This window comes from Cryptomeria japonica, chromosome 3, assembly GCF_030272615.1.
Source record: "Cryptomeria japonica chromosome 3, Sugi_1.0, whole genome shotgun sequence".
Lineage (NCBI taxonomy): Eukaryota > Viridiplantae > Streptophyta > Pinopsida > Cupressales > Cupressaceae > Cryptomeria > Cryptomeria japonica.
This window is the reverse complement of record NC_081407.1, coordinates 265,376,711-265,520,889: the sequence shown is the minus strand read 5'-3', so window position 1 is coordinate 265,520,889 and position 144,179 is coordinate 265,376,711. Positions and strand designations below refer to the sequence as shown.

The 144,179-nt window shown below is 36.9% G+C and overlaps 1 protein-coding gene across 3 annotated transcripts; it reads left to right on the top strand.

The window, feature by feature from the left end:
* The first annotated feature begins 64,327 nt into the window (after window positions 1-64,327).
* On the top strand, window positions 64,328-135,827 carry LOC131066826 (WUSCHEL-related homeobox 12). Of its 3 annotated transcripts, none has more exons than XM_058001686.2 (6): window positions 64,328-64,585; window positions 64,749-64,907; window positions 65,368-65,488; window positions 134,183-134,866; window positions 135,031-135,241; window positions 135,318-135,827. In XM_058001686.2, exons 2-6 carry the CDS (start codon window positions 64,848-64,850, stop codon window positions 135,406-135,408), a joined length of 1,167 nt encoding a protein of 388 aa, XP_057857669.1. In that variant the 5' UTR covers window positions 64,328-64,585; window positions 64,749-64,847; the 3' UTR covers window positions 135,409-135,827. The 3 variants fall into 3 exon arrangements, with proteins under 3 accessions (XP_057857669.1, XP_057857668.1, XP_057857670.1); XM_058001685.2 differs by having other exon boundaries at window positions 64,328-64,625; XM_058001687.2 differs by having other exon boundaries at window positions 64,330-64,625; window positions 134,183-134,761.
* Window positions 135,828-144,179: the final 8,352 nt, after the last annotated feature.

The window sequence follows — 144,179 nt, the reverse complement described above, 5'->3', positions numbered from 1 at the left end:
ACATGAATCATCATCAAATGAATAATATAATATAATTTATTAAGTCTCATAATGGGGATCTGAACATCATTGCATCCATATAACATTATAATCAATAACTCAACATAAGAGCACATAGAGATTAAACCAATACAGGATTACATAGAGATAACACCATAAGATAATCAAGAAACCACATACATACATAAATCATTTCACCTCAGATAATCTAACCCAAATTTGATTGACAAACAGAGCATAAACCTCATATGCAACCTCTGGAGCCCCCATGAGGCACCCGAACTACTGAATAGAGTCAAACAAAAAGTACGAGACTCAAACTAAAATGTTCCCAAAAGTATTGAGTATTTAATTCAGATCCTAATACTCCCTCAAAAATATATTAATTATTCATTTCAAATCGGAAAATGGAATCACAATCAATCTTGCTAAACTAATAAAAAACAATAAAATTGATCAACTAGACTTGCACAAAGGAACACCAAATTGAATGTAATTGGTGCAAGGCACCTAACACTCCAAGTATGATTTTTTTTGTTTTCTTTCAATTTTGTGAGTTATATTGTACCAACCATTTAGGACTCGATAGAGCCATTGTTGAGGTGTCCAAGTTTTGGTTTGAGTCAATTGTGTTCAAGATGCTAACAGCCTGAGAAGTGAGATGCTTAGGTAGTTACAAGTGAAGTGCTCCATATGAATGTATTCATGTATTAGGGGGTCAATTGTGTTGTGTTTAGGTCTTCTAGGGTGTTTGAGGACCTTCAGGAGTCTTAAAATGCATTAGACTACAAAGTTGCATCTTGGAGCCAAAAATGTAAAAAGTTGATGAGCAACATTTTGCAATTTCTTGCAAAAGTTGCATTTTTGGTTGAAGGCGTTAAAAATTTGGTTGAACCAAATGAAACAAGAGGATAAAAGCCAAAATTCACTTCATTGTATGGGTTGGAGGATTGGAAATGCAAGAGCAAGTTTTTGGATTGTGAAGCAAACTTGTTTTCACTGGTTTTTTACAGTTTTTCACTTGTTTTCATTGCTTGTACGGTCCAGTACGGACTAGATGGTGTAAACTCATTGCATTTAATGAGTGTTCATTGTATTTGTCTTTATTAAGTTTTAATTGCAAGTTTGATTGTCCTAGGTTGCAAAGATTTCTTCTATTCTTTGCAACTAGGTGCAAAATCCTTGCAAGTAGGGTTTAAGAGCAAGAAAATGGCTCTAACCTAGGCATTCTTTGACGGCACCTGTTGAAATGATTAAGAATGCTAGGTTAGGGTTTTTACATAGCTTTAGGATAGGATTTTTGGTTTTGCAGGTCCTTGAGGAGGAGAAACAATGAAGCCCTAGGCTAACCGTTGGGAGTAGGTGAGTTAGGACAGCAAGAAAAGTGTGATTTATGAGCACATGGGGATTGGTGCCAGAACAAGTGACACATGAATGGAAAGTCCTCTAAGTTCCCTTGAATATTCCTAAAATTTTTTGAGCAAGAGTGTTAACTAGTGAAGAGTTTAGACCCATCAAGCCAAGTCACCCGGTGAGGCCTAAACCCTTCAAAATAGTGCAGCATTGGAAACCCCACTTGTATGGATAACCTAGATGCACTTTTCCAGTATTGTCTGTAACTTCCAAAATTGTACTCAAATCCATGATTTATTTCTAGCCTTGTTTGGGAATTTTACAAACTAAGACCCTAAAACCACCAAGGGAGGGCTAATGCAATTAGGCCTATTTTGGAACCGATAGAGACCTAGAAAGGGTAGGAAGCCCAAGCGATGGGTTTGATGACCCAAAAACCTCAAAATTATTTAAAGACACCTGGTAGAAGAATTGCGAACCCATTGGAAGTGGTAGTGTGTTGAGATCCTTGCAGGAGTGGTTGGAGCCCTAGAGTGGAGTGTGTGTGATTGAGGGGACAACCTCAGGAGGTGGAGTTGATTGTCCAAAAACCATTGGCTATACCTAGGAGGAAAGCCAAAGAGGTTCAAACCTTGGAGGTCTCATTAGCATAACCCCTACTAAGTGCCAATGGATGGACTTGAGTAGTTGAAGGGTTGAGTAGGACAAGTCACTCAAGAAGGTGTATTGAACCAAGCTCCAAGACTCTCTGCATCAAAGATGGTATCAGAGCCATTCTTTGAAAGATTTGGTGTATGTCAGATTGTGAAGAATCAGAAGCAATTTCAATGCCTCCAAAGGAAATGACTCCAAAATCCATCTGGCAGTTGGTGGCAGAGATGATAGAAGGATTGAAGGATGCAGAAGGAAGTAGAGAAACCAGAGAGGTAAAGAAGGAGAAGGGGAAGGTTAAGACAGAGTGGGGTGATGAGACTGATGAAGAAGTGGCAGATGGAGAGGAACCAGCAGTAGTAGCCATGCCTCAAGACCAAAAACTATTCTTGGATGCAGTCAAATCCATTTCCAAAGACAACTTGGATGGATTACCCACCTATGGAGGAAACCTCAATGGAGAAGAGTTTCTAGATTGGATAGAGGCTCTCAATAATCATTTTGATTACAAAGAGGTAGCAAAAGAGAAAAGAGTAAATGTGGCCAAATCAAGATTGAGAGGATCAGCATTAGTTTGGTGGAATTTGATGCAAGAAGAAAGGATACAAGAAGGCAAGAAGAAGATAACCTCATGGGAGCATATGAAGATCAGAATTAAGGCACAATTCCTTCTAGGAGATTATGAAGTTCAAATCCATAAGAGACTATAGAATCTGAAACAAAGGGAGTTAGATGTCAATGCCTACACTAAGGAATTCCACAAACTTAGTTTAAGGGCTAGGAAGCATGAGAATGAAGTGGAAAAGTCAGCCAGGTACATGAATGGTCTTAGATAGAACATACAAGATGAGATAAGTATCCTCACACCAGACACTGTCCATAAGTGTTTTCAGTTGGCCCTAAGGGCAGAAGAGAAGATCAAAAGGAGGAGTGAACAAAATCAAAAACATAGGGGAGGTAATAATTTCAAAGGTAGAGGAAGCTTTGGTAGAGGGAAGAAATCACCAATAAATGAAGAGCAACAAGGCCAAGAAGGCAATGGGGACTCTCTGAGAGGAGAATTTAGAGGATCCTATAGAGGAAGGAGAAATTTTAGGGGCAGGTTTGGAAATGCGGGAAGTGGAAACATAGTCTTCATCGGTAGGTGTTATCATTGCAATCAAGTTGGGCATACCATGAGTAAGTGCCCTAAAAAGCCTCAAGATCAACAAGCTCATACATGGGGGAAAGAAGAACTCAATTTTTGCAAGAGGAGGATACTCAGAGTGTAACTTCTTCAATCAGCAAGGCAGGGCCAGTGATAGATGGAGAAAACTTGATGATGAGGAGAACAATGCTCAAGATACCCCAAGCTCAAGAGCCACCACAGAGGAAAAGTTTGTTAGGACCACTTGTAGGTCACATGGGAATATTTGTAAGGTGATAGTAGATTTAGGATCCACTGAGAATATTGTCTTAGTTGAAATGGTGGACAAACTCAAACTGAAGAGATTACCTCATCTCACTCCTTACAAGGTATCATGGCTCAACCAAGGTCAACATGTCTTGGTTGATGAACAAGCATGGGTGGATTTTGAAATTGGTGAGTATAAAGATGGATTACTATGTAACATATTGCCTATGAATGTTTTTCATTTGTTGGTCCTTCATCCATGGCAATATGATATGAGAGCTACTCATGATGGAGAAAAGAACATCTATCTTATCACTAAGAATGGGAAGAAGTACCAAATGGATCCACTACCTGATTCAAAGGAAGAAAAGAAAATAGGCTCAAGTGTGATGTTGATGAGAGGTAAAGAGTTTCTCAAAGTGTTGAAACAAGAAGGTCATCAAGGCCATGCTATAGTGTTGAAGCCTAGAGATGAAGCTAAGGCAGATCCAATGAGTGAAGTGCCTCAAGAGGTGAAAGGTCTACTCAAACAATATGCAGTAGTGATAGGGGATGACATGTATGATTGTTTTCCTCCAATGAGAGATGTGAATCATCAAATAGAGTTAATACCAGGGACTAATCTACCAAACAAAGCTGCCTATAAAATGACACCTAGTCAAAATGAAGAGATCTCCAAACAAGTGCAAGAACTCTTGGACAAAGGGTTTATCAAGAAGATTTTGAGTCCATGTGTTGTTCCTACTATGTTAGTGCCTAAAAAGGGAGGCAAATGGAGAATGTGCATGGACTCTAGAGGAATCAATAAGATTACTATAAGGTACCGGTTCCCCATGCCAAGGATTGACGACCTATTGGACAATCTAGGTGGTGCAAGCTCCTTTGCAAAGGTGGACTTGAAGTCTGGTTATCATCAGATCAATATTAGACCTGGAGATGAATGGAAGACAGCCTTTAGAACCAATGCAGGCCTATATGAGTGGTTGGTGATGCCATTTGGCTTCACCAATGCACCTAGTACCTTCCACAGGCTCATGAATGAAGTCTTAGTTGAGTTTATTGGTAGATTTGTTATTGTGTATCTTGATGATATTTTGATCTTCAGCAAGTCCAAGGAGGAACACCTCAAGCATATGGAGATGGTCTTGAAGAAGTTGAAGGAGGCTCAACTCAAGATTAACCTTGAAAAATGTGAGTTTTTGAAAACAGAGCTTGTATACCTTGGTTTTGTTATTTCTCATGGACGTTTAAAGATGGATCCAAGTAAGGTAGAAGCAATACTTAATTGGCCTATCCCTAGGGATATAAATGAATTTAGAAGCTTTCATGGAATGGCATCTTTTTGTAGGAAGTTTGTGAGAAACTTTAGCCATGTTTGTGCTCCTATTCTCAATACCATTAAAGGAGGGATTAAGTGTCATTTTAAGTGGACGGAGGAAGCCAATAAGGGAATTGAAATGTTGAAAACCAAGATAGAAGAGCTGCCAACCCTTAGATCACCTGATTTCAATTAGTTGTTTACAGTAGAATGTGATGCAAGTCGAAGGGCGATAGGGGCAGTTTTAAGCCAAGAGGGACATCCTATAGCTTTCTTCACAGAAAAGTTAAATGAAGCAAAGAAAAGGTACTCCACATATGACTTGGATTTGTATGCAATGGTTCAAGCATTGCAAAAATGGTGTCATTATCTACTACCCAAAGAATTTGTAGTCTTCACTGACAATTATGCCCTTAGTTTCCTAAATGGGCAAGAGAAGTTGAACCAAAGACACCGAAAGTGGGTTGAGTACTTACAATCCTATACATTCACTATCAAACACAATAAAGGGACAGCCAAAAAATTAGTTGATGCACTAAGTAGGAGAGTCATGACTATGCAGGAGATACAATTGCAAAGTGTGGGTTTGAGTGAGTTAAAAGAACTCTATAAGGATGATAAGGATTTTGCAAAGATATATAATGTTTGTTCTAATTTCTCTAACACCTAACATGTCTCCTATTTAGAATACATGATACATGAAGGTTTTTTGTTCAAAGGACATCTTCTTTGCATACCTCAATGTTCTATGAGGCAAAATATTATCCAAGAGAAGCATCAAGGAGGTCTAGGAGGTCATTTTGGCATTGATAAGACTTTGGAGCGGGTTGGTAGGTTATTATTGGCCCAAGTTGCAATCAGAAGTGAGAAGGTTTGTAGAGAAATGTACCATTTACCAAAGAGAAAAGGGAACATCAATTAATGTAGGTCTATATCAACCCTTGGTCATACCTCAGAGGCCTTGGGAATGTTTGAGCATGGATTTTGTGTTAGCCTTACCTAGGACCCCAAGAGGATTTGATACTGTGTATGTGGTGGTAGATAGGTTCAGCAAAATGGCACATTTCATACCTTGAAAGAGCACCAATGATGCCACCTATATTGGAGGCCTCTTCTTCAAGGAGATAGTCAAAATTCATGGTCTTCCAATCAGCATTGTTAGCGATAGAGGTGTGAAGTTTTTGAGCCACTTTTGGAGGACACTTTGGAGGAAGTTGGGCACCAAGTTATCTTTTTCATCCGCCTATCATCCTCAATTAGATGGTCAGATAGAGGTAGTCAACCAGTCATTGGGTAATTTGCTAAGATGTCTTACAAAACAACATGGGTAGACTTGGGATCTAGTACTTGGACAGGCAGAATATGCATATAATGACTCAGTAAATCGTAGCATAGGTAAAAGTCTTTTTGAGATAGTGTATGGATTCCATCCTAGGGGCATATTAGAGCTCAAAGATCTCAGTTCAATGGCACCTAAGAGTGCACAAGGGGAGAAATTTGCAGAAGGTATTAAAGAAGTGCATGATAAGGTAAGGCAGTCCTTACAACAAAAATCTGAGCAATATAAGGTTCAAGCTAATAAAACAAGGAGGAAAGTACAATTTAAAGTGGTAGACTTAGTGTTAGCATACCTTAGGAAGGAGAGACTTCCAAAAGGGTAGCCTATCAAGCTCGTGATGAATAAAATTGGGCCTCTCAAGGTGGTGCACAAGTATGGGCAGGATGCATATGAGGTTGAACTTCCTCCTACCTTGGGGATATCTCATATTTTTATTGTATGTGATCTCTATCCATACAAGGGAGAGTCACCAACAAATCAATGGGCATGCCATCACCGGTTCATGAAGATTGGATAAAGGGTTTGCCACCTAGTCAACCGATTAAGTTGGAGAGTATCTTGGATACCAAGATAGTAAAGAAGACAAGGAAAGGAGTCTGCAAGCACTATCTTGTCAAGTGGGAAGGGTTACCTGATTTATATTCCATGTGGATGTCAAAGGCAAATATACTTCAGTATGGAGTGGATATTGCAGACCTTATAACTCAAGAGACTTGAGTTCTTTGTCCCAGGGGAGTATGGTGCAGGGCACCTAACACTCCAAGTATGATTTTTTTTTGTTTTATTTCAAGTTTGTGAGTCATATTTGTAATGCAATAATGGACCAACCATTTAGGACTCAGTAGAGCCATGGCTGAGGTGTCCAAGTTTTGGTTTGAGTCAATTGTGTTTAGGATGCTAACAGCCTGAGAAGTGAGATGCTTAGGTAGTTCACAAGTGAAGTGCTCCATATGAATGTATTCATGTATTAGGGGGTCAATTGTGTTGTGTTTAGGTCTTATAGCATGTTTGAGGACCTTCAGGAGTCTTAAAATGCATTAGACTACAAAGTTGCATCTTGGAGCCAAAAATGTAAAAAGTTGTTGAGCAAAATTTTGCAATTTCTTGCAAAAGTTGCATTTTTGGTTGAAGGCGTTAAAAATTTGGTTGAACCAACTAAAACAAGAGGATAAAAGCCAAAATTCACTTCATTGTACGGGTTGGAGGATTGGAAATGCAAGAGCAAGTTTTTGGATTGTGAAGCAAACTTGTTTTCACCAGTTTTTTACAGTTTTTCACTTGTTTTCATTGCTTGTATGGTCCAGTACGGACTAGATGGTTTAAAATCATTGCAATTAATGAGTGTTCATTGTATTTGTCTTCATTAAGTTTTAATTTCAGGTTTGATTGTCCTAGGTTGCAAATATTTCTTCCATTCTTTGCAACTAGGTGCAAAACCCTTGCAAGTAGGGTTTAAGAGCAAGAAAATGGCTCTAACCTAGGCATTCTTTCATGGCACCTATTGAAATAATTAAGAATTATAGGTTAGGGTATTTACATAGCTTTAGGATAGTATTTGTGGTTTTTTAGGTCCTTGAGGAGGAGAAACAATGAAGCCCTAGGCTCACCGCTGGGAGTAGGTGAGTTAGGACAGCAAAATAAGTGTGATTTATGAGCACATGGGGATTGGTGCCGAAATAAGTGACACATGAATTGAAATCCCTCTAATTTCCCTTGAATATTCTTAAATTTTTTTGAGCAGGAATCTTGACTGGTGAAGACTTTTAGACCCATCTTGCCAAGTCACCCGGTGAGGCCTAAACCCTTCAAAATAGTGCAGCATTGGAAACCCCACTTGTACGGATAACCTAGATGCACTTTTCTAGTATTGTCTATAACTTCAAAAAGGGTACTCGAATCCATGATTTATTTCTATCCTTGTTTGGGAATTATACAAACTAAGACCCTAAAACCGCCAAGAGAGGGTTAATGCACTTAGGCCTATTTTGGAACCGATAGAGACCTAGAAAGGGTAGGAATCCCAAGTGATGGGTTTGATGACCCAAAATCCTCAAAATTCTTTAAAAACACCTGGTAGAAGCATTGGGAACCCATTGGAAGTGGTAGTGTGTTGAGATCCTTGCAGGATTGGTTGGAGCCCTGAAGTGGAGTGTGTGTGATTAAGGTGGCAACCTCAGGAGGTGGAGTTGATTGTCCAAAAACCATTGGCTATACCTAGGAGGCAAGCCAAAGAGTTCCAGACCTTGGAGGTCTCATCAGCATAACCCCTACTAAGTGTCAATGGATGGAGTTGAGTAGTTGAAGGGTTGAGTAGGACAAGTCACTCAAGAAGGTGTATTGAACCGAGCTCCAAGACTCTCTGCATCGGTAATCATGTAGGGCATCATAGAAATGTATTTTATGCCATTTAACATAAAAATAGTAGGTCTAAAAAATGACTTCACATAGTAGAAAATGATATATATATATTATATCCAAAATCTCTACCAAACCTACAAAACTGTGATAAAACTACACTACCTAATTCACCCAAATCATCATAAACTGGTTCTATTTGAATAACAAATGGGAATAAAAACATACAAATAATATTATTACCATAATAAGAGAAGCATAATTATTAAACATACTAACAAAATTCTACTCAACAAGAAATCAAAACAACTATACTTCAAGATCACTAAAAACAACACAAAGATTTCTTAAAAAATAGCCTCTAAAATTCAAAGAATGGAAATGCATTCAAAGCCCTCTTACCCAATACTTGCCTAGCAATTAAAATAAAATCAAATAATAGAAAAAACATTGAAAACAATATTCTTTTCTTTCCAATAAAAAATAACATAAGCATTCTCCTACATTCGGGTCTCAAAACCCTACCTCGAGTCCTGCGGAGACAACACAAATTAAAGGAGTTTGATGAGAGAAGAAGCCCAGATGAAAGCCATTCTCAATCATATCAATCCATCCATCACCAAGCCACAACATACAGCATCTAAGAACTAGCAATACTTCCTTCAACAATCTCAAGTAATCTCCCACAAAAACCCCTTTCAATTACATAAGAATAAAGGAAAGAAAATTCCAACAAATCTCCCTCTTCTCGCACCACAATAGAAGCCTCTCAATTTCCAACAAAACCACCATTCATGAGAAGCTAATATTCCCCTAAAAATTTCCAACCCAAAAATCCTCCATCCCCCATGCTCTTTTCAAAAAACATTCAAAAAAACAAAGAATAATAATTCCCTCTCAACCAATTCACGGGAAAAACCAACTCTCAACCTCCAAAATGATTAATTAAAATTAATAAACCTTAACTCCCACACAACCTGTTGTCTCAATTTTTGAATTTTCAAAAATTTGACAACCCCTATAAATTTTTACTCAAAATTCTTAGTTTTCTTCTCTAAGGCATATTTTACGAGGTTCAAAACTCATATTTGCTAATGTCAAATCATTAGTGGGTGTATTTGTCATCGTTGTCCAAGTTTTGGTTAGTTTTGGCTTTCATTTTCCTAGTTTTTTTGTGCAATTTCGGGTCTTGATTCAAACACTGCAAGTAGGAACTTTTTGACCTCACTACAATTAGGAACTTTTTGCTCACATTACAAGTTAACTTTACTTGTAATCGGGTCTTAGAAACCCAATTACAAGTTACTTGCAAAGTCAGGTTTTTGAAGCATCATTACAAGTTGTATTATTACTTGCAAGTCATGTCTTAAGACCCGAAATGCAAGTTCAAACCTATATTACTTGCAATCAGGTTTCAAAACCCTGATTGCAAGTATGTAGGTGTTTTGCCTTTCTTTTTGCAAGTTGTCATTACTTGCAATCAGGTATCTAGACCCCGATTGCAAGTCCTCCTTTCATATTGTAAGTGTGTTATCTTATCATGTTTATCTTACACTTGAAATCGGGTCTTCGAAACTCGATTTCAAGCCATCGTTACATGAACACTTTGACATGTTTCACTTGAAATCAAGTCTTGAAACCTCAATTGCAAGTTTATACCTCCTTGTGATCTTGCTTCATTTCACACTTGTAGTTCCGCCTCAAAGACCCAATTGCAAGCTAATGCCTATCTTGTGTTCATCTTTACTTGCATTTGGGTCTTTGAGACCTGACTTGAAGTGTAACCATCTTCATTAATTTTCACATTTCAAGTTTTCAATGACCCACTCACACTCACACTTCACCTCCCAAGACCCAAAATTCATCTTGTCTCTAGATACTCTCATTCCCACATCTTATCTTTGCAAGATCAACACTTGCAATTGGGTCCTAGAGACCTGATTGCAAGGGGTTTCAATACATGTAAGGACAGTAAGCAAAAGCCATTGTTGTCATATGTTGATGGCGATAATGATGTAAAATGAAAAGAGTAGTTGTCATATGCACAGAGAAGGTCAAAATATCATGAACCATAAAGTAGAGAACCGTGGCTAAGTTAAGTCCTATCTAGAATCAAGGATGACAATTCTAGTCTCACCATTGGGAATATTTTCTTTCCTTTACTAAACGTTGAGGTCAATGTCATTGTGAGAGAAAACTTGACAAATGAATGAGTAATGCAACAAAGAAATGCATTGTAACAATGCATTATAGCAGCGCTATATGGTAGAAAGCAATTACTTTTACTATCACAGTGACCAACAAAGAATGTTCATTATCTTCAAGTTCAATGGTTGATCTTGTTGTGCCCAAACTTTTGGGCAAAAAACGGAACAACAAATTTTTTTTTGAACCACATAAACTCATAACATATCCTATATTATAATAAATTCAATAGAGTTTTGTCTTAACTAGGATGTAAATAAAATTGTTTTCTAAGGTTGGAATAATTAACCAACTCAAATGAGCGACTTTATTTAGTGGAGATTAATTAATGTCGCCATTTAGTTAGTTAGTTCAATTATCTTAATTAAGTTGTCGCTAAATAAAAATGAGGGAAAATTAGTTATCTCAAATGCATTTAAATCATTCCCGACCCAATAATGATAAAGCTATTTAAAAATTAATTAATTGATACACACGCAAATTCATTATTTAAATCTAACCGATAAGGGTTTGAAATCCTATAATGACATTGGTCAACTAAATCCAAAATTTTCCTAAAGTCAATTTTAATTTCCCTAAACCTTTAAATTTGACGATATATTTAATCTGGCCAACGTTGGCCTCAAGGGCTAAGAATTCCTAGAAATAATTAATAATCTTCAATTTTAAATTTTCCCCCCAATTTTAACCTTAATGTCTATATATAATCGAATATATTAATTAACTATATAATATCCCTAGCTGAATAATTTAAAATCAACTATGCGATTAATGTAAATAACATTAATCCTCCATTTTAAATTATAAAAACAAACTATATTAAAATTTAATTCTCTTAATAAAAAAGACCAACTATGTCCATGAAATATTATAATTCAACTATTAAATAACCTTAAATATTAGTTGTAATTTAAAAATTTTAATTCAAATTCTCCCCCCCTGAAATTTACATGCAAACCCTAAGTCCACGAAATAAAAAAATATATATAATACATTAAACCCTAACCCATTTCGGGTTAGGGTATGAAAAGAAAAAGAAAGGGTTTTTTTTTTAATAAATAAAAAGAAGAAAATGCAACCCTAACCCAATTTCAGGTTAGGGTTAGCATTTTATTAATAACAGTCAAATGATACAAATTGATGTTTCTGGACAAATACCTTCACCGATATTGAATATTTCAATTGCCAATAGCATGAAGACCTCTTAGACAGAGGGTGATGTAAATAGAGTCATGTCTTAGACACTTACATTAGTTTCAATTATGCATTTGTAATTTCCCTTTGATAAATTACATGTAATGACAAAAATTGTAATTGCAAGTAGTCATATTACTTGTATTCTTGTAACTTGTAATTACATGTAAACAAATTACAAGTCGAAAGACAATAGGATTATAATTTGGAATAATTAATAGTTAGTTATAACGGTTGTGCAAAAAGTATTAGTTAGTTGGACTTCTCTCACTTTTTTCTCTCAGCCCCTCTCTTATATATATAGGAGGGTGCTCTATGTGATTATTTATATTTTTAACAAGCAAGAAAACTCTGCAAAAATTTACAGTCATCAAGACTTTATGTTTTATACTTGTAAATTGGTTTCTCAAGTAATATCAAGAAGGCACTTTGAGTTTCAGACTTTGTGTTGAAACCTTGTTCTTATATCCATTGTGTTCTTATGTCATAATGGTATATATTTTTGTACGTACTTAAAATTGTGGTGAGATTGTTAAAATGAGCTTTGATCTAACTTCTTGTAGACTTTGTGCTACAAGTATTGAGGATTAAAATAGTGAAAGTGTTCATAATAGAGAGAGATTACAAGACTTTGTATATGTAATTATTCCTAGTTATAGTAGTTTAGAGGTGTACCATATCAACAGACTTTGAGATGTTGTAAGTTGCACATTCGTTGTCATATTAATCATTTTAAAAGGTTGATAGGATAGCAAAAAGTGAAGACTTTGAGCTTTATTTCTATTTTCTCATCTTGAGGAAGTGATGGAAGACTTTGGACTTTCACGAACGTTGTATTTGTTTAATTTTCTTAAGTTTCTATATTTGTTATTCTAATTACAATTTATTTTTTGAAAAGAGAAAAGAATATCATCTTTTCTGGAAAAAAGAGAAAAGGATGTTGTCCCACTCAAGTTAGATTAGTGTTTAGTTGATTAGTAATAGTAGAAAAGGGGGATCCTTCCTTTAAATTGGGAGTTTTTAACTCACGGATTGTGGCTGAAACCACAATTTTGCACATCTCCCCAGATGTACAAAATTTTCAACCAACAGTTTTTGGTGACTCTATTGGGGATACAATATGCATCTAAAGGCCTCATGCTTTTGGTTAAAGTATATCGATATCCTATCCATTGTAATTTCTTTTCTTGTAATTTTTCAAGCTTCCACCAAGGACATGTGAAATGGTTGCCCAAGGTCCTTGGGAGAAAGCTTTTGGTCCGTTGAATCTAACTTTGCCTTTACATGCTCTTCTTGATGGTTAGAGGAAGAACTTTCCCAAGTTCTTTAGAGATGGAAGACAACATCCAGATGAGCACGTTGCTGCTTTTTATATTGCATGTGGTGTTCTTGGTGTGGAACATGAGGATGTTTCAATGAAACTCTTCATTGAAAGTCTACAAGGTGTAGCTATAGATTGGTTCTACTACCTCGCACCATAGACCATCAACAACTAGACTACACTCAGAACAAAGTTTGAAGAGAGGTTCAAGCCTATAGAAGATTCTCATGCATTATTAGCACAACTGACTCAAATGAAAAAGGAACCACATGAACCCATGTGAGAGTTTGTGGCTAAATTCAACAAGTTGTCTAACAAAATTCCAAAGGTGGTTCAACCCACTGCTGAAAATACCATGTTAATATAATAAATTTAACCATGTACATACATGAAATATTAAGATAAAAATAAAAACACTTGATTGCCTTTGTATATAACACTTTTCAATTTTCAAGATCCCTTGAAGGGCAAGATGAGAGCATACGATGGTAGATGAAAAGTTACTACTTATTATGTTGGTGGCAAGCCACATAACTAAAACAAATATATTTTGTTATATTGCTTTTAAATAACCATGTGCAAAATCGCAAGTAAATAAATTTGGTAGCATTATCTTCCAAATAAGAAATAAACATTCTAATTAGCATAGTAGAAAACTACTTAATTTAATAAAGTTTGATAATCCTATTGAATCCTCTTACATAGTAAATGATTTTTGACATTTACTATAAATAATTATAAAGTTTGTAGTATAAGGAGACGTTTGTTCTATAAAGAATCTATAATCCCTATAGAATGCCAAATTAATAAAGTGTACATCAATAAATTTAAAAAATTCAAGAATTAGACATGCCCAAAAAAGTGTAAGAGAATATAATTTATGCAAATTTTAAAAAATAAACCAATGGTATAACAAGAACATCCATTAAAACAATACAATTTCAACACAAAAGGCAACCATTGCCACTATAGATTTTTTGAATGAATTGAGAAGAAATCGGAATAAATAAATTAGACATAACCAATGAGTTTGTTTGAAATGTTTGAAAACGTTGTTAACAAAATATGCATTCAAGGAATTGAATTTAAAAAATCTTAGAGCTTAGCAATTGAATCTATTAAAGCTTTTCTTTCACATAAATAATCAAATTTGTTTATTTTTATGATAGTGCACTTAATCCTTTGTTCATCAAATTATAAGTCTCTTTTTTTGCTTTAAGTTTAAATATGCATTTGTTGAAAAGGGGTTTTTGTATAATATCTCCAAACTTAGCATCATGTCTTCTTCATTCTTCAAAATGTTTAATTCCTTTGTTGTAACACCCATAATTTCTTTTACCACTTCTACAAAAGTAGTAATCCAAGTGAAAACAGTATGGTCTTGCATTTTTCATTGAAGTATATATTTATAAGATCACATTCAGGGAAACTCTTATCACACCTTCCACAATACCATTTCCATTATGGTTCACCTTTTTTTGTATTGCCTACCTTGAATCTTCAATGGACATGTTGTGTAATAGAATTTATCCACCTTTATGAAAGATAAGGTAGCTTTTATCACTGTCCAATAAGCTTTATTAGATTTACCTTGTTCCTCATCCTCAATTTTTGCAATAGTTTTAACATTATAGCTTGTATTAGAGATGAATTTTCTTTTGTAATAGAATGAGAATTCAGATTTTTCCCTTTTACATCAAACCAAGATCTCAATTGTTGTGATTCTGGAAGATCTAGATTTATAATAAGTTGGGTTGTGGCAATTGTGACCATAGGTTTTCCACAAAATCACTAATTCATGCATCTTTATAGCAAGAATGAGGAAAGTTCCTAAATTGCACATTTCTTGGAGTTGTTGTCCTTCGAAGAAACTGCCCCACATTGTTAACTCCACCATACAAGCTAGCATGTCTTTTAGTTGAAGATTTATTTTCTTAGTTCACGTGACATTCTTTTTGAATATTATGTTTGGTGGATCAACTGATTAAACAATACCAATAATATCAACCATATAATTTCTTTTCATGTTCTCAACTTTACTTATTGGTGTAAAATGGGACATTTGTTTTGATATTAAGCTATCATCCTCCAAACACAACTCAACTAAAGAATTACTTTCTAAACAAAATTCTCAAACATTCTTTAAATGGTTGAAATTATTTTGTGCAAGTTTGGGTCTCCCTTTTAAGATTATAAATAGGCTTCTAGTGTCTATGTGATCATAAAATTGTTCTACAACAGCATTAAAACATTTAACTCTTATTTAGCCACCATCAAAATCAACCAAGTCAAAACTCAAAAGTTTTCCATCTCTTGCATTGTTAAAATGATGTTGACCCTTTGTCATGACTCTTGTCTTTATTGTACATTTGTTCTAGTGCAAATTCAATGATGCAATAGGAATTATTCTTGTAGAAGCTTCATTTCTTGCAATAATTTGGGAATCATATGGATTGTTGCTAGAATTCATCTCTCTGTCACCATGAGGAGAAAATATTATTTGATAGAAAAATTTGGCTTCGTGAAGATATTCTATAATCCCTATACAACATCAAAAAGAAAAAATCAAATAGAATTAAATTAGATTTATTTGGCTATTTTTATAAAGAAATTAAATTAAATATTTCACTTTGGGAAACTTATAAAATGGCTAGGGGATACTAAGTGCATCTCTTTTGATAGTTCTCTATCAATAACTGTCTGAAATAAACTGTAAATGTCCAAGTTAGCATTGGTTTGTGTGCAACTAAATACTCAAAGTTGGATAACCCATCGGTAACCACATACAATTTCCTCATCCAGAATAAACTTACAATTCTGGATGAAGGACATCTTATCTCTCTTTTAATTTTTTCCTTAAGGCTGATTTCTATCTAGCTTGGTTGGGGTCTTTTAGTATGGATCACTCATAGTTTGCTTCCATTACTTGCATTATCTTAGAGACCCTTATCTTGGTTGTACCTATATTATCATGCATACTTCATTCACACCTTTGATCAACTAAACACAATCACAATATTGTTATACCCTCTATATTTTGCTTGTATTCCTTAGGACCTTTACAATTTCGTCGTGTGATAAGGCTCCACACTTGCAAGTTGAGACTTCCCAACATTCCAAATTGTATTGTTTGAGGAAGCCTTTTGCAATTTTGTGTGGTAATAGGTATTCCTAAAGAAAGACTTTATCTTATGTGCTTTCCTACTAATCTTACCCTACTAGGTGATACAAGAGCCTCTGGTGGTGTAAGGGCAATCCTGCATCACCCAAAAAATATTTCTTTGTTTGTTTGTTTTCTTTTAATGTTTTTGCATTTCTAGATACCCATTTGGACAAATAAGAGATTCCAACTTTTAGAATTAACCAACTGCTTCTTCTAGCCAACCTCCTATTTTTAGAAAGTTTTAATTTGAAGGTGGATGAAACCCGAATTTTGTGGGAATCGTGAGAACGGAAAAATAAGCACATTGGCGAAAGAATCAGGTTAAAATCATTAACGTTTTGAAAGTTATTCAAGTTTCAGTTTCCTGAAAAAAAAATTTAAAAAACCTTTCAAGTCATATTTTACGCATTAAACAGCCTCAAAAATGGCAGGAATCAACAAAAAAATTCTTAACATATTCTACACTCAGAGAGCTTTCCGACGGTTCAAACGGTGAGTCAATCCAATTCCCGGATCAAAACTTATGGCTGTCGGAAGTTGGGCAATTTTTCATAAAGTTTCTAGTTTTCAAATTTGGCTCAATTTTGAAATTCAAATTGTAAGATTTGGCGCTAGACTGCCAAATTTTAATTTCTAAATTGTAATTTTGGCTCCAAACCAGAAAAGGCTATTTAGGACTCATTGAAGGAAACTTATGAGTTAGTTTTTGGAGAGTTGTTGGATGTGAGTTGTGAGTTGGAAAATTTACATTGTAAGAGTTTCCAGAAAGCTCTATAGATGTAAGTTGTTGTAGTGTATGAGGATTATTCCCACTTGAATGTAATTGCATGTATTAAAGATAGTTCTCAAATAATAATAATAAAGTCTTTTATTGCAATTTGTTGTGTTTTTTTGTGTCTCGGGTTCTGCCCTCATCACTAGGTCATACTTAAAAATTGGTACCAAAACACCATAGCTCATAGCTCACTGAACATTATTTGGAATTTTCATATTCACAGAAATTATTGTTCACCTACAACTATACCTATTCAAACTAAAGATGGATGGGATAACAATGTTGAGTGTACATTTTATTGTTCTTGGACTTTATTTTTCATGTCATAAATTGCATAAAGTCTATATAACTAAAGATGTCCCAAAACCCATATCAATATCAATTACATTAACTATCAATATTAAGAGGATAATCTTAAGTCACAAAAACTTCTTTCCTAAAAAAATTGTCTAATTGATCGTGAAGAATATATGGCAAGATTAATAAAAATTGCATAAAACAAACATCTAGCCCTAACTTAAGTGTCTTAGTTTATTTAATATCACATCTCATAAATGAGAAATATAGTGTGCTTCTCTCCTGATAAATGATGCAAACTATGCATTCAGAAGCATTTTCTACTTATTACTATGATTGGGAATCTTCCAAAAGGGAGATAGTCCTGTTTGTCTTTGATAATACTTATCAATGAGGGACAAACTATAATTGTTCAACAATTTGTTAAATATATTCTATTAAAATTTCGTGGAAACAATTTTCTAGTATAAAAATTATCTATAAATTTGTTTCTTAAAATCTTTATTAGAAAGATAGCACTTTGAAAAAAAAATTCTAAAATATCTTATTACCATATTAATATCAAATATGGAAATAAAACATTGTCCTAATGATTATTCATGATAGAAGAGTTGTTAAAATATTTTTCTGACCATCCTTTCTTTTCACATAGGACTTTTGGGGAATAATAAGTAGCCTCCCAATGAACACAATCGATACAATAGGTGTTTGAGATGCATTTGTTGGGGCATTTCCTTCTTATCTAGTCAAGGGTGTGCCATTGTTTAATCAACACCTATTGAATTTTGCAACACAAGCACCTACAAGATCAAATGGTAAACAAGAACACCTTCCACAAATGAGAGCTACACAAATGAATGCTATATTACTCAAAAGCAATGAATATAGAATGAGTTACAATTGTACAATGAGGTGCTTATAAAGAAAGCATAGGGCTAAATTTAGATGAATAAAGTGCAAGCATGAGGAGTTAAATAAAGCTCAACTCTAGCTAAATTAGGTGCACTACTAAAATAAACACTCCTAAGTGAACTTAAGCAAAAAATCATAACTAGTTGTAAGAAAGCAACTTATAGCTAAATATGCTCTTAGCATCCCTCCTTAAGTGAAACTTAGGGTGAGTAGAAAAACTCTAAATGCATGAATGGAAAAATGGGTTCCGATAACAAAAGGCTTGATTAGGTATCCATGCATAAACCAATGAAGTCTCACTAAGCAGAGAAAAGGAGAAAAACCATGTGGGAAAAAAACCTTCTCCAAAAGTGAGAGATGAAATACATAAAAAGAACATGAACTGCTAAAAAAGGAAGGAAGGCCTCAAAATTGATAAAAAAAAATCGCCTAGCTCCAAATCCATAAAAAAGAAAATTTGTGACTCTACAACGCTTTTGAGCAATGAAAACCCTCAAAGCTTGAGAAGGCACTTGTCGAATCCATGCTCTAATACCATGTTGAAAGTTGCAACACAAGCACCTGCAAGATCAAATGGTAAACAAAAACAACTTTCACAAATGAGAGCTACACAAATGAATGCTATATTACTCAAAAGCAAAGAATACAGAATGAGTTACAGTTGTATAATGAGGTGCTTATAAAGAGAGCACAAAACTAAATTTAGGAGAACTAAAGTGCAAAAATGAGGAGCTAAATAAAGTTCAACTCTAGCTAAACTATCTATTCATAAAATCTAAACTAGGTGCACAACTAAAATAAGAACTCCTAAGTGAACTTAAGAAAAAAATCATAACTAGTTGTAAGAAAACAACTTGTAGATGGAGGAAATGGATTGAATACAAGATTCAATCTTCCAACATCCAACAATGAAGTACCTGCAAAACACACACATGCAAATGAAAATATCTAAGCTAAAACACACATGCATGTTACATAATCCACTCGATTGCACTCCTTAAACCAAGACCTTATGTAGATAATATTGCTCTCAGAAGCACACACAAGAAGCTATGGTTTTTTGGAGATTCAAGATGATTGATGCAAAGGAAGCTAAAGAAAATGAAGTGCCGAGATGTTGAAGAATATAAACTGATATAAGTTCGACGCATAAAGATGAGATGCCCAAATAAGAGAGAGGGGCTTGTGTAAATAGAATTTCTCTGGGCGAGTTCATGTTGTGGGATGAATGTGGGATAATGCAAGATGAGTGGTAAATGAGAAATGGTAAGTGGGAAATGGTAAGTGGTAGGAGGGGATATTTAAAGGTTTTATTAAATAAATAGACAAAATGTATATAAGGTGAGTGCATGAAGGAGTATGCATGAATATGATATAATGTTTTATTTAATAAATTTAATGGATAAATGGTAAGATATTAATAATAATATAATAAAAGATGGGAATTATGAATAATGAATTATGGAGAAATAATAATGTAATAATAAGGACTCACCCGATGTTCAGAGAAATTTGAAATTAAATGAGGACAAATTAATGGAAATTTTTATGTGTCTACACAACTAATAGCTAAAAATGCTCTAACAACACCTTGGGCAGAAACACTCTTCAAGAGTTTGAACATTTTCCCCAAAGGACAACTATCATTTGAGGGTTGGAGGATTTTTATAACTTCCTCTTGTTGCTAGCCACTTTTCCACATGTGGGCCAATTTCCTTAACATAATTGGGTTCACCTCTCACATAAATCATTTATGCCACTTGTAGGGCCGATTTATTAGAATGGATTGAATTCAAATGTAATTGCAAAACTAATTGAATAATTGATGAATAACTGGCAGATTCCTAATAGTGACTTCATGATTACATAGTTGTTGAGTGAATGGCATATCTCTAATAATGATTGCTAGTCAACAAGTATCAACCTTATTACAACCATGCCTTCCTTAATAATGAAAATTTGGTGACTACCACAAAGGTGCATCTTTTACTTCATGAATCATGACAAACAACATGTCTCTAGGCATTTTTATATGAAATTATTGTCACAACAATTCCCTCATATGAATATCCTTTGTGTTCCACATTTTAGAGTAAACTTTCCCAAATCTTAACTTTTTGTTTGATTTCAAATTTTAATATATATCTTATTATTCTTCGATGAAATACTGGTGACAACACTATGTTTATGAAGTTACATGAAATGACCTTCATTTTCCATGACTTACAGGGAACTTTTCCAAAACACATAGTTTTCATTTAATTTATCTCCTAGACATCAATATGAATTTCTAAAGCATTTTTTTATGCTACTATTATGTATTTATATGAAAAATCTTAAATCCTACTTCAATGATAGCTTCGTCAACTATAGATCATAATCTACTCCTTTCAATATGTTGCAATCAAGTCTGGAAGGAGAAGCTTGTTTTTATAAACAATAAAGGTCATTTTTTTAGGTATGTTGCTCTTCCAAATTTAGCAAACAAAGACATTTATAAAAAATTAACCTTAAAGATATTCAAATTCTAATCACTCGTGGGATTAAAAAAAGGCTTTACATATGTTCCTTTCTTTATCTCTCAATTTCATTTATCCTTGATTTTTTATTTTCAATTAGATTGGAATTCTTGTACAAGGAATATTTTATTGACAAGATTTACAATTCTAAAATTTAAGAGAATCATGAAAAATAAAAGAGCAATTTTTCTTGTTTTTTATTTTAAATTGTTTTTTAGGCTCTTTTTGACTAAGTGTATATAACAATTTTAATAAAATTATATATGGATCACCCATTAATGGATCAACTTAGAGCAAGGTAAACAAAGATGAGGTTCAATGGCTACCACTAAAAGCAAGTTCAATTGTATAGATAGATTGATATAAAATCAACTATTTGGAGTTATTTTCATCCCTAAGGCAATTGTATGTAAATCACAAAAATTACAACGTAGAAAAAAGTAAAGTTTTGTGTGCCTTTTGATAGGTAACTGAGTACCAAAGATGTATGTGTAGGAATTTGTCAAATATAGCCAAGATTGTTGGCATTTGCATGAAGATTGTATTAATGATATGTTATTTGTCATAGATGTCAATAAAACCGGTAATGATATTGTTGATATTGTTGTAATATTGCTACTGTAACCAGTAGGAAGAATTTGTGAGGAGAACCGGTAACCGGTCTAACGGTGTAAACCTTATCTATTGTTGTAACTGGTAAACCCTCCCTGTTGGTTTTGATAAACCCTAATCAATTAAGTTTGGTGAATTGGTTATATTGGTTTATGATCTGATGATGAGCGGTAATGATGATGACACGCATGATTATTGTATGAAGACAATTCCAAGAGATTTTGGTGAGCTGTTGTAACGGTTTTTGTCTAGGGAATGAGAAAATGTATTGCATCTAATGCAAAGCGCGTGATGAGTTACTAAGTTCAATGAAGCGGTGATCAAGGAGCGATCAAAGTTTTATTGATTGATGTGCAAAGATTGCTATGTAATCCAATGGTCATACTTGAACAGAATTTGTTTGTAATCTCGATGAGAGTTAGGTTTTTGTTGTGTTACCGACCTGATTGATTTGTATTTAAGGTCAATGAAGTTGTTTAGTTTTAAGAGAGTTGGCAAAGAGATAGACACAGTTCAGTTGAGTGTGTGGTTGCCAAATCGGATGATGTATCTGCAGTTTGAGTAAAGGCATATAGGAGCATGAAATGGATCTAATCAAGCAAGTGTAGTGCTATTCAGACAGATCAGCAAACTCTTGTTGTTTTCTAACAATTACATCAGAATTGAAATCCCCTAACCGGGTAATCTCTAACAAGCTTGGTGTTATTCAAATCCTCTAACAAGGTAGTCCATTAGATTGGATTTTCAAATTCTCTACCGAGGTGACTCCTTACAGGGTATTGCTTGTAACAAGGCATTTGTAGTCAATCCCTTAATCGGGTGATTCCTAACAGGATCAATTCTTAATAGGACTTTTTGTAAAGCTTTAACAGGCTAGGCTCCTAACAGGGCGAACTTTAGAAGAGTTCAGATATTATTTTGTGAGTCTCATCTCACTGTGGTTTTTACCCATTTGGGTTTCCACGTCAAAAATATTTGTGCCAAGTGGTGAATGTTTTTGTGGTTATGTTTTCATGGTTGATTTACTTAACTACATAACTATTTTTTATAAGTCATGATAACTGAAAGTATTGAGATATGAAGCAGTTGTTTACTGTTAATTTGTTGTAACAGACAATCAGTTTATCTTATGAGTTTTTATCTTGACAGAGTTATTATTCTAAGTTTACTTTGAGAGATTGATTGGTGAAGTTTAATATCAGTTTTTCTATCTACTGATTCACCCCCCCCCCTCTCAGTAGTTGACCGGATACTTATTCTTTCATCATACCATCAAAGATCTAGAGCATAATGAATAGCACCAAAGATAGACAATATATTGATAAAAATAAACTATATTCTAATCAAGATGCAAATAAGATCAATTGGATCATTACATACAATGAGAGATGAGCCTGCTTATAAAGGCAAGGCCATATGGATATGTGAGCACACAATCATGACATGTGACTCAATGAGAAACAAGGGTAGGTGAGAGTAGGTAGGAGAAATAATAAAATATTCTACAACAGGTGGATCACCCATCGAAGGTGGAATGTAACAACAAGATAAGACCACAAAAAGTGGAATTTCTCCTACATACATCATCCCTATGTGCACACTTCCCTAAGTGTCTCATATCCAAACTACTATTAAATGCATTACCCTAAGTCAACTTAAGTAAAGTGTAATTATTAGACATAATTTACACCAACACCCCACCCTCTCCCTTTGCCCCTTGAGTGCAACTTAGGGAAAGTAGACTCAAGATAACAATGCAAAATGGGTCTTGGCTACAAGGCCATGTTAGGTACCCATGTACATATGCAAAAGCATACAAACTAATGCAATCTCTAACAAATGGAGAAGGAGAGAAAAAATCAATGGGAAAAAATTCCCCCCCAAAAGAGAGATGAAAACTATACAAAATAACTCTCAAAGAGTTATGAGAAGGACAAAACCCCATGTGAGGAAAAAGTCCCCCCATAAGAGAGAATAAGAGAGACCAAGTAGCTCCCCCTCAATGGAGAATCTGCACCAATGGTAGAAGCTTGAAAATAAATGAAGAAACTACTCCACGATCATCGAACAATGTTCCTCCCCTTAGGAAGAAATAAAACCAAAGGTGTATCCATGAAGTCTCCCCAAAAACACAAGATGTATGGAGTCTCTGAAAATTGCTCAAGTGTCCCCATTTTGATGCTGAAAGTTACCTCCTCCAAATCGGGTGTATTGATCCACACTACTGAAAAGGGAAATCCAAGATCTAATGGAGATGAATGTAGAACAAGATCCAAAGACTCACATGTCTCCTCTAAGGATAAAGAGACCTCCTCCAAATGTTGTACATAAGTATCCACAATCATGTCAACCTCAAAAGAATGATCATGTAGAGAATGAATAAGAGGTTCAGAATGTTCCCCCACAACAACCGAAGAAGGATCATCTTCATCAAAGAGAAGATGAATGTCATCAATGATGTCTCCCAAATCTACAATGTAGGACTCCACAAACAAACCTGCAATGTTTGTCAAGTAGTCATCCCAAGAAAATATAGTTGGAAGACATGGTATATCCCACTGCACTAAATCACAAGGCAAAAAATTTGCAATATCTGGATCATTACGTGCAACAGGTGATGTGATATGAATAGGAGGAGATGGAATAGAAGGCTCAAGAATGGGGTCACATGTGAGAACACCCAATTTCAAGTACCCAAAATTCTCCTCAATGCCTGAATCAACACAAGAAGTCTGATCAACATATGAAGAATCAACCTCATCAATAGGAACAAAATCTACAAAGGAATACAATCGAGATGCATGATCCATCACCCCTATAGAAATAATATCTTTATTCTCCAAGTCTCTAATGATAACTGAATCAATTGTGAACTCCACGGTTTTCCTTGTTGCCCCATGAGTGATCAAATAGATGGAAAGAAGATTGTTTGTCGAATGGGATACACACAACTTAACATCAGTGAAGGAGTTATCCCCAATGGCAATAGATCATTTCCCAGTCACATTTGTATATGTATAACTACCCATCAAAATCAGTGGCATGCTATAAGACTCAAAATGAAGAGAACATAGACTGTGAAGATTCCATATGATGAGAAGGTCCTAAATCTAGAAGTCATCTCTCTAAATCATTACTTGTAGTAACACAAAGATCTTGTCCTTTACTTGTCCCAAAAGTATGATCCTTCCTTTTATCCCTTTCTTTGGAAGAAGAAGCCAAAGTAGACATTCTAGAAGGCAAACTAATTCTATTATTCTTAAGAAGATGCTTCAATTCCTCAATATCCTTCTTGTAACAGTGGTTTTCATCATGTCCCGACTTCTTGCAATATGCATAAAAAAATTGTCCTTATATGATTTCCTCTTAAGATGACGATGTAGAATCACCTTGTCGTGGAGAGGATGATTGTGCTCCATCTTGTTATGGCTTTGGCTTAGACTGCTTTTGGTTCTTGCCTTTTCCTTGATTGCTTTGATTCCCTTTATTAGCCACCAAAGCTTGTGACTTTGAAGACTTGAGAATCCCAATCTTGTTCAATTTAGATTGCTCAAGTATCAACATCTTCGTGAATGCATCAAATGATGGTAGAGTGTATGAGGTACCTTGAGCCAATCAATGGGTGTGAAAGCTAGAAACAAAGGCCGCATACTCTAATGGAAGCTTGTTTAACAAGTTGTAAACCAATTGAGCATCCTTCTTGTTAATTCCATAATCCTTAAGCTTTGCTCTTAGCTCATTTGCTTTCGTGACATAATCTTGGATTGTATCAAAATCCTTGGGATCCAATGTTGTGAGTTCACCATCAATCTTGTAGCCCCTAATCTCATCAACTTAACCATATGATTTCTCATTAATATCCCAAGCATCCTTGACTGTATTACATTTCTCAATGTGAAAAATAAGGTCATCTGATACATACTTTCTCAAAGTTCCAAGTGCCATATAATTTTTAGTGATCCATTCAACTTGATCATTAGGTCAGCCTTAGGATCAAGTGGTGTTGTTATATTTTCATTTACGTGATGAATGAGTCATTTTTCCATTAACTTAATCCATGCTTTAATTTTCCATGATGCATAATTATGTGGAGTTAAAAGTGAAAATTTAGGAGAACCCATAGCACCAAAATAAAAAAATACAAGATAGAAAGAGGCACAATCACACAAATCACCCCCCCCCCCCCCCCCCCCAAATGATGATTTGCCACTTTATACTTAGTGCGTGTACAATGGGCCACTTACAAAGAAGGGAAAAGTGGAATTCTGATTTCAACTTTACAAATGCCTTAAATAGGCTATAAGATACTCCAAAAAATAGTACAAGAGATCTAAGCTGAGATCCAAGCAAATTAAAAGTACCAAATAGCCAAAAATGACCAAATACTAAAGTACAATTTATACTCAAAATGGTGAAAATCTTATAGCACCGCATGAAAGTAGACAAAAACTTATGCACTTTCAAAAAAATGGCACCTAAAAAGGAGGTCATATGAGCCTAAATGAAGCCTTTGAAGTTGCAAAATCAGGGATTAGATAGGTATAGATGTGAAAAACTAAATTTTTTGAAAAATATGTCCACCAAAATTAGAAAAATCAGAGAACAAAAAATTAGCCCAAATTAAAAAAAGTTGCTCTAACAAAGGAGCTAAAATGAGCAAGTTATGGGCATTCAAAGTTGGCCTCCAAAATCAAAAAGCTCATTGGAGAGGGGCTACAATTTTTTCAAAAATGTACTGATGCAAGCTGATGTCATTATTTCATTGGGTTAAATTTGAGGATCGTCTAACCATCACCAAAACTTCACCCCTTGTTGTGTGTTGTCCATACAGTATGGACTGTGGTGACGTGTCACTGTATGGAACAAATCTGGAGGCACAATGTGTTTGTACGGATCTAATGTGGCAATGATCTATTGTGCTGATTGGATGACCATACGATTATGTCACTACCAACTGGGAGTATGATCTGATGCTTGGGACAAGTAAAATGTCACCATGTGTCCTTCGTGTGGTGCAGAGGTGGCATTGGGTGATGACATGGTCGCCTACTTGGTTGTTGACATAGTAATGACAGGTAAATGAATAAATGTCATGTGTATAGTTGGGGAGATAATTTTGTGTCACCACGTGGCAACCACAAAAGGAGGTGGGAGAAAATGTAGGAACATTGTGTGGCCCAAGGCGCTAAGACGATGTCGGAGGTTGAGTGGAAGCCAATAGGAATAAGGGCTCGTTGATGGTGAAGAAGACAGGGTTAGAAGTAGCAATGGCTGACAGGAGTCAGCATGAGAGGTGTTGGGAGAATTGGTATGGTATCGGGAAGGAATATCGATGGCGTATAATTCTGCAGAGCCTACAAAAAATACAAGTGTGGTACCATATAAGAGGGTGGGGTAATGTCCCCCCCCCCCCCCCCCCGATACAAATAATATTTTTATTTTTTATTTTTTAATGCATAAAAACTTTTACATACTGTGAAAAGTTTAAATAATAGAATTTGGAAAAAAAAATCACAGAAATTTTAAAAAATATATATTTTTTACCAAAAATTGTATCGTATGCCCAAATGGGCAAAAAATTTCTCCAGGGCCTAAAATGCACTTTTCACCAAATATAGGCGAATTTATACTCAAAAATCATAGAAATGGCCTCTCAGAGGCAATGGTGAGGTCGAAACTATCGTAGGTTGCCCCCAAAATGCATTGCACTCCACATTTGAAAATCAAATGATCCAAAATCTCTCCAAAAGACTACTCAATAAAGCCCCAATGGCTCTGATACCATGTAAGAATTTATCAAATATAGCCAAGATCTAGAGCACACTGAATAGCACCAAAGAGAGACAATAGATTGATAAGAATAAACTATATTCTAATCAAGATGCAAATAAGATCAATTGGATCATCACATACAATGAGAGATGAACCTGCTTATAAAGGCAAGGCCATATGGATATGTGAGCACACAATCATGACATGTGGTTCAATGAGAAACAAGGGTAGGTGAGGGTAGGTAGGAGAAATAATAAAATATTCCACAAGAGGTGGATCACCCACCGAAGGTGGAATGTAACAACAAGATAAGACCACAAAAGGTGGAATTTCTCCTACATACATCATCCCTATGTGCACACTCCCCTAAGTGTCTCATATCCAAACTACTATGAAATGCATTACCTTAAGTCAACTTAAGTAAAGTGTAATTATGAGACATAATTTACACCAACAGTATGACCCAAACAACCCAAGTATCCCAAAGCAGGATATTATAAAATTAAAACAACTACTACTTAGAATGTCAATTTAAATTGAGTATAAAAATGAACTACTATAATCAGTCATTTAACTAAACATAGCATCAAAATGTTCCAAATTTTGGTAGTGATCAATGGAGTTCAATGCAAGCATAACTTCTCAGTGTCCCAAAATTGTAAGGCACGAGCATTGTAGAAAACTAAATAGCAAAAGGAATAGTGGGTATAGCTAGATTCTAAGTCCTCTCCTCTCTCCTTTATGATCTCCATTATTGGTTTCCTACTTGCTAGTCATCCAGACTTCATCCTTGGTCACAATCCTAGTCTTCCATTAAAGGCTTGGTGACAAGGGAATGGCTTAAATTTTGCAAGGTCTCCAATCTTGACACCCATGGCTATACATATTGTAAATGGATCTAAATTTTGATAGCTATTATATAGAAGTGGCATCTTCATTGTCTCTCAAGTCAACCCAAGCTATGAGCCAACTTCTCCATATAGGAATCCTACGTATGATCCCTCCCATGGTTAGAAGCTTGTAGGGCAAACTTTTCATTTGATCTCACTAGATCAAAACCATATTATTCAATCCTAGAGGCCCTTAATTATCTTCTCAAAATACCTATGTGATAGGCTCATAGTTTGGGTTCTTGGGCAACATTGGAGGAGCTAGGGATACCTGATTTTAATGTAGAATAAGAAACATGGTCTTTACTAATTAAGAATTATTCTAAAAGAGGTATGAGCTCATATCTGATGGTATCATAGACATTCAAAAAATTAGCTTACATGCAACTTGTAATCCAAACATAATTAAAATGTCAAACTGCAACAACATTATTGAAAGCAGAAGTCCAAAGGTGGGTTTGCATTGGTATCAATGAGGGAAAAAATTTCAATAAAAGGTACCTGTATTTTATGAGCCAAAAAATGATCCTTCATGGGTAGCTCGTCAATTCATATATGTAAGGGAACAATTAATGAAGCATAATTCATATCTTTGACAAAAGGAATTTGCACAACAACACAACTTGACAAGAGATGATAAGATGAAGGAGATTCTCAAATTATAATAAGACAATGATATACGAATCCCAGCTAGAAATTGAATGACATCATTAGTGGAGCATATCATTTCTTCACAATTATAAATTTATCTTGTATGAGCATTGCCATGAACAAGCAAAAGGGCCCACAAACTGTCTCACCAATGCAAGAATTGATCAAGATACTCTCTCACTTGCATTTGTCACAAGTTTTAAGGAGTGGAAAGGATTGAAAACCCTCATGGGATGTTACACCACCTAATCCTTTGGTGGACCACTAGTAATGTAATATAGGGATTATGTGGATTTATTGATGGTGTTGGTTTGTAGATAAGGTTGTTTATCAAGATGGAATTTTATCCTAGGTTGAGGCTCTAAAAGGAATTATTGGAATTCATCACAATGGATTAAGGAAGAAAGCGGTAAAGAAGTGGTGTATTGGCTTAGGCTTCTTTGAATCTCTTATGACACAAATTGATGAGATGTTGGTACATGTTAGAGATTTTCATGTGGAGCTCGAGAGCCAAGAAGTTAAGTTGCCGAGCTCATGTGGTTTGTTGATTCCTGAGCAAAGTCTTGCTATTGAATAGTTATTTACAAAATTGACCTCGACTAATGATAGATGAGAATATATTATAAAAGATATTTTAGCTAAATAGATGGGAATTTGCATCCTTTTGTAGTGTCATAAAATTGCACCTCCTGCAATTTTAACCACATTTGAGGTCCTCACCTTGGTGATGGCATCTCCTTCCCTAACCGAGACCTATTTCTGCATTTTCATCCCTTCACCCTTCCTCCTCCAAGACCTGTGGCTGCTCTAGACCCTGTCTGGGCCCCAAAATAGGGCAGGATAGGGGCATGGCGCCCCTGTCCCCACCCCTTAGGGTGGCCCTAAGTTCAGTTTACCTAGTCTCCTATGCATAATTTGGCTTCGGGGTTTGCAATTCCTCTTTGTCGGCCTTCGGTGGTTGAAAATTAATCCTTGAGGCATGTATAAAAAGGGATTCAATTCCCTCATTTAGGAAGATAAGAGGCATAAGGAGAAGATACGGGATTTCAAGGTCATCATCAAGCCTTCAAGCATTCAAGTCTTCTTCATTCATCCATTGGAGAAAGATTACAACATTCATTTGCAAGCATGTGTGTGTGTTAGGGTTTTGTCATGTTACATGTCATTTCATACAACATTTGTGGTTACATTCAAGAAGCAAAGCAATCATCATCAACAAGTTGCAGATCTACAAGGTATACATTTCCATTGTTTACATTCAAGCATTTGCAATTACTTTCTTTCAAGGTTCATTCCTCAACCGAGGTTTGACTGAGGCAAACCCCTATCCACAACCATTCTCCCTCTCTTTTTTGTGTGTAGGTTGCAAGTGCACAGCTGTAATTGCAGGTTCGAGCTTCATTTGCAGAGATGGAAGAACCCTTTTCGTTTTGTGGATTTTGTGGAGGACCATGTACATTCCCGCCATGGTCTCGATGACTTTTCTCCAAATTTGCAAGGCAGATCTATATCAGTCTAATTAGATCAGATATGAAATTACGCATGATCCCAAATTGGTAGCTCCTCATTTCACTCATTTCCTCTCTCTTTTCTGCATAGTCAACAAGTCAACTTTCTCATTTACAAAAGAGGGTAAATCATACTTCAACCCTTGCAATCCATTTGGAATTCACATCCTTGTTTCTCTTGGATTTGGATCTAGTGGATTCAAACCCCTCTTTTGAATGTAAAGTTCCTCCCAAGTGAAAATCATCCTAGTGGCTTCCTTTCTCTCTCCTAGGTGGGGAGTCACTAGGATCCAATTTTCCACTTTACATTTTGGTGAACCCGATGTCTTACACATTAATTCTAATTTCTCATTCTTAGATTTGATTAATTGCAAGTTGAATTTCAAATTTTCATTTTCAAGTTTGACCTATTTGCAAATTTTAGAGGTTAATTGCATAAAAACCCTAATTTTTCATTTTGAGAAAATTAAGCGTGTGAGGTGTAAAATTTTAAGTGCTTGTTTCAGATCTGATTTCTATTTCAAAATTGAAATTCAAATCTGTCTCTTTATTCTAAAAATTCAGTGGTTAAATCGTAAAACCCTAATTTTTAAAGATTCTTCTATTTTCAACCTTTGACTACAAGTTTGACCGATCTAGACATCTCCAAATCAACTATTTTTTTGCATTCCGCATTAAAATCATAATCTCTATCATCCCTAAAAATTTTGAAAAAAGTTGGTCAGACCGTGTGTGCTCCCGCCACAGTCCTCGACTTTTTTCCCAAAATTTCGAGATGGAATTGATTGTATTTTTTTGCTCAAATCTAGAAAATCAGTGTACTTTATCAATTTTAACACTCTCTAAGGTTAAACACAAATTCACAATTCATCAAATTCAAATATTAAAATTAATTTTCATAAAAAGGTCCTAATTTTAGATCTGATTTTCCATCAAATTCAAATTTCACTTAAGAGACTTTTAATGGCAATTAATAAATTGGATTTACTTGCTCTTTCGCATATGATTACATTGCTTTTTGCATATATTTACTACAATCATGTGTCGAATAAGAGTTTCTTTCATTTCATGTTGCTTCTCTTTATTCGTAGCACTTGGTCATATTGTGTTGTTAGGATTTCCAAATTATTTTCTTTTCAATTTGATCTCAAAGCTTTCATGTATCATTTATGTTGCATTATGGTGATGTTGTTAACAAAATGCATTTCTTATGTTAATCACCTTAAAGATTTTGTAGATCCTAAACCTAGAGATCCCAACCTTTGTACCTCTCCTAGGGTATCTTGTGTAAATGAGATGAGACCTAACGCTCTAACCAATGATCTCTCTAAAAAAAGAGCAAGCACTGGAAAGTAACATGGACCCATCTTCTTCTCATACACATACCCTTGAGCAAGGGGGGAAATATGAAAACATCAACATTCTTACATATTTAGATCCTCCTTATTCTCCTAGGACTTATCTTCAACATCAAAGTCTATGTAGGGAGAATGATGTCATGCATTTTATTCATGACCTTTCCCCTCGCATAGAAATCACTAGAAATGAGCTTTTAGATGATGAAGATGTTCTTCCACAATCTTCCAAAAATGATAAGCTTGATAAAGGAAAAGAGATTGTCATTTCACATGATACTCCTCCTTCATCTACAAATCCTTTTCCGCCTCCTTACACATCAGATTTCAAAAAAAATCATGATCTTGTTCCTCCATCTAGTCAATTGCAACATTCTTATAGTCGTGGTTTTCGTATAATTACAAAACAAGGTTTTAAAGGACAAGGAATTGGGAAATTTGAGCATGGAATTTGTGTCCCTATAAACCCTCCTACACAAACTACTACAAGAGGCCTAGGAAGTGGTACTCCTCTTTCTATGGACGAATTCCTTAGGCTTCAAAACTTTCAAGATTACCTTCACAAATAACAAATCAAGAGAGCCTGTAAGAATGCTTCTTCTTCAAACCGTCCTTTTTGTTCATTTCATCAAACCCATGACCATAATATTTATGATTGCCCTGGTTTTCAAAAATCTATTCAAGATGACATAAATAGTGGCAAAATTAGAATTATTGATAATAAAAGTTATTCTCCTAACAAACCCTCTCCTTCATGGTAAGACGATATTTACCATCATGACAGATTAGACGCAAGAATCTATTGGAGGTTAAAATATGACAAGAACATTTCCTTTCCTCCTCAAAATAAAAACAAAAATCTTAAGCAAGTGAAAGGTATTGAATATTGCATTTTCCATGATTCATATTCACATTCTCTTGGAAAATGTTATGCATTAAGAAATTTGTTCAACTACAATATGATCTTGCACACATTTGTCTCACAACAGATCTAGTTGTATTTCTTGGTAAATACATCGTGCCTTAGCACTTATTTTCCCTTCATGTTGATCTTCACCCTATGGTATAATTAGCCCATTTAATGGGAGCTCTTTCTCATTAGTGGTGGTATTGTTTCACTTTAAAATACATTGGGGCAGCAACATGAAGTCCATTTTTCTTCTTCTTTCTATACATTTATCTCTATCTTTGTGCATTATTCATCATTAGATCTCTTTTTTTGCATAGGGTTATTCTGACGTGAGCATATAATTGTTCTTTGGTTTTCCTCTTTGCTTGGAGAGGGGCATCTTTAATGAGTATTGCACTTCTTCTCCTTTCTTCATTCTCTTGGACATATTACCTCTTCTATGGTTTTGATTATTTGCAAGTATGATATGCCCCTTAGTAGGGAATGATCTCTTGAGAAGTATGTATCCCTTCCTTGAAAGGATTTGTTTCACTAGGATGACATATCACTTGAAACTAATCACCATAAGAAAATGTGTAATATTTCTCCTTGTTCTCCTCACTTGGGGGGCAAGGATTTTCACTCCTTTCCCTTTCTTTCTTTCTCATTTATCATTATTTTTTTTAGGGGCTGCATTTTTCATGTGTGATTATCATTTCTTACAATGGTATGCTTTTATGATTAATCCCCCTTGGGGAATATATGATTCTTTTTCTCTCTTTCTTTCGAAGATTACCACTTCTTGAGACATGTATTTTACATTTGCTAATGTCTTTTCTTGCACATATTCATGTAAGTTCATTGCACATTTGCTTATTTTTAATCTCTCTCTAGTAGATTATGTAAGCTCTTCTCATTGTCCCTTAGCTTGGGGGGCAATGATCCTTCTCTCTCTCTTTCTCTAGGGATTCACTTTGTCCTATTAAGTGGATCCTTTGAGTTCTATTACTTGATGGCATTCCTTGTATGGAATTGTTGTTGTTCACTCAAGGATTCTCTCTTATACAAGAGGTGTTCATCCTTGACTACCACCTCTTTTACACTTGGTAATGTACATCTATGATAAATTCACCCACCCCTCTGGGGGCTAAAAGTGAGTCATCCCTCATCAAGAATCCCTTTCACCTAGAAATAGGAAGAAGGATTGCATTCTTGTTCTTTCCTTTTCTTGTTCTAGAAGATGTTACATTTGTCAAAGCAACTCCTCTTGGGGGTAGATGTCTTTTGAACAAATATCTCTTCTCCTCCAAGGATCACCTTTACACTTACAACAAGATATCTCTTTTAAACTATCTTATCCTTGCTTGAAGAGTATTCCCTCTCTTGCTTGGATTTATGACATTGTTGCATAACGGATATCTTCTTTGAGATGAATGTAGGTATCCTTGTTCTAGTTTCCTTAAGATATCAACATCAGCCTATGTTGACATCTTAAGGGGGGCACCCACACTACTCCTTTGTACCATACTTATCTCATGCATTGTACAGTGAGACATTCTTGGAACCAGAGGGAAGCCTCTTAGAGCAAGGTGTCATCACTTTTCTTATACAGTGAGACATTCTTGGAACCAGAGGGAAACCTCTTAGAGAAAGATGTTGTCACTTTTTGTACAGTGGGTCATTCTTGGAACCAAAGCACAGTCTCTTAGAGCGAGATGTCTTCACTTCTTCTTTTCTCTTGTACAATGGGTCATTCTCAGAACCAAAGCATGATCTCTTAGAGCGAGATGATGCCACTTTTTCTTATGCGGGGTGATTATTCTCAGAACCAGAGCACAAACTCTTAGAGCGAGATGTCACACCTTTCTTGACACTTGTACTATACATTCTATACAGGTTGTAGCGTACTCGGGCACAAACTTCTATGAGGTGCTTCGAACCTCACTTTGACACACGTGCACGAGGTTGAGTGGAACTAACGGTGTTCTCACTCTCTCTCTTTACATGGATCACCTAGACAGACTCTAGGGGCAAGATTTTCCATGTCCTTCTCTCGATGGATCACCTAGTTTTAGGGGCAAGACATCCATGCTTTCTTTCTTCTTCACCTTTCTTCTCATGGATCACCAAAGTGTGTATTCATTTTCTCTCTCTTCTTCCTCTCATGAACTCGTAGTTTTACTATTGATGGTTAATTGATTATGCTAGCTTTTCTCTTTTATGTGATCGCTTGTGTTTATGTGATGGCATTGGTCTTTGTGTCCTAATTAGTTTTTCATCTTGTGTCTTGTTCTTGTCGTGTGTATTTTTGCACTTTGTCTTTGTTTTTGTGTGTCTTGTGCCTTTTTGTTTTGTGTTCTCTTGCATATGTTGGCGTGAGTTGAGACCCTAAGATTGGGAGCTTTTTACTCCTTAATTTTAATGGTGTCTTGCACTCCTTGTGGTATTGCTCCACGTCCCTCATCTTCATATATCTCTTTCTTCTGCTTTATCGGCAATAGTGGCATAAGCCATACTCTCGCTAAAGTGGGGGCTAAATGTAGTGTCATAAAATTGTGCCTTCTACAATTTTAATCACATTTGAGGTCCTCACCTTGGCGACGGAATCTCCTTCCCTAACCAAGACCTATTTCTGCATTTTCATCCCTTCACCCTTCCTCCTCCAAGACCTCTGGCTACTCTAAACCCTATCTGGGCCCCAAAATAGGGCAGGACAGGGGTGTGGCGATCCTGTCCCCCTAGGACAGGGGTATGGTGCCCCTATCCCCACCCCTTAGGGTGACCCTAAGTTTGGTATGCCCGATCTCCTATGCATAATTTGTCTTTGGGGTTTGCAATTCCTCTTTGTCAGCCTTCGGTGGTTGAAAATTAATCCTTGAGACATGTATAAAAGGGGATTCAGTTCCCTCATTTAGGAGGATAATAGGAATAAGGAGAAGGTACAGGATTTCAAGGTCATCATCAAGCCTTCAAGCATTCAAGTCTTCTTCATTCATCCATTGGAGAAACATTACAACATTCATTTACAAGCATGTGTGTGTGTTAGGGTTTTATCATGTTACATGCCATTTCATACAACATTTGTGGTTACATTCAAGAAGCAAAGCAATCATCATCAACAAGTTGTAGATCTACAAGGTATACATTTCCATTGTTTACATTCAAGCATTTGCAATTACTTTCTTTCAAGGTTGATTCCTCAACCGGGGTTTGATTGAGGCAAACCCCTATCCACAACCATTCTCCCTCTCTTTTATGTGTGTAGGTTGCAAGTGCGTAGCTGTAATTAGAAGTTTGGGCTTCATTTGCAGATACAAAAGAACCCTTTTCATTTCATGGATCTTGTAAAGGACCATGTACATTCCTGTCACAGTCCCGACGACTTTTCTCCAAATTTGTAGGGCAGATCTATATTAGTCTAATTATCTCATATTCGAAATTACAACGTGATCTTGAACTAGTAGCTTCTCATTTCACTCATTTCCTCTCTCTTTTCCGCATAGTCAACAAGTCAACTTTCTTATTTACAAAAGAGGGTAAATCACACTTCAACCCTTGCAATCCATTTGGAATTCACATCCTTGTTTCCCTCAGATTTGGATCTAGTGGATTCAAGCCCCTCTTTTGAATGTAAAGTTCCTCCCAAGTGAAAATCATCCTAGTGGCTTCCTTTCTCTCTCCTACGTGGGGAGTCACTAGGATCCAATTTTCCACTTTACACCTTTCAACCAATCACAACCTACTTTTTTATCTGAATGTAGACTTGAAATTTGGTGCCAATTGGAAACTTAAATGGAAACCTATGAAACCTTCAAGAAACTTATATAGAATCCCAATTGTTACAATACAATTCTAGTTATCTGATGAGAACCTTGAAATTTCTATCATTTATAGTTGAGTTGTCCATAAATGGGTTATTGATTGTAGTCGCATAGAATGCAGGCCCTAAGATTGATCGATCATAACAATACAAAAACCTAGTAGTTCTTGCAATATAGTTCTAGTTATCTGATGCAAATGTATATTATTTATTTTCGACCTATATATAAACATACATGGATTACAGTCACATTGAATGCAAGCCCCATTATTGTGATAGTAAAGAGAAGCAAAGAGGGATGCTATTAAGTATTGTATATGGTGAAAAGTGAATAATGGAAACAACAATATTGAAAAACTAACAAAGATCCAACCACAAAAAACCCTAGCCTAACAATGAAAATGATCCACCATACACAAATGAAGATACCTAAGACCATGCAAATAAAACAAGATATACCATTCACATGTCAAGTAGGGTTTCAATCTCCATTTCTTCCTATCTCTATTGATCTTGTTTGATATATTTTCTCTCAGATTTTATGTGTGCACAAGAGCTCAACAATGAATGGATTGTGGTTGATAGCCTGATCATAAGAAGGCTTAATTATGTCATTAGGGTTGATAATGAAGGAGAGTATCCACTTATATAGAAGATACTTTAGGAAATTGAGGGATAAGATTGAAAAGTGAAGAGGATAAATAGTCAGCTAGGATTAAAGGGTAGGTAGAGGAAATAATTAAACGATTTAAAGGGGGTAGGTAGGAGAGGATTAAGAGATGAATGACATGTGTCATGGGTAGAAAAGGCTAATGAAGTGGGATAATTAATGAAGTGGGATTAAATAAATAAATTTTTATTTATTTAATAGAGGAATTGGGATAATTAAATAAATAAAATATTTATTTAATTTAGGAAAAGGACAATTTAAATAAATAAAATTATTTATTTAAATGAGGAAAGGCTTAGAAGAAGATTAATGAATTAATTAAATAAATAAAGATTTATTTAATTACTAGAAGACTTAGGATAAAATAATTAAATAAAATATTTATTTAATTAGACAGGACAATTTTAGGTGTCTACAAGTATGTTCATCAGAGTCAAGGGTTGCGATCAAAAGGATGCAAACATAGAGACAATAACAAAGCACATTAAAAGATGACTTGGCATGCAATGATGCACAAACTAAGAAGGAAAGTTGCATTTATTACATCAAAGATAATGATGAGGATGATTGAAGTTCCTTATTTAGTATTTATAAGTAACTAATAAACTCTTATTTCCTTAAATTGATCTAACATTGATTGAATGGGGACAAATAACTTAATGGGTAGTCTCCTTTAGTGATGTGGGCTTTATGTTTCTACAACATTCTCTTTTTGTACTGTAGGCAAGTGATTATTAGTAGAGAAGGGATAATGAAGTGTGAGATAAAGCAATGCAGACACCTACAAAATCATATTAATTTGGTATCAAAGCATCCAATCAATTGGTTGTGGATGAAAACAAGCCAAGTTGAGTAGATAAATAATCATGAATCATTTCCATTAATGATTGAAGAGAATTTAATTGTCAAGAAAAATAGGTATAAGCCAAAGGCATCTAAGGACAAACACTTGGATATGCCTTACAAAGTTTGAGCACAATACCCTGAAAGTAAATAAAATATTAGGGAAGTTGACAAAGACCACGGACCTTGCAAGGGGAAAATTTTGATCCATATTTGGAATTAAAAATTGGGGGCTACTTAGAAACAAATGATACAACCCATGAAGTTGTGAGGATGCCCACACAAATCTTGTAGGGTAATAAAAGGATTCATTGAACAATTGGTTAGTATCTTAATCTTTTGTCTAGTAAGTATGCAATTTTTAATAGATTATGAGCTATTTATAAACCATATATTTAAAGTTACAAGGTATGGTTTTAAAAAAAAAGGTGACATCCATTACATATGATGGTTTTGTGAAAAAGTGTAGAGATGAGAAGGAAAGATTCATAATTCCATACCTTAGAGACAAAAGTTCCCTTGGGAGCCAAAAACTCAATATCAAGCCTTAGTGCATCCATAACCAATGAAGCCTTAGTGGTCACTTCCTACGACCAAGCACCTCCCACATTAGTGGACCCATCATGCAACACTCAAAAAAACCAATTCAAGCGAGGTTCTTTTTATTTTACCAAAATAAAATATTTTTTATCATAAAGCAACAAAATCGGATAAATCATACTTGAAAAGATCCTAAACACAATAACTTATTTGGATTGTAAACAATATTATTAAGATACAAAAAGAAAAATTAAGTTACTTTACAAGGTCTATTGTAGCAGTAAGTTAACTCTAGTCTACACATCTCATTTCACAAAATACATAGGAAACAAAAAATGTTAAACCAATAAAAGTGGTTCTTTTACCCTTCCTACCTCAATCTCTCAATCTTTGTTATTTTTGCTCAATGAAGGGGATAACATCAAAAAACCAAACAAAAGAAATACTAAGTGTAAAATTCAAAAAACACTCGCCACATACCTTCTAAAGGATGCTCAAATTCAAAATCAACAATAGCTAGATGAAGTTCTGGTTTCAAATAAAAAATCTCTAAATCTTAAACTGTGGATACCAACATAACCTCTGCAACTATAACCCTCATAATTAGTTTCATGTTTTCTATTATAATTTGGTGGATATATAAAGTTAACTACTTTTAATCAGGAAGGAAGTGAACAACAAACTCGATAGCTTCCACAAAAATTATAAGCATAATTCTTAGTTTCAAAAATATAGAATTCTTACCTATCTTCATCAATCAATGAGTGTCAAGTAAAATATTCTAAAATTATTTTGTTAAAAAAAAAATCAATAACATGTCTCTTCTTGATTGCAATGACACATAGAACATGAAACCATGACCTTGTGTAACTCTGAATAACCATTACTAAAAGCTACCTTAACATGACATTGACCAATATATAAATAGTAACAATTAAAAATCCTAACAAGGATTTCAAGAAAAAATAAAGACATAACAACTCTATTTCATATCCTCATGTTTCCTCATCCCCCACAAATTGAGCTTTTTCATAGTGACATCATTTATGCTATCATCTTGAATTATAACACCTAAAACTAAGAACTTGACAAGATGAGATCATGAAGGCCTAAGGATGTTTACCACCAATTTTCATTAGACATACCAATTTTAAAAATTTATTAGAACTTAACTAGAAAATAAAGAGATAATCTTAAAACATAATCGAAAATTGGTGTACATTGCTAAAGAAATGAGCAAGAATATATAAAGAAAGTATGAATGATCTAATAATCATATCATGTGCCCTTCCTAAGGCAGTTGTGCTCTAATAGGGTAAGCCTGTTGATAGGAGTCCCTATAGGCTAATACAATGGACGAGGGACTTACATAGTGGAACAAGAGACTTTGGGGAGGCATATGAGTCATCTCTGGAGCTTTGAACAAGTTTCCTATTTTTAGGAAGGGCTCCTATTTTTTAGGGAGTGACTATTAGTTTACCCAGAGCTTGGGGGAGCATAGTAGGAGACATTGGGAGAATCTTCAGTTGTTCAGGTACTATCTCCTAAATTTTCGGAAGGTCCCTATTTTTTACAAGTAGATTGGTAGTCACCTATGGACTATTGAAATCAAAAAACACTAAGAGGGGGGGTGTTAATCAGAGTTCTGCCGGTAAAGGAATTTTCAAACTTATTGTCAGACCACCGAAAGCAAATGCAAGAAAGTAAAATGGAGAAACACAAGATAATCAACCACAAAATCATAACACCGGGATTTTTATGTGGAAACCCAAAAAGGAAAAAACCATGGTGGGATTAGAACCCACAATATTCATATATTTCAGGAGTACATATATATTACATAAGGGGAATGCACTTGCATTTAGGCACACTGCCTAGAACAAAGGTTCAATTACAATATGGAAGTCTCACTGACTTACAAATTATTTAAAATGATAACTACAATGATTGAACTCCAAAATAGCATCAAACAATGTCTGGATGAGTTCTGGTTAAGTGCAAGAAGTCTAACTGTAACACCTCTGTAATTATGCCTTGTTCTACTTCTTATTCAACTACCGGATCAAGAATGCGCACGTGAAACTGCACCAAAAAGGTTTCTCGATCACAACTCGCTCATACCATCACCCAAAAAGATCTTCTACTTTGGTCATATATATCCACAATCCCAAAATAAAACATTCATCAAGTCGGCAAGTACAATATGCAATGTAATGTGTAACCGGGTGTCGGCTTAGACCAGATTACTAAAACATATGCGGATCAATCAAATAATATCTAAATGATTTTTACATGTCGGCCTTATCATCCCATGCACGAATTTGACCACTGCAATCACCGCAAAGATTCCGGACCAAAAGTGCTCTGCTTATCCTGGAATATCGAAGACAGATTACCATATCACTTTCTCTACTAGTTACCAAAAACCATGACTACCGGAATTCCAAGGAGAGTTGCCATCAATGACAACCCTAATCCATTATCCATGCACTAGAATCCACCAAATTAGTGTCAACTGCCAACAATCTCCCCCTTTGGCATTGATGGCAACACTCGTGAAAAATGACTAAGTGTTGAAACCTATATACCGGATCAAAATTTCTAAGGCTCCCCCTTAGACCAAAAACTCAAAAGCCTATATCAACCCAAAAATTTGTATCCTTCTCTGTACATTTTTCACTTTACTCTCCCCCTTTGACAACAATGCCAAAGTTGGGGTGTTGTTCAAAAACTTATATACAAGGGTATATACCGGATATTCTATATACTTGAAGATATTTGCAAAAATGGTCTTCAAAAATCCTAAGTGTGTGTCCCATCCATTCTTAGAGTTGTCCAAAACTATGATGAAATCATTGAAAACATAAGCATATATCTCTACATCTTTCAATTCTGATGGAACTGGTTGAGCCATTGTCTTCAAGCAATCAACCTTATTGCTCAACATGGTTTCCATCCGAGGAGAAATAAGGTTCCGGAGTTCACCAATCCGGCTCAGTATCTTGTCCTTTTCTGAGTTTAGGCTCAAGATTTGATCAGTTAGAGCCATCACCCGACCTTCTATGCTGCTGGCAAGGGTTGCATTGGAATCAAATGACTGAGATATACTATCAAGCTTTTCCTGACAAACACTGATCTACTTATCTATATCTGAGGTGAATTTGGGCAGTATAAGGCATGACTTGTATATCTTTCCTCCTTCCCTCAATGCCTCAGAGATAGTCTGCAGTCCTTTGTTTAGTCTAACTCTGTCATCTTCAATCATCTTCTAGAAGGTCTGCATATGCACCTCCTTGAATCTTTCTAATACTTTCTTGGCAATTGCCTTTTCCAATGATTTAGAATTGGTATTGATACTGTTGATTAACTATAAGAGCTTGCCAGAGGGGTTGGAATTTGGATCTAATTACAGTTTCAGTACCAAATTTTTTATAACACTTATAGACATCTCAATCATCTTCTTGTCCTCATTCTTTGATTTGACCAAGTCCTTACTAGCTTGAAGCTGGATTGTTGCAACAACCATCAACCTTTCAATTGGAGACATTTGCCCAATGTCAAGAGGTCTCTCAAAATTAATGGAGATCTATGGGAGAACTATTTTCCCTTTTTCCTTCCGAGTGTCAATTATTGTGATTACCAGGACATTGTCAATTTTCTCCTTTCGCTTATTGACCTCTTCTTCCTTATCCAGTGTCTTGTCCTTCTCTGCTTCTCCTTTTCCCGCATCCTTCTCTCTAGTCTATGTACCAATATCACCAATTGGTGCAGTATCATCTTTAGGGGTCTCTTGGGCCTCTTCACCTTTCATTTCCACCATCTCTAGGTGATCAACTAGAGGATTTTGACTGTCTACTGCATCAAGGGTTACATTGGCCTAGTCTATCTAATGATAAGTATCTTCCTTCTGAGATTCATCATCGTTGATTGCCAATCGATTTTTCTTTAATAACCTTTTCCATATCTCTTTAATTTCTTTTCTTACTTCCTCAACTCTGCCAACCATGTGCCTATTTACTCTATTTTTGCTTCTGAATTCCTTTTTGTTGGCTAGCTCCATGAATCTATCAACTTCTTGAGAAATGCAAGCACTGATATTGATCAATTCACGTTCTTTCATTTCCTTATCTAGTCGGCTTGTATTCAGCCTTCTAGCATCAAGAATGTTATATAAATATTTTGAAATACAACGTTCTAACTCAATTAATGACTTGTTGAAGTTATGCAAATGCAACACAACAACTTCCTCAGTTTCCCTCTGCTCATTCTCATCAAGATCATCATAATATGCACTAATATTCTTGATATTTCCATCATTAATTATTTCATCAGTCAATTCTTTGCAGTCAATTGGGGAATAAAGGTATATTTACCTTCCACCTTGCCGGATTCAAGATCCTTATCAAACTTTGTCCTTAGCCTTCTTCTTATTTTTGGCCTACCGGTTAGACAGGGTTCAGATTTTGTCTTCTTACTCTACTCACCACCGGACTGGGGTTTTTACTTTGACAAATTCTCCTTTCTTCTTTGATTTCTCGACTTCCTCATCTGACTCTATCTCAGATGCAATAGGAGATACAATGACATAGGTTCTTTTGGGTTTCTCTTTCTGCTTCAACACTCCTTTTCCGGATGAACTTTGAGTTGTTGATGACTTCACCGGAGTAGGGGAAGACTTAGTCTCCTTAAGCTTGGCTTTGGAGGGAACCGATTCAGTCTTAGGCTTCTTTAATTCCATCTCTGCTTCCATCTGATCCTTCTTCTCCTTAGCTTTCTTGATCGATTCTCCGGTGAAGCCCATCTATTCTACCACTACCTCGATCATTTTTGTTACTTTTCTTTTTCTTTCAGGTTGAGTGAACTTCTTATGTAGTTCCATATCCTTTTCTTTGAATGTGCCAAATTTTGGTTCTTGAGGGTCAACCGGTTTGCTCAGAAGATGTTGAGCATAGCTTTCAAGAGTTTCAGCATCAACCTCATAACCCATCAATATTATCCAAACTGTTCTTGGCTCTACTGCCTCCATCTGGCACTGGTCTTTGTCAACCATAAAGCAGATGGTATCTGCATATTTTTCCACCACTTTCTTAGGAATCCTTTCCCTATTCTTCATTTTGCCTTGGAAGGTTTTGAAGAAACTCCATAGGGTAGTTGTCTGATTCTCTTCATTTACCATTCTCTGGAAACCTTGTTTGATTTGAGTGGCTATTGGTAAGTCATATGCCCATTGGACTTTGTTGGTCCTAGGGATCTCATTCATGAAGTACAATGCAAGACAAACAATCAGTGAACAAAATTTGAAAACATTCTTCTTGTCAATTTTGATTTTCTTCAAATTTCCTAGGAGCTCTTCCAGAAGGACTATGCACAAATCATACCGTATATCCTCTTTCACCATCTGACAGGCTGCATATATCGCAGTACTAGAGACTCACAGTACCGAAGACCGAATTCAATCTACTAGACTGATAAAATTTATACCCAATGATTATCGATGCAAATCTGATATCATGTTCTAAGATATCATCAATTGTCATTGACCTATTGTCAAATTGAGCATCGGCTAGCTTTGTGACGGTTGGATTTGCTACCTTCCTCAATTTAGATTTTCCATCGGTTTGATTCAGACATGTGACTGCATGGATTGCCTACTTGGTTACCTTGTAGGGTTTGTCCAACCATATGAATTCATCATGAACATAACTCAAAATGTATCTTACCCATTCATCTTCATCGAATATCAAAAAATGAACAAATTGTGTGAAACCCTTCCTCTGTAACTGTGCATATTCCAGTTTGGGATTTCCAACTTCATCCATTATGTGGTCAGTAACCAGGGTTAAGATGTCCTTATTTTTGGTTTCCTCAATTGTGCAGTGAATGTATGCCCTCACATCATCAACATGCAAAACTCCATATGACACAAATGAAAAAGCACCATTGGGATCATCCTCAACAGGCTTAAATGGATGTCTTTTGAATTGTGGCCTTGCTCGCTCATAAACTTCTACTACCAAAGGTATATCAACAAAAGAAGATGACCTTTCAAGAAATTTAGGGTTTAAAGGATAAACACGCCTTGGTAAATACCTTTTTCTTCTGTCAGATGCACAAGAACTTCTTGTCGAATCACCTTAAGCCTTCTGATCGCCTTGAAAAATAGTTTGCCTCGCTCTGTAGCTTCAACTCTTCGCTCGCAATGTGAGAAATGATTCATATTTCTCCCCTTTTAACTTTGCAAACCCTAACTTTAAGTTGAAATAAATGCAACTGTAAAGTTCAACCGGATGTCCTGTTCAACATAATCCATTCCACCAGATTCCAAGATTAGTATGAATAATTTTGGATAATCATCTCCAAGTATCTACATTCAACCTTGATCGATCACGGATCTCTTCAAGGGGTTCTCCAATATTGTGCATGAAGATCCCACCCTCTAAGGCCAAATGCCTTAGTTACCAGATGAAGATCCTACACCAGATTCATGTGCAGATCCACTATCTGCCTTGGATTCATCTTTTCTGACTCACATATTTTCATGCTTGTTTCAAATCTCTTCTACCTTTGCTTTGCCTTTCTCATCTGATTTTCCTTTGTTTACTAGATCATTATTCTTGCTTTTGTAGAATTTTGTAATGTGACCGGCTTTGTTGCATGCATGACAAACAACGTTTCTCTGCATAGGTCTGAACTTCATCCAATTTGGTCTCATCCTACATTGGTTAGAGATATGTCCAAACATCCCACAAGCATAACATCTCTTGTTCTGAAAATTGTTCATTACTGCTTTGTACAAGTTTGACTTGTGACCAAGATTATTGCATATGAAACACTGACTGGTAAAGGTAGGACCATTGTTCATATTGTTCATCCCATTATTCATCCTACTTCTGCATCGATTTTCCATATGACCAAATTTATTGCAATTGAAACATCTACCATTGAATTTATAGGTATTAGGTTGTCTTACCGAAGGATTTTTTCTCTTCTTATGATTAGGCTTTGCATTGCTTTATCTAGATCTAGAGGATTCTTCTTTCTCAAATCTGAGTCCTCGCATGTCTTTTTCATGTCTCTGTCTTTCCAGCATCCCATCAAGCCTTGTTGAGCTAGAATTGAATTTGTCTTTGTATTCATTTGCAGTAGCAAGTTCATCTCTTAGGGCAATAATTTGTCTTTCAAGAACTTGACCATTATTCCTTGATTGTGTCAACTCAAGCTTCAACTAATCATTCTCATAGGTGATCCTGAAGCATTCATCTAATCTGTCTTTAAATGATTGAGTCAAACTTTCTTCATTCTTCTTCCGGTCTTTAATCTCCTTAGTCAACTTTATCACAATGGATTGCATCTCATTCTTCAATACAACATTCTCTCTGGCAAACTTATCATATTCATCAGCTTTGTCCTAATTTTCCATGTTTTATTATTCTTTCTCCTTTAGCTTGTCCATCAACTCTTTCCTCTTGTCTCTTGAAGTGTTGACTCGATCTTTCAAATCACTAATGAAGTCTTCAATTGCATTCAAGTTTCTCTTTAAGGAACTTATTTTATTTCTTGTTGCATCAAGATCCTCAAGTGCCACACAAAGTTGTCTTTGTAAAACGGAATCCACTGATTCAATCTCTCAAACCATCCTCAAGCAGTTAGGCTTCCTTAGAGGAACTAGGATTTGATACCAATTGTTGAAATCAAGGAACACTGAGAGGGGGGTGAATCAATGTTCTACCAGTAAAGGAATTTTCAAACTTATTCTTAGACCACCAGAAGCAAATGCAGAAACACAAGATAATCAACCAAAAAATCATAACACCAAGATTTTTACGTGGAAACCCGGAAAGGGAAAAACCACAGCGGGATTGGAACCCACAATATTCATATACTGTGATCAGGAGTACATAAATATTACATAAGGGGAATGCACTTGCATTCAAGCACAATGCCTAGAACCAAAGGTTCAATTACAATATGGAAGTCTCACTGACTTACAAATCATTTTAAATGATAACTACAATGATTGAACTCCAAAATAGCATCAAAAAATACCTGAATGAGTTCCGGTTAAGTGCAAGAAGTTTGACTGTAACACCTCTATAATTATGCCCTATTCTGCTGCTTAGTCAGCTACCAGATCAAGAATGTGCACGTGAAACTGCACCAAAAAGGTTTCTTGATCACAACTCGCTCATACCATCACCCCAAAAGATCTTCTTCTTATGTCATATATATCTGCAATCACAAAATAAAGCATTCATCAAGTCGCCCAAGTATAATATGCAATGTAATGTGTAATTGGGTGCCAGCTTAGACCAGATCACTAAAACATATGCAGATTAATCAAATGATGTCTAAATGATTTCTACATGTCAATCCTATCATCCCATACACAAATCTGACCACTACAATCACCGCAAAGATTTAAGATCAAAAGTGCTCTGCTTATCCTGAAATACTAGAGACAAATTACCAGATCACTTTCTCTACCGGTTACCAAAAACCATGACTACCGGATATGATTTCCAAGGAGAGTTGCCATCAATGACAACCCTAATCCATTATCCATGCACTAGAATCCACCAGATGAGTTTCAATTGCCAACATGGACCTACCAGGAGGTTGGGAAGATTGGTAGGGAGCCAGTGGAGTGAATTTTAGTGATCAGAGACAATTCCTTAGCCTTTGAGGAGGATCCCTATTTTTTAGGGGAAACTGGCAGTTGGAGCACTATGTCCAATCATTGCCTCAAGTATCAGTGAGACCATTAGTTTTAGTTTGGGGGTGCTTGGGTGTGATTTCAGGGAATAATTTGAATATTTAAATAATAACTTTATTAATATATTTATTTATTTAAATAAAATGCCTAAATAAGGTTATCATATTATTATAATAGTAAAAGGGCCAAGTGGACCACTTTGGGAGTCATGATACCTAGAGACATAATGTTGTTTTTTAAAAACAACTTAATGCAATGAACAAATGTCTTCCCCAGGAAGGTTCAAACTCCTTGGAGAGGAGAATATCCCATGGCACAAACCCAAGAATATGCCAAAGATATGCTTCTAAGGGAAAATTTGATCCATGAAGGGAATAAAGTGATTTTGGTTGGGGAGTTTATCATTATGGAATTCACTTTTTATAACAACAACTTGTATTAGAGCCTTGAACAAGTTTTCCAGCAATAGATCAAAGCTTTTAAGAATATACACTCTCAGAAGTTTGAATGCCTATAGGTGTGTGAGAACATCTAAGGGTATTCTACAGGGCAAATCCTTATTTATCAACTTATTGGTAAAATAAGCAATGGATCATTGAGTGTGGAGAGTAGAATTGAAGAAGTAAATTGCAGATCGAGGTTGTTTAAGCATCAGGTATTCATATTTATTAGCAACATGTCACACCCCAATTTGAGGTGTTACAACAAGACTTTAGCTGGGCACGGGGTTTTAGACCCATGAGGAGTTGTCTCAGACCTCCAAAAACAATTTGAGCATCAAATCATAACCTATAGAGGCTATTTATGATGGTATTACAATTGCTAGGTGACTGTTTGTTACCTCAAATCTATATGTAGTGCCCCACCAGGAACCCTAAAGGAAATCAACACAACTAGGCAACTAAAGGGTGAAAAAAATATTTCACCCTTTAGTTGCCTAGTTATGTTGATTTCCTTTAGGGTTCCTGGCGGGACACTACATTTGGTATCAGAGCCCAAGTTTCAACACTGGGTACTCTAGGTTTGTAGTGAGCCCATTCAACTTGACCTTTTTACTTAGGTCTTAATGTTTGTGTTTCCCTTGTTTTATCCTTGCCGTAGATTTGAACTGTTTTCTCTTTTGCAGTGCTAGGTCATGGCTAGGAAAGCTAGGGGAGGTGGTCATACGAGTTGTCACAATAGAGGTAGAGGTGGAGGATGGGGCCATGGTTTTGACCGTCACAGTCCTTCACCACCGCCCACTCATGTGAGTGTTGAGCCGGAACAGTCTATTCATCAGGATTCACAACATGCAGGAGAGCAGGTTCCCGAAAGGGAAGAGCTGAGACAAATGTTTTAGGAGGTTCTGGCCAGGTTAGGCCCCAGGCCTGAGGTTGATCAACCTGATCATGTTTAGGTTGAGGAGTCGCATCAGCAGGTTCCAGAGGAGAGGGAGAGAGAGAGAGAGAGAGAGAGAGAGAGAGAGAGAGAGAGAGAGAGAGAGAGAGAGAGAGAGAGAGAGAGAGAGAGAGAGAGAGAGAGAGAGAGAGAGAGAGACAGAGAGAGAGAGAGAGACAGAGAGAGAGAGAGACAGAGAGAGAGAGAGAGACAGAGACAGAGAGAGAGACAGAGACAGAGACAGAGACAGAGACAGAGACAGAGACAGAGACAGACAGAGAGAGAGATCACCCAGGAGGAGGGAGATCCTAGCTAACCAAGATCTAGCTTCCTTGGGACACATAAAGGACTTGATGAGGTCCAACCCTCCCTTCTTTGATGGTATGGGTACCGGTCTCGAAGTAGAGACCTGGCTTATCAGTTTGGATCAGTGTTTCGCTATGTTCCCATATAGTAGCAACACTAAGGCAAGATGTGTTATCATGCATCTCAATAGTTTTGCTTCGATCTGGTGGAGATTAGAGGAGGAGAAGATAGGTGTGTGTATTAACACCGTAACATGGGAACTATTTATGGAGAGATTCAGGACACGATTTCTCACCCTAGTGGAGGCAGACTCGGGTAGATGAGTTCTACGCTTTACGTCAGTATGGTATGATAGTAGACCAGTTTGAGCATAGATTTTATGAGCTCAAATAGTATGTCAGGATTGGTAATGATGAGGCGATGCTTGTTCAACACTTCTCGAGGGGTCTAAATGACTGCATCAATGGAGGAGTGAGGGTGTTTGAGCCAGCTTCAGTTGAGATAGCCGTGGTGAAAGCCAGATTAGTTGAGCAGAACCTTAGTCGTGCACTAGGTGGTCAGTAAGGTGTGCAGACAGGGAGTGCACCTGTTAGTGGGAACAGAGCTTGTGGGAATCAGTCCCAGTCAACTGCACTGTTTAGGACTCCTCAAGCACCCGCTAAGGGTGGACAGCAGCAACAACAACCATCAAGACTGAAACAGTTCTAGGGCCAGCAGGGTGACAACTCTCGGTATAGGAAGAACAGGAACTGGCAGAGGAGCAGACAGGGCCCTTCAGGGCAGTCCTCGCAGAGTTCATCTCATGCCCCTAGTTGGAGAAGTTTCCAGCAGTCTAGTGGGTCGTCAGGTAGTAGAGGACCAGGTAGGGGAGCTTGCTTCTCCTGTGGCCAGTTTGGTCACATAGTCACGAAGTGCCCTTAGCGTTCCCGCCATACGGGTAGTTAGAGGCCAACAACATCAGAGCCTATAGTGGGAGATGCAAGTAGATCCCACAAAGTGTTTGTAGCGGTGGATGACTACTAGACTAATCATCAGGGTACAATTATTGAGGCAGCAGGTGTGTTGTGTGGAATTCCTATCTCTGTACTTTTTTATTCTGGTGCTTCGGATTCTTTCATTTCTTCGACCATTGTGGAGCGGTGCGGACTCGTGTCTACTAAGCAGGTGGATAGGTGGCAAGTAGAGTTGGCTACAGGTGTTCGTGTTTCTGTAGATGCCTTTATTCCCAGTTGTGAGTTGGACCTAGGATCCCTTGTTACTTCAGTTGACCTTCAAGTCATTCCTTTGGGTTCTTATGGAGTTGTGTTGGGGATGAATTGGCTATCATCTCACAGTGCTCATGTGGACTGTCGCAAGAAGACAGTGGATTGTTTAGATGACCTTAGCAGAGAAGTGGAGATTGTTGGAGTTCAGAGGCCGATATCCCTACGTATGATCTTTGCTATGCAACTTAAGCGGTGCATGCGTAGAGGGTGTCATATTTTTGCAGTTACTCTTGAGGATGTGGATGAGTCAGAGAATTGAGAAATCGCTCTTGATGGTCACCCTATTCTTCGAGAGTATGTTGATGTGTTTCCATTGGATATTCCTAGTATGCCTCCAAAGCGAGACATAGATTTCCGCATAGACTTGGTTCCCGGTATTGAACCTATCTCAAGAGCTCCATATCGGATGACTACTCAGGAGTTGAGTGAGTTGAAGTTGCAAATTGATAAATTGTTGGCCAAGGGGTTCATTCATCCTAGTGTTTCCCCTTGGGGTGCGCCTGTTATCTTCGTTAAGAAGAAGGATGGTTCTCTTTGGTTATGCATTGATTACCAACAGTTGAATAAGTTAACCATCCGGAATCGATATCCATTGCCTCGTATAGATGATCTTTTTGATCAGGTTAAGGGATCCAAGGTGTTATATATATATATATATATATATATAAATGTAGTGCCCCGCTAGGAACCCTAAAGGAAATCAACACAACTAGGCAACTAAAGGGTAAAATATATATATATTTTTAAAAGATTAAGTGCGTTAATTATAACAATTGCACGTCTAATAACACATCGGAAGTCTAACACATGATATCCTAAGGGTTACCAATGAAGATAATTCACAGATTATATTAACACCATGGTTAATCCAATTGTTCATCTAATTAGGAAAATTAAATGCTTAAATTAAAACATACTCATATATCTAATTTCCATAATGAAAGAATCAAAGTATTCCAATGCATTTATTTTTCCATAGATCATTTATACAAGAGATTAAAGCAACTGAATTAACATACATTCCATTGATATAATATTACAATATCCATAAATACATGGCTTCCAACAATACCACGGAATACAAAAGTTACAATGCCAAGGTTACATAAATGTTTGATACAATGACCACAAGGTCTCAACTGAACGATGATCACGAACATGAGCTGGTACAAGAGTCACGATCCAAGGAACACCAGTGAAGCCGATCCTCGCATGAAGGTATGAGCACAAATATCCGATGGGAAGTGGCACTACCACCCGACCATGTGATTCTGAAAGGGAACCACCCCACCGTGCTGAGAGGTAGTAGAAGACCCTCAAGCAAGCAAAATAAGACAAGTATGACAGAACACTATGACTCCGCAAACATCCATGTGACTTCAACTCATAAACACTAGTGACTCGAAGGAGAGAGTGTCATTGCATGGCTTAAGGTGGTTGCCCTAGGTAGGCCTCCATAGGTCCCGACCCCCATCCTAGGTTATCCTGGTAACCTCTCCCGAACCCCTGACTCCATCTAAGCATCATGCGGACCCTACCAATCCTTTTGTGAAGACAAGGTGGTAGGTTTGTCATTTTAGGCCTTCTCACCACATCCTGAGCCTATACAAGCACTCAACCATGTGCGAGGCACATTATCTTAGTTCAATATTTTAGCTACCCCCCCCCCCCCCCCCCAAAAAAAAAAAAAAATCAATTATTAGGTTATCACTTCTTAACTGACTTTCGAGGGGTTATCCTGCCATCCACTTTGGGTGCGGCCCCCGCCCGAAAGCCACTCTCTCTCATAGGACACTAACATGAAAGGTCTTTCTATGAGAACTCTATGGCAAAACTGACAACCATATTTAATCCTGACAAACCACAGGTGAATGATACACAATCACTAACCCAGGATTGACCATTTGGAAACATAACACACAATGGCTCACATCACAGGGTTATACAACGACACCTAACTAAGGGGTAAAAACAACCTTAGTAACAAGACAATAACTCAATTCAGATTTACAATGAAATATGTTTTTACCAAAGAATACCCTTTATTCTAAAGATCCTATAACAGGCAATCTTTTTAAAACAGTAAAAAGCATTAATTACTTGCAAATACAAATATTTCAAGAAAAATAGGAAATACATCTCATTGATAAAAGATAAGCAGAATTGTCATTTGATCAATAAGGCTAAATTAATCACATAAAAATTAACCTTCTAATGTATTTCCAAGAATGAATATAAGATCTAAAATATAAGCTTTTCTGAAAATAACTAAATTCTGAATTAATTATATATATATAATAATAATAATAATAATATAATACAAGTATATGAATATGAATATATATATTCACTGTATATATACCATATACCTATATTCATATTACTATATATATATATATATATATATATATATATATATATATATATATATATATATATATATATATATATATATACCCAGGGGAAGCGAACAAAATTTACTTAGTGCTACCACCAATAGTACTGCTACCATACGGTAGCTTTACTACCGTCAGTAGCAACTACCGACCCCCCTCTATGACCCCCTTTTTTTAAAAAAAAAATTAAAAAAATTAATATTAAATTTTAATGAATGCATAGTTCAAATACATAGATTAAAATTCGCAAAGCCCCCTTTTTTTTCTCTGTTTTTTATTAAAGGAAAAATTTACATAGAGAATATAAAAATCAATTTCATAGAATATAAAATCAATTTTCACAGAATATAAAAATCTATTTTCACAGAGATTAAAAATCAATGCATCCCCACTCTACTCCACTTTTATTTGCACAAATATCTTCCATAATCCAATATTTTTCTTAACCCAATTTTTAATAAATTTCTACTACCAGGAAGAACACAAAAAATTGCCTAACACAGAGAGAAACTTTTATGGGACAAAGGAGGGTAAATCTGGCTAAATTTTGCCAGCATAACTCCCTACAATTTTACAAATTTCAAAGCTAAATAAATACAGAAAAGAAATAAATAAAATATGAGAATCCCCTAACTTATTTATTTTTAAACCAAAACCAGGCAAAGCCATCCAACCTATGAAGCTTTCCTGGAAGAATCTTGTGGAAGAGCTCAACCCCGCAAGCAGATTTCCAAGCCAATCCCTCTTCCAACAATCCTCTGATAATTTCTTCTTCAACAAAATATTGCTTCCAAAATAACCTAAAATTTTAGGTTGCACATATTTTTCCCAAAAAACCTAATATTTAATTTTAGTAATAAAAGCAATTTTTATTTTCTTTTCTAATTCCCACCAAATAAATAAATTAACATGCAATAAGCAAAAATCATAACCTTTTCTTTTTCTTTTTTTTTTCTTTTTTTCTCTTATGCAAATTAATTAATTTCCTTAAAAAGAAATTAAAGCAGTACTTTAATTCTAATTTATTATTTTATTCATTTATTTATTATTATTATTATTATTTTATTTTAAATTCTAGGAAACAATAAATGAAATTAATCTAATTTATTTTTCACTAAAATTTAAATAAGATATATTTCTAATATAATGCAACTTGCAACTTAATTTAATAACTTCTTTTAATTAATTAAATTTATAATCTCAATGCATAAAATACATAATTAAAAAATACCAACTATGAGATAACTCCATAAATTTAATTAATTAATTAAATCCACTAAACACACAAACTGAGAAAACCCCAAGCAAAGACTCAGAAAAAGTCAAACAACAATACACGAAGGCTAAACAAACTGATAGGATGACCAACTAACGACACTCACGAGAGTGTAATCTAGATAAAATAGGGTCAACTACTTCCTCCTCCACTTCTATCGAACAATTATAAGGCATGCTCAAACCTATGAAGCCAGGTGGAGACGATACCCCGTACCTACCCGGTACTTGTACCTGCAATATCCTACATCACTGAACCACACATGCATATATACAATATAGAAAACACGACATGCACACCGATAAAGGAGAATCGCAACGTTCCCTATCTCATCGGAGTGAGTGAAGGAAAATCGTCCCCTTGCATCCAATACACTCGTAGACACACAACACATAATTACACATTGCATAGATAAAGTAAAGTGTCAGTACATAGCAATAATCCATAAAATGTCATAAATCACAAGTACTGAAATACTGAAAATAAATTATGCATCTCATATCCAGATAAAGCATGAAATAATGTCATATAAGTCTGAATAACACATCATAGTAATGTATCCACTAAAAGTAAGCAACAGTAAAATATGAGTCTAATGAGTTCAAACGAGGAGGGGTACTACACTATATCAGACCTATATTTGAGTTGTACAGGAATGTAATGGCCCATTGTATGCAAATAAATGTAAAAAATAATTTGTCTTTGTTGTAATTTACTTTCCCATACTTTCAATTCCAATTTGTCTCTCTTGTATTTCTCATTTTATCTACAAGAATTACCATAAACCAAAAAACACAACAAATTAAAAAACTCAAAAGCAAAAAAATAATAGAAAAATAAAAAAAAGATACAAAATTCGAATTTACAAATCAGTTGTGTTACTATGATCTAGGGTGGGCCACTACATTGGTACCAGAGCACAAAATCTCTTGTCATCTTGTGGATAGAGAAAACCTTTGATGAGTGATAGATATTTTTTAACTTATTCAAAGGAGTATCATGTTTAGTGGCAACCACCACAAATCCCAGAGGGAGAGACAACTTCTAGTATTATAGGGATACATAGGAGAGATTCTAGTGACAATTAAGGGAGCACAACTAACATGGCCGAGAAGGATAAGGAGAGGGCCAGGTCAATCAACCCTAGCACTAGAATGGAGAGGAAATTCGATGCCATGATGGATATGATGTCTTAGCTTTTGGGGCACATGGCCAAGAAAATTCAGTCATAGGGAGAATTGGTTCCTAATAACGCCCTAGTAATCTAGACACATGTCCTTGACTTAATGATTCGATTCTCTACATCATATAGTTACTAACTCATTAGCAGAAACTCATTTACTTATCAACCTAGGAATGTGTAGCTTGAAATAGGTCTGCACTATATGTGCACCAAGAAACTCACGAGGAATGCTAATTCAACTTAAAGGTACTAGATAAATGAACAAAAACATGAAATTATAATGTTACTTTACTAACATCAACCTAGTCTACTACATGCGAAACCTATATCTTCATACAAAAAAGGAAATGAGTAGCTAGTAACATAATACTCTATTTTTACTTGGCTGCAGGAATAGACGCAGAATGGAATTTCTATGGCTGCAGGACAGTCAACTAAGAAAATTAAACAATAGAAATGATCCTACTTAATAAAGCAACGAAGATGGAATGATCCCCAAGTGGACCCCCTTGGATGAGCTTCTAGAAACTTAACCAACTCGAGAAATTATAACAACATTACTAACACATTTATCTCTCAACAACAGTAATAACATAAATGGAAGCTTTTTACTTTTTATTCCAACTATGAAATAGAGCATACTAAGTTCTGAAAAAGTAAAATTGCATTACATTCTCCATCCTTAAATCAATGGATTTATAGGAAATTCTATAACTAACTTATTACTCAGTCGATCCACTCCCAACAAACTAGGAGGACAACTTTTATTGAAAATAAACACACAGAAGATGAATCATCTCAAGACTCAGTCTCTCACACAAATATAGGACAAAGTTTTCTCTAGATTTCCTCAACTATCTGGCACGTGTTCTGAAACAAACAATTGTCTCAACTTCAACTAGGAGTCTTATTATGGTATCGGTTACAAGCTTGACTGGTTCAACAAATTCCATTCAATCGTGATTGCAACTCCACAAAACAACAATAGATGTCCCTCATTGACTTAGTCTTGCTTACTAGCTGCATACACAAAGGTTAACATGCACAACTAATGCAGGAGCACCAAAGTAGTTCAAACCAGCACCTTGATTTTGATCCCGTTGAGGCATCAATCGTGGTATTGGCCCGATATTGGTGTGCTCTTATCGGTTGGTTTTGTTGTGTATGGAATTAGGTTGTGGGTGATTTTTGTAACTTGTGGATCATTGAGCAATGTTGTTTTGGGCCTTATCTGATGTTCCTGGAGGACTACATGAAGTTTTATGCAATTGAAGATGTTCTTGGTGATTTGGGCCGACATGTTATCATTTACACGTTTCATCATGAACCGGCTGGTCTTTGGCCAACTTGATCGAGTTGTTATTGCTTCTGGATGGTATAAAGGGAAAGTTTAGAGATTCATTTTAGAGGACAAAGGATGAAGGTCGAAGACAATAGAGATCAAGTGAAGATGTAGTTTTCAGAGAGATTCTGGTCTGGGGGGACTGAAGTCCGAATCAGTGGGAAACAGTGCAGACTGTTACCAGAGACTTGTTTGTCGAGTAGAAGATATGCGGATCTATGATTTGTGTCGCATGAATTGTTTTGTAATCCTGGGTTGCGGTCCGACATGTGTAGCCGCTGAAGGCTTATGCAATTCTGTAGATGATTGTAATGATGGATTTATTTGTTACTGGTTATATTGTGTGTTGCTTCTACTGGTTAAGGTTGCTTACTGGTTAAACCTTGTGTTCTGTTATCGGTTGCCAGTATCTTGCATAGTGTTTCATGTTAAGCCGATATCTTTCATTGTGTTTTGTGTTATGAGATGCAAGGTGAGGATGTCCTTCATTGGATCTCCTTACCTTGACTGTGTCAAGTGGTATCAGAGCTGGTTTGTGAACCTGTTGATCGAGGAAGATCCGGTTGGTTGGAAAGAAAGTTGAGGCAGCTTGTGGACTTGTTCAGATCGCCGAACGTGAGGCAGTATAAGGCTTGCAAGTAGACCACCGAACCTAGAGCTTGAGCTTGAGGCAGTTAGTGGGTGGAGACTTGAACTGATCACTAAACAGAAGCAAGCTGCAGGGTGGACCGGTAGATCACCGAGGAGAGGCAACTGGAACCTGTAGTCATATCGCCGAACCCCTGAGGTAGTTGCAAGTACCTACTGACAGATCGCTAAACTAGATCAAGTGATGGGACTCGCTTTTTAATTAACCCCGAGAGTCTAATGCAGGAGCACAAGAGTAGTTCAAACCAACACCTTGACTTTGATCCTGGTGAGACATTGATCCCGGTATTAGCCTGGTATTGGTGTGCTCTTACCAGTTGGTTTTGTTGTGTATGAAATTAAGTTGCGAGTGATTTTCGTAGCTTGTGGATCGTTGAGCGATGTTATTTTGGGCCTTGTCCGATGTTCCCGGAGGACTGCGTGAATTTTTATGCAATTGAAGATGTTCTTGGTGATTTGGGCTGACATGTTATTGTTTACACGTTTCATCATGAACCAGCTGGTTTTTGGCCTCCTTGATCGAGTTGTTATTGCTTGCAGATGGTATAAAGGGAAATTTTAGAGATCAATTTTAGAGGACATAGGATGAAGGTCGAAGAAAATAGAGATTGAGCAAAGATGTAGTTTCCAGAGAGATTCTGGTTCGGGGGGACTGAAGTCCGGATGAGTGCAGAACAATGCAGATTGTTATCGGAGACCTGTTTGTTGAGTAGAAGATCTGCAGATCTGTGAGTTGTCTCACATGGATTGTTTTGTAATCTTGGGCTGCAGTCCAACATGTGTAGCCGCCAAAGGCTTATGTAATTATGTAGATGATTGTAATGATGGATTTATTTGTCACCGGTTATATTGTGTGTTGCTTCTACCGGTTAAGGTTGCTTAACGGTTAAACCTTGTGTTTTGTTACCAATTGCCGGTATCTTTCATAGTGTTTCATGTTAAGCTAATATCTTTCATTGTGTTTTGTGTTATAAGCTGCAAGGCGGGGATATCCTTCATTGGATCTCCCTACCTTAACTGCATCAGCAACATACGTCATTCAATCAAGCATTCCCATATTATTAATATAGATTTATTATATCATTTATATGACCGTCTTAGTAGATAACAAAGTTCATAAGTTAAACACAAAAATTCTTATATCTATCATGACCATAATGTCTGAACCATAAAATGACAGTCCTAATTAAACGTAGAGTTTATATAAGAAGACCAAAAATGTGACTCATCAGGGAGATCAGTCACAACACACCAACCATACTAGTGATACTAGTAGGACACAAGGTCATGACAGTGGCTCAAGAGAGTGCACTCCCACCACTAGTTCTATGTCGAGGCCTTTACAACCTTCTTTCATTCCACATGAGGAGGCACCTATTCAGCAAGGCTGAGGCCTTGAACTTTAGATCTCTACAGTTGAGGAGGTCCAACACCACTATACAGAGTATACGACTCTTCCACTAGAGGTCAAGTTATTGACCCTTGACCAGTTCATTGGGTGAAAGAAACAGAGAGCTGGTTTAATTGGTAGAATAAAATATAGGACTTCATAGGGCCAGAGATATTTTTAGCAGGTTGTGGGGAAGCTAACCTTGGCTCATTTTGATGGAGGAGATAGGTGTTCAACTAGAGCTTGGGTGCAAAATCTTGATAATTATCTATCTTTGAGACCCATGATAGAGAAGGAGGCAATTAAGTTCACTACTTTACATCTGGATGGAGTGGTTCATGAGTGGTGTTATCATGGTTTGATTACCCTTGGGCATCGATCCATCAACTCTTATGATGAGTTCACCAATAAGTTCATTGTCTGTTTTGACAAAAAGGACCCAAAGATGTATTTCATAGAGCTTGCACAACTCAAACAATATGGACCCACATTGCTGATTTCTAGAGGTTGTCAGTGATGGTTTCTAATATCTCTGAGAGGCAGTTAGTGGTGCTCTTCATTGAGGGACTCATCAAGCCTTTATGTGGATGGCTAAAAGCCTTTGATCCGCCTAATTTATAAGAGGCCATGAAGAAGACCCGTAGCATGGAGCTTGCTGCCCCAAGGAGTAAGTTCTCATCAAAACCATTTTCCAGCAATAAGGATAAGAAACCATTTTATAATAACACAAATCAACAAAGGAAGCCTTTCCAAAGGAATGATGATGAGACATTGAATGACTTGAGACGTAAGAAATTAGGTTTCAAGTGCAAAAAACCATGGGACCCTAAACATAGATGTCCTCTAAAGGGGAAGACAAATAAAATGGAATATTATTCAGTTGATGATACCAATTTTGAAATTTCAGACCAGCATACTAAAAATTTATGACATTGAAGCAAAGAGTGTTTTCGAGGGTTCAATTAAGGAGAAGGAAGATGACAGACATATGACACAACTCTCTCGCATTCAAAATGAGCTCGGTCTTTCAAGATTCATGGAGTTATTGGTGGGTAGCGAGTTAATACCTTATTGGATACAAGGGCTACACATAACTTTATCAATGAGGGGTTAGTAGCCAAGAGGGGACTTAAGGCTGAGGAGTTTGAGGGATTTCAAGTGAAGGTAGCAGATGATTTCACTCTTACTTGTACCAAGAGGAATCCTATCTTGACTTTACAACTTAATGATTATGTTTTCCATGCGGACTACTATGTAGTAGGTATTGGTGAGATGGACATTGTATTGGGAATGAAGTGGCTACATGCTATTGAGGAGTTCAGAATCAATCTTTGCAACATGGAGATGAGATTTGAGGTGAATGACAGGAAACATGTACTGAGGGGAATTTTAGATGGTAGTTTACGCATGGTTTCCTTGAGGAGGATAGAGAGATTACTTAGACATGACTAGGTTGAGTGGGCTGCAGAGTGTGTGGTTATGCCTACAACAGAAGAGCCTCATAAATGGGAGTATCCTCTGGATGTACAAGAAATCCCAACTAAACATAGTAAGGTGTTTTGTGCCATTCCATCTGGGAGGCCTCTAGACAGGAGCATTGAGCACACCATTGAGTTGGAGGAGGGGGATAAGCCCATGATTATCACACCATACATACACCCTAAGTGACTTAAGGATAATATTGAGAAGATGATTAAGGAGCTGCTTGAGATAGGACACATTCGACTGAGTAAGAGTCCTTTTGCATCTACTGTTGTGTTGGTTGAAAGAAGAAAGACGAGACTCTTCATATGTGTATCGATTACCATGCCCTTAACAAGAAAACAATAAAAAACTGGAACCCCATTTTGTGGATTGATGAATTGATAGATGAGTTGCATGGAGCATGTTTCTTTTCCAAGATTGATTTGAGGTCAGGTTATCATCAGATCAAGATGAGGGAGGAGGACAGAGAGAAAAAAACATTCTAATGTTACTATGGCCATTTTGAGTTTGTGGTTATGCCTTTTCGTCTAACCAATGCTCCAACGGCCTTCCAATCATGCATGAACATGATTTTCCAGCATCAGTTGAGGAAATTTGTCCTCATTTTCTTTGATGACATTTTGGTTTTTAGCAGCACATGGGATGAGCATCTTGAGCATTTAGATGCGGTGCTAGGCATACTGGAGAGGGAGCCCTTGTATGCCAAAAGAGTCCAAGTGTGAATTTGGCATGACTGAGCTACTATATTTAGGGCACATCATCAGTGCCGAGGGGGTTAGAGTTGATCTTGAGGACAAGATATGGGCTATCATGGATTGACCTCCACCCAAGAACCTTACTCAACTTAAGGGGTTCTTTGGGATTTGTGGTTTCTATAGGCACTTCGTCAAGGGGTTTTCAACACCGCTGTCAGACTTGACAAGGAAAGGGGAATTTCACTACTTAAAACAAGCACAATAGTGTTTTAATACATTCAAATAGTTGATGAGTTCATGTCTCGTACTCGCTATCCCAGATTTTACTAGACCCTTTGAGTTAGAATGTGATGCTTCTAGAGAGGGGATTGGTGCAGTGTTAATGTAGGATAAGCACCCGATTGCTTTTGAGAGTAGAAAATTGAGGGGTGCAGAGTGATCCTACAATAAATATGATAAGGAAATGCTAGCCATGATGCATGCCTTAGCTAGGGTCAAACATATTTAGTGGGCATGAAGTTCGTGGTCAAGACTGATCACAACAGTTTGAAGCATTTCCTTAATCAACGAGACCTTAATGATCGACAACAAAAATGGGTGAGTAAGCTACAAGCTTATGACTTTGACATCGTCTAATTCAAAGTGAAGAATAACATAGTGGCTGATGCATTGTCACAAAGACCACACTTGTGTGCTCTAGGAGAGATTACAACTGATTGGAGAGAGTTGATTTTGGCAGAGTATGCTAAGGATTAGTGGGCCTCGGGTATTATTGATGGCACAATGCAGGATGATAGGTACTCCATTGTAAATGGACTCATCATTTACAAGGGGAGGATTCTTCTTGTATCGAGATTAAACATAAGAGGAAAGTATTGAGAGCCTCCCATGATGCTCCTATGGTGAGACACCGAGGCTAGTTCAAAATTAATAGGTAGAATGGGGAGCGATTCACTTGGAAAGGGCTCAAGTCCGAGGTCCTACAATATGTCTGAGAGTGTCCTATTTTTCAGTAGAACAAGCAAGAGCATTCTTTCCCAGATGGATTATTGCAGCCCCTACCCATTCCTAATAGGAAAAGGGAGTGCATTTCCATGGATTTTATTATGGGCTTACCCAAAGCCCGAAATAGGGATTGTATTTATATCGTGGTTGATCATCTCATGAAGTTTACACATTTCTTTGCGATCACTACCACTTTAACTGCAACACAGGTTGCTGATTTGTTCTTTAGAGATGTGTTCAAGCTCCATTGGTTCACCTAGAGCTTGGGGGAGCTAAGCAAGAGACACTGAGAGCATCCTCGGGTACTATCTCCTAAATTTTAGGAAGGTCCCTATTTTTTAGGAGCATATTGGTAGTCGCCTGTGGAGCTATCGAGTGGTTGGGAAGATTGGCAAGGAGCTAGTAGAGCAAATTTTAGTGATCAGAGATAGTTCCTTAGCATTTGAGGAGTATTCCTATTTTAAAGGGAAAATTAGCTATTGGTGCACTATGTCTAGTCATCACCTCGGGTACCAATGACACCATCAATTTCAATTTAGTGGTGATTGGGTGTGATTTCAGGGAATAATTTGAATATTTAAATAATAACTTTAATATCTTCATTTGTTTCAATAAAATGCCTAAATAAGGTTATTATATTATTATAATAATGAAAGGGCCAAGTGGACCCCCTTGGTAGTCAGGATGCCTAGAGACATAATATTGTTTTTTAAACAACTTAATGCAATGAACAAAAGTCTTCCCCAAGAAGGTTCACATTCCTTGGAGAGGAGAATATTCCATGACACAAACCTAAGAATATGCCAAAGATATGCTTCTAAGGGAAAATTCGATCCATGAAGGACAAAAGTGATTTTGGTTGGGGATTTTATCATTATGGAATCCACTTTTTACAACAACAACTTGTATTGGAGTCTTGAACAGGTTTTTAGTAGTAGATCAAAGCTTTTGAGAATGTAAACTCTCAAAAGTTTGAATGCCTACAGGTGTGTGAGACCATGTAAGGGTATTCTACAAGGCAAATCCTTATTTATCAACTTATTGGTAAAAGAAGTAGTGGAATGGTCAGTGTGGAGAGAAAAATTGAAGAAGCAAATTGCAAATTAGGGTTGTTTAAGCATCAACATTCACATTTATTAGCAATCTTAGCCTGCCACACCCCAATTTGAGGAGTTACAAAAAGACTTTAGCTGGGCATAGGGTATTAGACCCATAAGGAGCTGTCTTAGACCTCCAAAAAAAGATTGAGCATTAGATCATAACCTAGAGAGGCTATTTACAGTGGTATTACAATCACTAGGTGACTGTTTGCTACCTTAGATCTATATTAGACCTGTATTTGGGTTGTACGTGTATGTAATGGTCCATTACATGCAAATAAATATAAAAAATAATTTGCCTTTGTTGTAATTTACTTTCCCATTCTTTCAATTCTAGTTTGTCTCTCTTGCATTTCTCATTTTATCTACAAGCATCAACATAAACCAAATAACACAAAAAATAAAAAAACTCAAAAACAAAAAAAAAATCAGAAAAATCTAGAAAATAAACAAAAATTGGATTTACAAATTAGTTGTGTTATTGTGATTCGGGGTGGGCCACTACAATTCAACCTCCCAAATGCATGCAAATAAAAGAAAAGATAATATGTGATCAAGGAACATATCACAGTTCAATTCAAGGTCAAAGTTCCTCACAAGACAACTAATATAATTTCAAAGAAAGGCATAGATTTCATACATGCAGATAGGTTTGTACCTTCACATCTACCTTCAAATCTACACATGAACATTGTCTTTTTCTTTTCTTAGCTTTCTCTAAAATGCCTTCACATTGGCTTATCTTTCTTTTCTAGAGTATTGTTTTTCTTATTAAATAGAGCAAAGGAAGGAAAATAAACAAACTTTGTTGCATAAACAAAATGTTCTAATAGAATGAATTTATGTATTTGAAAGCATGGAGAAGTCTTATTATAATTTGCAAGTTGATTGGACTAAGTACAAGTTGATCAAACCATGCATTAAAAATTGGATCCATATTTAAATAGAACTAAATATTTTTTTGATTCCAACTTCTAACAATACTACACATGCAATTTATTATGCATGAAAGAAACTAAAGAAAAAACACCCTTTATGAGGCCGCTTAAAATGCATGTCTTCAAAAGCTATTACAAGAATCGAGTTTAAATGACTAGTGACTACACTTAATTTAAGTTATTTAAATTAATTTAATTTTTATTATTTAATTTAAGTTATTTAATTTGATTTAGTTTTTTAATTCATTTGATTTAATTTAAATTATTATTTAATTTTAAAAAATCTACTAAATATTTTATTATTATTATTTTAATATTTTTTTTAATTAAAATAGTACATTAATTTTTTAATAAATATTTATAACCCTAACTCAATTAATTTAATTTTTTTTATGGTTTCAATTAAAGTAATATTATTAATTTATATATTTTAAATTATATATAAAATAATATAATACAAAATATTACAATCTAAAAAATTGCCTAAAAAATTGTATCGCAATAAATTGTCTCAAAAATTGCATTTAGATAGTAGATAGCCCCAACAATAAAAAATTGTGTCAAAAATTACATTTGAAAAGTGGATCCCTCAAATCCTACAATGAGATGCAATTTGTTTTAACCAATTACATTGAAAAAACTAAAAATTAATAATTTTAATTAAGAAAAATAATTGAATAATAACAATTAACAAAAATAATTACAATTAATCACTAACCTAATAACAATAATAACAACAAGTACTAATAATAAAACTAAATTAAACACATCACACACTAATATATCATTAAAATATTGCCAATAAAGTGGGCACAAAACTAAATGGGAATTTATACGAGTCTTCTAATTTTACAATTACCGACTTAATAATTCTCGTAAAGTCCTTAACATTCTGCAAATTTCAACATGTCTAAAAGAGGCACATGGGTTTAAAGGATTTTAAAGGATTTTCTCATTTAGTTTTATAAAACCAGCAGCTGATAAAACCATCTGTAAAATCTACCGAATCCGTATGCAGCCTACAGCAGCTTTTAATTCGCTGCAAATATCAAGCATTTTGAACTGAAATTTGATAAAAAATGATCCCCTGTCGAAGAAGTTACTCAACTTTGTGAAAATATGTAGGATTACAAAAGGCCGTGTTTAGAAAATCCAGCACTTGTGAGAAATTATTCAGATTATCCAGAATTAATTTAAATTTATCTTTCTTGGTAACAGCTTAGGATTTTTAGGCTGTGTTTGCCATATCAGGGTTGAAAGAATGCACCATATTTGTTTTGACAGGGAATTGAGGTTGTAAACGTGAAACGAAGGGTTTTGAGGGCTGATTTCGCAATCCGAAGGCTGAGAAAACCCTGAATATAGGGTTTATTTTGCAATGCAATGGAGGCGGAGGAAGTAGACAAAGGCTCGGTAGGGATTCTGCCGGGTGATAATGGCCAGGTTAGGGCTTGTCTTTATTTTTCTTTTTAGGCTGCCGTTCATAAAATTTGCAAAACTTAGAATTGAGCCAAATTTAAAAAAATATAAGACACGTTCCTCCTAGTTTTGACTAGAGATTCATGAGTCAATAGTAAATTTCATTAATTTCATTTACGAAACAAGCTTTGAGAAGAATTTTTGTTAAATGATCTTAATCCACATGTGGAATTACTTTTTTTTATCCATCATTCAAAAGAAGTAGGAAAATATTTTTGTTGAATTTCTTCCTGAAGCTTGTTTGATAGTAAAAGTTTTGATTACAGAACGTGATGTCCCTAAGTAAATTTTATTTTTTTCATCACAAATTTGTTTATGGTACCTTCTTTTGGATGGGAATGAATTGTCAAATATAGTATGAGGATTCACGAACCATTTAATATTTAAATAAAACCATTTCCTTCTGTTAAATTATTTTGTCCAGGTTGTCATGACAAAGAAACAGATGGAGACCTTGCGCAGGCAGATTAGCGCTTTTTCAACTATTTGTAGCCAGTTGGTCGAAATGCATAAGGTTATGTCGCAACAAGCCTATGCTTCTTCCCGTGAGTACTCTAGTTATAATACCATTTTTCCCCCCCGTATTTGAATTTTTATCTTTTCCTAGAGTTTTTGGTTTCACTTTTCGACCCATTTAATTTATTTTTTTGTTCAACACAAAGAAATGCATGGTTTGTTTTTATTTTTAGTTTTTACGGTGGTGAATCTTTTCTTACTGCTATATGTTGGTCGATGGTATAGGCTAGCTTAAGTGCAATGAAGGATGTGTTTGGATTGCATCTTTCACTTCTTTTCGTTAACTTTAATTTTTATTTGACTTATAAAGTCCTTTAGTTGACATTTGATTCTACTAAGAAATGCTGATTTATTTCAAGTTTTTTTCTTGATAAAATTACCAAGTGCTCGATTTGTTTTCTGATTTCGCATATTTACTCTTGTAAATTTTGAGCATAGTAGCATTCCATTTCCATGGCATTAATACAGGATGGCTAAATTGTAATTAAATTCAAATTGCCTAGGCATAAAACAAAGAAAAACTCATATAAATTCAATTACTTAGACATAAAAGAAGGAAAACTCAGCAAACATATATATGTATGTTGTATGTAGCTGTATGTACATTATGTATTTTTGTCTGCAGGTGCCGTTTCAAAAATTCAAGGGTCTTTTGCATACAATTGGTGCTATCGTTTTCTTCAGTTTTTGGTATTGCTTATTGTATGGATAAATCGGGCGACTTTTGGATATTAAGAAGAATTTGTAAGACATTAATCACTTTGAAGCTACCACTAGAAAATAAAAGTGCTAAATGGGTGATGGAAATACCTGGTCCTTGAATGACGGTGTTTCTCTAAGATTCCGAGACAGCAAGACATTGGGATGGCAAAAACTTACCAAATTTTGGGGATGTCTATTAAAATAGTATAAGCAAACCAAAGCAGATGAAATATTATAAAGTAAACACAACTGCGGAATTTTAGCTTCTTTTAGGTTTTTAAGGGTTTTAGAATTACTTTCCTTAAAAAGTTTACTTCTTTTATTTTTAGGCACCAAATGCAGCAGGCTGTCCGGTCCTGATAAAAGAGGACATTTCTTCAAATTCTTAAGTCTTGGGGATCTCTGAGATGTCATCCAATCCCTGGGGATGCATATGTGTGGAACACTGCTGAATATCTCCTGTGAGAAATATTTCTGCTTCAATTTTCGTGGTGACAACTCCACTCATCAGCTTTATGGTGCAGTCTGCAAGGTACTACTAGGAGCAGCTAAGCCCTTCACTGCGTCCTTATTACAGAAAGGGGGATATGCGCCCGCAGTCTGCATGGTCATGCTTTTACGAGTGTCTTAAATTTATTCTATTACACTGCACTACCAATATATATGCATGTTTTGTTTGCTGGAGAGTGTATTTTTGAATCTTTAGCCACAATTAAGGCAGCTTTTCTCTAGCCAATATCTGTAGTAAAATTAAATAATATTTTTTATTTTAAAGCTATAGGTGCTCCCTTGTTCAATTCCTGTGTTCATCTCCTCCTCAAAAAGGAGGCTTAGTGGATTAGAGGAGTAAACCATAAACAATGAACATCCTTATCATTTATAAAAATAACCTAATGACATGCTATACCATACCATGTGTGCTGTATCTCCAGGTATTCCTGTAACTAGCACCAATGTAGCATGAATCAAGAACCAGAAACAGATTATTTATTTGCATCACTCTGCACCTTGATATAAGTTCAGGAACATGAGAATCCATTGCAAATTGTAGATTTTGCGATTACATTTACTAATGATAAATAAAATCATTTAGAATCAGAACTGGGGAGAGTACCCCAATTAGTACAAATATAGCTGTGGCAAACAACTAAGACTATAATTGCCAGTGAAAAATGAAAGTAAGACAGAACATAACAGTGAAGGAAACATGAAATGCATAAAAGCAGTAACACTGGTTTCCAGGGTTGGTGGAGTGTTTGATGAGAGATTCAGCCATTGCCTTCAACTGACCATGTTTCACCTGTGAGATCCAGAAAGAGACTGAAATGAACTCCATTTTATTTGTTTGTGGAAAGCAGCAGATTGATCTTTCGTGGCATTTTCCAACTTCATTCATTGTCATTGTACTGTCTGGTATGAGTGAATGATTTTATTGATATATGATTAGCAAAGATGTTAGTAAACTCTAGTGTGTGTTATCATTACTATGCCATGTTAAGAAGGTAAACATGCTCCTTTCAAAGCTTACATTAGTTATAGGCTTGCCCAAAGTGGCTCTTATAAATTTTTTAGAGCACAGGACAACAAAAAAGACTGTTAAGTTTTGGGAGTGTGCTCATGATCTAGAGAAATTTTTTTTTGTGATGTGCAAGTCACCAGTGTAGTCACATTCATTTTTCTTCAAGGCGCAAAGATGTATGCCAATCAGAAAATACTGTTAAAATAGAAGTCACAGATTGCAGTAAATTGGCCTTATATTCTGACTTCCAAAAAAATCCAACTATCACCAGTAGTCGAAGAAAGTCTTCTGACTATCATAAGTAATGCAAACTCAAAGAACAAGACTATCTAGGAAAACAGGATGTTAATTTTGAGTATCCCTGTTCTGTGTCATGATATCAAAATACAAATTCAGATAACTAACATGAACGAAAAGTCTCCACACCTAGCCATTACGAGCACCATATCAAAAGCATCAATGCATGAGCCAGTCCCATGCAAGGTCCTGTATGGAAGCCACTTGAAACACAACATAATTGATGAGCACACTTATACTGAGAGGGGAGGGGGGCAGTATAAGAACTTGAACTTATTTAAAATTTAACAACCACAATAATAGCAAACACACAAGATCCAGACAATTAAGAACACAAGATTTATGTGGAAACTCTTCCGGGGAAAAACTACAGAGAAGGATTGCTTGGATCTACTGTCCAAAACCAGCCACAACAAAAATAAAATGATCTTACAATATTTGCAGGCATCAACCCACTGGGGACACCAATCCCCACTTACAAAGTTTGTAGGCACCAACCTACTGGAGACACCAATCTCCACAATTGATCATCAACTCAACAAGAGACACCATTCCCTTCTTTTAGGAGGCACCAACCTCTTCTGCAAAATTCCACCTTCTGGATGTTGCTTCTTCAACAGATGATGGTCAATTTTTTTCTGCACTTTCACACTTCACAAAATCTGCTCTGTATTAAATCTGCTCTGTATTAAATCTGCTTTGCATTAAATCTGCTCTACATTAAATCTACTCTGCTTTGTATTCGAATAATAAAATATTTTCTCACACATCATACTTACAAACACGCTTAACCTTTTTATACCCTTTGGGTTCCAAAATTAATTACATAAAACACATAGGTTGGCCTTATAAAATTAAATCATAATGATAAAATTCCATCAGTCAGCCTCCAATTTTACTTCTTTCAAAATATTAAAATTTATGAGTTGGCCTCTAATTTCATCTCTTTCAAAATAATAAAATTCCATGAGTCAACCTCCAATTAAAGCCAATATAAAAAACAATCTCCCAAACTTTGACATCAACAACCTTTGTCATCAATGACCATATTTCGAACAATTTCACTTTGACATCAATGACCATATTTCCAACAATCTCCCTTATTGAACAAAACACATTTTGACATCAATGACAATGTTTCCAACGATAATAATGTCTGGGATGCACTTTAGGAATGTACAAGAGAAGATTGTCTCTAGTAGAGCCAAGGGATTCTTTGAGGGTCTTTTCCATGTCAATTATCCTATGCAGATAATGAACAAAGATATCTACATTATTATAATATGTCATATGACCATCACCCAAGCATTGGTTAAATATCCACTTTAGTTATTGTTATCACCAAAGCTTGCACCCTTGCTGAGTTATCAACTCAACAACCTTGTGAAACATGGAAACAACCCTGAAGTGTGGGACCTTGCGCAAGGGGGTTGAGTCTCCGGAGAAGGCCGACTTCCTTCTCAATCTAGGTGTAGGTGTTGAACCAACTCAACACTTCAAATCTTACTTCTAAGCCTATCCTAACAGCTTGCAGAGGAAAAGGAAATAGAGAAATGCTTAAAATGAAAGGAGGTGATGCACCAAGATAAGAGATTGTTTCTCTCCCTACCCGAAATGACACAAAGAATCAACTGAAACACTTAGGAGATGCACAAACTTCAGTTGCATGAGTGATCCCAATGCATGTATGGAAGTTAGATTTTGCTAAATGTCAAAGGGGAGAAGATTTCCCACAAGTCACTCAAAAATAAATTAACACAACATATATGAGAGAAGAGCCACAAAACATACACCTATGATGAAGGTAAGGAAACATACACAACATGCATAAGTTGAAGGAAGGCAAGAATGGTAATTTCAATTCATTCAAAGGCCAATGGCCAAACTTACAGTTGCAAAAATGCAAGATAAATACAAGAGAAGTGAAGAGCATAGAATAGCTCAAGCCAGCAAGGTGAGAACCCATTACAATGAGGCTTAACATCCCTTATATAGAAAATGGTCGCAGAGGAGAGACCATTGGTCAAGGAAGAGAAGCCTTGACCCTTGTGTGTGTAGGGAATGTAGGGAAGTGCATGCACCCGACATTCTGTACATATAAGCAACCTAGCCATACCTTGAAAATGCAATCCTAAGAAGAAAGGCACTTCAAGAAGGTCGATTGACTGACATTCCAAAGTTAGAGCATGCAGGCATGACATAAGTAACCACAATAAGCATGGCCTTGTACCTCTCTTGATGGAAATCCTGCAAACTCATTAAATGCACCCCTGTAGCTCCACAAAAGAAGGCGCACAAGTCACAAGAGTCGTTGGAGCATTTACAGCTTTGAGTGTTGATCACGCCATCCGAAAGTGTTGCAAGCCGGAAGGAAGTCGGAGGACTTTGGAAACTTGGGTTCCCGAAGTGGCGAAGACTAAGGAAGGAACTTTGGAACCTCGGGGTTTCGAAGTTCCGGGAAAGAGAGAAGGAGACAAGGGAAGGAACCTCGGGGTTCCGAAGTTTCAGGGAGGGGGAAGGAGACGAGGAAAGGAACTTCAGAACCCCAGGGTTTCGGAAATCCGGGAAAGGGAAGAAGACAAGGAAAGGAAAAGTGGAGACCTAGCAAAGGAACTTTGGGTTCTGAAGTTCCGGGAAAAGAAAAGGGCAAGGGAAGGAACAGGAAAAGGAGCAAGGAAGGAACTTCAGAACCTCGGGGTTCCGGAGTTCCGGGGAGGAGGGAAAAGGCAGCAAGGAAGGAACTTCGGAACCTCGGGGTTTCGGAGTTCCGGGAAGGCAAGGGAAAAGATCTTTGGAACCTCGGGGTTCTAGAGTTCCGGGGAATTGAAGAGAAGGAGGAAGGAAAGGGAGGAACTTCGGAACCTCGGGGTTTCGGAGTTCCGGGAAAGGGAAGAAGAGAAGGCAAAGGGAAGGAACTTCGGAACCTTGGGGTTCCGGGGAACATAAGAGGAGACAAGGAAAGGAAAAGTCTAAGGAAAGGAACTTTGGAACCTCGGGGTTCCGGAGTTCCGAAGAAAGAAAGGAAAAGACCAAGGAGGGAACTTCAGAACCACGAGGTTCTGGAGTTCCGGGGAAGAGAAGGAGACTAAGGAAAGGAACCTCGGTGTTTCGGAGTTCCGGACTAAGGGACTTACTTCAGACAAGACAACACTTCACACTTCATAATTCCATTGCTTTTCTCCTTGATCAACCAGGGCAGCGCTAGTCCATGGATTGTATCTTTGATCGGTTCTCACTGATGGACCAAGGGTGTCATAAAATGACAACAGTTATCTATAATCTCACCCCTTTCTCCGAGATTCTTTAGGCTTTGGGGATAAGGAGAGGTGCAATCTTGAGGATAGCAATTTTTTTTGGGAAAACAATTAAAATTATCTATAAAACTAAATATTCAGCTTATTAAAATGCAAATAAACTAAAAATAACTTGAACAAACCAAAAGAAGCGTGAAACTCAAAAAGTACTCAATACTATGTGGGATAGTTGCAGTAACAAACCCTGGATGCCATAATCCATTTGATAGTCTTAATGTCAATCACAATTGATATTTCATCAATAGAATTTCCATATTAAGGAGTCATTAGGTTAGAGAAATGGCAAAAAACAAAATGTTCAATCATGCACACTACATAGGTACCGCTGAGCAACAAGCTCATATTTTGGAGTCATTATTTGATGGATATCTCATAAACTACTTCTCATCACTAGAACTATTGGATACAATTGCTTTGCTCTATCTTTTCTCTATCTTCAGCAACTGCAAAAGGGTAAGTTGCTGGGCAACCATCTCATGGTACTCACAAATCGGTGCATAAACATTCTAGTTGCATAGTTTCCTTACGTTGTCATGCTTGGAAACCACTCCAACTGGCAAAATAAATCAATGTCCTTAAATCCATTATATAGTATTCTAAACATGGGAATTTGCTATGCTTCTTTTTCCATGCATTTAACCTCCATTATCTTTCCACAAGCTATAGAATAGCTATGGAAGATTTGCATTATATCCTATCAACTTATGATTTGAGTTCAGTGCAACTGGGAGAAGAAATTATTGGTAACTTCTATATCCCAGCGATATCCTTAGGACTTGCTAAGTCTTAAAAGGATCTCAAGTCTCGACAAATGATCACTGAGTCTGGATTGACATGCTTCCTTGAGCATACTTAGTCCTGAGGAAGGATTTGTTGATGTGAGTTGTGAGTTGTTGAAAAAGTAGGCAATCTCAGTTTTTTGAATGATTCCATTTCTTCAACTTAAAAGTTTAATCTATAATGGTGGTATAGAGGTCCTTCATACATAGTAGATAAATTGTGAAAATTCTGTACCTTTGGAAGTGACTACTTCTATTCTTTTGCCAACTACGTTTATAAACTACCTTGCATTCTCCAATATATTTGAGCAAATTATCTTATTTCAGTTTGGTTCCTAAAGAGGTTACTAACTAGTTTGTGGTGTTCATAACAATGCACAGGAACAGAATCCTTTATGAAGTTAAATGAGTTTATTCAAAGTTAATAGTGATTTATTAAAGCAGAGTCTTGCTTAAAGTGGCCCTTGGAAGGTTCTCAGGGAACATGACTAGGACAAAGAGTCTGTTCAGTTTTGGGTGTGTGCTTGAAGACTTTGGTTATTGAAGGAAACTTAGGGGTCATTTGTTATTAAATGAATTTATTTGCCTGATTCTAATTTTCAAATGCTTAAATTGGCCTGGAATGTCATGCCCCGTCTAAGATCTGAATCGCAGCCCTAAATAATAAAATAATCCATTGAATTTATGCCAACCTAATTTAGAAATTATTAAATTCAGGTTATGATTTAGAAATGGCCTACTAGAATTAAATGGAATTATGGTTGAGGGGCCGACAGGAAGGACACTTGAGAGCAATATTCGAAATAATCCCTTTAAGGAGCTGACCTAGGGTTTGATAAGTCAACTGCTCAGTTTGCAGAGGCACATCCCTTGCCAAGGGAAAGGGGCGCGGTGAAGAGAGTTGTCCTTTCGTCTCCTATGAGAACTATATAAGGAAGAGCCTTAGTCGGAGGAAAGGCATCAAAGATGATTAGAAGTTCTTCTACAGATAAAAAATCTGCATTTGTCAAAAAGATCAGAGCAGAGCAGATTTGGATATAGGTTTGTATACCTTACACCCAGCAGGGACAGGCATTATATATAAATTGCATCCACCAGAGATTGCTAGTAAACTAGCAGAATATCTGTTATTAAGCAAAGGACATCAGATCTGATAGAAGCAACCTGCATTCGGAAAAGAACCACCTTGTGATTTATCAAGACTTGTGGTATGCAAGTGATGATATTGTTCATCGTATGATCTCTTATGTAGTAAGATAGATAATAATATCTAGACTCCCATAATTATTTAGTTAACTAATTTATCTTCTTACAAGAAAGCATGTATGGGGTAGTGAAGAACCACAATTGGGAGAGCAGATACGGGATCCCCTTCTAAGAAGGCCACCCCAAGTTGGATGGAATTGTCTTGGTTGGATGTACCTGCCACTTGTGGGCCAAGGGGTCGAGTTGTCTTGGTTGGATGCTCCACGCTCTTGGGCTTAGTTGTGGTGAACGTTTTGGGCACCTTATTGTGGAGCCACAATTGGGAAAGCAGATACGGGATCCCCTTCTAATTAGGCCACCTCAAGTTGGATGGAATTGTCTTGGTTGGATGTTCCTGCCACTTGTGGGCCAAGGGGCTGAGTTGTCTTGGTTGGATGCTTCGCACCCTTGGGCTTAGACGTGACAGATGTTCTGGGTGCCCTATTGCGCTTCCTCTCCAATCCCTACTATGGTTGATTCTTGGAAATGAAACTATAGATTAGATCCCAATGAGGGATGTTATTAGATGATTTATTATAGAATCCTATTTATAAATAAATTAGGAGACGTTGCAGAGGCTTATTAATATATATGCATTTATATGTTTCTGGATCGCTAACCTTTGTGGAATAATTGGTCTTATGAATTATTTCAAATGTTGACTAACGTTATTGCAAGGTTTAAGCCAAAGTTTATGTTGTTAAGGAAATTGTTAATTGGTAAGTTTGTATTTTGAATGTACAATATTTCTTTTTTTTATTGAATTGGTAATTTTAGGGCAAGATAGGAACATCCCATAAGGGGCCATTACATGGAACATGACAAATTTATATTCTTGATTTTCAAGTCACCATGGCAATTGCACTCATCTTTTACCAAGGCCATAAAACTTATATAAACAAGACTAAAACCATGGAAAGACAACAAATTAATTCTCTGGTATGCTGGCCTTTGACACCAAATTCCAAAAATATACTATTATAGTCATTGATTAATTAATACTAGAGGAAACATGTCAAATTATTTGTAACAAAATAGCAAGACTACCTATTAGAACCAAAGAGTAATTTGGAGTATAATTCTGCCATATCAGGTAACCAACAGGGAGGAATATTCTCCAAACCCAACCATAACAAATGCCATCTCTAATGCACAATCACATGAACAGTTTCCATGTATGTCTTCATAAGGATAAAAGGTTAGATCTAACTAGAAATGCAACTTGGGCCTTGTTGTGACCATTTCACACATCGCCCATCACAAATGGGTACACCCTCTTTTGCTTTAGTTTTAGGGTTTTAGTTAGGTTAGGTGGTAGTCCGATCCTTTAGATGAAATGATGCTGAGTGGATTTGTTCCTCAACACCTAAGATATGAGCGATACATGATGACCATTTCATTTGATCATCATCACCTGAGATGGAGATAATAGAGTCAAGCATAGGGATTACTATGAGATTCAAATCATTGTTGCAATATGGAGACTTAGATTGTGAAGAAGTCCTCAAATAATGACTAAGGACCCCTTTGAGTTGGCAAGGTGAGTGATTTTCGCTCAAAATTTGGCTAAGTCAAGTCACAGTCAGTGACCCCCCCAATCCCCCGCCTGGCCTTAGCTCTCAAATCAGTGACCCCCAGAAAGTCTGAACTTTCTCACCTGATAGTTAGCGACCCCTCAAAAGTCCAAACTTTTCTAGTCAGTGCCTCCTCCAAAATCCAATCTCTCCCTTGCTCAGTCAGTGACCCCTCTAGGGTCTGATCCAAGATGAAGATGTTTTTGCTAAGCGAGATGAGCTGTAATGTCCCCTAATAGGTTTAGGCCTGTTTTAACCCTAATTAATTTATTTCTATACATTTTGACTTAAAACTAACTTGAGTAGGAGACAAATCTATCTTAACATGAATCAAATCAGTGTTATCATAATCTTCTTCCTGATATTAAGTTGATAATTCAATCTGATTTATAGTCTCAGACTTATTTGTTTATTCAAATTACTATTTCTACACACACACACACACACACATATGTTTATTTATTTTCAGATAGTATTATATATGTTTTACTGCAGAGTAGTTCTTTATAAAATATTATAGTAATTATAACTATTATATTATTTCAATAATTATTTAATTATTAAGTTCTGTATAAGAACATTATCAGACTTCATATATTAAGCACATCACCAAGAAAAAGGACATTTACTGCCTGTCAGTAATTTTGGATCTGCAGATGATAATAATCTCTTATTCTTCCATTCCTTCCTCTATATCCCCAAAAATATTTTAGATCTGCCTTATATATCTCTCATATGTTCTTCCCTTAAGAGTTGTGACTCTTCAATCATTAATGAAGTAGTGTGTCTTTTTCCTAAATTTCATTATCTTATCTAAACATAATCACATACCTGACTAATCGTGGTTTTTTAGTAAAGGTAAGAGACTTGCATTAGTTTGATAAACTGCATCTCTTTACTATTGGTAATCACTCTTCATGCTGCGCTACTTCCTCACTAACTTCGGCGGTCCGATAATGAACTAGTTCCCAAAGAAGATTTACGTACTATAAATAATCACCTGCTGCATAACACCTTATATGCCTTGATGCATCAGACAGAGAACAATTGTTGACTATCTCCCAAGGAGATTGACCATCGATACATTATGCATTTCACAATCAACATTCTCACAGCCTGTGTTCATGCCTTCAATAGTAGGTGGAACTCATCATAAAAGTGATTGCCAAACATTACAGGCATTGGAGCGATAGATATAAAAATATCAATTTTAATATCACCACTCTTATATTATTGTATTCATCCTTCAGCGATGTTGTAATGATTTTGCCAGAGTCATAAAGATTTGTCTACCAAGGTGTCGTGATCTTTACCGCTCACTATATCTCTTTCGATGCATCGTTCATCTGAGGCCACACGTGTAAGATTGATTGAAGTCAATATGTGTGGCATCTTATAGCGTGGTGTGTTGCATATCCTTGCAAAGGGAATTGAGTTGGATTTTAGAAGATTGTAAAGTCTTGTTCCAAGACAATCTTTAATATAATATTAACTTATATTTCAAGAATATTATTAATAATGAATATTAATAAATATTAATTAAATAATAATATTTAACGAATAAATTTCAAATAATCATTCGTTGATAAATATTATATCATATTAATTAATAAATAATAATTATTTTATTTTAGGCTATATATAACAATCAAGGAGGAGACATGACATGAGCATTTTGAAGGTTAAATCTTTAATGTTTGATGAAGTTGAAGTGATTGAGTAAGTGAAGGTAGCTATCTTTGAGTAGTGACCTAGTGAAAGTTCGAACTTTCACAGTTAGTGCCTTGTCTAAACCACGACCTCACTTAAAGCTCAATCAGTGCCCGTTGAAATCTCCCGCTGGAAGATGAAAGATGATAGAGTTGATGATCACGAGGATGACGGAAGAAGATCAACCCAAGGCATTTGAGCCTGAAATAAAGATCAAGGAAATTCAACAAGTTTGTACCTCAGTCGATGACCCCTCCAAAACCTGAACTTTCTTCCAGCTCGGTCTATGACGTATCAAAAGTCCGAACTTTTTCAATTTTGCTTAATTTGGCGATAGAGATGACATTCGAAGTGCTAATGCCTAAGGCAAAGGCTCGCTTAAGAGAGTTGTTTTTGTTAATTTGAAAGAAAGGCAAGTCGGCCTTGTCTTGGGAAATGTGATTGCAAAACATTTAATTGAAGCAACAAGTCGGCCTTACAACTAATAGACACACCCTTTCATCTATATAAAAATGGATTGACCATTTCATTTGATCAATCCACGATTCTTTGCTTCATAAGCAGTGATCTTACCCAAGCTAGGCGATATTACTTCATCAAGTGACATCAATTTTGATCAAAGAGAGGCAAAGTCATTCAAGGGATAGCAAATTTGTCATAACCGGCAGCAAGCTCCACTAAAGCAAGGCGAATTCCATCCAAAATCAGTGAAGCTCTTAGCAGCCCAGCAAGTTGCCATTAAAGATCAGCAAATTCATCATTGCAATCAGCAAATTCAATAAGGAGATTGGCGATTCTACATCAGCATTTGATCTAGAGCGCCTTGATATAAGGGGAAATTTTACCAAATAAGCAATCAATTTGAAGTTACGAGCTCATTTAGAATTGATTTGCAGGTCTGAAGTAAGTTTGTTTGATCATTTTCAGTAAAATCAGACCCTAATTTTATGCTGGTACAGCTTCATGATTACTATTTTCATGCTGTTCTAATCATGAGATGCTTCCTTCATTATATTTTGATCATCTAGCATGCTTGAAAGATGCAAATCATTTGATTTAGATGATAGTTTTCAGATTATAGACAAGTCTAGGGTTTTACCTACGCCTAGGGTTTTAGTAGTTCATTAAGGTGCCAACGATCTTATATGCTTTTTAGAAGGAATTACTAACTTCGATGCATTTTAGATATTATGAGCATTGAAATCATATCACCACCCTAACTTGATGCCTCTTTTAGGTAGAGCATGGCGGCCCCAAAAGCAGGAACAGTCTCTAGGAAAACCCTCATCAAGGAGGATTCAAGAGGAGTAATGCCCGAAACCAAGATCACCTCATTCTAGAGCAATGTAGGAGAACCAAATCTTGGACAATTTGACATGAAGAAGTTTCAAGGTCCCCTATACACAAGCAAGCCATTTGGATTCTCAAAAAAGATGATTGAGAGCGGGATAGTGAAGGTGGCAGGTTTCCTTCCAGCCATCCAATGCAATGAATTGATAGTAGAATGTGCCAAACATTATGATGCCAACAGTAGAAAGGTGGTGGCACCTAATGGTAGAACACTTGCTTACCTATTTGAGACAGCTTTCAACGAAGCTTTCCACATACCCGAACCTAGCGGCATGATCTACAAGAGCAAAGAAGGATCATAGGTTGTCTATGAGGATGATCCCGATAGATGCCTAGGTATAATTAACAAGTATTGGGTATTGAAGACTAGACCCGACTTATCAAAGATTCCCAACCGGCTATACATAATTGGTTTCAAGGAAGAGTGTGGTGATTTGATCACTCTACTCAATCGAGTTACAACAAGTCCTCAAGTATATTAGTTTGAGAACTGGATGTTCTTCCTCATGGAGACAATATTAAATGGAAAGGAAAAGATCAACTGGGCGAGAATCATAAGCAATAACATTGACATATAGTTGAAGAGACTCCAACGCACTAAGACATTCTACATGAGTTTCTATCTCATATATTCACTTGTCGAAGCTCATGAGTATGCTGGATTAATGTATAGAGGTCCAATTGGAATAGGAGTTGAAGAGATGCGAGCATGCAAATCATATATCATAGAAACAAGACTTGGACTCGGCAAAAAAAACTCGGCTCAGACTCGGCTAGACTTGACAAAGTGAAAAACTCAAGAAATTTAGAGATTTTTAAAGATTTAAAACTTGTTTCATGCACCCTATATTAAATACACCTTAAAGACACAATAACATCATCAATTAGAAGCTAATTTGATTACATACACAAGTATACATCAATCACATAAGCATAGATGCAAATTGTAGCTGAAGGAAGTAACAAACATAGATATATAAATATTGTCAAATGTATACAATATTACAAAACTCATGGAATAAAAAATCCATGTCGTCATATGATCGAATGAGATGCAAACTCTTCCTTTCCAACTCTTGATGCACCAAATTACAGTATATGTTGTTATATGGAGCCTAATCAGACTTGGAGGTTAAAATTTTCCTCCTTTTATCAACGCAGTTTCCCCCCTAATTTTATGATGGGGGTTTAGGGGCAGCGCCCTTGGCACGCTCCCTGTTGCAATACAGGGCGGGGTCGAGGGGCAGCGCCCTGCGAGGCCAAAAGACTTATTATTTTATAAAGGCATCTGATGTTATTTTTCTATTGTTTCTCCTCACAACTCACCTTTCTCCTCCTATTTTGCCAAATGAATGAAATGAAGTTCACTTTTAGGCTCAAAGCATAATATAAACCAAAAAAAATCAATTCGAAACATATTAAAAGTGTTTTTTTTTTAACATAAAGTTACATGCCGCCGACTGAGTTTGGGAGTTGGGACTCGCCAAACTTGGCCAAAATCGCTGAGTCCGAGTTTGGGTGATTTTAGGCCCCACACTCATCTGAGTCCGAGTTCGAGTTCGAGCCCCTGGACTCGACTTGGAAATCGCCCAAACTCGGCAATTTCTGGCGATTCTCGTTTCTCTGTCATATACACATCTACATTATCTCGACAAAGCACACTACAGGAGGGTGAACGATGCTTTCACCATGCACTTGACAAGAACATTGCAAGGCGGCATACATCGATGGTCATCCTCGCAAGCAAAAGAGTTGATAAAGAAATTTGGTGCTTGGTATATTCAATTTCCCAAGTTCACCTATATAAGGATTCAATGATGCTCTTGTCTGCCTTACATGCTACTGAGGTATCCCACCAACAAGATAGTACTGCTTGAGTTGGTGAGATAGTTAACCACATATGATAAAGTACAGAAGAGCAGACATAAAACAGGATTTGTTTTCCCCATTTTAGTTGGGCAATCATTAGAAGTATGTCAATCCCTACAGGCAACAAAGAAAGTAGAAGAAGAGCTAAGATCTCATTTCCTCATTCCATACTTCTCCAAAGATAAATTTGATCCTTACGACAACTTGAGAAGGTCTAACGGAAGGAAGCATAAGCAAGCTACAATTGGAAGATCATTGGATGAATGCTCAAGATGATTTTGAGATAAGAAGAAGAATGTGCTCAAGGCTATCAATTGATATTGTTAGGATGTCCAAGGTCTTCTACATTCCAGATCAGGTCCAAGATAGTGGAAGACGCCTTTAGCCAATATATGAGCAAGAGAAAGACAAGGAGATTAAGGTTAATTCGATTGACGTAGAGATAACCAACTTGAAGGATTTGATGAAGTCAGTCTTAGCATATACGAAACGATGGGTATACATCCAAATTCAGAAATTGAAGAGCCAGAATACACAATTGACTTTCGAGTTGACGGGAGAGGTAGAATCCTCTGATGAAGATACAGAAAGTGCAAGCATGAGTGGAGGTGCCATCCAATTGTCTCACTCTAGAGGATCAAAGAGGAAAGAAAATCACAAGAGAGGGCCTGCAAATAAGAAGCATAAATCAGGTTCAAGCTGCCCTTCCACTAGTACTTCTTCCATACATGAAGTGGAGATGAATCTAGCGGCAAGCCAAGAAAGTTAGCCACGTAGAGAGAGCATAGATCATAGGGTAAATGAATCCATGGAGTCTACAGTTTAGAATAATAGACACAAGAAAGTAGATAAAGGTAAGCAGCCACTAGGTCAAGACGACTCTGCTCCACATGAGCGAGTTAATAACAAAGAAGATAAAGATGTGTATGTGCATATTGAAAATGAAGATCAAGAAGTGACCTCTCCACCCCGAGAAGATCAACAACTTAAGGAGGTGCAAGTAGGAGAAGAGAAATCTGCTATCCCAGCATGGCTCAAGGAGAGATTAGCAAAGGAAGTCATAATGATAGAAGAAGAACCTTTACATGACTTAGACAACAGAGAAGAAGAAAGCAACAAAAATGTCAAAGATGACAAGGGATAGTACGGGTTCCCGAGTGATACAAATTGCCACTCCAAGAGTAGATAAGCCCGAAGGCGAGATCATAGTAGAGGAATATGACTTGGAGACTATTGATTTAGGTCCTCCCACCACTGAGCAGGCGTTGGAAGACACAAATGTTACAGTAAAGACAATCCATGACATGTTAAGGTTGGAAGTAGAGAAGAACAAGAAATTGGAAAGAGAAGTAAGTGCATTGAGAAGTTACTTCCAGCAGTTCAAGCAACCGCTAAGGCAGCATGATCCTTCAGCTATGCCACCACCATTGCTTCATCTAGACTCAGTTAACAATTTAGAAAGGATGAGAACTTCTACACACTTGATGGATGCTTGTATAGATAAGACTTTTAAGAAGGCGAATGCATTTGTGAAGGAATTAGTGAAGATATTTGATAAAACCGTAAGTGTTCTTGAGAGAACTCAAGTTCTCATGGCAGCCTATGATACTTTTGTTTTCACCAGAGACTATACTCTGCCAAGATTGCAAGCAATGAAGAACTTACCCAAGCAAACCTTAATGAATGGTGGAGTAATGAGAGATGGATAGTCGCCGAATTTCCAACAGTGGTGTAACTTGCTCTGCATGAGGAAGGTCATTTTTGAGGATATCAACAGTGGATGCTCCCAAGTCGATGAGGCAATGAATTTGATACATGACAAGATTTTAGAGGTAGCCGAAATCATTCTTGAGAATGCGAAGAATGAAGGAATTCACATAGATGCCAATCAGCTAGCTGAAAGAGTGAAGATCATATTCTTTGGAGTAGACGGATCACCTTCTGAAAGACAACGGGATGACATACACATGTTCATGGTATTTGCTAGCAAGACTAAAGATTATGGGCCAAGATGAGAGAAAACTTTTGCCTCTACCTTAGATGAAGTCATCTTCCTGGAAGATAGTTGAAGAACTTGCTTGCCGCTCCAATAACAAAGATTGAATTCATGATGTCTAGATTCATTGAATTTGCAATAAAAGAAAAGGATAAGGGAAATAAGCTTCTAGAAGATAATTTGTTATGATCCCATGTGGTGTCATTTTTCCTATTGGATTTTCCTTGATGTTTGTGCCAAATGGATGTCACATTCCCATTGGCTAATATTTAATAATTTGCAATAAGATTAGGTTTTGGTGTAAAAAACCCTAATTAGGGTTTATGTGGCATGATCTTGTCCCTTGATTCTGATTTAATCTTGGTCATTCATTGTATTTGGGAGAACTATATAAGCCCCACTCATTTCATTTGTAAAGGATCGATTAGAAGAGTTTCGAAAAATTGTTGCTCAATGCTGCAGAATTAATAAAATCATTGAAGTGTTGGTGACTTATTGAGTTTTGGAGCATTTGCTTGTTTCTTCATCCTTTTATGAGAGAACTTAATATTTGAAAAGATTAAAAAAAATTTAGAATATAATTTTTTTAAAGTATCTTAGATGAATGGAAGATGCATGTGCATGATTGATAATGAAGCTCATTGTTCATACTACTAGTACTCCAGCGACGGTGAAGTATCTTGTGTAGTCGACTGAACCCACCTTAGCTAAAGCTTAACTTCAATTACTATTTCATTGTTGATATGCTTCATCTTGAAGGTATCTATGCTTGTAGTAGTGATTTGAAAATCATTAAGCTACCCTTAGAAGATTGCACTAGCGTTGTGGAGATGTTCATAGAATGTCAAAGCAAAGCTTAGTTGAGCTCACTTGATATTGTCCATTGTCTTGCATTCTTAGCGTTAGCGTTGTATTCCTAAACCTTGCTCCTTTTTCATTTTTTTATTAAAGATCATTAGTAGTAGTAGGAAAGAGTGATATTGCAACATCATTCGAAAAACGTCAGTCTTTGAGCTTGAAGAATGATTACGTTAGTCCCTTTGCAGGTACAACAAACACATCACACCGTTGAAGCTATCCAACATGTCAAGATCTGACATTGTAAACCTTGGAGTCAACTCAAGTGATCCTTTTGCATCTTCAGCATTTGAGAAGTCCTTGTTCAAGAGAGGATAGAGTATTCAATACTTTATTTTGTGTTGAATCATGCGTAAAAACACCATCAACAGGCCCCTCGAGTATCACATAGAGGACTGGATGTCTCCACCACACCTTGGCCACAATTTCCATTTTTCCCATAAGGTGACAAGCTGAGTCACCAACAGAATTGATCCAAGGATCATATTTTTTGAGTGGAATTTCTTTGTGATGGGACTATTAGTCAGCCTCACTTTAGAATTGCCAACCTCTTTGCAAATAATGCCTAGAATACACCAATAGAATTAGAGATTGGAGTATAAAAGATTGTCTTTGATAGAGTCATCAGTCCAGTTGTAATGTGAAGACTTTCATCATTTTGTTATTCTTCTTATTGTAAAGACTCTTTAAGAGATTTCTATGACCCTTAGAGCATTGTTCTTAATGAAATTTGAGAATTCAATAACTTGTTTCTTTTTTGTTGTGTCATGAAATGTTTGCAATATAGCTGCTTTAAGAGTGAATGTACATAGACACTATTATATATACACATACACATACACATACACATACACATACACAGACACATAGACACAGACACACACAAACACACGCACGCACACGCACGCACACACACACACGATTTTTGTTAATGAATTAAAAATTGGTATAACTGAGCTAATTATGTATCATCTTGTAATCAAAACACTTCATCATTTATGTAACTCTTGTATTGTAAAGAATTTTTAGGGATTTGTATGATCCTTAGAGAATCATTATTCATTAAGTTGAGGACTCCCTGAATTTTAAAAGACAAGCCATAATTTTACATTTGTTTTAAATGGGTTGTGATGGAGTTAAAACACCTGGGAAGGGGTAGGGAGGCCCAAAAACGCTTTCTGAAGTTTCTGATTTTGAAAACAGGTCTCAAAGGCAAGTCTGTGCTGGTCGACAGCCATCCTGAAGAATTTCTGACCATTTCAGTCATGGCAGATAGAAATAGCCAAGCACAAATGCAGGTTCGTGCAGGACTGAATTCATCACTACAATATTAGCAATGGGTTTGTTGAAAGACTATACCCATCGTAACTAAGATGATAAACAATTCCTGGATCAGAAAATATAGTGGTTGGTGTGCTGTCCATTTTTTTTGTTGCAGCTTTCTGCATTGGGTTTGAAATGCTTTGGTTAAAAGACAGTATTGGAGGGTAACTGAAGATTCATCTAGGTTAGGGCAACAGATATTTGTAGAGATCAATGATTGTGAGATGCAGAACAAGGAAGATAAGATTTCGGTTGAATGCCAGTCTTGTGAGATTGTAACCTTATTCTTGGTGAAAATGGATTGGCAGACCCATTTGCTGGAGTTTTCCAACATTGTAATTTACGTAGTAAATTTCACATGTTCAGTACATGTTTGTTTTCCATATTTTTATGTTTCATTCTCAGTCATCCATCTAACTCGTCTAATATGACCACTATGAGAACATGTGTAGGCATAGAACTGAATTTTTGCATAATCCAGAGTCATAAGATTAAGAAAGTTTTATCTTCATGAATTAGACACCTGTGAGCAGAGCTAATTACACATCAACATTCTATAATGACATTTTCCACAGCATTAATCCTATGTAGAACATCAAATTTTGTGCCACTGGTTTTTGACTACATGGCCTAAGCTAGGGAGTAAACCAATTGTTGCCATTTATATATCTTAGATGGCTAGATGCTTACCAAACAAAGAGGAGAAAATGAGGTAATGGGTGTGAGAAATATTACTTTGGAGAGAAAACCACTAACAAAATGGCCAAAAATTACATTGAAAGATTACTTTGAATGGACACCTGATCAGAGAAATCATCTAAATGCTTGCAAATTATTGCATAGAAAGACTTATCTAGAGAATACGTGCATAAAATTCCTCCTTTATGAGTTCATCAGCGATAAGAATTGCAACAACCCAGCTACAACTTGGGAGTTAGAGATCCAGATCACTAAAGCTGGAGTCTTTTCCTATTGATGGATGGGATGTACTTCTAGAACCAAAATGGGAGCAACCAGACGATTAGCTACATCAAATCTTAGTTTAGGTAATAGAGGGATGATGGGGAGAACATTCAATTTATTTTGAAACGTGTTGTCCTCATTTTTGGATTTTCAAAAATGTGACAACCCCTACAAATTTTTGCTTAAAATGCGTCATTTTTGTCTCTAAGGCACGTTTTACGAGGTGCAAAACTCACATTTGTTAGTGTCAAATCATCAAGGGTTGTCTTTGCCATCGTTGTCCAAGTTTTGGTGAGTTTTAGTCTTCATTTCCCTAGCTTTCTATGCAATTTCGGGTTTCAGAGTAGTAACTACAAGTTGGAGATTTTATTCTAAGGCACGCTTTTAGAGGCAAACTTTTTGCTCCTTTCTGAATTGGACTAGTCTTCGGTTCATCCTTGATCCACATTTCAAATTTCATCGCATTCTGAGTTCGTTTGCTTGGTCTTTTCTTCAAAATCGGGTTTTTTCCTCCAGACTGCGAGGGGGAAATTTTCCTTCTTTTGCAAGTAAAGAGATCTTTCTGTTTTCAAGTTATAGGAGTTTTTTCAAACAATTACAAGTGAAAGTTTATAAAAGATGTGTAACTTGTAACTTGTGTTTTCTTTTCCATTTCCCTTTTTGTCTTTTAAGTTGTTTTGTAGGGACTTTTTGATCATATTACAAGTAAATTTAAAAATACAAGTTTATGAGAACTTGTAAGTTCTCCTTAAAGTTCCTACTTTTCCTTTGTTCTTTTTTATTTTAAAACTTGTAATCGGAATTTTAAATCCTGATTACAAGTCTTTTAGTGTTCTTTTTATGCTCTTTTGTGTTATGTGCTTTTGCTTATGTGTTTCTAAAACCCGATTTTGGAGGTTTGAAGGAAAAGAGAGTTTTTATTAAAACATGTAGATGGTTTTTTGAAACCCAATTACATCTTTTTTGCTTCAAGTTTTTCTTGTGCCTTTTGCTTAAAGTCGGATTCTAGAAATCCGGCCACGCTTTTCCTCTCTAAGGGCAGCGAACTTCTTGGCATTCAATCAAATCCGATTCATAAGGAGATGGCGCCATGAATGTTTCTCTATTTGCTGTTTTTGCTCCAGGTTTTTGGCGGTTTTGCCCATGGTTTCCGCCATGTTTTGACACTTGTTGCATTTGATATTCAATGCTTGATGTTTGGCGCCAAATGGGAAATGTTTTCTTAGTGTTTTCTACGCTTTTTGTCCATTGTTTATGCCGTTTTTTTTTTGCTTTAGAGCTCAGACGTGGAGACTCCATTGTCTTCTTATAAAACTTTTCGGGTCATCTCTTCATTTATTTTTTGCCTAGGGCATTTGATCAAGCAAGGTATGTGTTTTTAGTTTTATTTTGATTTCTTTGGGTTCTTTTTGTTCTTGTTTGATCAAGCTTGTAAATAATTTTGCTCATTCACTTGATTTTGGATTTTATAAATCTGACTACAAGTTGAAGTTTTTCCCTCTTTCCAAGTTGCCAGGCTGAAAATATTTCTTTCCATACCTGTACATGGCCATCCAAGTTTGCCATCATTGGTCAAAATCTAGCTTGCTGGTTCAGGTTCAGGTTTAGGCACCGGTTCAGGTTCGAAGAACTGGTACGCCGGTACGACAAAATTTTGAAAAGGGGTTTGGGTTCGTTAGTACAAAAACATGTAAAATATATATTTATATATATATATATTAATATTTGTGCAGCCTATAAGCATGAATTAAGATTAGCATGTCACATAGCATCATATAAACAACAAAACGAACATAAACTTGTAATCATAGCATCATGATCATACCATAATAGCATCATATACATTAAGTTTAATATCAAAATGACAAAATATTCAAGTATCATTGTTTCAACTTTCAACAATATAAAGTTTAATCATCAAATGGATCAGCTAATTCATCCTCCTCCTCCTCCTCCTCATCATCATTGACATTGAGATTAGATGAGCCGATGCCACTTGCACTATAAGTTTGCTCGCTCTCCGAGTCATCAAGTGTCAATGCAAGAAGCTGAGAAGCGGGAGCATCCAAATCAGTATGCTCTGGCTCTATATCCCATATCTTCGTTTCCCCTTGTGTGTAGTCATGTTGTTTGTGTGAAAGAAGACGTAGGTTGGAATGCACATATACTAAATTCTCCGCTCTTTTTGATAGCAACCTATTGCACTTTACTGAGTGGATGAAAGAGTATGTGCTCCAATTTCTTTCTGAAGCAGATGAACTAGCAACCTATGAAGACAAAGTAAACAATTAAAGTTATACATTAATAAAACAAAAATTAAAAATTACTAGCAACCTATGAAGACGAAGTAAACTATAAATAAACTTGTGATAAAACTTTTACAACGAGGGGTTGTAGGTGTTGGAAGCATGCACCATGGAAGTACCACCAGCTATAAGCACCCTTCTTGGATCTATGACGAAGTGCATCAACACTTAGACCATTCCCATTTGCGAATTCTATGAACTCATTTGCAACAATATCTCGCAAATCATCATCAGGATATAGTCTAAGAAATGCTGCCTTGTACCCATCAGATACTTCTAGATCTCTCCATGGTGGAATCCTTCCTAGTTTATCAAGAAACTAATTGCTATAGTAATTTGGTGTCAAGGCATAGGCAAGAAGATGCAAAGGAGTGGTCATCTTATTCCACCTTTCTACAATAATTGCTTTCACTTCTTTGAAGAATTTCTCCTCGGGGTCATTCTCTTTTGCATTTATAGTGAACTTTATTTTTTCAAGCATTGAGTCAATGCCATCATAAATCTCACCAATGCAAGGCCTATCCATGTCGGTATAGCGAACCATACTCATAATGGGCTTAGTGATACTTAGGAGATATGTAACAAGATCCGACCATTTCTCATTCAATATTCTCTCCCTAATTTTTCTACCCTCTCATTTCTACTCTGCTTCCATACAGTCCAATTGTTGCTGATCACCATATTGCATAGTGCCACTCTAACTTTCACAAGTCGTCTTAAGACGATTGTGTTTGATGCAAAATGGGTCTCAACAACCTATAACACAAATTAATGCCAAAATGATTAAAAAATAAAGCCAAACTTTAAAGAAGGATACACAATATAGCTTACACAATGATATTATGAACATTGAAATTAAAAAAATCAGAAAATGTAAAGTTAAATTACTATTTTAGTATTTTACTTACCTTCAATAGCTTCAAATTCGAAAAGGATTTAAAAATCCCTTGAGACATGTGGTGGTTTGTGATGAACATTTGGATGTCCGCAGTCTTTGCATACACATCTCTGATCCATTTTATTTTAGTCCCAATCCTTTGTAGCATAAGATTGAGTGAATGGACTGCACAAGGTGTCCAAAAGATGTGATCATAGTGTTCCTCAACCAACAAACCAGCAGCTCTACAATTTTTTGCATTGTCCGTTATGATTTGGACAACATTGCGGGGTTCCATTGACTCAATGGCGGAGATGAGAATTTCTGCAATAAATTGGCCATCTTTTACTTGGCCCTCACAATCCACAACTTTCAAAAACATTGCCCCTTTAGGGGACACCGCTATGACATTGATCAAGGGGCGATTTTTAGCATGTTTCCACCCATCTGAAACAATTGTTACACTTGTCTCAGCCCATGAATCCCTTATGGTTTTCAATGCATCTTCAACCCTCTTCACCTCTTTGTCCAATAATGTTCCACATACCTTCTCATAACCTGGGCCCTTATATCCTCTTGGAGCTTCATTAACACTTTTTATCATTTGCTTCCAATATGGGGAGCAAACAACGTTGAAAGCCAACCCATTTGCACAAATGCACCTTTCTACATCTTGGTCAGCAATGTCTCTACTCTCATTTTGAACCAACAAAACGTGTACTTGTGAAAGTGTTACCCTCAGATTTATTTTTAATTTGTTATTTTTCAGGAAAAATAGTAAGGTCAGTCACAGCCCCGTGACAACCTGGTGGAAAGGCAAAATACATGTGAGTGAGATTACTGATTAGTAAATTTAAGAGGTATCCCCTTTACAACTTGGTGGAAGTACAAAATCAGTAGTCCTACTACTTGAGGCCAAAGGAACTCCATTGAACATGTGTGGATATACTATCAATAAAGTTAGCTAGGTTGCAATGTAATATCCCTTGTTCATATAGGTATAGAAATAATGAATTTTGACACAAGGAATATCGTCAAACAAATCATCTACAAGGTCTCAGTCTGCTGGTCTGAGTTTTCAATCAGAATTAATGTTGTGTGACAGCACTCAAGAAGTTTGCCAATGATCTCATAAATGTCTTACTAACATATGGAACATAATGCTGTTGTCTTCAAACAGATTGGTGATGATATCATGTCATTGCAAAGTGTCTCCTTCACTAGTGGCTGCTCCACAAGAAGAGGGTCAGCTTCCATATCTTCCCAAGTTTGATATAGAAAATCAGAATGTTCATAATCTGAAATCATCCTTTCCAACTCATCTTTAACGCCCAATTCTTGAGTATCTTTACTTGTCAACTCTATAGGACCATTAATCTCATGTGTAGAAATTATAATCTCATGCTGATGCAAAGGGACCTTACTGCTGTCATAAAATCCAGAACTGATGTGGTTCATGTTCTCCATGCAATCTTCATGTTTGTCACCATCATTCAAAGCTTCTTCCGCAACATTTTCTATATTATCTATAGTGTCATCAATAAACTTAACCAAGACTTCATCCTTTGCTAACCGTCCGTTACCAAGTGCTGGTTCAAGAGCTGCCTTCAAGGGAATACTAAGTGTATCATGTGCCATACTTTCTGTCCCATGGCTGCAATGTAAATCAGCATGTGTACAAGTCTCCTTAACCTCATTATCCGTGCATTGGTGTTTAGGCTCCCAAAAGCCTTTGCAAATGAAGCATAGACCTTGTCTTCTCATTTCATTCCTGCTCATAGTATGCTCTTGTCTAAATGTTTTCCCATTATCACTTGTAGGTTGAGAAATTTCCTCCTTTTTCGATTTCCCAAACCTTCTTAGAAATCCTTGTTTTGTTTCTGGATCATTCATCAAATCTTGCAAGTTCCTTATCAAATCAATAGTAGATTTGTCGAAATCCATCTTTCCCTCAGTACTTCCCCAATAGAATGGCAGGAAACCGCTCTGATACCACTGTAATATCCCCTGTTCATATAGGTATAGAAATGATGAATTTTGACACAAGGAATATCGTCAAACAAATCATCTACAAGGTCTCAGTCTGCTGGTCTGAGTTTTCAATCAGAATTAATGTTGTGTAACAGCACTCAAGAAGTTTGCCAATGATCTCATAAATGTCTTACTAACATACACAATGCTTATAACTTCAATTCTAACTCCTCTAATACATAATTATGACTTTCATAGGGTGTAATGAACAGCTACAGCCAATAGTCATTTAATCAAACAGTTGGCAAACATCATGAGATAATGGCAAAATGAGGAACAGCTTTCTAACTCTCTATTAGATGAACTAAATAACTCATTACCTTCATTCTACAAGACTCCTAATCACCTAATCATTAAATTCTCACTTTCAGTTTGTCTGAGGACATATGACAGTCAATAATTTATGCATACTACTGAAAGATACAAGGAATTTGCAATGCCCAAGAACCTGGAATAAACCGCTGATGTGATGCTTTGAAGAATCAAGCAATGCCCATCCAAGGAAGCCTCCAATATGCAAGTTCGAACTGGATCTTATACCGCCCCTGCTGCTGCCATAGTTGGACTGAGAACACAATGAAATCTGCATACAAGTACCCCGAATACTCCTTCCAAATGATTGGATTCCCAACTAAAGGACAGCGCCTTTCTCACAATATGATTTTGAGCAATCTTAGGCATCAAATAATGAAAATCGATGGGTTACAAGGGCCACGGACCAGTCATAGCTCGACTCTTCCAGAGTAAATAAATGGACACTCAACCACCCTACTAATGGTCCCAAAATTATCGCCTCAGTCTCCTATGAACGTTGGAACCAATACCAATCAGAATCGATGCATGTATAGTAAGATATGTGCCAAATCGTGGAATCCAAGGTGTGCAACTTGAGTTGATGATAGGCCCTTATGTCTTCGATCTGCCTCCACAAATCACCAATGAATATCGCCAAGGTGCCAAAGGGATATAGCTATCTTGTTTGCCCAAAGTATGCATCAATAAAGTGATCTTTCAAAGTCTGAAAATCTGAAGCACAACCACGATCTGATGTAAATCCTCTTTACGCCCAATATGAGAAGCTGAAAGTACTCCTCACTCTCTAAGCAAATCTGCCTTCAAGAGAAGACTTCACAAATTAGGCATTGTTGACGTGTATTTTGTACACAATCATACACAGAATAAAATACCAATAGGCATCTTATCCTCTCTTGAGAAAATAGTCTCTAACTGCTGAAGATTCGCATAAAGGATCAGTTAGGAAGACTCCAAGGTTCTGTTAGTAGGGTCTCTACGTGTGGACAAGCTTCCAGCGGTATGATGTGATTTGCTGTTTCCTTCAAGGGGTCTTACGCATTCCGAAAGTTCAAGATTTGCTAAACTAAGAAACTATTCAAAAATAACAAAAGAGTAGGGTTTGAAAGAGGTCTAATCTAGCCTAACCTCAAGAATGACTTCGTATGGACAAGACTTGGCAAGATTCAACCAACTTCAATTTTGCCATAAGATAACAACTCAATTGAAATTGATGCGATCTTCTAAGGTAACAAAATGATATTCAATGCATCAAAGATCAAAGACACTACCACGAAGGTACATATCCAAGATACAATAATGATTGAAGGTTAAGGGACTCAAAGTATTCTCCAGTCGACCACGCAAGGCGTTCCTACAATCAGCAAGAAGCTAGTGGTTTGGATTACGAATCCTACCAAAGATCAAGTCTCACACAATGTCCTTCAAACTAACACACTACCTTGATTGAGCATGATTCAAGTAGATTAAACAACCATGAAGATAACCAAGAAAGTTGCAACAAAACACCATAACTTCAATATTTTATTGATTTCCAAGTCATCATGTACAACAATTGCTTGAATTCCTCTCTTCAAAACTCAATCTTGCTACAAAATTGAATTGCTTCTAATTTCTAATCTCTTAGCTATCTCTCTTCTCTATTACATCAACTATTGACTATTAACTATTACCAAATGAAATGAAAAATGGGGGTATAAATAGCATCCCCAATTACAATGAAAGGTCTAGATCGAAAGTAGATCAACGGTCAAGATCATGACACCTAAACCCTAATTAGGGTTTGTTACAAATGGCCTCCTTTTTACTGAACAATATTAAATACATAGCCAAATATTAAATTTGGCACAAAAACCTAGGAGACATAAACCAATGACAAATAAGATGCCATGTCATCTATAACAACCTTTCATCTAGAACCTTATTCCCTTTCCAATGTTCTTTTTTGGCATATGCAATGAATCTTGTCACGATTCCTTCGATTTCTGCAATTGGAATCTCGGGAAGATTGTTCATACTCTCTTCCAAGTGGATGACCTGATCGAATGCATCTAGAAGAGCTGCGTCCCAAGTAGATTCAAGTTCCTTTGTTCTTTCAATCAGGAGCATGGTAGCAAACATTTGATCATATTGCTCATTTGTAACATTTGCGTCCTTGCAAAAGATGACCTTGATTCTATCCTCTAACTCCTGCATATCCACATCTGTCTCGACCTCGATCCTTCTGCCAAGAATGGTACGAAGTACCTCAAATACTCTGTCTTGGATCGGATTGATCACCTCCTCAACTTGGCCACATCTAACACTGATGTCCTCGAAGAAAACACTCTTCATATGGAGTAAGGTTGACCACTGAAACAAACTGTGAGATTCTCCATCCAAGATCTTCTCTTGCGCTAAAACTTTCCTTGATGTGTGTTTAATTACCTTCAAGACAGGAATGATGACATCTTTGGTATGGGCAAATGCAGCTACTGTTATCATCAAATTGTGGATTATCTCAAGAACTTGGATAGCTTGATGAATAATCTTCATCATCCTTGTTACAAACTCTATGGCCACTGTATGAGATCTATCCATCCAATTACTTGTACGTTGGACCATGTTCCTGAATCTTTCTGCCTCATTGATTGATTGAAGTGGAAGTGCCTGCACTGGTGATCTAGCTGGATCCTGACGTCCCAAAGGTTCATTGATGTGACTGAAATAAGTCCTCCATGCACCTCTCTCTCTCTCAAGCTTTCTGTTTTTCTCCATTTCTTCTCTAAGCTTGTCTTTCAATGCCTCAAATGAATCGGTGGCATCATCTAAAGTCTGCTCTGCTGTAGATGGTCCTAGCTCAAATGTCTGTATATCATATTCCTCTGCTAGGATCTCACCTTCATATTTGTCTACTGCCGGTGTAGCTATCTGCAATTTCCTGGATCCAGTCTCATCTCGAATCATCTTGGACATCTTGGTAGCCTTTCTCTTCTCTGTCACTTCCTGGGAATGTCCAACAAGGCTCTCTAAATCAATTGCACTATCCTCGTCCTCTACTACGATCACCTTGGTTAATCTTTCCTTCAACCAATCTGGGATAATCGATCTTGTCTCTTGAACTTGAATCTCTTTGTGCACTATTTCTTCTTGTCTGGGAGGAGATGATATTTCATTGTCTTCTTTATCTTCATCTAACTCATAGTCTTGGAGAGATCCATCTGGTGACCCTTGTTGTGCTTGTCCTTCCTCCTGCCTATCATTCTGTACCATAGACTCCATGGATTCTTCCACTTGAATTGTTCTCTTCTCAGGTCTAGAAGAATTACCGGATGATCGATCTCTGTTAGCCTCTTGTTTCTTCTTGGAAGATTCTCTCTTTCCAGGTCTCTCTTTCCTCTTCGAACCTCTTGGATGGAGATTGCCCTCACTGGCACATCGAAGGTTCGCTTCACCTGAATTTCTAGGATTAGGATTGCCTTCACTCACACTAGCTCCACCTTCGGCTGGTTTCTCTTCCAAAGTGAAAGTCATAGCTATGCCTTGTTCTCTCAACTTCTGATGTTGTATGTCGACCCATCTGCGAGTACAAGACAAGACTGGTGCCATCAAAGTAGCTAAATCCACGACCTCGGGCTCATTCCAATCTAACCTTATTGTTTTGCTTTCTCGATCATAGGAAGACTGGATATGTCTGCCACTGTCCTGAGCTTGGTCGGCCACTCTGTAAATCCTGCATTTCCTGATGAAATCCAAAGGCAATCTAGAATGCATTTTCCGTTTCACTTCAAGATCATCTAAGAGATTCATCATAAAATCTTCTATTTGGTACTCATGCCTAAACCTTCTGCCGACTGTCTCCTCTAAATGTCCATGTGGATCAAAGCTTTCTCTCAAAGCAAAAGATGGAAAAGAATACAAGGCTAACTCCTTCTCTGCGTCATCCATGGCTAAAGCATTAGGACATACCTCAACTGAATTACCCAAAATGATAGGTACTGGAACTCCATTCTGATGTCTGTGTCTGAATGCCTTCACATATGCTGCCAACTGTCTTGTTACTTCAAGTAACACAATTCTGTCTGTCGGATATCTCGGCAACATGTATGGAGGTAAAGGACATCCATGCACTCTAATATAAGTGAACTTGGGAAACTGAATGAACCAAGCACCGTACCTCTTTATGAATTCCTGGGCATCCTGAGATAACCTGTTGTGAATTCCACCTTGCAACGTCCTTGTGATGTTCATCGTGAAAGTATCATTAACCAACTTATAGTTGCTCCCTGGCGGATGATGCAAGTAAGCATAGGAATCACAAGCTCCGACCTCGCTGGGTCCTCTTCCAATCACTCCTCTGTGAGGTAGTCCTGCGTACTCAACACTCCTAATCAAGGCATGAATGACATATGAACTCATGTGGAAGGACTTAGTAGCCTTGAGTCTCCTCAACTGTACGTCCAAGCAATGGCTAATCATCCTAGCCCAATGTATCGTACCTTTTCCCTGAACGATCACCTGGATGAAGTAAAACATCCACTTCTCAAAATAGAAGGCATGAGGGGCTCCTGTAACTCGGTTGAGCATGGTAATCAAATCTCTGTACTCCTCTTGGAAATCAATCCTGTGCGGTGTGTTCGGGACCTTGCTCAGACGGGGACGGCTCTTAAGTAGCCAGTTCTTATTGATAATGCTTAGACAAGCATCTGGATCATCTTCGTACATTGATCTGGCTCCTTCTATGCTCTTGTATATCATGTCCCTGTGCTCTGGAAGATGGAAAGCTTCACTTATAGCTTCCTCTGAAAGGTACGCCAAAGTGTTTCCCTCTTTGGACACGATCGCTCTGGACTGTGGATCATAATGACGAGCACACTCGATCATCAACTCATGGCACTGAATAGCTGGAGGAAAGCCGACCGCCTTAATGATACCACTCTCGATTATTCTCCGGGCGACAGGTGATGGCTTGCCAATGTAAGGGACCTCTCGAAACTTCTTCGTGCTAAAGTTGCCTAAATTTGTATCTCCAATGTTGCTCCACTTGGACACGATCTTAGTCTCCATTTCTTCGGTCTTCTGATCTTCTTTCATGAGAGCTGAACGACTGGTGGATGCTCCCGCCTTCGGGGTTGCCATACCTACACAACATTTCATAATGAGAAGCTAGATTTTGCAATAAATAACATAGATTAGAGAATAAATTTTAGGAAACTTCATGATAAGTCTTTGAGTTATCATTTCCTAAAATAAAACGATTGAGCTAGGAATTCAAAATTTCAAAAAATTCAAAATTCAAAATTTAAAATATGACGATCAACAAATAAAACAATAAAAGCAAATCGCCATACCTCAAATCGAGAGCTAACTCTAGAATGCAAAATAAAAAGGATTCGCCTAGGCAAAATTGACGTGTAAATAGTCTTCAATGTGATCTTCAAATAAATGTCCTTCTTATCAATATCGCCACCTTTGATATGTCCTTGATGTGGTCTTCAAAGCAACGTTCCTCTTGTCAATTTCACCACCTTTCAAGTCTTTGACGTGATCTCCAAGTTCGCTCAAATGTAAACTTCAAGTTCGTAGCGCCTTGGATTGATGTTAATGCCTTGGTTAATACTTCGGACCACCTTGAATATAATTCGCACTTGAACACAATTTCGCACTTCTCCCTTTGTCTTCCAAATCGCATGTGAAATGGCAAAAAATGATAATGTGAAAATGAAGATTTTCACCCTCCTTTTATAGCGCTTACCTCTCACCTCCATATAGGCCGACTTGGTAATTAATAAGGCAATTTAAACGATTTTTAAGTAAATAACAAGGCCGACTCTCACAAACCAAGCGCTCCTTTTGAATTTTATTTAATTAATAAATAATTAATTAAATGCCTTTATTATTTAAATAAATAAATTTCGATTTTTATAAAGGCAAAATAATTAATAAATATTAAGCGCAAATTTTAAATGCCATTTTTAATTAAATTTTCAATCTATCGATTTTAGCATTTAAAATAAATTTAAAAAAATGTGTTTGAGCGCCAAATTTTGAAAATGGAAGATACGTACCTCATCGCCCTGGTTCCTTGGAGAGGGACAGGAGCGATCCATCAATTTTGTCATGATTCTTGCAATTTCGACGTCCAAAGTCTCTATCCTTACGTTCAAATCGGTATTTTTGTTGGGTCCTTCGAACTTGAGTGTCTTGCATGTGTGAATAAATGCATCTCATGACCATTATTGCCGTGGTCCCTTGGAGAGGGACAGGAGCGATCTCCATTGTTTTTCCTTAATCTTGCATCTTTGATCTCAAATTTCCATCATGAGGCAAATAATAACCTTGTTTCTTCATTCCATGCTTGTTTCATCTAACCTTTACAAGGCGCATTTGATGTTAGGAAGAATATCGCCCTGGTCCCTTGGAGAGGGACAGGAGCGATCCTTATCTTCTATTTTGAAATTCCTCGTTTTTGGTTCTAACTCCTCGTTCATTGCCTTCCAAATGGCGTTTTAGACCCTTTGTAACTTGTTTTGTTATGATCTTCGAAGGAACATGAATGCTTTGGCAAATATCGCCCTGGTCCCTTGGAGAGGGACAGGGGCGATCCTCATAATTTCTCTTTAATCTTTGTGACTTCGAACTTCAATCTTTGTTATGATGGACAAACAATGCTATTCTTTTGCTCCCCTTTCGTTCCACTTGAATTCTACAAGGCGTTTAGACGTTGGAAGGATCATCGCCCTTGTCCGTTGGAGAGGGACAGGAGCGATCTTGAAGCTCTAGTCCAAATGCATCACCTTTCAACCTTGGTTCTTTGTTCATTGCCTCTTAAAGGACGTTCTTGATCTAGCATGAACTTGCCTTGACATGATTTTGACGAAACATGAGTCTTTTAATAAAAATCGCCTTGGTCCTTGTCCAAAGGACAGGAGCGATATGAGTTCCTTGCACAAATTGGTAACACTTTGACGCTCAAAACTCTTGCATATCATCTTCAAATGACACCTTATTCCTTGTGTGATCTCGAAAAACCTTGACTTGGCATGAACTTGAAGGAAAATGAAGAATCCCATACAAATCGCCCTGGTCCCTTGGAGAGGGACAGGAGCGATATAGCTTCTGTGTTCAATTTGAGGATCTTTTAACGTTTAAAGTCCTTGTATATCACCTTCTAATCATGCCTTGGACCTCATACGACCTTGCAAAGCCTTGACCTTACGTGATTTTTGAGGGATTCGGCCAATATAATAAACATCGCTCTAGTCCCTTCCTGAGGGACAGGAGCGAACTTCAAGTCTTGATGTAATTCGTTCAATGTTGACGACCCTTGATGCTTTGTGCTTGATGGAGATGTCTTAAAATGTCCTCACCACCTTGTTCTTCGCCTTGGAGTGTCCTGAACTTGGAGGAACGGTAATATAACCATTATATCGCCCTGGTCCCTTGGAGAGGGACAGGAGCGATCTTGCTCTTGTAGGCTCCACATCACATTGCTAACCTCTAAAATTATCTTCAACGGATTCGTAACATTCCATTCCATTCATCCATGCCTTGGGTTTGATTGTAACTTAGCAAGAAATTTGTCTTAGACAAAAATCGCTCTGGTCCCTTCCTGAGGGACAGGAGCGAACTTAGGCATTTAGGTCTTTTGTTGACATTTGGTAATCTTCAATTTATCTTCAATGAGTTCATTTCACCCTGTTTCTTGCCTTAAAACTTATAACTTGCTTGATTTTCGTCCAGAACATGCCCTATGAAGAATATCGCTCTGGTCCCTGGGAGAGGGACGGGAGCTACAATGTACTTCGCTCCGGTCCTTCACTGAGGGATAGGAGCGATTTTGGCATTCTGGACCACTCTCCTTCATGTCGGCACTTCAAGTTATATTCATTTGATAAAACATATCTCCTTGGACCTCTTCAAATCGTCAAATCATCAAAATCTTACAAGGACAAAGCAATATTTGATTTGTAGCTCCGGTCCTTCACTGAGGGACAGGAGCGATTTTGACTCCTGGAGGCACTTCCGTGTTCGTAAAATTCTTCAATTTATATTCAACGGAAAGATCACGCCCTTCCTCATCACTTGCAATTCGAAATTCACTTTGACTCTCCAGGGACAGTAAGATATTTGAAAATGAGCTCCGGTCCTTCACTGAGGGACAGGAGCGATTTTGCTCCTATAGGCCAAAATATCATGATTTTACAAGTTTAATCAATTCCCGAGGCAAAAACAAATCATTCCCAACGCCCGGGATCAAAAATCAAAAAAGTCAAAATTTGGTCAAAATCAGTCAATTGGACAAAAATTCACATTTCACCTTCAACACTTAGACAAATTTAAGCTCTGCACTCAAAATTCCAATTGAAAATAGACCACTTTGGCGAAATCATTGCATTCAAAATTTGCATTCTTACAAAAGAAGCTCAAAAGCTCTCAAAATTGACTGGATTCTGGCCTAAAAAGACGGCAATTAAAACCCTAAGGCTTGACCCTAAATCCAGACAATTGACTGACTAACAAAACCCTAAAAAACGAAGCGAAAGGCGAGCAAAAAGAGGGGGTCCCCATTTCAAATGGGGCGATGTGTGAAATGGTCACAACAGGCACCAATGTAGATTCCGTCACGAACCTACTCCAAATGAAGAACTAGGGTTTCGTCCAACCCTTGTATCCAATCTGCTGAAGGTTTGCGTCCTCAGAGATTCCACCAATGCAACGCATCAGTCATTTCATCAAATCAATTTCCAAATTTAAGTCCCCTTTTCTCCACCATCTCCCTCTTCTATTTATCTTTTTTTCATAACTCGTCATGATACACCTTCTAGAAGGGGGTAGGTACATTGTATTTATTTTTATTGACTATTAATTATTATTTTATTTTTATACTTTAGTCACTTTTAATTAAATTAATTATATATAAAGTCACTTTTTAATAAGTAATTTATTGTAATGACTTTATAAGAAATTAATTTAATTATTTCTCCTTATAATGCCTATTAGCCTAAAGGCTAAAATTGGGGACATTACATGCAACATATAGTAACCATGTTTGCAAGCATACAAACTAGAGGTGTAAGATGGAGAAAAACAAAAAACAAACATTAAAAAGACATAAATTTCATGCAAAATTGTAATGACCTTTATATTATGTTCATATATATATATAAAATTTTACGGATTACTTTAATCATTTCAGTACATTATTATTATTTAAAAGATTATTATTATTCCCAAATTAATATTAAAAGGTTATCCACAGTTTACTATTAATCTTGTATTACTTTTAATTAATAAAATTATGCACAATTTATTATTAATATCCTTGTTTATTACTGCTTATTATTAATGTCCTTGTTTATTAATGTTAATATTCAATATCCTTGTTTAATCTAAATTTGCATCAATGTTAATCACAAACACCGATCTGCATTAAGGGTTAATATGTTTTAATTGGAGGGACATGATCCAAGGAACAGCCGTCCAAGGAATCATGTCCCCTTGGAAGAGACTTAGCAAATCGATGGTTTAAATACTATCGACCCCCTCCCTTCCTGCAGCATATTACAGACACATGGATAGGAAGTAAAGAGGAAAATGCAAAAGAAAAGGAGACTTCAGCAGTCATATTGACTGGGAAGAAAAACTCTACGGTATGAATAAGTGGGTTGCTAATGCATTCGTATGATGCTGTCTAACATTGTCGGTACAGTTCAGTATTGTTAATACAATTCAATATTGATACTACTAATACAATCTAAAATTGCTAATGCAATCCAATATTTATGCTACTAATACAATGTAATATTGTTAATACAATTATTATTAGTACAATTTAATATAGTTAAACACAACTTAATTCTGTTAGTACATAATAATACTTTTAATATAGTATAACATAAAGGTGACAAAATAACATTTGATGGTAGTGTAATGTGAAGCTAATGATGTTAATAAAATCTGGTATAATACTGCCAATATAGTGTGACACTGTCAATGTAATACTATACTCATAATGTAATGTAATAGAATGTAGGTAACGCGAATACTTATTACAACATTTATAAACATGGTGAAGGGTAGTGTGGGAGTATTGTGAGAGGGGTACAGTGTATGGATACTCTTCTACATACGCCACCTCAAGGTGGGACAAGATGAGGCCAAAGGAGTACAAAGGGTACGATTTTTTGGGTCTAGGAAGAGATGGTTTTTGGGAACTCTCCGCAATCTCTCCCCCCTTCTCCACTATGGCTCACAAATGCAAGAAGTAAAATTGTTAAAGTATTACGATGATGACTAGGTGGGGGTCAAAGGCACCTTATTGTAGCTTCCCTACTATCTCCACATGGATCAATTGTTGAAGAGAGTCAATCATAAGAGGTGAGAGGTTGATATGATGGATGGGAATGGTGTAAAGCCCTCTCATGATGATGGTTAAGGACCATTAGTTAAGGACCACATGAGGCCACAGAGTATTAGGTCTTGCTGTTAGGCCTAGGGTAGAGGATACTTCGGGCATCTCATCATGTCTTCCAACTGAACCCTCATTATGGTTGAGTTTCCATGTAATTGTTGTATTGGGTAGATCAATATATACACATCCTAACCTTAGAATTGGATGTCTTTCATGAGTTATATCTACATTGTTGTCTAATCTCATTGCGAGTTTTGAGAAATAGGCTTATCTCATCTTATTCTTAAATGGAGATTATATCCCTAACTATATTTGCCCTTGTTTCATTCTAGATTTGTGATTTTAGGACAAAAACTAGGGTATTTACAAAAAGGGACATTACAAATAGTATTAGAGCATGATCTTGCCATCCTACAGGGTAAAGGATGAAACAATGAATCATTCTAGTCAATAAGAAGGAATCTAAGAATGTGTATGGTGTGTATACTTCATGTATGCTCTGTGTCTTTATACATTTATGTGTATACTCTGTGTTTTCAAGTGTATGCTCTGTGTTTGGCTCTATGCTTTTAATTTGATCTAGAATATGTGAATACCAAGATGAAATCAAAGAGGATATGAATTCACCTAGAGAACATTGCGTTTGAGGTCATAGAAGTGTACCATGTTTCTAATCCTCATGCATAAGTTCTTGCCTTAACGTAAGAGATATCTATGATGAGAGAAAACTTGTCTTAGGTTAAACTTTGCCAAGTTTCTATTATCAAATCATAATTCACATTCAAAATAAGGGAGCTTGAGTAGGGAGGGATTGTAATGACCCTTATATATATATATATCCACGCATGTGTTAGAACACCATATGATATATATATATATATATATCCACGCATGTGTTAGAACACCATATGATCCCTTAGGAAACCATATGATCCATTAGGACATCATATTGTCCCAAGGGGGTCGTATGGTGTCCTAAGGGGTCATTTGGGTCCTAAGGGGCCACGCATGTGTTAAAACACCATATGGACATCATATGACCCTATGGTGTCCTAAGGGGTCATATGGGGTCCTAAGGGGCCACCCATGTGTTAGGACACCATATGACCCATTAGGACCTCATCATGTCTTCCAACTCAACCCTCATTATGGTTGAGTTTCCATGTAATTGTTGTTATTGGTTGTGTAGATCAATATATGCACATCCTAACCCTAGAATTGGATATCTTTCATAAGTTATATCTACATTGTTGTCTAATCTCATTGTGGGTTTCGAGAAATAGGCTTATCTCATCTTATTCTTAAATGGAGATTATATCCCTAGCTACATTTGCCCTTGTTTCATTGTTTCATTCTGGATTTGTGATTTTAGGACAAAAAATAGGGCATTTACAACAATAAAGTTACAAAACATATAAAATGAGTTGGTAGAACATTGGGGAAGTGTTTTTTATTAGATTTGAATTAAAAAATAGAATAATATGGCATTTGAAATATCCCAGACCAATTTATTCAATTTTTCAATTACAAAAAGTAATGCAACACACATTCGTTAGGGTTAACACTTAAACCAAAACGATGCGGAATACAACTCTAACCAAGAATGTACACCAGGATCCCGGGTTGGGCAAGGTGTGAGCATATGGTCAGAGGGTCTTAAAGCATTTTGAAAGTAACTCTAACCAAGAATGTGCCCAAAATGGACTAACATATGGTCAGAGGATCGTAGTGCATGCTGAAAGCAACTCCAACCAGAATGTGCCCAAGATGGACTAACATATGGTCAGAGGATCTTTACAATTACAACTGCTGGAAGGAAAACTCGACACCAAGCATGTGCTTTCAAACCCAGGGTGGGAATGGAGCTACCATATGGCGGAGATGCTAAGAACTTAGAAATGGAATTAAATGTAAATAACAAGTGTGAAATGAAAATGAGAAGAAATGCTGCCAGTACTACTGTTCAGCTTACAATATGATAGTGAATGCTTGCCAAGATCATAAGATTAAGACTATACAATGCTGCAACAATATAGAAGACTCTCCTGGGCTTAACAAGAATGATAAGTCCAAGAAATTCTACTCAAGGATCAATCTTAATATTCTGATTTATGACAGACCTGCACTTGAAATGCTTAATCAGCAACACATGGAATCACTAAAATGCTCACTACTCTCTCGATACTAGTCCGAATAACCCAAAACCAAAAGCAATGGCTTCCTATGAAGGAGGCGAACAAACCAATACCAATAAATCAGACATTAACCCAACACATTATTTAACACGAACCCCAAGGCAATTCCCAACAGTGACGCCAGACAAGAATGGCGATTCTTCTCTATAAAATAAAACACTTCATATTAGAATCTGCAAATTTGCACAAAGGAGCGCCCAGCCAAAACAAGAGGAAATATGCAATACCCAGAATGAATATGTTTTTATTTTGAATTATATGAGTGAAACTACAAATCTGCCCTGCTAACCGTGACTCTCGAAAATGAAATGAAATGCAAATAACTGAACTTCCAGCACACATCAAGCTACAATGCAATCCTCACTACAAACTCTCACAACTACACTAAATCACCACTAGTTGCTATCTTTCAAGCAAGAAGCAATGCCAAGGCTAGGAGGCATTCATTCCTCGAAGCAACCCCAATACCATTCCGGCACAGTAACACTTCCATAGACATCATATGCCAAATAAAGGAAGAGGCCTCCATTTATAAGCTTAACAAGGAATCTCTAGAGGCTTCTAGAAAGTGCGCCCTAATTTCACATTTGAATTTTCCTCCAAGAGATGGCGCCACTTTTAAAAGCTTTAATTAACCATTATTTTAATTCACTTCTCTTCATAAAGTTGGCACCCCTTTTCATAAGCAAGATTTTAGACCTTAGGAAATATTAAATCCCTTCCATGATGCGTCCACCCTTGAAGACCACCTTTTAAAACAACTTGAAGTGATGAAGCTAGGCCAAGGGGTCAACTTTAAAATATAACATTAAAACATAACATTATTTAAATGAAATGAACTTATCTCTCCAAAAACATCCCAAGGCCAAAAGTGACGAAGCTAACTAAACCAACTGAAGAAGAGAACCAACTGTGCCGAAATAATCAGGACCACTGCTAGAAATAGAATTTACTAAAAATAGTAAATTCCAAAAAGTGCTCGGAACGCAAAGCCAGACATACCACTGCGAAGCCCTCTGAAAACCTAGAAAGAATCCGCGATCCAAACTCTTATTCACAAGCAACAACCTCCAAAACTGGAAACCCTAATTTCACCCATTGAGTAGCCTACGGGTCTCTGAAATAGGCCATCGGTCAACTGAAACATCATGCCTGAGAAGGGGACATTACAGTCCGCCCTCCCCAAGATTGCTTGTCCTCAAGCAATTGCAAATTTGGATGCTGCAAAATCTCCTCGTTCTCCCAAGTTGCATCCTCCAAGGGCAAATTCTTCCATCTCACCAAGTATTCCTTGATTGTTCTTCTTCTCAAAGAACGCTCTCTGGAATCAATAATCTCTTCCGGAATCAAAATCAACTGCCCTTCTTCGTCCAAAGGTGGTAATTGTGACTAAGCAATAACATTATGTCCAAGTGCCTTCTTGAGGCGAGACACGTGGAAGACATTGTGCACTTTACTACTCGAAGGTAGCTTCAACTCATAAGCTACTGCTCCAACCTTTCTGATGACTTGGAATGGCCCATAGAAACGAGGCTTGAGCTTCTCAGCTCCACTCTTCTTGAGAGTAGACTGTCTGTATGGCTGTAGTCGGAGATAAACCATATCTCCAACCTCAAAAGAGCACTCAACGCGTCGTTGATCAGCATACATCTTCTGCTGATTCTGAGCAATCTGCAAGTTGTTCTTCAAGGATTTCAAGATGTCTTGACTTTGTTGCAACAAATCCTTGGCTTGAGGGGCTTTGCTATCACCAAACACCAAATCAACAAAGCTAGGAGCCTCATAACCATAGAGAGCATGAAGGGAGACGTCCTTATTGACATGTGAAAGGAAGAATTGTAACAATACTCGCCTATGTGGAGCCATTTCACCCATGCTCTTTGCTGCTCCGAAACATAGTTTCTCAAATAGCCTTCCAACCACTTGTTCACTATCTCTGTTTGTCCATCGGTTTGGGGGTGATAACTAGTGCTTGGAGTAAGCACCGTACCACTCATCCTGAAGACTTCTTGCCGAAAGGTGCTTAGGAACTTGCTGTCCCTATCACTCACAATGTTTTTCGGCAACCCATGCAATCTAAACACTTCATTAAAAAACAAATCTGCAACTTGAGCTGCTGAAAAAGAGCTCATGATGGCAAAGAAGTGAGCAAACTTTGTCAATCTGTCCACTACAACATAGATACAATCTTTGCCTTGGGCCTTTGGCAACCTAGTGATGAAGTCCATTGATATGCTTTCCCATTTTTGGTTGGGAATGGGAAGAGGTTGCAGCAGACTAGCAGGTAGAGTGTGCTCATTCTTGTTCATCTGACAAGTAGGACATTCTTGGATGTAGCGTTGAACTTCCCCTTTCAGCCCTTTCCAAGCAAATCTTTCCCGAATCTGCCTATATGTCTTGAAGAAACCCTGATGACCAGCAAGTGGAATGTCATGGAATGTCATCAAAATCTTCTTTCTGAGCTTAGAATCAGCCACCACAAAGATTCTACCCTTGTAGTGTATCAGCCCGTCAACCAACTTGTACCTTTCGTCATGAAAAGTACCTTCAATGATGTTGATTGCCAATTGATTTTTGGCATAATCAGCGAGCAACATGTCCTTCCAATCAGCAGTGAGCATCAGCGACAATATTGTTTTTCCCTTTGACATACTCAATGTCAAAATCGTAAGCTTGAAGCTTACTCACCCACTTTTGTTGTCTCTCGTTCAAATCCTTCTGGTGTATGAAGTGCTTGAGACTATTGTGATCAGTCTTGACCACAAATTTGCTCCCCACCAAATACTGTCTGAACTTAGCTAATGCATGCATGATTGTAAGCATTTCCTTGTCATAGATGGAGTAGGTCCTTTCAACACCTCTTAATTTTCTGCTCTAAAACACAATGGTATGCTTGTCTTGCATCAAAACAGCCCCAACACCTTCTCCAGATGCATCACACTGGAGCTCGAAGGGCTCGGAGAAATCTCGAATTGCCAAAACCGGACAAGAGCTCATGATCTTCTTAAACTTATCAAAAGTAGTTTGAGCCTTTTCTGTCCAACAAAAAGCTCCCTTTTTCGTGAGGTCAGTAAGAGGAGCAGCGTTTTGTGAATAGCCCTTAACAAATCTTCTGTAAAAACCACAAAGACCCAAGAACCCTTTCAAATGAGTCAAGTTCTTTGGGGGTGGCCAATCAACTATTGCCTTGATCTTTTCGGGATCAACCTTCACTCCATCAGCACTGATTATGTGTCCAAGGTAAAGTAGCTCCTTCATTCCAAATTCACATTTGGATTCTTTGGCAAACAAACTTTTTGATTCAAGGATGCTAAGCACTTCCTCTAAGTGCTTGAAGTGTTCTTCCCATGTCCTGCTATAGATCAGAATGTCATCAAAAAAGATTAACACGAAGTTCCTCAACTGCTTCTGAAAGACTCTGTTCATACAAGACTGGAAGGTAGCAGGAGCATTAGTCAACCCAAATGGCATGACTAAAAACTTGAAGTGACCATAGTGACATCTAAATGCTGTCTTCTCAACATCAGACCCTCTCATCCGAATTTGGTAGTAGCTCGACCTCAGATCAATCTTTGAGAAGAACTTGGCTCCATGTAGCTCATTTATGAGCTCATCTATCCTTGGAATGGGGTATCAATTTTTGATGGTGCTTTGATTCAAAGCACGATAATCCACACACATGCGAATGGTACCATCCTTCTTCTTCACAAGGACAATTGCTGAAGCAAAAGGACTCTTACTTGGACGAATGAAGCCCATCTCCAAGAGTTCCTTAATGTTTTTCTCAATCTCATCCTTTTGCTTCTTAGGGTACCGATATGGAGTTGTGATAACTGGTTTAGCCCCTTCCTTGAGCTCTATGACATGCTCTGAGCCTCGTTCGGGAGGCGGCCCAGGAGGTAAATCAGCAAACACTTTACTCTTCCTGGTTAGTAAGGACTAGATATCAGGAGGGTAGTCCCTCTTTGTTTCAACAGGACTAGCTGGGAGAATCATACATTCCACAGCCCACTCAACTTGATCATGCCAAATCAACTTTGCCATTCGCTTGAATGACACAATCCGAGGTCCACCATTAGACATTCCTCTTAACACCACCTTCTTCCCATCGGATTGAAACTTGAGCTCCATGGTTTGCAGATTTAGGGAGATCTCTCCAAGTGAACGCAGCCATTGAATGCCTAGGACGACATCCGTATCTCCAATGCTGACTACATAGAAGTCATCCTTGACTTCGTAGTTGCCCAATTGCATAGACATATTTGGGATCTTCTTGGTGCAAGAAATGTGAAACCCATCAGCAACCATAACCTTGAAGCCTTCAAAATCTTCTGTTTGCAGCCCTTTCTTTGCCACCACCACTTCATCAATGAACTTATGCGTTGCTCCAGTATCAATCAAAGCAACTATTCGCTGCCCCTTAATCATCCCTCGAACCTTGAAGGATTCATTTTTTTGAAAGCTCGAAAGTTGAGCCAAGGTACCCCCACTTCCTTTTTCACCTTCAGATTCTTCGGGAACTCTTTCCACTTCACTGTCATCACAGTCTGATTGCTGGTTTGAAGAATCAGAATCTCTTTCTCCAGCTGAACAGTATTCAATTTGATGAGTTTTGACTCCCTTTGGGCAAATATGATCTTGGGACCATTTTTCTCTACACCGGAAACATAACGCCTTTCTTCGAAGTTCGTTAAGTGTCTCTGGGTCTAGCCTTGTGACATGAGTGTTATGCTGTTTGAACTCCCTATGGTGATGTCCCTTCCCTTTATCCTTTTTGTGAAATAATGGCTTGGATTGAATTTTTGCCTTAGGAGCAGCCCACTCCATATTTCTTGCTTTTTTCATTGCCTCTTGTAAGGAGGGTGGATCGAAAGCTTTAATCCAACCCTTGAGTGGTTCCATAAGCCCTTCACTAAATAGGATCACCAACCGCCTCTCGGTGACTCCCTTGACCATTACTGAAAGCCTCTGAAATTCAGCTATGTAAGCATCGACTGTGCCATGTTGTCTAAGTTGTGCCAATTCTCTGAAATGCACTTCTGGATCCTTTTTATCGAATCTCTTTGTGAGCCTATTGGTGAACTCATCATAGGTAGTGATCGACCGATGCCCCAAGGTGACTAGGCCATGGTACCACCATTCGTGTGCTACCCCATCTAAATGAATCGTAGCAAACTTGATTGCCTCCTCTTCTGTCATGGATCTAAGAGCTAGATAGTTATCTAACTTCTGTATCCAAGCTCTAGCTGAACTACTGTCACTCTCGTCAAAATGTGGAAGCATAACCTTGTTGATTGCTTGATGCAAATCCCTCTGTACTGTTGCTTCCCTATGTTCACGATGTCTCCCATGTCCTTTATTCTTCCTTTTATGGTTCACGAAATCATTGTAAGACATGTCTAACTTGATTTCATCAGGAAGAGACTCATACTCAGCACGATCAAGTCTCAATTGTTCCACAAATGATGCATTCTCTCCTAGATCAGGTTGAGGGTTTACTGGTGTCAAGAAGGTGGGTTTAAAAGGCTTGGAAGAAATGTTTGTTCTATTTGAGGTATGCGGAGCAGCATGTTCATTATGCTGGTTGGAGCCGTTGTGTTCTCTGGTGTGCCCTTGATTGTTCTGTTAATTAGAACTCTGACCCATTTTCCCCATCATGAGAGATACCATATCCATTAATGCATCCATCTTCCTCTCGAACCTCCTTCCCAGACTTGGTGTTCTTTCCCTTCCTTTTCCACTTTCATCCCGACTGCTTGTAAACCTCTCAGTACCACCCACTGGCCTCTCACTGTCCCCCATTTCTGTTTCCGGAGAAGACTCCCAATGAGCCCTCAAAACCTCTGATGCTGTCTGACCTTCAGGAACCTGATACCATTGAAACGGAAATTGACTTGTAGCCTTCTTATCTTCCCTTGCTAAGTATCTTCTTTCTCTGTCACTCATACAAGGTTTGTTTCACAGGAAGGCAAGATGTGAAGCTTTGATACCACTGAAATATCCCAGACCAATTTTTTCAATTTTTCAATTACAGAAAGTAATGCAACACACATCCGTTAGGGTTAGCACTTAAACCAAAACGATGCGGAATACAACTCTAACCAAGAATGTACACGAGGATCCCGGGTTGGGCAAGGTGTGAGCATATGGTCAGAGGGTCTTAAAGCATTCTGAAAGTAACTCTAACCAAGAATGTGCCCAAAATGGACTAACATATGGTCAGAGGATCTTAGTGCACGCTGAAAGCAACTCTAACCAAGAATGTGCCCAAGATGGACTAACATATGGTCAGAGGATCTTTACAATTACAACTGCTGGAAGGAAAACTCGACACCAAGCATGTGCTTTCAAACCCAGGGTGGGAATGGAGCTACCATATGGTGGAGATGCTAATAACTTAGAAATGGAATTAAATGTAAATAACAAGCGTGAAATGAAAATGAGAAGAAATGCTGCTAGTACTACTGTTCAGCTTACAATATGATAGTGAATGCTTGCCAAGATCATAAGATTAAGACTATACAATGATGCAACAATATAGAAGACTCTCCCGGGCTTAACAAGAATGATAAGTCCAATAAATACTACTCAAGGATCAATCTTAATATTTTGATTTACGACAGACCTGCACTTGAAATGCTTAATCAGCAACACATGGAATCACTAAAATGCTCACTACTCTCTCGATACTAGTCCGAATGACCCAAAACCAAAAGCAATGGCTTCCTATAAAGGAGGCGAACAAACCAATACCAATAAATCAGACATTAACCCAACAAATTATTTAACACGAACCCCAAGGCAATTCCCAGCAGTGACGCCAGACAAGAATGACGAGTCTTCTCTATAAAATAAAACACTTCATATTAGAATCTGCAAATTTGCACAAAGGAGCGCCCAGCCAAAACAAGAGGAAATATGCAATACCCAGAATGAATATGTTTTTATTTTGAATTGTATGAGTGAAACTACAAATCTGCCCTGCTAACCGCGACTCCTGAAAATGAAATGAAATGCAAATAACTGAACTTCCAGCACACATCAAGCTACAATGCAATCCTCACTACAAACTTTCACAACTACACTAAATCACCACTAGTTGCTATCTTTCAAGCAAGAAGCAATGCAAAGGCTAGGAGGCATTCATTCCTCGAAGCAACCCCAATACCATTCCGATAGAGTAACACTTCCATAGACATCAGATGCCAAATGAAGGGAAGAGGCCTCCATTTATAAGCTTAACAAGGAATCTCTAGAGGCTTCTAGAAAGTGCGCCCTAATTTCACATTTGAATTTTCCTCCAAGAGATGGCGCCACTTTTAAAAGCTTTAATTAACCATTATTTTAATTCACTTCTCTTCATAAAGTTGGCACCCCTTTTCATAAGCAAGATTTTAGACCTTAGAAAATATTAAATCCCTTCCATGATTCGTCCACCCTTGAAGACCACCTTTTAAAACAACTTGAAGTGATGAAGCTAGGCCAAGGGGTCAACTTTAAAATATAACATTAAAACATAACATTATTTAAATGAAATGAACTTATCTCTCCAAAAACATCCAAAGGCCAAAGGTGACGAAGCCAACTGAACCAACTGAAGAAGAGAACCAACTGTGCCGAAATAATCAGGGCCACTGCCAGAAATAGAATTTACTAAAAATAGTAAATTCCAAAAAGTGCTCGGAATGCAAAGCCGGACATACCACTGCGAAGCCCTCTGAAAACCCAGAAAGAATCCGCGATCCAAACTCTAATTCACGAGCAACAACAACCTCCAAAACTGGAAACCCTAATTTCACCCATTGAGTAGCCTACGGGTCTCCGAAATAGGCCATCGGTCAACTGAAACATCACGCCTGAGAAGGGGACATTACAGCATTTAACATAAATATAGTTATACAACAACTGATAATATGATATAAATCTCATGATGATTGAAATTCATCAATTATCCATTTATATTCTAGGGATGGATGTCAATTGGGTCCATCTCCTCAATCTAGAAGGTAATGATTCCTTAGGATCACATCATCCTCAACTATGATGTCATCCAATCCAATGCCTTCTATTTCCATGTCTATTTTGCTCTGCTCTGTTTGCCATTAAAAATCAGAAATCTTGTTTTGCATAAACATTATATAATCTCATCCAATTCAATCATCTTATGACTATTAGATGAGCCCTCCACATGTTTGGAGAGAAGTTGAAGTTTGGATTTCACAAAGACATTTATTGAGATGCATTTGTATCAACTTTTTGCGCTTCTTTGTATGAATAATACTAAACAAGCTCCAATTTTATTCACATCTAGAAGCGCTACAATTTGGGACAAGATTCAGAGGGATAATTTTTTAAGATTTGAGGTTTTTGCACCCCAATCTTCTCTCAAACAGCTGTAAAGAAGGTATTCACAAGTTTGTAAATAATAATTTTGCACAATAAAGAATTGAAGTTAAGACTTGAGATCCTTTGTTTCCAAGTGGGTGCTTCTCCCCTAGATAGCTAGTGGTGAAGATAGGAGTCTTCCTTTTGCATAGTTATATCTCTACAACTCTATAGTAATTTCGTCCTTGGCTTTTTCCTTTGCCATCATCCTCTTTATGCATGTTGGGAGGCGCTCCATTATCCCCATCAACACCTTGAAGTCCTATGTAGAAGAATTGGGGTTGAGGTAGTGCATCATTGCATGAATAGGTTGGCGGAGTTGATTGTTCCACCTCTAATCAATAATGTTTCAAGTGGTTTCAATTTTTTGTCAATCTCTTGTCTAATACTTTTGGATGGCCTCACATAGGTACTCCATTTTGTTTTACTGCTCATTTACTAAGCATAAAACCCTAATCACAAACTTTGACACCTACAAGCATATTAAAAGTTAAATAAAAATTGAACATTAAAAAAATTGAACAATATTTAGTAATTATATTTTAAAAAAGTGAACTTAAAACATGTCATTTGAAATTTAAATAGATATTTGAAGCCACCTTGGTGATCTTGTTAGCGCTTTTCACTTAGACACCATCAAAACTTGTCTTTGCAACCCTCTCTCCATTTGTCTTTGTCGATTAAGTAGTAGCCACCCATTGTTGGCTCACAAACATTGATTTAGAGATGCTATCAAACCATAATGCTTTGCATGGTGACAAAGTTAGTTGCAAACCATGTAATACCTACTCACATAAGCTTCTTCCCCTTGGTGTTATTTCTCATCAAGCTAAGCACCCAAGGGTGATTGTAGCTGCACTTGGTGATGTTCCTCATGTCTTCCACCATGGATTTCACCCAATCAAAGCTTGTCTATGCCCTCCAACAAAAAAATCAAGGCAATGGGCACTACAGGGGGTCCAATAAGGTGTCTCTTCCCAAGTAGTCTCCTTGCTAACAAATGTGTTGTTATATCATTTGTCACAGCCTGGACCACATTTTCTATACTGACCTCTATGACAACATCCTCAACATTTAATTCCTGTTCTCATCATTCTAAGACTTTGTTAAAGGTATCATTGAACCTCAAAAATTCTATTTGTCCATTTGATACCACTAGAAAAGTTGACGAGTGTGCAATTCCTTCCATTTGTATACCAATTTTATTATAGTGTGCATTCATTCTTGTTTCAATATTTATTATGCCCTTCCACAATTGACTATATTTGTTATTGCTTTCTTGAGTAATGATCCACTTTATGTCATGTGGATTAGGCTCTTTGAATTCTTTGCTTGCAACATTAAGATTGTGTTTGAATTCTGCCAATATGGGCTTCTCACCTTGTACAAAAGGTTGTTCATAGTACAACAAATTAGCACAAGTTATGTTTGTTGGAAATATTGTTGTCATTGATGTCAAAGAAGAGTTGAACATGATCGTTGCCATCCTAATGTTGATGTTGAAGAAGGATTAATACAAATGATATCTTTGTCGTGATTCATGTGCATCTTGGCCGACCTCTATGGTGGTTTAGTGCTATGTGTTTGATGCCCATATTGCTGATCATCCCTTATGGACTTTGGTGCTTACATCCTGTGAAAGTTAAAAATAAAATTATTATTTTTGAGGGCCCTTTTGGGGTAGCTGACCAAGCATGATGGATAGCTCCTTTTGGGGAATTAAAAAATTATTTCAATTGCATTTAAGTGGGCCAACCTCCTTTATATGACCACCCCTTGTGGAGAAATAAAACAAATTTATTAATCTTCATATGTAGCCAGCCCTTTTTGACGAGTCACCCTCTTGGGTGAAGAGTTGCGTTTGTGTTGTATGCAAGATGTGTGGGGGAAGAATAAGGCATGATTTTAAACCAGATTTGAAGCAAAATTATGAGCAGATTTGAAGGAGATCAATGACCAAATTTAAAGGAGAATTATGAGCAGATATAAAGGAGAATCAGGAGCAGATTTAAAGAAGATTTACGAGCAGATATAAAAGAGAATCAGGAGCAGATTTAAAGAAGATTTATGAGCAGATTTAAAAGAAATTTATGAGCAGATTTAAAAGAAATTTTTATGAAGGAGATTGACATGATTATCATCCTTTGAATAAGCAATATTCAAGAAGATGAAAGTTTTGTTCATTTGGAGGTTGGTGTCTCCTAATAGAAGAGATTGGTGTCTCTTGCTAAATTGGTGCTTAGTGGTGGGGATTGGTGTAGCATCCGTTTTTTTGGGTTCCCTTGCAGTGCAGTTGGCACTGACCTTTTGGACATGTGTCATCTTTGTTGCTGTTTACCAAGATCAACTAGCAAAAAACCAAAAATGAACTTCGATAAATTTGATACTCCTGCAATCAAGCTCATTATTCATAAGTCTCATCAGAGAGAGAAGAAAAGCGACATCTATTAGGGTTCCCAATAGAGTCACACCATACTTTGAGAAATTCTCACCTACGCTTCAGGATATAAGCCTAATCAATCGACTAGCGTAAAGGGTGACTTATTTGCTATCTTCTTTGGCTTATGGTGGCATCTTTATCTTCAGCATCAGGTCGATAGTTGTTATGGTGAGTTGAAGGCATCGTGCATGCTTCTTCAGTCATCCAAAGTGTGCTATCATTATAGGCCGAAGCCCCTCCATAGTGCTGCCTGACATTACAAACAACGATCTTGTTGATAAGGCATGCAATTACTTGAAATTTCTTGAGGGATACAACTTTTATTGTTGCTGTGGCTACTAGCAATATCACTCTACATTCAACTTCGATTTGGCTACCAAAAGAATGGGAATCAACACATGAAGAGTATTGTCTTGCTGTGCCTACCTATAGAGGCTCCAAAAGATGAATAGAGAAAATCGACTTGCTTCTAAGTTGCACAGGCCAATCAAAGCCAACAAGGGCCATCATCAAAGTGGAGTGCTTTGCACTGAAATATTTCATGGAGAATTTTAGTGATACTTTGGATCGGATCCATAGTCATTATTTGAGTTGAATCTTTCATTTTGCAACCTCATCATCACACAACAATTCCACACGCTAGCCACTTGCTGGTTCCAACTATAGGAAGCAAGTTGTTAAGGCATCTTTATTAGCTCCATTAATGCCTCTTCTGCTCATTGATTGTCCTCACAAGAAGTCCACGAATCTGAAGAATGACGATTTCTATGGATAGGAGTTCAAGGTGGATTGCTTCTGCATGGAAGCAAATGAAAATATGAAGAGTGCAAGTCACAGTAGAGCACAAAGGTGTGTGGATATGACCCTCAAAAGTTGCTAAGTGTGGTTTGTTGTTATTCAAAGCGCGAGTAACTCTTTCCACAATGACCACCATACCTGTAGCTGACGCCACAACCGTGGCTTTGGACTCGATCAAACTGCCACTCCTTTAGCATTGTATCAATCTTCTTGTGTGTCCATGACTCAAGCTTTGTGGGAGTCTCCAACTGGAGGTGTATAAAGTAAAGGAGAGTTTGTATTCAAACTGTATTATAATTGATCTGCATTTATTTTCTTTTTTGAGAGGGCTTCATCCACAAGGTGTGGTCAACACGTCAAAACACCTTCACTCCAAGTCAGCACTACAAGTGTCTCTCCTCCAATAAATAGCAAGACAAGCAACACATGTTTTTGATGGCATTACATCGTGGGACTTGATCACTCCCATAGATAAGTTTGAAGCCATCAATTTAAAATTAGTGTTTTTAGTCATTTAAATTGCTTGTAAAGGGGGGGGGGGGTGGATTTTCTTTTTGTCATCTTCACTCACAAAGGTGGAAATTGGACAAACTTATAGTCACTAGAAAGCATTTTTTGTGACGATTCCACCGAGTAGTTGGACATATAGGTTTGATGCCATTTGAGGCATCTTTTTTGTTTCTAGTGCAAATGTAATTAAAAATAGGCCATTTATTAGGAAATTGATTGTCAAATAACTTTTAAACAGTAACTCGAAATTGAGCATTGTTTTTTGCGAAAGTAATTTTTTTGACATTCCCTATGCAATGGACCTTGATGCATTGTAAAAAGAACCAAGTTATAAAGTGCCAAAAATTGGGAGGTCACCTAAATTTGAACGAAGGGGTGTCTTGAGTCATGCCTTTGAGCACTTCCACGATTCATGTCATGAACACTTCCACATTTCCCTTACTATTATTCCTCTTGAAAGGTTGTCTTGAGTTGTGTCTTTGAACACTTCCATGAAGTTGTGTCTTTGAGCACTTCCACACCTTCTTGAGCATTATGGAGATGAACAATGTAGTCCTATGACATGCATTGCGATCTCATCACTTGTTGCTACATATGAATCTAGAAGTGCTTCACAGAAAGCATCATTGATTCCTTGCAACAAAATATGCATACCAATTTTCAACATTGCATGTTTGGAAATCAATATGATGACATTCAGTCTTTTGATCATGTGCAGTCTTCAAAGACATTCATATTACTTCCTACACATTTGTGGTGTTGTTCAGCGAGTGTGGATCATCTTCAGCATCCAGTTTCAAGCATCTACCAACACTATAGGCATCACATTATGGAGGGGCTCAATAGTCTCTCATTTTTCTCTTGTGGAAGGGAACATTCATTGTACTAGTGCATAGAAGTAGTCCTTGGGGGGATATCATGAGTCCTTTCTTCAATGACTATTGTCTTCACTTGTACATAAATTATTGTATCATTTCTCTTTTGGAGATGAGTTTTGTTTCCACTGGCTTTTCTCTTTTTCTCCGTTTTACGAGAAATTTGTATATGAGTATCTAACATGGCCTAGTAGCTGGGACTCATTATCATGCAAACATTACTCCCTAAGTTACACTTAAGGAGGCATGTTAGTGTAAATAGTGTCATTACCTTACTAGTTAGTTGGTAACACTTCCTAGATTGACCTATTCACACATAAGCCTAAGTTTAGTTAGGTATTTTAGGCTTTTGTCTTACCTCATGTAGCTGAGACATGTGTACTTACTTTGTAAGGCACCTCTTCACATGCACATGCCACTTACTAGAACACTTGTCAAGTTAGTTAACTAGTGTTTCATCCTTGGAAGGATAGTCATTGTATCCGACTTGCCTACCTCCACTTGCTTGCCTATATATGCAAGCATATTTTGTACATTAAAACCAGCTCTTGATAATATCATTTTGGCTTATTGTGTGCATCAAATTTGTGGAAATTCATTTCTGGTTTTTTGCTTGTTGACCTTGGATATCAACATGGTATCAAAGTCCAATACCATGTTGTGATATCCAAGATCAACAAGCAAAAAACCATAATGAACTTCCACAAATTTGATGCACACAATAAGCCAAAATGATATTATCGAGAGATGGTTTTAATGTACAAAATAATTTTGCATATATAGGCAAGCAAGTGGAGGTAGGCAAGTCAGATACAATGACTGACTATCCTTCCAAGGATGAGACACTTGTTAACTAACTTGACAAGTGTTCTAGTAAGTGGCATGTGTATGTGAAGAGGTGTATCACAAAGTGAGTACACATGTCTCAGCTACTTGAAATGAGACAAAAGCATAAAATACTTAAGTAAACTTAAGCTTATGTGTGAATAGGTCAACCTAGAAAGTATTAAATACTAACTAGGTAGGTAATGACACTATTTACACTAACAATCTTGATTTGAGAGGTTGTTTGATGTTACCTCCAGGCTGCGAGCTCAGTTGGTCTAGAGGAGTTATTAATGCTTTCATATTTTATTTGTGGCATTTGATGAGGTCTCCAGGATTCTTGGAGAGAGCGTCTATTTTTAGTAAGTCGCTCGGTTAGGTATGGTTATCATCATTTGTCATCGGTATCACTCTTGCATAGTCAGTTTTTGATTCCAATGCATTTTGATCATTCTTGCTAATTGGGTGTAATATTGAGCTATATTTAATTAATTGCACTAAGGTTGCCATTTTAATTAAAATATTTTATTTGGAACCTCAGGATTATAACTCATTGGAAAGCGAACAATTTTTAAAAATGCTGAGATGCTGACAAGTGGATTTCAATGCCAGAATTGTTTTAAAAATGAACTACATCACTTTTTGGGGTTATACGGCTAGTTAAATTAATAAAGTGATTTTATAATGGAGTTTTCGGAAAGTTCCCAAAAAGCTTATAAAAGGGGGGTTGAGAGCTCATTATGGATAATACAGTTAATGCGGGTTATTCATTTTCTTTGGTTGAGAAGACCCTTGTGGTTTGGGATATCGAACATGGTTCATCTCAGTCTTTGAAGGATGAAAACCCTCTTTGGGAAGTTCAGTTTCGGTGGTGGAAGATCTACCTTAGCTGAAGATTTTGGCAGTCACTCAGATTTTGTAGTTGGATTTAATGATTGTAGCTTCAGGAAAGTTGTGAAGTCTTTTAAAGACAAATTTCAGCATTTCAGACAAGATATATTGGACGCCGTTCCTGGAGAAATATTTCTGTTTGGTTTTATTGGTAGTTTTCAGCCAAGCTTATTTTAATGCTATTCATAAGAAATGCTATGTTTAATGGTTAATAATACTCTGGTTTCTTGAACGCCGTCTTGTATACCTTGCTTATTCTTCTTTGACACGAAGGAGACATATGTTAGTTCCTGGTTTATGGGTTGCTGAGACTTATTTAATACTTGGACGTCATACTCATGTTTGGGTTGGGCGACATTTATGAAGAATGAGACATAAGTTTCTTGCTGTTATAAGTGTGAAACTTGTTTGCTAAGGCGTAAGGCTTTATCTCTTGTTGCTGGGCAAGTAGGGTTAGATGGCTTGATTGCTTGCTGCCACTAAGAGTTCCCATGCTGGTTGAAATCGCTTGTTGTGGCGATTCACATTTATTGGGAGTGATTCCTTTTCAAGATCAATTCATGAGCATTATAAAGGGAACAATTGGAGAATATAGTGTAAGAGTTAAAGGGCAGAGATTTGTTTGTTTTCTGGCCACCTATCATATAATCTACTGATTGTTGAAATCTTGCCATGGATGCAAGAGAGGTTGCTGGAGGTCATGGAGGTGTTATATTTCAGATCTGGACATTGAAGTGGTTGCTGATTATGGTATTCTGTACATTCTAGACTCCCCCTTTGCATATTTATTCTTGGTGGTTGACTTTGCTGTATACTGTTTGTGAGAGTTCTTCCTGAGCATTTAGAATTTTAGACAATGAATGTTGATTTTCTTATGCTGCTGTTCAATATCGAGTCCTGTGTACAAGCTGAGTATATCTTTTCTTGGTATTGTGGATGTTCTCAAAGCTAAAAAAATGTGTATCACTTCAGCATGTAAGGGTGAATATTTCCGATTATATTGCAGATCTGTGCAAGGTTAACTCTGTCAAATAAAAGGTCAGAAATATTTATCTTCTTTCTGTAGTTTCCAGCAAGGGCTTGTATTGAGTTTTTTCTATGATATTTACACCAGCAGCTATAACGTTTCATTATCACTGTTCTGGGTTAATTTTCAAAGCAGTTGCCAAGTTCCATGAGATCTCAAACACTACATTCATTATCAGGCAAACTGTTTGATAAAATAACTCACTATAAAAGATTGCTAAAAAATTGTGCAAGGATCAGGGGTGCATATTACAATTGGTGTCTCTAGTGGGTTGGTGCCTAAGAAGATTTGTAAAGAGAAATTTATTGTTGGCTGGATTTGGATGGTAGATCCAAGAAAATCCTGTGTCTCTTAGTTGGTAGATCTTGTGTGATTGCTTTTTCATGGTTATTGAATTTTAAAATAAGTAGAAGTTTATCTTATACTGATTCGCCCCTCCTCTAAATTTAAGTGTGTGCGCTCATCATTGTTTGCTTTGTCATGGTTCTTGTTGTCCCAATCTATATACCTGCTAGCAAATGTTGTGAACTTGATGTTGGAGTTGAATCCTTAACCCTACAACTCGTAAGGATCATTGATAATCAAACAACTGCCACAAAAAGAGAGTAAAGCAAAAAAAAATTCAATGGAGGCCAAAGAGACTATTGATCCAAAATAGCATGAATCATAATGCATGTGCATTGAATGAATTATTTAATAATGAATTTTGATAATAAGAAAAATTGCAAAAATTAACCTTAGATGAAACCTTAGGTGAGGATAGAATTAGATTATGACATGTGTCCTCATGTTATGACTAAGACAAAAATACATGACTGAAGTATGCTGGTGTGAAAAGTGAATTAATTAAATAATTAATCAGGAAAATACCCTTTTACTCTAACACCCTCTCTTAAGTGAAACTTAGGGAGAAGCTAAATTCTCTAATGACAAATGCATAAAAAACAAAAATGGGTTCTCAACAACTAGGCCTGATGAGGTACCCATGAATGAATGAAACAGAATCTCTCATAACCATAGAAAAAGGTGAAAACCTCATGGGGAAAATTCATCTCCAAAAAAGAGAAAAACATATGAAGGACTAAAAGCCTCCTAAACAATGTCCCAAAAAGACTCGGAACATTAATAACACCACTTAAGCATGAAGAAGTTGCAAACTATTGTTGAAAAAATGACTCCTATAGTGTTGGTATTGAAGAAACTCCTTTGAAATCAAAATGATGATCAGGACCAAGAAGACAAAATTTGCATCATCCCAACAATACTACTAAACAAGGATCAGATGGCTAACCAAGGCAACAATTTGATAGTCAAAGATACAAATATCAAATCAATCTGCACAAGTGATCCCAACAAGACTACTCAACCAATGCAAAATATATTGCAATTCGAAAATATAGGTGCTATTAATATGTAGAAATTGATTGAGGATGGAAGGTTGCCTCTACAAATAGGAATGCAAGAGTGTCTATATGGTATATGTTCTATCTCGCCAAAATGCATGGGTAACCAGCCATTGCATCTGCTTAGTATGTAGGAACAAAATCTAGGTACATTTCTCACTCCAAATCTTAACAAAGGAAGAATTAGCACCAATAGTACAATACCCTCTCTTAATGTTGACAAGGAAGAGGATTGACAAGCCTACTAAAACTGTGTGTCACAATGTAGTGCAAGGAGAAGAACAATCATTAAAAAAGGTGTGCAAAACAAGACACACGCATGAAGGTAGACAAGGTTGTGTTTGCAAATAACAAAGTGCATACAGCAAACCCCCCATGGCACTTTATAAATTAGTACGAGTTCAAAAAAGCACAACATGATGTACAAGATCCCCATTATACATGAACAATAGTGGCACTTTATCTCAGTTCATTTATAAATGAAAAAGTGCTCTCAAAAGAAGTCATTTGTCATGTCCCTTATCCCATAGGGCTGAACCTCTAAACACTTCAATCATAAAAGTGTTTTCAAACACTATAATAATAATATATAATAACAGCAATAATAATTATTATTATAATAACAATAATATTTATTTTAATTATAAAAAAAACAATAATATTTATTTGAGGCTGTCTTAATTTTGAAATGGTTTTTTTGGGCGGCAATCCTTTATGAAGGTCAACTTGTCTTGTGTTAGAGAACTGTTGTGACCATTTCACACATCGCCCCATTGCAAATGGGGACCCCCTCTTTTTGCTCGTTTTTCGCTCGCCTTTCGCTTTGCTTTTTAAGGTTTTGTTAGACTGTCAGTTGTCTGGATTTAGGGTCAACCCTTAGGGTTTTAATTAACGTCTTTTCAAGCCAGAATCCAGTCAGTTTTGAGAGCTTTTGAGCTTTCTTTCGTTGAATGCAAATTTTGAATGCAATGAGTTCGCCAGAATGGTCTATTTTCAATTGGAATTTTGAGTGCAGAGCTTAAATTTGTCTAAGTATTGAGGATGAAATGTGAATTTTTGTCCAATTGACTAATTTTGACCAAATTTTGACTTTTTTGATTTTTGATCCCGGGCATTGGGAATGGTTGGTTTTTGCCTTGGGAATTGATTAAACTTGTAAAATCATGATATTTTGGCCTGTAAGAGCAAAATCGCTCCTGTCCCTCAGTGAAGGACCGGAGCTCGTTTTCAAATATCTTACTATTCCTGTAGGACCAAGATGAATTTCGAGTTGGAAGTGATGAAGAAAGGCGAGATCTTTCCATTGAATATAAATTGAAGATTTTCACGAACACAGAAATACCTCCAGGAGAAAAATCGCTCCTGTCCCTCAGTGAAGGACCGGAGCTACAAATCAAATATTGCTTTGTCCTTGCAGGATTCCAACGACTTAACAATTTGAAGAGGTCCAAAGGGAGATGTTTTGTCAAATGAATATAACTTGAAGAGCAAACATGAAGAAAAATGGTCTAGAATGCCAAAATCGCTCCTGTCCCTCAGTCAGGGACCAGGGCGAAGTACATTGTAGCTCCTGTCCCTCTCCAAGGGACCAGAGCGATATTCTTCATAGGGCAAAATTCAGACAAAGATCAAGTCAAGTTTATGTTTGATGGCAAGGAAGGAGGTGAAATGAAACTATTGAAGACAAATTGAAGATTTTGAAGAGTTAACAAAGGACCCTAAATGCCTAGTTCGCTCCTGTCCCTCAGGAAGGGACCAGAGCGATTTTTGTTATAGATGATTTTCTTGCCCATTTTGAGTGGATCCCAAGGCATAGATGAATGGAAGGGAACATGACGAATCCGTTGAATATAAATTTTGAAGATGACGAAGTGAAATAAGGCCTACAGAGCTAGAATCGCTCTTGTCCCTCTCCAAGGGACCAGGGCGATATGATGGTTATATTGCTTCTTATTCAAGTTTAAGACATTCCAAGACGAGGAACAAGGTGGCAAAGGCGTTTCAAGGCATTTCAATCAAGCACGAAGTTACAAAGGTCGTCACGTTGAAGGAATTTGCACTCAAATCCCCAGTTCGCTCCTGTCCCTCAGGAAGGGACCAGAGCGAAATTTGTATAAGGACATGAAATTTGAAAGTTGATCACGTCCCAAGTATCCAAGGGAATCGAAAAGGCTTCATTCTACACGATGAAGACATTTGCAAGTTGAACAAGGTAAAGACGAGCTCAAAATGTTGAACTTCGCTCCTGTCCCTCAGGAAGGGACCAGAGCGATATTAAATGCATTGGCTAATTCATGCAAAAATCACGTAAGGCCAAGACTTCACAAGGTTGTAAAGGGTTCAAGGCGTCTTTTGAAAGTGATATATCAAAGTTTGTAACGTCCAAATGTTATCAATCAAGCTAAGGAGTCTATATCGCTCCTGTCCTTTGGACAAGGACCAAAGCGATTTCATTAAAAACACTCATGCTCCTTCAAAATCAAGACAATGCAAGGATTGGCGAAGTTAAAGACGACCTTTGGAAGACAATGAACGAAGAACGAAGATCAAATGTTTACAAATTTGAGCCAGGACATGGAGATCGCTCCTGTCCCTCTCCAAGGGACCAGGGCGATATTTGCCAAAACACATGATATCCTTTAAAGATCACGTTGAGATAAAGTCGCACATGGTTTTAGACATCATTTCGAAGGCGATACAAAGGGAAATGGACGTTAAATATTACCAACTCGAACTTAAAATGGAGAAAAGACAAGGATCGCTCCTGTCCCTCTCCAAGGGACAAGGGCGATGATCCTTTAAACATCGAAATGTCTTGTGAAAAGCAAGTGGGACGAGCATGGAATGAACAAGCAAAGTTATTATTCACCATACAAGGAAAAGTTGATGTCAAAATGGAGAATTTCAAGTGAAAACATTAGGATCGCTCTTGTCCCTCTCCAAGGGACCAGGGCGATATTACATCCAAGGGCATCTCTTCACACATGCAAGTCAATCAAACTCGAAGGACCCGACAAAAATAATGATTTGAACGTAGAAATGCAGAGGTTGAACGTCAAAAAATGCAAAAATCGAGACCAACATGATGGATCGCTCCTGTCCCTCTCCAAGGGACCAAGGCGATGAGGTACGTGTACTTCATTTTCAAAATATTTTGGCGCTCAAATAAACATTTTTGAATTTATTTAAATGCTAGCAAAATCGATATTTTAATTAAAAATGGCATTTAAATATTGCGTTTGGCATTTATTAATTATTTTAATTATTTTGCCTTGTTAAAAAATCGAAATTTATTAATTGAAATAAAAGGCATTTAATAATTAATTAATTAATGAAAAAATCGATTGGAGCGCTTGGTATGTTAAAGGTCGGCCTTGTTATTTTATTAAAAATCGTTTAAAATTGCCTTATTTTTACCAAGTCGGCCTTGGGGGTGAATGGTGAGGTGAGCGCTATAAAGGGAGAGGTGAAATCTTCATTTTCACATCATCATTTTACCTATCTTACATGCGATTTTGAGGAAGAAGGTGCAAAATTGTGTTTGAAAGTGCGATTTGGAGTTTATTAATCAAAGGTGGTGCGAACTATCAATCCAAGGTGGCGCTAGTAACTTCCAAGGTGGTGCGAATCTATATTGAGCGAATTTGCCAAGACGAATTTTGAAGATCACGTCAAAGACACAAAAGGTGGCGAATTGCTATTTTGCTAAGGCGATTACATTGAAGGCTATTTTCGATCTTTTTGCCTTGGCGATTTTGCCCTTTTTGCATTCTAGAGTTAGCTCTCTATTGAGGTATGGCGATTTGATTTTATTGTTTTATTTATTCATCGTCATATTTTAAATTTTGAATTTTGAATTTTGAATTCCTAGCTCAATCGTTTCATTTTAGGAAATGATAACTCAAAGACTTATCATGAAGTTTCCTAAAATTTATCTCTCTAATCTATGTTATGTATTGCAAAATCTAGTTCTCATTACGAAATGTTGTGTAGGTATGGCGACCCCGAAGGCGGGAGCATCCACCAGTCGTTCAGCTCTCGTGAAAGAAGATCAGAAGACTGAAGAAGTGGAGACCAAGATCGTGTCGAAGTGGAGCAACATTGGAGATACAAACTTGGGTAACTTCAGCACGAAGAAGTTTCGAGAGGTCCCTTACATTGGCAAGCCATCACCTGTCGCCCGGAGAATAATAGAGAGTTGCATCATTAACGCGGCCGGCTTTCCTCCAGCTGTTCAGTGCCATGAGTTGATGATCGAGTGTGCTCGTCACTATGATCCACAGTCCAGGACGATCGTGTCCAAAGAGGGAAACATTTTGGCGTACCTTTCAGAGGAAGCTATAAGTGAAGCTTTCCATCTTCCAGAGCACAGGGACATGATATACAAGAGCATAGAAGGAGCCAGATCAGTGTACGAAGATGATCCAGATGCTTGTCTAAGCATTATCAATAAGAACTGGCTACTTAAGAGCCGTCCCCGTCTGAGCAAGGTCCCGAACACACCGCACAGGATTGACTTCCAGGAGGAGTACAGAGATTTGATTACCATGCTCAACCGAGTTACAGGAGCCCCTCATGCCTTCTATTTTGAGAAGTGGATGTTTTACTTCATCCAGGTGATCGTTCAGGGAAAAGGTACGATACATTGGGCTAGGATGATTAGCCATTGCTTAGACGTACAGTTGAGGAGACTCAAGGCTACTAAGTCCTTCCACATGAGTTCATATGTCATCTATGCCTTGATCAGGAGTGTTGAATACGCAGGACTACCCCACAGAGGAGTGATTGGAAGAGGACCCGGCGAGGTCAGAGCTTGTGATTCCTATGCCTACTTGCATCATCCGCCAAGGAGCAACTATAAGTTGGTTAATGATACTTTCACGATGAACATCACAAGGACGTTGCAAGGTGGAATTCACAACAGGTTATCTCAGGATGCCCAGGAATTCATAAAGAGGTACGGTGCTTGGTTCATTCAGTTTCCGAAGTTCACTTATATTAGAGTGCATGGATGTCCTTTACCTCCATACATGTTGCCGAGATATCCGACAGACAGAATTGTGTTACTTGAAGTAACAAGACAGTTGGCAGCATATGTGAAGGCATTCAGACACAGACATCAGAATGGAGTTCCAGTACCTATCATTTTGGGTAATTCAGTTGAGGTATGTCCTAATGCTTTAGCTATGGATGACGCAGAGAGGGAGTTAGCCTTGTATTCTTTTTCATCTTTTGCTTTGAGAGAAAGCTTTGATCCACGTGGACATTTAGAGGAGACAGTCGGCAGGAAGTTTAGACATGAGTATCAGATTGAGGATTTTATGATGAATCTCTTAGATGATCTTGAAGTGAAACGAAAAATGCATTCCAGATTACCTTTGGATTTCATCAGGAAATGCAAGATTTATAGAGTGGCCGACCAAGCTCAGGACAGTGGCAGACATATCCAGTCTTCCTATGATCGAGAAAGCAAAACAATAAGGTTAGATTGGAATGAGCCCGAGGTCGTGGATTTAGATACTTTGATGGCACCAGTCTTGTCTTGTACTCGCAGATGGGTTGACATACAACATCAAAAGTTGAGAGAACAAGGCATAGCCATGACTTTCACTTTGGAAGAGAAACCTGCCGAAGGTGGAGCTAGTGTGAGTGAAGGCAATCCTAATCCTAGAAATTCAGGTGAAGGAAACCTTCGATGTGCCAGTGAGGGCAATCTCCATTCAAGAGGTTCGAAGAGGAAAGAGAGACCTGGAAAGAGAGAATCTTCCAAGAAGAAACAAGAGGCTAACAGAGATCGATCATCCGGTACTTCTTCTAGACCAGAGAATAGAACAATTCAAGTGGAAGAATCCATGGAGTCGATGGTACAGAACGATAGGCAGGAGGAAGGACAGGCACAACATGGGTCACCAGATGGGTCTCTCCAAGACTATGAGTTAGATGAAGACAAAGAAGACAATGAAATATCATCTCCTCCCAGACAAGAAGAAATAGTGCATAAAGAGATTCAAGTTCAAGAAACAAGATCGATTATCCCAGATTGGTTGAAGGAAAGATTAACCAAGGTGATCGTAGTAGAGGACGAGGACAATGCAATTGATTTAGAGAGCCTTGTTGGACGCTCACATGAAGTAACAGAGAAGAGAAAGGCTACCAAGATGTCCAAGATGATTCGAGATGAGACTGGATCCAGGAAATTGCAGATAGCTACACCGGCAGCAGACAAATATGAAGGTGAGATCCTAGCAGAAGAATATGATATACAGACTTTTGAGTTAGGACCCTCTATAGCAGAACAGACTTTAGATGATGCCACCGATTCATTTGAGGCATTGAAAGACAAGCTTAGAGAAGAAATGGAGAAGAACAGAAAGCTTGAGAGAGAGGTCGGTGCATGGAGGACATATTTCAGTCACATCAATGAACCTTTGGGACGTCAGGATCCAGCTAGATCACCAGTGCAAGCACTTCCGCTTCAATCAATCAATGAAGCAGAAAGATTCAGGAACATGGTCCAACGTACAAGTAATTGGATGGATAGATCTCATACAGTGGCCATAGAGTTTGTTACAAGGATGATGAAGATTATTCATCAAGCTATCCAAGTTCTTGAGATGATCCACAATTTGATGATAACAGTAGCTGCATTCGTCCATACCAAGGATGTTATCATTCCTGTCTTGAAAGTTATTAGACACACATCAAGGAAGGTCTTAGCACAAGAGAAGATCTTGGATGGAGAATCTCACAGTTTGTTTCATTGGTCAACCTTACTCCATATGAAGAATGTTTTCTTTGAAGACATCAGTACTAGATGTGGCCAAGTTGAGGAGGTGATCAATCCTGTCCAGGACAGAGTATTTGAGGTACTTCGTACCATTCTTGGCAGAAGGATCGAGGTCGAGACAGATGTGGATATGCAGGAACTAGAGGATAGAATCAAGGTCATCTTTTGCAAGGACGCAAATGTTACAAATGAGCAGTATGATCAGATGTTTGCCACCATGCTCCTGATTGAAAGGACGAAGGAACTTGAACCTTCATGGGACGTAGCTCTTCTAGATGCATTCGATCAGGTCATCCACTTAGAAGAGAGTGTGAAGAATCTTCCCGAGATTCCAATTGCAGAAATCGAAGGAATCGTTTCAAGATTCATTGCATATGCTAAGAAAGAGAATTGGAAAGGGAATAAGATTCTAGATGAAAGGTTGTTACAGATGACATGACATCTTATTTCTCATTGGTTTATGTCTCCTAGGTTTTTGTGCCAAAATTTAATATTTGGCTATGCATTTAATATTGTTCAGTAAAAAGGAGGCCATTTGTAACAAACCCTAATTAGGGTTTAGGTGTCACGATCTTGTTCGTTGATCTACTTTCAATCTGGACCTTTCATTGTAATTGAGGATGCTATTTATACCCTCATTTTTCATTTCAATAAAAAAGAGTGTAATAATCAATAGTTGATGTAATAGAGAAGAGAGATTAGAGTTAGAAGCAATTTTATCTTTGTAGCAAGATTGAGTTTGAAGAGAGGAATTCAAGCAATTGTTGTACATGATGATTTGGAAATCAATGAAATATTGAAGTTATGGTGTTTTGTTGCAAATTTCTTGAGTTATCTTCATGGTTGTTTGATTTACTTGAATTGTGCTCAATCAAAGTAGCTTGTTAGTTTGAAGGACATTGTGTGAGACTTGATCTTTGGTAGGATTCGTAATCCAAACCACTAGCTTCTTGCTGATTGTAGGAACGCCTTGCGTGGTCAACTGGAGAATACTTTGAGTCCCTTAACCTTCAATCATTATTGTATCTTGGATATGTACCTTCGTGGTAGTGTCCATGATATTTGATGCATTGAATATCATTTTATTACCTTAGAAGATCGCACTAATTTCAATTGAGTTGTTATCTTATGGCAAAATTAAAGTTGGTTGAATCTTGCCAAGTCTTGTCCATACTAAGTCATTCATAGGGTTAGACTAGATTAGACCTCTTTCAAACCCTACTCCTTTTGTTATTTTTTGAATAGTTTCCTTAGTTTAGCAAATCTTGAACTTTCGGAATACGTAAGGCCCCTTGGAGGAAACAGCAAATCACATCATACCGCTGGAAGCTTGTCCACACGTAGAGACCCTACTAAAAGAACCTTGGAGTCTACCTAACTGATCCTTTACGCGAATCTTCAGCAGTTAGAGACTATTTTCTCAAGAGAGGATAAGATGCCTATTGGTATTTTATTCTGTGTATGATGGTGTACAAAATACACGTCAACAAGAACTCAAGTATGAATAGAAGTTATTTTTTAATTCAAAGACTTATGTTTTTTGGGAATTTTCTGGAGCAATCCTTTGCAAATGCAGTTACTAGTGCAAAAAGGACGAAATCCCTAATTGCACAAGCTAGAATGAAAACCCTACCTCTCTTTATGAGCAAATCCAAATCATGGTTTTCAGTTGGGTTCAAATTCTTATTATTGATCCATTTTACAAGTGGTGTACTGGTTTGGAAGGGAGTTTGGAGTTTTATTAAGGCAGCTTCACCATTGGCGAGTACTTCTACAGATGCTAATCATGGTACAACAGTCAGCTACAACACTTTAATCTACAGCAGGAGTCACCAATCCCAACAAATTAGTTACAAACCTTTTACCAAGGACAGTGGAGATTACCATTTTCCATTGATGAATTTGGAAATCCTGTTAGCAAGCGACCATGGCGCCATTTTCAGTCCCAAGAGAACATCGAGTTGTATGAATTTAAGAGGTGATACAAGTTCAATTTTCAATAGCTGTCTCAGGTCAAAGTTTAACAACTATATATATATATATATATAATCTACAAGGTGAGTCAACCGAATGCCATCTTCAAGTGCACCATTGATTGTTTCATCTTGGATCTGGAGCAGCATCGAGTTCTTGGGCACCTGTGCTGTTGTTAGACTGTCACAGTCATAGTAGTTATGTAGTAAACCCTAACTGGGATACTAAGTATCCATATTGGTTGTTGGCCAACTCACATACTTCCAACTGTATACATGCATTCAGTGTTTGTGTAAATTGAGTATCAACTTAATCTATCTTAGACCTGCAGCTCTCTATTTTGCTCGTGACAGTAGTTATGTAGTAAACCCTAACTGGGATACTAAGTATCCATATTGGTTGTTGGTCAACTCACATACTTCCAATTGTATACATGTATTCAGTGTTTGTGTAAATCGAGTATCAACTTAATCTATCTTAGACCTGCAGCTCCCTATTTTGCTCAAAATTTCTACTTTGAAGTGCAACAATAGTTTGTTTGACATGAGCACATTTGTTGTTAATTAATATTATAGCACATTTGTTGTTAATTAATATTATTTCCAAGGCTAGGTTTAACAATGATAGCATGCGTTTTATATTTTAATTCAATTCTTGTGAGTAAACCCTAGGTTTGTAACATCACCGTATGCAAACAAAAAAATTTCAGGTACCAAAATGTCCAAGTAATCAACCAAAATGTGAAATAACTACAAACTATATAAAAGCTACCTTGGATAAATTTTTGAAAAAGTGCATGGATAGCCATGAAGAACTTTGAAATATCTCTTTAATGCCGTAAGAATCATGAAAAACAGAGATCTAGGCAAAAAGTTATGAGTTTGAGGGCCAAAAATGAACATATGATTTTGACAGGCAATAAAATGTACCAATAGTAAAATTTGAAAAAAATGCCTACAACACTAAAAAGTGTTTAGAACCAGCTTTTCGAATATCTTGTTTGCCAATTTTTAAAACTGCATGCTCAAGTTATGCCAAAAAGAAAAAGACTTTTAGGGCAAATTAGGGCTAGGGGGCAAGGGCCACTAGGTTATATTGGTGACATCATGTTGACATCAGCAAATAGTTTGCTTGAATATAGAGGATTGGCAGGTCGTTTTGGAATAACCAATTGAAAAAAGTTGGTAGGTATTTCCATCAGCTACTGTGGTGGAATGAAATAGGTGAGGGAGAAATTGACACTAGGGGTGTTGGTAGTCGAGTAGAGCTGGTCATCGGTTAACAAAATCCTATTGGTATATTGTTAAAAACCCCACAAATGTGGTCAATTAAAAATAGTTTTTCATAGAATTAAAAAAGCCACTGATGAAAAATAAAAAATACCAGAAAACTGAAGAAACTTGTAGTTGCCTTGCATATTTTTTGTTGGATTTTTGTGCTAGTCGAGGTGAATTTTTGCATAGATGGCTGTACGAACTATGTGGTGTCATACAACCATATGAATCCATACATCCTTGTGGAATTTTGCAACTCCAGATTCCAAGACCCTAAAAACATTTGCTCCAATTTTTTTGAACTTTGATTTCAGTGTTAGGATAAGCAATCTTGGGGTTTTTGAACATTCTAGATGCAACGCTGAGGTTTGTTTTGCTCCAAGATGCATCATTTGATTGCTCAAGTTATATCCCTCAAAAAATGGATAAGGAATTACAGAATTAGAGCTTTGATACAATGTTGGAGTTGAATCCTCAACCCTACAACTCCCAAGGATCACTTGCAATCAAACAATTGTCACAAAATGAGGAAAATAAAAGAAATTGCTACAAATAGACTATTGATCCAAAAAAGCATGAATCATAATCAATGTGCATTGAATGAATTATACAAGAATGAATCTTTGTAATAAGGAAAATGCAAAAACAACCCTAGATGAAACCCTAGGGGAGTATAAAATTGGATGATGATGTGTCCTTATCATATGACTTGAGACAGAAAAAAGCAGATTACTCAAGTATGCTACTGTGAAAAGGGACCTAATTAATTAAATAAATAATTAGGAAAATACCTGACATGTTCGACAGAACAAAGAAATCCATTTGATTACATTTGGATAAAGGTTGATGATGTGTTGCGAATTTGCAGATCACAACAAGAGCTCACAATCTCTATATCTGTTTCTGCCTGTGATTTCCACACCATATTGGGATTCGTTGCTGCAACTTTCCTCATGTCCTCTATTTTTTTTGGCTTTGTCAATGCGAGGGTGACATCCATCTCACATAAACCTTTGGCTCAATGGTCAAACACAATTTGACATCATGGTCAACGATATTGTAAGTTGTTATTTGAGACAATTGATACCTCCACTTATTTTCAATCCACGATAGTTGCAAATGACCTATCGTAGGGACAGCTTTACTACACTATGCTTCAAAGTGGCATGCTTGTATCCAATGCTTTAGCTTCCACTTGTTGACAGCATTGGATACAAACTTTAAACCTTGGCATGGAAGGAAAAAAAATGTTGCCAACCTTAGCGTTGACTTATAAATAAGTAAAATTAAAATAAACAAATTTTATAAATGCAGAACCCTAGCTAGCATAGACAAATTCAAATGCATGTAGAACACAAATATTCATGTATGATTATGTTTCTAAATGCTTGGAAAATTATAAAAATGTATGAATATTAGAAGAAACTTTGAGAAAAAAAATATAACAAGGTTAAACAAAAATATCTGTGATTTTGCTTCCACAATCACCTAAAATCACCACATGAACAGCTCAAAGGCAAATGATCATTGTGTGACTGACAAGTGTTGCCTCTTTCACCACAGAAGCAACAAGTGTTGCCACATCATGATATTATGGATTTGGACGAGGGGAGTACCCACTAGAGGGAGTTGGAGTTGGACCCTCCGCATGACATGGCTGTACTGGGAGGGGAGTCCAGGGCTCCTGGGCACAATCAGTAGGTAGTGTCTGAGACTCACGGTGAGTTGGGCGCTCTCGAGCAATTTCTGGTGGATATGGAGGCGGGTGCACGGAGGATGGTGGCCTTGGTACAGGAACTGGCCCTCGGCATGACGGATCAGGCAGTGGAGCACCTGCACATTGGCTACAGGGAGATGTGCTGAGGAGTTTGTGCGATGTTTTGACTCTCAGGGATGGCCTGCTATGGAGATGCTTGCCATGTTGGAGGAATGGAGATGTCAGGAGCCTGTTGGGGAGAGAAAGACACACTCCTTGCTCAGGAGGGTTGAGCAGGCATTCCGGGATGGGTACTATGAGCTCAAGCAGGCCCAACATTCAATAGCAGAGGTTAGGCCGAGCGGGTGGCAGCTATTACAGCTCGGGAGCAGTTAGCCACTCGGCTCCAGATGGTAGAGGATGAGCTAGTTTAGCAGAGGGCTCGGATGATAGCCTTGGAAGAGCAGTTGGACCACGAGAAGGCTGAGCTGGTAGCTGTGGAGACTCGCCTTACTGCAGCCTTGGAGGCGATAGATAAGAAGCACAAGGAGGTTATGGAGGCAGTATTTATGGTGAAGACCGCTAGGGAAAGACAACTGTTAGCCAAGAGGGATCTACATCAACGGACTCAGCAGGTCCACCAGTTGAGGGAGTAGCTGGCGGCATCTACCCCACCTATGCCTTCCTCATCAAGGACCGCTCCCTCGTCCCCCAACTCCTTGATTTATTTTGTATAGTTGTATTCCCCATTCTGTTGTGTGTCATCCGGAGACGACTTTCTTTTTTTTGGGGGGGGGGGATGATGTTGTCAGGTCAATTAGTAGTTGTTAGTTGTTGTCGAGGGGTCGGCGGTTAGCTGACGGTTGCCAATGGTTGGCATTCCTAGCTGGTTGACACCCTTATATATGTCTATGTACTTATCTTCGGGTTAGGTTATGTTAGATGGGAAATGCTGTTTTGGAGATACATTGTAATTCTGTGATCAATGAATATATCTATGAGTTCTCTATACATTGTGCATATTTGTACTGTTACGTTTTAGTTGCATTCTGTTATGTTTTGAACATGTACCCTACGGGGCAAACAGTGACTAGATTTCTCCCACCATGCACTACAAATATGGTAACAGTATTGTGATATCTTGCATGCTTGAATATCTAACTAGAGTTGAATGGCAATCAAAAGCTTAATAGAGATGCAGATATTCTGGAGGATAGTTCAAAGTGAAATCATGATAATTTCATGAAAGACTGATTGTGTCTTTGATGTGTTTAAACTTAGATAGCACCATCTTTGATATCTTTGATGTTATTTAACTACTGATATACTGTTCCCTTTGAGTTATTTAATGTGTGCCTATGATATAAGAGATTCAAGGTATTTTGTCTAGGTATTTTAATGTAATGCAATGATTGGTCTCAATAAATTAAAAAATGTTTGTCACAATCTAGTATTGGTGATATAATTATGGCTTTTAAATTTGTTATATAAAGGTAGTGAAGGTGAATGCAGAATATTGCTTTTATCGTTTCATGTATTTTATCTAAGGGTGCCTAGGTAAGGTCGGTAGTCCACTTTGAAATAGGACTATTCAATGCTCTCTATCTAGATTCATATCCATACTTAAAGTTGTGCCTACGTCCTGAAAGGAGGCACTTTGAAGGCCGCTTTAACCAGCAGTGGTTGTAGTAGAATAGGCTAGAACAAGAAAAGAGAATTACAATTGGTTGTAACCTTTGTTTCTAAAAAATATGGTAAAACAAGATTCTTCTCATTGACAAGTGGTCTTGCTCTTCAAGTTTGACATGTTTTTGTTGCAATAATATTTTCTGACATGAAGTTGAGATGACATGTCAACTATGGCTAGACATTTTTTATTATTAGCATTCCTTCTTGTTGTATTCATTTTTTCTTTTATTGGAAAATCTGAAAAGCAGCTCTTTTTGGTCCTTGGAAAGATCCATATTACATGTCCCGGGTAATTAACTCCCTGTTTTACTCTTAAAGAGCAAAATGTCTTTATGACTTGATTATTCACAGGCTCTCTTTCACCTTCAGTATATAACTCTTTGAAGGCCATAGGGCATAGAATGCTTAAATGTTACCTTAAGAATAAATTTATGTTTTCTTGGTGTCACCCTGTTTGTTTCTTGGATACTTTTTTTATTGTGATATAACACTAATATTGATGCATATTTGTAGTAATCGTTTTAATTTTACTGCAGAGCAAATGCCCAATGACCCATTTCCATCAGGCCCAGGGTTTAGACAACCTTCTAGACAGCGTTGGACACCAAGTCCAGCCCAGCTTCATATTTTAGAGAGGCTATATGAACATGGTAATGGCACCCCAAATAAGCAGACCATAAAGAAGATAACTAGTGAGCTTAGTCAGCATGGTCTGATTTCTGAAATGAATGTGTATAACTGGTTCCAAAATCGTAAAGCTCGTGCCAAGAGAAAATATAACCACCTTCCACTGAAGGAAGGTGAATCTGAAGTTGATACAGACTCTGAATCCTACAGAGAAAATAAGCCTCAAATTGAGGACGAAATGATTAGAGAAGATGAAAGTGCATGGTTAGGTGAGAAGACTGCTGAGGCTTATGAGAGTAAAGATGCTATATTTCTCATGGGACCAGAGCAGCTTGAAGCAAAGTTAGGTGTTAATGAGACAAAGCATGAAATGTCTGAAGAGGGTCCATGTAATGCAGGCACAAATGCACATTTTGGTGAGAAAAACCAAGATATGGTTGGAGTAAAACTACGTTCCACTGACCAACAACAATGTAATGATTCTCAAGGTAACATCCCATCGTGCATGCTTCATTGTCAAACTGAAGCTGATGGAGAGGCTGATGCTTTATTAATGAGGTCAAAGAGTACCACTGTTTGCTGCACTGCACATGGTGTGATTTGAAACAAAAAGCTAGTTTTTTTAAGCCATGTTTAGGGTTTATGGTTTTGGGAAATTACAAATGTGTTTGGTTGTGTTACGATTATCCATTCTCACTGTTACCTCTTAGTACCTTTCTAATTGTGTTAATCTTTGAATTGATTTCTAATGTGACAGAAATTCCTGTATCAAATCAGCAAGCATCTGGTGTGATGACCGTACTTCTTGATGGAAAACAGTGGGAAGTGCCAGTTGGAGTAGTTGATGTTAGAAAGATGTTTGGTGACACTGCACTGTTGGTGGATACTCATGGGCATGTGGTCCCAACAAATGATGCAGGAATTACTTTTCACCCACTTCATGCCAGTGAAAGATACAGTCTCATAAGGTAATTCTACAATAAGATACAGTTCTTTTTATAACTTATAACTTGCATTAGATTCTTGACCATCTTATGTTGACAGGCATGTCGAAGTGAAGCAAGAGATGTCTGGGAAGGAATCGTCAGATCCATTGATAGACGGTTTATATCATTGTTCCAAGCATATTCAATGAATGATAGTTTGATTGGTTGAGGCACACTAGTCTGCAGACCTCCTATTAATAAATGAAGCTAACCTCTGATGTTTCACAGGGTGGACTTTGATATCGGAAGCCATTGTATTATTTTTTGTAAGTATCTGTAATATTTTTGTTAAATAATAGGATGTGTGGTGCTGATTACAGAACTGTAATGTAATTCAGTCACCTTGTATTTTATTTTTTTATACCAGGAACAATTTTTTTCTGGCAATAAATGTGGGATTGACCTGAGAGTAAATATTATGCTGGATTCGAAGTTGATATATCAGGATTAAGCATTTCCTTGAATAAGTAGAGATTTTAGCCTTTTAATTGATATCAGTGCACTTGGCAGTGATGCTATGTAAAATTATATCAGATGATGAATGCAGAATTTGGGACAGTTTATTTTAGTGTTATTTGATATGAAGATTATTGAGCTGTGTTTTCTATAATTCACTGTAGATCTAGGTTGAATTTTCCCTATAGAATGGGCATTTACATATTAAATTGTATTAAATCAGGTTTGGGATTTGATGGCTATCATGCTTGCCCACTGAAAATTTGACAGAGGTTGAATATTTTCAGTGGTCTTCTTTTCACATTCTTGTGCAATCACATCTTATATAATGAACATACTCCTTTATTGCCAGTATATGATGACATTCTTTTTATGACTAAGGGTTTTATGAATAGAGTTAACTGACACCTAAGGTAAACGGGTGAAATTTGTTTTTTGCTGTAGAATGAAGCTCGTGGTGGCTACTGATTAGTATTTTGGGCTTACCATCCTAAGGTAAGCAGGTGGGATTTGTGTTTTCTGTAGAACGGAGCTCATTGTAGCTACTGATTAACATTTTGGGTTTACCATCCTAAGATACAGAGCTGCATCATTATGTGATGATTTTCTGTTCCTTAGCTATCTAACATCTTGATGATGGATCAGGGAGTGATCTGAAATATTGATGAAAAAACTCACACAATCGAATTCAGAAAGAGCAGCCATCTGCATCATTTTGTAATCTGGAAGGATCAATTAGGCCACAAATCCACTAGTTGCATCCTGCAAGAAAAAAATATTATGCAGCCAACAATATTTATGTTTTAAGAAAATTAGAACATTCTTAGGGATCTCATTTTTATTACCAGTTGTCCTTTACATATAATACTAGATTTCAGCATAATATGTAAATTTTCAAAATAAGGACACATACCTAACAAATCTCGCTCAATTGTTATCAACATAGGTGCTTCACATAATCTTCTTGAAAATTTGAGACTTATGAGAACCAATGTTTCCGATAGTCAGGTTGAATGATAAGATTACATCTAAGACCTCTTTTATTGAAAAACAGGGATATGATATTATGATGGAATTAAATCATATGTTAATGTTTGGTTGACATTTAATAACGTCCAACATTTTATTTACCATTTTTTTTTATCACGAATTGGCCATGTTAATGGTGAAATTTTAGAAATCACTAAGCTCTAGTCTATTGTCGTTAATGCGGTTACCATGAAGCTTCATATCTTATTAGTCTCCCTTACCCTTTCTTCATGATGTTCTTTCGTGGCCAAAGTTAGTCTTTTTCTAAGCCTGTCATCAAATGTCGTATATGCTTTGGTAGAGTTGAGCATTTGATTTGATCACGATTGATACCAAAACTATGCTCTTTAAACCTCTCAAAGCATGTGGATTCCCAACATTCGCTAACTCTCAATCTTCTTTAACATCACCCTCATCGACTATGTCATAAAAAAAATGGGATTAGACATAAATATGTTTTATCATCACATAAAAGGTTGGGTTCTTTGTTATAAATATGACACTCTAATTTATCAAAAAAAAAGCGCTAAGCTCTTGACAATTCCTTGACTCTAACCCACGTGAACTCAATCTTTTAATCGAAATGGCTTATTGCCAATTATGAGTACTCAACCTTTGTACTAGACAAAGCTGTCACAAACTATCATTTTTTCATTCGAGTCATAACACTGTCAAATAATTGAAAACATAACCATTGGTGTATCTTCAATTGTCGACACCATCTATCCAATTTAAATTTACAAATATCCATTGAATTTGGGTTCTTAGTAGAATTATTACTATGAGTGCAAAGTATCCAATAAATATTTGAAAACCCTCTTAATTGCACTCTAGTTTTCATTCAAGATTAGTGATGGAATGACTAATGACTCTTGTTATTAAGGTAATGTCTAGTCTTGTATGGACCGTAACATACATTAAACTTTGAATATCACTAGTGTGAGGTACTCAAGTTGTGACCTCAATCTCACACTATGAACTTTGCTATGTTGTCCCACTAAAATAAGAACACCAAAAGCCTACAAATTGGTATTTTGAACCTTTCTAACGCTAAGATCAAGTATTTTCTTTAGCCCAACCAAAACTGTTTGGTTTTTTTTTTTGGGGGGGGTACTCTCTTTTGATCTCTATGCCCCATAATATACTTGGTCATAAGTCCATGTCAATTTGTGTTGGCTAAGACTATAAATCTCAAATAATTTCCCTATCACATATTATATATGACCATGCAATAATAAGGAAATAATTACCATTCATCTTATATTAAACATAATTGTCTAATTTGTAACCACAATCCCAACACAAGAATCAAACTTTCAATACCACATCCTAAACGCTTGCTTGAGATGGTTAAAAAAACATTAATCTACAAATCAAAGATTTTGTAACCTTTCTCCATGTAATGCTTTCATTGTGTTGTGTGGATCTTTTCCTCCAAGTCACCATGTAAGAATGTTCATTTCACATCCATGTCTTCCATCTCCAAATCAAATGTTGTTGCTACAATATTGAGGACTTGATAGATGTTAGACTTGCGGCAAAGGAAAAATTTTATCGAAGTTTATCCCTTAACTTTGGAAGAGTCTTTTGTAACCAGCATTGCTTCACACTTTTCAATATTGCCTTCATAATCATCTTACTTGTAAATACTTGTTTACATTCAACAAGTTTTCTTCCTCTTGGCAATGATATGAAGTCCCTTATGTGTTTTTTTCTCAATGCAATTGTCTATTCATCTATGGTTCCTCTTGAAGGCTTAGAATGATATATCCACCATTTTTTTTCAATTCTAAGCTCATCGGTATTAGTAATTAAAACAAAAATGCATCTTTAATTAGGAAATGAATACTTGTTTGGTTGTTTTTGTTGAGTGGACTTTCTTATGAGCTAAGGTGGAGATTCAATCTCCATTTTGAAACTATATTAATAATCTAACTCTCCTTCTCTTATGTCCTTCATGAGCTTCTAGTTCAACCTTCTTGGTTTTTGGAGGTAGCTAAGCACCATCTTTCTTTCTATCCTCTTTTGGTTACAATATTGTGAAAAACTCAATTTATCTAAAAATCACATCTTTGACATACAAAACCCTTTTACCCACAAGGGCTCAAGGCTTGTACATTTTCAAACCAACACCATAGTTAATGAATATATATTTTACTACATAGTTCTTGAACTTTGATTGCTCCTCTCTAGGCCAATGTACATATACCTTGCAACCAAAAACTCAATATTGCCACAAGGAAGGCTTTCTACCTATCTACAACTCTATGTAACAAATTTTGCTCATGATTTATATTTCAAGTCAACTCCATTGAACACATTTTCCACACTTTCCATCAATGTCATGTTCATTCTTCATACAATTCCATTCTACTAAGGGTTATATGAAGTTTTGGGGCTTTCAATTTCATGCTCATTAAAGAATCTATCAAAATCTATCAAACAAAACTCACTACAATTGTTTGTTCTCAAAAAATTATTTTTTCTACTGGTTGACTTTTTACAAAAGGTTTACACTTTAAACTAACAAAATACAAAATTATTTACTATTGAGAAAATATATTTAAGCCCTAAAATAATCATCTAGTAAAATACATAGTATAATGACTCAAAAATATAAGGAATGTTTATGAGACCAATACATCAATTTTTATTTTAAAAAAAAGAAGGGTAAACACTTTTCACTTGGAACTATGAAATGGTGAGATCACAAATGGGGGACCTCATCCCCCATATAATCAATAAAAAATAACACCCTAATGGGGATTGAGCCTTGACAGAAAAAACAATAACACTACAACTTAGCCATCACATCACACCAACACCCATGATATACAACAAAATAAATTAAACTCATTGCCCTAGAATATTTGCGACAACTTGAATAAAATTGAATATGATTTTGTTTACCATATATGCAATATTCACTAGAATCAAACTTTAAAGCACAATTAGTTAGTCCCTCTACAAAATTTTTATTTTTCAAAGTTTTGAGACCCTTGTCATATATGTGGTCTATCCTAGTGCCACAACATTATCTTTTTCATAGACAACTTGCTCTTTTCAAAACAAGATAGTTGTAGAAAGCATGACCATTGGAAGTGGAGACATCACTCCTCTTTGTTGTTGGTTCCAATGATAAGAGTGTAGAATTTACAAATATCTTGGATATAGGAACAAAGTAATTATTATATTGAAGAATCCATGCATCCAATTGAAACAAAATGTCCATGTGACCACCTTTAGCAAGAATCACAATTCTTCACTCTAACACCATCCATTAGAGAAAATAACCCACACACCCATATCATTTAATTCTCATTGATACTAGATTATGTGTCAAATCATACATATGTAGAACAACTTTCACAAATCCATTTGAGAATTTGATAAACACTCTTTCATGGTCAATAAATTTTAAGTGAGAATCATCTTCAAGGTACACCTTTTTGTTATCATATTCTCCATGCTTGGATAATAATTACCCTCAATGGGAGGTCACATGGAAGTGTAACAATCGTGAAGTTGTACCTAATTTCACCATTCTTTTAAATTCACAAATTTAACCATAGTATTTGTGTTCATTCATCTATACACTTGAAAATTGTTCTATCCATAAGGGATAGACATCCATCCATATGAAACAAGTATTCTTTTATCCAGATGAGATAAGCATACATCCAAATGAGATAGACATCTATTCACAAGGGATATGTATATTACTCTACCCAAATACTTTGACTCATCAAGACATCTACTATTCCAAGTCCCTCATTAAAGACTAAATTTTCCTAATGGAAGTGCATCGTTCAAGAGTATATAAAAATGACTTTAGTCATGTCCCATAAGCTAAGGTCTTAAGAATTCCAAGAATACATTGAATTTTTTATATCTTTAGATTTAATTATCTTAATTAAAAGATTTATTTTTCTTAATCAAATGATTTAATTTTAATTTATATATTTAATGCATTGAAAATTAGCAACCCTACTTTAGAAAGTCTACATACTAGGAACCTTCATTTATGCATACTACTCACATATTTGTATCCATAATATCAAGGTATAATATATGTGTAGTTATGTTTTTGATGTGAATCATTAATAATAGGTGCACAACTCCTTCTAGGCTCCCTTGTCTCCAAATAGTTCACCTTGAAAGGAAGAAAAGATGTAAAAAACATTTCAAACATTAATTTAAGTGGGGGAGATTATGCAAACTTTTTTACAAATATTTATTAGTTATAGTAAAAGATTTTTTTTCAAATTATCTCAAATGAACATGCAATAACACAATATACTATAACACCATATATATGTGGGGTAAAAACTTTCAGGTAAAAAACCCCACTTCAAAAGCACAATAATTTGTTTTCTACTAAATTGATAAGGTTACAACATAATATTAACACTAAGCTTCTTCGACAAGAGTCTACCAATCATTTTTTAAATTTTGGATCAATTCTAATAGCATCACTTTACCTACTAAAAAAATTAACTTGCAAACTATGAAAAACAAAACCAATTCATAGATTTTAAAACATATAAGGGAGAGTGCCCAAGATGGGTGTCTAGATCTATATGGCATGAATTTAATGGCTATAAGAATTTACTTGAGGTGCACATACCTACATGCATGCAACTTGTTCACATGTAAAGCACTGTCTTACACATGTAAAGGAATATGAATATGCCAAATCCAATGCCTTCCTTTGCATGCATAAGATTCATCAACATACATACGACATCCTTGTATGCATAGGTACCCACATCTAGAAACAACTACCTATCATAGATTTCATCATAAGATGCTCTTACATTGTCAATCATACGTTAGTGTATCATAAGATCTTGTCATAACATATCATAAAATATTTCCATCTTGACACAAAGAACCAACATGAAATTATAGTATGGTTTGCCAAGTTGTAACATGTGTCATAAAGTTGCGTCCAAGCACGATGCCACCAAATCTAAGTCCTACTAAGTGACAAGACATTAGTAAGTGAAAAAATATCCTAGATTGACATATGCATTAACCTAAGTCAATAATTCTCCCATACAATATTAGGGGAATGTGAATGGGCTTGGCTATTATTCTAAAAAAAAGAGCCAAGATGTCTAGGTCCACACTCCCTTTAGTTTGTGTGATATGGATTTGTTGAGTGTGTGCAATGAACTATGCTATGGTAATCAAATTGATCAACTTTGACAAAATGAAGGTGATACAAAAAAAAAGGTAAAAGTAGAAAATAGACTTGAAAAGATGACACAAAGAGGAACCTAGAGCCCAAAATTGTAAATGATGGAGTAGAACTCCAACCATGGTGTTGTGTTGACGATAATCGTAAGTGGTAATAGAATAAAAAAATATCTTAACACTTATCACTAAAATTTAGGGTAGAAATGAAAGGGAGTTAAGGTAGCAAAACAACTTCCTACACAAACCTTGAGAGGAGGGTTATGCAAAAATTTATAGATATTTAGAATAACTATAGAAACTAAATAGAAATGAACATAAATAATATGCATACCATAACACAATGATTTACATTGGGAAAACCCTTTCAGGAGAAAAACCTCACACTCCAAAAGTTGCCCAATATATTATTCAAAAATCAACAATAGATTACAATATACTTGTAGAGAAGGCTTCTCATAGTAGTATCACCAAGGAAGATCTAGAGGCAACTCAATAACTATAAGGATCTTATAATATATCACAATACAAAACTATAATACAATACCCTCATAAAATAGGGTTGCCTTCCATGGCAAACAAAACACACAAAATATCCACAATTAGATTTGCTACCTAATGATAAAGGATCGAGATTTACAATGATAAATTATACATAAAATGTGGCTTTTGGGGTTGTTATCCCCAAACCCTTATTAGGGCGTGTTGAACACTACCATATGTTGAGAGGGGGGTAAATCAACATATACCAAAACTTGAATACATTAAAACATTTAAACCACAATCTTTATGCAACAAATATGCATGAAAGTAAATAACAGAAGCCACAAATGCATTCACACAAGAACACCAAGATTTTTTATGTGGAAAACCCAAATTGAGAAAAACCACATTGAGATTCGACTCATAAGATATATAAAGTTTACAAAGTTTTAGGCCATAAGCTAGGGAGCTCATTGCTTTGGACTTGTAGACTAAGGCACACTGCCTCAAAGAAAGATATAAATGAAGGACTTGCACAACTAAAGAACACTTTTTTGAGGAAAGATACAAAACATCCATCTAGATACAATGGAACTAAAATATTGGACTACATAGGAAACTGACATCTATCAATATGTAGATAACAATTCACTAATTAATGCTCATCATATTCAATTTGCACAGTGACACTTTCAGACTTGTGTTCCACTTTAAACTCGCATCATATAGATCTCTATATCAACTCCATGTCTCACACATAATAACCCAACTAATCTGCACTATATATATCAATCAGATCAATGATGTTATTCATAAGGTCGGCCAAAAGAAGGTGTCACGTGTATATTTACCATCAACCCAAAAATGATCCATACAATTCATGTGGAACACACCAAGATATGTAGAGACCTATACCGAGTCGGTACACCATCCAAAAATATTTTATGTACTCCATATGCAATCAAACACACAAGATGCCTTCTTAATGTACACAAAATTTTAATCCAGACCAAAACTGAAATAAGTAGACCACCCTATGCACACTCGGACCACTCTGTACACAATTGGACTTCATTTGAGCCAGAGAGTCGACATCAATGACAATTCGAATAGCATGTTTTCAACAATCTCCTCCTTTTTCATTGATGGCAATACTTGTGCCAACACATAACCTTCCGTAAACAAAAACTTCTTCAATCCAAAACTTCTCCACCTTTGACATCAAAGACAAAGGGTATACAAGGGCTATAAAATTGAACTTACTCCTATGTACAATACTTCATCAATAGAAATACTCCAAGAAAATACAACAAAAAAAGAAAAGAAACCTCACTAGCAACTCATCTACATATTTTGCAAGGTAGGGGAAATGATTTCTCTACGAAAAACTATTAGTTCTGACCTAGCAAAACTCCAATCAACTTCCACAAAACCTAGAACCTTGATCTGACTCTCCATCTCTAGAATAGTGCATTCTGTAACATCATAACTTGTTGGAACATATACATGTGCTCTCAAAGATTGAAAGTCCTTTAGAACTTTCACCGTGCTGGAAAGATGCAAGTCTACAATGTCTCTTAACCTATAGAAAAATTTATTTACATTTTTTTTTGTTCTACTAGCTCATCCATCTGTTTATATAATTATTCTATTTCTAATCTCTCCTTTGCATCTACATCATTTCTTAAATCAATTGCCTTGGACACATCCAAGATTTTGACTTCAAGAGCACCAATATCCTTCTATATCTTGC

Excerpts from the sequence above, each read along its gene's own strand:
- LOC131066826 (XM_058001686.2), top strand. The coding sequence starts at position 64,848 with ATGGAGGCGGAGGAAGTAGACAAAGGCTCGGTAGGGATTCTGCCGGGT. Across the intron at positions 65,489-134,182 it reads ACAAGCCTATGCTTCTTCCC|AGCAAATGCCCAATGACCCA; the intron begins GTGAGTACTCTA and ends ATTTTACTGCAG. Across the intron at positions 135,242-135,317 it reads GAAAGATACAGTCTCATAAG|GCATGTCGAAGTGAAGCAAG; the intron begins GTAATTCTACAA and ends TTATGTTGACAG.